Below are 144179 nucleotides of genomic sequence, written 5' to 3' on the forward strand. Positions count from 1 at the left end.
TTCTATACAGGTCGTAAGCATAGGGGCACGCCTCAATAATTGGACCATCAGGACAACTAGAGCCCGACGAGCCTTGGGGTAGCAAGGCTAAAACAAGCATCATGCACTGTTTTTATTTACTAAATGATTTTCCTTCCGCATTTTAATTCCCGCAATAAGATCTCCAATGTTCAAAACGATTATGCAATTTATCAAAGCATTTTTTACTTTCATTATGAATCAACACTTATTACTATTGTTTTCTCATTACTTTACTTACACAACATTACTATCACTTATCTTGATGAGTCGATGACTGTGACATGCAACGAGACAACGCAACAAACGAACACAGATTCAGAGGAAGATGAAATACCAGAAGAGGTTGTTAAAGAAGTTAAGAATTTTGAGAACAGACCTAAGTCCAACCTGGACGAGACCGAGATTGTTAACCTTCGAGATGTAGAGAACGTCAAAGAAACAAGAATCAATGTCCATTTATCGCCATCAGAAAAGAAGGAATACACAAAATTTCTAAGGGAATACAAGAACATATTCTCCTGGTCATATGATGATATGACTGGTCTGAGTACATTTATTATGGCTCATAAACTGCCAACCGATCCAACATGCCCTCCCGTAAAGCAAAAGCTCAGAAAATTTAAGCTTGACATGAGTCTGAAAATCAAAGAAGAAGTCACTAAGCAGGTCAAAGCTAAAGTTCTCAGGGTAGCAGAATATCCAACATGGTTAGCCAACATCGTGCCAGTACCAAAGAAGAGCGGGAAGGCCAAAGTCTGTGTCGACTACCGGGATCTCAACCGGGCCAGTCCGAAAGACGACTTCCCTTTGCTGAACATACACATCCTGATCGACAATTGCGCCAAGCATGAATTACAGCCATTTGTGAATTGTTTCGCTGAGTATCATCAGATCTGGATGGATGAAGAAGATGCTGAGAAAATGGCTTTCATTACGCCGTGGGGAATGTACTGTTACAAGATGATGTCGTTCGGCCTGAAGAATGTAGGAGCCACCTACATTAGGGCCATGACTACCATCTTCCACGATATGATACACAAGGAGATAGAGGTGTACGTAGATGATGTTATTATCAAGTCCAAGAAAGTCACTGATCACATGGAAGATTTGATGAAATTCTTCAATAGATTACGGAGGTATAACCTGAAACCGAATCCTGCAAAGTGTGCATTTGGGGTTCCTGCCAGAAAACTACTTGGGTTTATTGTGAGTCGCGAGGAATAGAACTAGATCCATCAAAGGTCAAAGCTATTTAAGAATTGCCACCGCCAAAGAACAAGAAGGACGTGATGAGTTTCTTGGGGAGACTTAACTACATCAGTCGATTCATAGCACAATCTACAGTTATCTGTGAGCCAATCTTTAAGATGTTGAAGAAGGATGCTGCTACCAAATGGACCGATGACTGCCAAAAGCCCTTCGACCAAATCAAGGAATACCTATCAACACCACCAGTCTTAGTTCAGTCCGAGCCAGGTAAACCTCTATTACTCTACCTTGAAGTATTGGATGGAGCGTTCGGTTGTGTTCTGGGGTAGCATGATGAAATGGGGAGGAAGGAGCAGGCCATCTATTACCTCAATAAGAAGTTCACCCCGTACGAGGCTCGGTATTCTCTGTTAGAGCGCACCTGTTGTGCTTTGACTTGGGTAGATTAGAAGTTGGGGCACTACTTCTGTGCATATACTACATATCTCATATCAAGGATGGATCCCTTGAAGTACATCTTACAGAAGCTCATACCCACTGGCAAGCTGGCCAAATGGCAAATCCTGTTGAGTGAATTTGACATTGTCTACGTGACTCAGAAAGCAATCAAAGGACAGGCACTAGCAGATCACATTGCTGAAAATCCCGTGGACGAAAAATATGAACCACTGAAAACATATTTTCCTAATGAAGAGGTATCATTCATAGGAGAAGATATTGCAGAATCCTATGACGGTTGGACAATGTTTTTCGATGGAGCAGCAAATTTCAAAGGAGTTGGTATAGGAGCGGTCCTAGTATCAGAAACCGCATTATCCAGTGTCTGCCAAACTCAGGTTACCCTGCACCAACAATATGACCGAGTATGAAGCCTACATCTTAGGGCTCAAGATGGCCATTGACATGAACATTCAAGAGTTGCTAGTAATTGGGGATTCAGACTTACTTATACATTAGGTCCGAGAACAATGGGCGACTAAGAACGCCAAGATACTCCATTATCTACATCATGTATAGGAGTTGAGAAAAAGGTTCACAAAGACAGAATTCCAGCATGTTCCCAGGGTCCAGAATGAATTCGCCGATGCACTGGCTACTCTATCATCCATAATACAACATCCAGACAAGAATTTCACTGATCCCATTCCGGTAAAGATCCATGATCAACCTGCTTACTGTGCTCATATTGAAGAAGTAGACGGAAAGCCTTGGTTTCATGATATCAAGGAATACTTGGCAAATGGAGAATAACTAGAACTCGCAAACGCTACTCAGAAGCGCACGCTTCAGAGGTTATCCAACAATTTCTTTCACAGCGGAGGAATCCTATACAGGAGGACTCCTGATTTGGGATTATTAAGGTGTGTCGATGCAAAGAAAGCATCTAGGCTATTAGAGGAAATTCATGCAGGGACCTGCGGTCCACATATGAATGGCTTTGTTTAGCAAAGAAAATACTCCGAGATGGTTACTTTTGGATAACTATGGAAACAGACTACATCCAGTATGTCTGAAAGTGCCACTGCTGCTAGATACATGCAGACATGATAAAGGTGCCTCCAAATGAGCTTACTGCAACATGCTCAACATGGTCGTTAGACGCCTGGGGAATGGACGTTATTGGACCAATCGAACCTGCCACGTCCAACGGGCATAGATTCATCCTAGTAGAAATTGACTATTTCACCAAATGGGTCGAAGCATCGTCTTACAAAGCAGTAACTAAGAAAGTTGTGACAGACTTTGTCCGCGACCGCATTGTTTGCCGATTCGGGATTTCGGAGTCAATCATCACTGATAATGGCTCCAATCTCAATAGTGACTTGATGAAAGCTATATGTGAAACTTTCAAGATCAAACACAAGAATTCTACAACCTACAGGCCTCAAATGAATGGAGCCGTAGAAGCCGCCTCCTAATAAGAATATCAAGAAGATATTAAGGAAAATGATAGAGAAGCATAAGCAGTGGCACGAGAAGCTATCATTTGCTTTATTGGGATATCGCACCACAGTCTGCACATTAACCGGGGCAACCCCCTATATGGTAGTTTACGGTACAGAGGTCGTCATTCCTGCTGAGGTAGCAATTCCCTCCCTAAGGAACATACAGGAAGTAGAGCTCGACGATGCAGAGTGGGTAAAGAGTTGTTACGAGCAGTTGGCTCTTATCGATAGGAAAAGAATGAATGTAGTTTGCCACAGTCAGCTTTATCAGAACAGAATGTCCCAAGCCTTCAACAAAAGAGTCAAGCCAAGACAGTTCATATCGGGGAAATTGGTGTTAAAGAAAATCTGTCCACATCAAGATGAAGCCAAAGGTAAATTCTTTCCCAACTGGCAGGGTCCGTATGTGGTTCACCAGGTTCTGACATGAGCCCTCATACTTGCAAAAATGGATGGAGAAGTTTGGCCAAAGCCAATCAATTCAGCCTGACCTAATTCTCGTGTAAGAGGGGATACGTAGGCATCCCTATGGGTTCGGTCACAATTCAATAAAATTTCCATTTCCCCCGTTATTGGAAACTGGGGCAGAATTTTGAGGATGACCTCAAAATTCCGAAGTCGATTCCAGCCATTTATCATTAACAGCCGTCAGGAGTAGCATCCCAATAAACTGGGGCAGAATTTTAAGGAGGACCCTCAAAATTCCAGAGCAAGCGAAGTTGAAATGTCTTGAACCACGTCGCAGTCGTCGGTTCATCTAAAGAAAACTATTCTTAATTATGTACTTATGTTATGCTTTTACTAAATCATGCGTGTTTATTACTAAAAATGCCTTGTTTAGCAACGCTACCCCAGTAATATATACGGTATCACCTGATCAAAGCCGATTTGGTCAAGCAAAACCAGCGGGGATACAAACTAAACCTTTTCCCTTTTACAAACTCATGATTTTTCTTTGGATGTAGGCACTTGAGTTGCAAAATCATCAAATATACTATACACTCACTCACAAAGTTCAGAAATACAACCTCTGAACCGTTGCACTTGCTCGCAACTACTATCCGCACAATAGTGTCCCCAGCAGGCATAATATCTCAGGCAATCTCGATACTGCAATCCGCTATCAGCTAAGAAAACTATTGCCATTTGTCATTTTTACTTCCTGTATAAGGCTACCATTCTGCCTTCCGAGGTTAAGCTCTACCTCCATCTTCATTCTCTGCATTGCATAAGGCTACCATTCTACCTTCCGAGGTTAAGCTCTACCTCCATCCGCATTCTCTGCATTGCATAAGGCTACCATTCTGCCTTCCAAGGTTAAGCTCTACCTCCATCTGCATTCTCTGCATTGTATAAAGCTACCATTTTGCCTTCCGAGGTTAAGTTCTACCTCCATATGCATTCTCTACATTACATAAGGCTACCATTCTACCTTCCGAGGTTAAGCTCTACCTCCATCTTTCATGGCTGAAAGATCGCTACTTCATTTACATTGCATTGGCTGAAAGATCGCCACTTTATTTACATCTTGCATTGGCTGAAAGATTGCCACTTTATTTACATATTGCATCGGCTGAAAGATCTCCACTTTATTTACATCTTGCATGGCTGAAAGATCGCTACTTTATTTACATCTTGCATGGCTGAAAGATTGCCACTTCTTTTATATTTTGCATCGGCTGAAAGATCGCCACTTTATTTACATATTGCATCGGCTGAAAGATCGCCACTTTATTTACATCTTGCATCGGCTGAAAGATCGCCACTTTATTTACATATTGCATCGGTTGAAAGATCGCCACTTTATTTACATCTTGCATCGGCTGAAAGATCGCCACTGCATTTATAACTTGCATCGCCGAAAGATCACCACCTTATTTACATTTGCATTGGCTAAAATATAGCCACCTACTACATCTTATGGGCTGAAAAATTGCCACCTACTACATCTCATAGGCTGAAAGATCGCCACCTGTAGCATCTCATGGGCTGAAAGATTGCCAAATCATCAAAAGGTGTCATTGTTTGGAGTCACCATTTTCATAGTCCGAGAACGCCATGCCATGGCCTGAGGACCCTTTTTATCTTTTGAATATCATTATTCAAAGGCGTCATAGTTCGAAGGCATCATTCTCATAGCCTGAGAGCACCATTTCATGGCCTGCAAATCCTTATTATACGCTTCATGGCCCAGGACGTCATCCTAACCGTCCAAAGACAACATTTCATGGTCCGACGGGAACTTGCATCATGTTTGAATTTCTGCACAAAATATTGTTCATTTACAGGTAAATCGGTGAGCAATGGCCGTCTCAGCAGGAGCAATCCCACTCCAGTTCCCGCAGCCCTATTAGACTTTAGCCATCCATCCTAACCCAAATATTGCGTTCGTTCTTGGAAAACCTCCATCGGCATACTCCGTCGACGGATCCTGAACTACATATGGCTTGATTCCTATAAGACTAGGGATATGTAGGCAGCTCAGGAATCAGGGCATGGTCAACCTTTTCAAACCATTTCGTTCGGTCAAAATTGGCCATCATATCTTTACCTGACAACTCTTTCATCCTTCCTGGGTAAAGAGGGGCAGTTGTTAATACCCAATTTTCCTCTATATATTTTTCATATGCAAAATACTTTCAAAATAGGAGGTCTATGCATATATAAGTATGTCCCAAGGTTTTACTATTTTTCTCTTAATTTTTATAGATTTTTAAATCTATTTATTGCCCTATTTTATCAAGAAAACCCAATAATTATCCCCAAAATTATTATTTTGGGTGATTCACTTATTTTATTCTCATATTTATATTAAAATGTAGACGGCATAATATTTGCATATTTTTATAAATTTGTTTAGTATTTTTAAAGTTAAATTGCATATAATTGCAATTTTAGCCTATTTTAAGATTTAATTGTTTTCATAATTATAAAATTGACTCCAGTATTTTTAATTTGATAATTTGTATTATTAATCATTTTAGTCCCTTTAATTTATTTCCAGAAATTATTCTACTATTTTTATAAAATAAATAAGGGAAAAGTGGCTATTTAAATATTAGCCCTATTTCATTTCAATTGTAGCCCAAATCAACCCCCAATTGAACCCAATTTCAATTTCAAATTACCCGGTCCTATTTCTAAATTACCCGACCCCTGACATGTTTAATTCAACCCTCCTGGCTCCCTTTTTGATCTAGAACCCTTCTTTCCCTTTTTAATCCACCAACACCCCTTAACCCTAAAACATTTCACCTAACCAGCCGTCTCTGAACTCTCAAACTCTCTCAAACATTCCCAAACCCTAACCGCCTCTTACCACCACATCCATATTGAAACCCACCGAAATCCATGTCTTCTCAGGCTATGGGAGTCTTATACTCACCTTCTCTTGCTCCCACACGCCTGATACCTGAAGATTCGAGGCCTCACCTCAAAGGTTTGCACCCAGACCTCTGTCGATTCAAGGTTCCACGGCCATCTCCAGCGTACCATGGTCGTTTGAGCATGATTCCAACCTCTCTGACTCAGATCGGTGACCTTTCAAAGCCTATCTCACTTCTAGGGTTCTTTGAAACCCTAACCCTTCGAGGTTTTCTCCGATTTCCTTAGATCCGTTGTGTATCTGTGCTCTCCTTGAGTTTTCAAATGATTTCCCTAACTTTTCTTTCAAAAATTACTTTCAAAACCGCTTCATTTCCGATCTAGGATTTTCTAAAAATGCTTAAGTGTTTATCTGACTTTTTTTTCCTTTTCTTTTGTGTGTATTTGCCTCTACTTTGTTCTATGTTTTCCTTCTACCTTGTATGTTCTTCTACTGAGTTTTTACGCCTCATTCTTGTATGTTCTTCTACTGAGTCTTTACACTCCATTCTTGTATGTTCTTTTACTGAATTTTATATACTCCATGCTTGTATGTTTTTCTACCATATTTTTCATACTATGCTCTCATATGTTTTTCTACTGTGTTCTTATATTTTTTGTCTTCTACTATGTTCCAGCATGTTTCTCCTACTGTATTTTCCTGCTAAGTTCTTAAGTTTCCTTATTTTCCTTCTATTAAGCCATGTTTAAGTTTCTTCTGAAAATCTCTTAAGCATGTTTCTTTTACTATTCTTATCAGTGTTTTTCTTTTGAGTGCTTCTACTGTGTTCCGCATGTTACTTTGCTATCATGTTTTTCTCATGAGTTTCTGTTGATGAAATAAGCATGCAAGTGGTTTCAACTTTGAAACCTCTGAGCCTGTTTCAACTACTTACCTTCTCATCTCTGTACTTGATTCAATGTGGAAACCCTAGAATTTGAGGGTTCCTCCAAGCTTGATTATGTGATTTGATTGAACTTAGGGTTTATTTCAAAACCCCTAACTCTTTCAGACCCATTCTTTGCTTTTATATGACTCCGACCTTTTGCTAAACTTTTCTATACTAGATTTTCTACTGACTTTACAATGACACTACAGTCTTCCTTCATGCTTAACATGTTCGTATGCTCCTTATATATGATAGACTTCCCTTTAAAGTAGCTTTTGAATTTGTGATTAGTTCCTACTTCCCTCTGAATATGGGTCTAATTGATTTCCTTTCCATTGTTTGCTGATTTCCTCTATTACTCGACTTAAGTAAAACCCTTCTTCATCTTTTTTTGACTTGGTTCATTCATACCAAATCTCATACCTTGTGATTTACTGGCTGTTAATTGACTCCCTTACCTTATTTGCACAAACTGTGTACTATAAAACCTTGTCCTTAAATAACCTTTATGTATTTGCCCTCAATTGCATGCTTTACATAAAGTGTTTATTCAATTCCTTTCCTTAAATGGATTTACTCGTTTTGAATCTGAATCCATTAATTAAGGAAAGCCTTGTGTAATTGATTGACAATTAGTTTTCAAACTATTTTTTTACCTTATTTCTACCTGCTTTCTACACTATAAAAGGCACGACCCTTTTCACAAACACACACTACAGACTTCACAACATCAGAATCTCTTCTCAATTCTCACTCTCACATAATAGAACTCTCTCTTCTTGTCTGTACTGAGGTTTTTACCAGACTACTGCATTTTTCTCTACTTGTTTCTTTGAAACGGGTATGTCCTAATTTCAAATTTCAGCATCCCCACAATGTGCTTACTTACAACTTTCTGCATCTATGTCTACTTTACTGCTTCTGCAGAGTTAAATACTTAAACTAGCATGTTGATTCCCTTTTGCTTGTTTCTACTATGAATCCCCATTCCCTATTTCCCTTTATGTGCTTTGAGTTACAGTTTAAAATATGGCAATATACAAGTTATTGTATATGGATTGAACTTGATCTCTTAGGGGATCCTAACCTCTAAACAATGTGTTCCAGTAGGTTTATGGGTGTGCCAGCATCGCCCATTGTTGAGTTATGACCACTAGCCTGCTTTTACCTCTTGCAACTCCCCATTCCCTATATCCCTATGTGTGCTGTTTCATTTTCCCTTTTTTCCCCTTTCAGAATTTTGCACTTACACTCCCTCTTAGTTCCTAAGTTCTGCCCCCCTATTGTGAGCCTTGCCTTGGGACCTTGAGTTCCCTCTGAACTTGGACACCTGAGGGCTGGCCTTTCCACACTGCACTTTGGCTTAATATGGTGATACATTTAGGTGTAAGCACTACCCGGAGTTCTTATGAAACTCTTAGGGAATTCCGACACACCCAAGTGGGAGAAAGGCTTTGAAGCATGATCTTTGGAGTTGGTTTACTTCATACTTTAGACAGGGAGTCTGAATCAGGCTCTCCTTGGTTGTAATTTTCAATTTCTGATGTATTTTTTCTTTATTTTATTTGGACTATAATAACTTGTAATAACTTTTGAGGATGGTTAGTGAAAGGGAAGGGTAACCATACATGTAAAAAAAGGGTAGATAACTTGCCTATAAGATTCCTGCATCTTTCATATAGCTACCATGCCTATAAGATTTCTGCATCTTTTCATATAGCTACCATGCCTATAAGATTTCTGCATTTTTCATATAGCTACCATGCCTATAAGATTTCTGCATTTTTCATATAGCTATCATGCCTATAAGATTTATGCATTCTCATTTAGTCACCATGTCTATAAGATTTTCTGCATTCTCATTTAGGAACTTCAGCATTCTCATTTAGATACCATGACTATAGGGACCCTGCACTTTCATGTAGATATTATGACTTCTGCATATGCATGTAGAGAACATGTCTATAGGTTCTGAAAATCAACTACAATTAGATGTCATGCCTATAGGGCTTCTACATTCTTATTATTTCCAAAAAGGTTTTTTTTTAAAATCAGCAACGCATAGAAAACATGCCTATAGGAACTATCAACCAAGTTTGAAATGTTTTACTCGCTTACAAATCTAAAATCATTGTCTGACGTCTGCGGAATTTATGATCTTTTGTCAAAACTCGTCTTTCCTGAATAACTGACAACCTTTTTCTAAAATCAGTATACTTCATCTTTTTTTAAATCTGTAGATATCATGCCTATAAGTTTTCGTCTAACACTTAGGCAATCCATAGGACAGTTTATAAACAGAATCCAATTTTATTAACTACAACCAGCAGGCAGACCTGATTCGGGCTTCTTATTTAAACTATGTAATAAATTAATCTGCCTCCACCTTTTAAGTTTAATCAGGCCCTAATCAGTACGTGTAAGACATGCTAAACTATATGTTTTTCTTTGATTTAAGGAGGTCTGTTTGAGCCTTATTTGTATATGTGTTTCCTCATACTTGCTATATATATGTTTTTGCTTGTTGCCTTAGTAGTTTACCTTTTGAAACCACAAATAAGCCCAATACCTCCTCCCTCTAGGATTAGTAGTCCCAAGTACCTCCGGGGCTAATAGGATTGGGGCGGGTAATAGCATGCAATAAGTAAGCGATACCATTTCGTGCTTTAATACCTTAACAGGGTGGGAAAGGGTAGACATGGATATGATGACCACGCAATAACATCACGTGTAGCCCCTCACTGAGGAGTGATTACCGGATGTTGTGTGGGGTGATGCATATTATTAATAAACCTAGGACCCCCCTTCCCTTTGTTTTCTTTGTTTCTTTTAAATATTTTTTCAAAACCATTTTTTTAAGAAAATCAACTTTTTTTAGTTCCTTTTTTTCTTACTTTTGTTTATTTGTAACCATTACGTGAAAATCCCCTCTTATTTGAAGCCTTTATTTGCTTATGTGTTATTTACACTTAAGTCACAACAATAGCTTGGCTGAGAAACTAGTGGATTTTGAGGGGTGCCTAACACCTTCCCCTTGAGATAATTTCAAACTCTTAGCCAATCTCTGGTTGCTCAAAACAAACCCCTCCTAGTGTCATAATGCACTTAAATCATTAGGTGGCGATTCTTCAATTCAAACCCAATTCCCGAAAGGGAACGAGTTGTCTCCCAAATGTCACAAACCTTATTTTTGCGAGAAAAAAAGGGGTGTGACAGTAGGTGGTAGTAGAGTTTTCTTAGCTGATATCTGATTTCGATATTGTGGCTGCTGGGGATATTGTGTGCGTATAGCAACTGTGAATAGGTGACAGTTCTGAGAGTTGTATTCTTGATCACTATGAGTGTATAGTATATTCGATGATTTTCCAACTAAGGTGCCTGTATCCGAAGAAAAATCGTGAGTTTTGTAAAGGGGAAAGGTTAGTTCGTATCCTCGCTGACTTTGCTTGACTTGCTCAGCTCTGTTTCGGTGATACTGTGCGTATCATTGGGTTAGCGTTGCTAAACAAAGCAATTTTGGTGACAAACATGCATGATTTAGTAAAAATATAACATAAATACATAATCGAGAATAGTTTTCTTTAGATGAACTAACAACTGCGATGTGGTTCAAGACATTGCAACTTTTCTTGATCCGGAATTTTGAGGGTCCTCCTCAAAATTCTACCCCAGTTTACTGGGCTGCTGTTTCTGACGGCTGCTTGCGGTGACTGGTTGAAATTACTTCGAAATTTTTAGGGTCCTTCTCAAAATTCTGCCCGAGTTTCCCATTGCGGGGGGAATGAAAATTTTATTGAATTGTGACCGAACCTATAGGGCTGCCTATGTATCCCCTCTTAAATGGGAATTAGGTCAGGCGTAGTTCAAATTACATCATATAAGGAAAGCATAAAGGTTACACATAGTATCACTTGACTGCGTCTGAATTGATTGGCTTTGGCCAAACTTCCCCGTCCATTTCTGCAAGTATGAGGGCTCCTCCTGTTAAAACCCGGTGAACCATGTACGGTGCCAGTTGGGAGAGAATTTTCCTTTGGTTTCATCTTGATGTAGAAATTTTTTTTTAATACCAGCTGCCCCAGTGTGAATTGTCTTAGCTTGACTCTTTTGTTGAAGGCTTTGGATATTCTGTTCTGAGAGATGACCATGGCAAACTGCATTCATTCTCTTTCCGTCTATAAGATCTAGCTGCTTGTAACGACTTTTCACCCATTCTGTGTCGTCGAGATTTGCTTCCTGTATGATCCATAAACCAACATATATGGGGTTGCCCTAGTTGATGTGCGGACTGTGGTGCGGTACCCCAATAAAGCAAATGATAACTTCTCATGCCACTGTTTATGCTTCTCTATCATTTTCCTCAATATCTTCTTGATATTCTTATTGGCGGCTTCTACGGCTCCGTTCATCTGAGGTCTGTAGGCTGTAGAATTATTGTGTTTGATCTTGAAGGTTTTATACATGGCTTTCATCAGGTCATTGTTGAGGTTGGAACCATTATTAGTGACAATTAACTCTGGGATCCCGAACCAGCAAACGATACGGTCACGGACGAAATCTGCCACGACTTTCATAGTCAATTCTCTGTAAGATGCTGCTTCAACCCATTTAGTGAAATAATCAATTGCTACTAGGATAAACCTATGCCCGTTTGATGCGGTAGGTTCGATTGGTCTGATAACATCCAATCTCCAGGCGGCAAACGGCCATGGCGAGCTTGTTGCATTAAGCTCATTTGGAGACACCTTTATCATGTCTGCGTGTATCTGGCAGCGGTGGCACTGTCAGACATACTGGATGCAATCTGTTTCCATAGTCATCCAAAAGAAACCAGCTCGGAGTATTTTCTTTGCTAAGACAAAATCATTCATATGTGGACCGTAGGTCCCTGCATGAATTTCCTCTAATAGCCTGGATGCTTCCTTTGCGTGGACACACCTTAGTAATCCCAAATCAGGAGTCCTCCTGAATAGGATTCCTCCGCTATGAAAGAAATTGTTGGATAACCTCCGAAGCGTGCTCTTCTGAGTAGCATTTGCGAGTTCTGGGTATTCTTTTTTTGCTAAGTATTCCTTGATATCATGAAACCAAGGCTTTCCGTATGTTTCTTCTTCAACATGAGCATAGTAAGCTGGTTGATCATGGATCTTTACCGGAATGGGATCAATGAAATTCTTGTCTGGATGTTGTATCATGGATGATAGGGTAGCCAGTGCATCGGCGAATTGATTCTGGGCCCTGGGAACATGCTAGAATTCCGTCTTTGTGAACCTCTTTCTCAACTCCTATACATGATGCAGATAAGGGAGTATCTTGGAGTTCTTGGTCACCCATTCTTCTCGGACCTAATGTATAAGCAAGTCCGAATCTCCAATTACTAGCAATTTTTGAATGTTCAAGTCAATGGCCATCTTGAGCCCTAGGATGCAGGCTTCATACTCGGCCATATTGTTGGTGCAGGGGAACCTGAGTTTGGTAGACACTGGATAATGCTGACCGGTTTCTGATACTAGGATCGCTCATATGCCAAATCCTTTGAAATTTGTTGCTCCATCGAAAAACATTCTCCAACCGTCACAGGATTCTGCAATATATTCTCCTATGAACGATACCTCTTCATCAGAAAATATGTTTTCAGGGGTTTGTATTTTCCGTCCACGGGATTTTCAGTAAGGTGATCTGCTAGTGCCTGTCCTTTGTTTGCTTTCTGAATCACGTAGACAATGTCAAATTCTCTCAACAGGATTTGCCACTTGGCCAGCTTGCCAGTGGGCATGGGCTTTTGAAAGTTGTACTTCAAGGGATCCATCCTTGATATGAGATATGTAGTATAGGCACAGAAGTAGTGCCTCAACTTCTGAGCTACCCAAGTCAAAGCACAACATGTGTGCTCTAATAGAGAATACCGAGCCTCATACGGGGTGAACTTCTTACTGAGGTAATAGATGGCTTGCTCCTTCCTCCTCGTTTCATCATGTTGCCCCAGAACACAACCGAACGCTCCATCCAATACTGTAAGGTAGAGTAATAGAGGTCAACCTGGCTCGGGTGGGACCAAAAACCGGTCGTGTTGATAGGTACTCCTTGATTTTGTCGAAGGCCTTTTGGCAGTCATCAGTCTATTTGGTAGCGGCATCCTTCTTAAGCACCTTAAAGATTAGCTCATAGATAACTGTAGATTGTGCTATGAACTGGCTGATATAGTTAAGTCTTCCCAAGAAACTCATTACGTCCTTCTTGTTCTTTAACGGTGGTAGTTCTTGAATAGCTTTGACCTTTGATGGATCCAGTTCTATTCCTCGGCGACTTACAATGAACCCAAGTAGTTTTTCGGTAGGAACCCCAAATGCGCACTTCGCGGGATTCAGTTTTAGGTTGTACCTTATCAGTTTATTGAAGAACTTCCTCAAATCTTCCATGTGATCAGTGTCTTTCTTGGACTTGATGATAACATCGTCTACATATACTTTGATCTCTTTGTGTATCATATCGTGGAAAATGGTGGTCATGGCCCTCATGTAGGTGGCCCCTGCATTTTTTAACCCAAACGGCATCATTGTAGCAGCACATTCTCCATGACGTAATGAAAGCCGTTTTCTCAGCATCTTCTTCATCCATCCAGATCTGATGATAACCAGCGAAACAATCTACAAATGATTGCAACTCGTACTTGGCGCAATTGTCAATCAGGATGTGTATGTTCGGCAAGGGGAAGTCGTCCTTCGGACTGGCCCGATTGAGATCTCAGTAGTTGACATAGACTCTGACCTTCCCATCCTTATTCGGCACCGGCAAAATATTTGCTATCCATGTTAGATATTCTACTACCTTGAGAACCTTAGCTTTGACCTGCTTAGTAATTTCTTCTTTGATCTTCAGACTCATATCAGGCTTGAACTTTCTGAGCTTCTGCTTTATCGGTGGACATGTCAGATCAGTTGGCAGTTTGTGGGCCACAATAGATGTGCTTTGACCAGTCATGTCATCATATGACCAGGCGAATATGTCCTCATATTCCCTTAGAAATTTTGTGTACTCTTCCTTTTTTACCGGTGACAAATAAATGTTGATTCGTGTTTTTTTGATGTTCTCTGCATCTCCCAGGTTAACAATCTCAGTCTCATCCAGGTTGGACTTAGATCTGTTCTCAAAATTCTCGACTTCTTTAACAATCTCTTCCGGTATGTCATCTTCCTCTAAATCAACATCCGTTTGTTGCATTGTCTCATTGCATGTCACAACCATTGGTTCATCAAAATAGATAATAGTAATGTTGTATAAATAAAGTAATGAGAGAAAATAATTAGAGTAAGATTTGTAACTAAAATGCTTTGATAAATTTCATAACTGTTTTGAACATTGGAAAATCTTATTGCGAAAATTCAAAATGCGAAAGGAAAACCAACTAGTAAAAATAAAAGATAGTGCATGATGCTTTGTTCAGCCTTGCTACTCTGAGGCTTTCCGGGCTCTGGTGGTTTTGATGGTCCAATTGTTGAGGCATGCTCCTCGGCTTACAGCCTGTATGAAAGGGCCTTCCTCCTCCTTAAAGATGACACAACAATCCATGTCATCATCTTCTAGGAATAAATTCCTCACTGCTGCCAGTTCTTCCTATTCTTCCAACCCATAGATAACCTCGGCCAGCTAGAAAGTCTGCTCCAAATGTGGTATTGGCTGCTCCAGCGGGTAGTATGGCCCGCGCCATGGTGGCGACCAGTTGTTGAATTCTTCCCAAGTGTACTCATATCCCAGACCAAAGGTGGTGCCATGTTTTTTCAGTTTGATAGGCTTGGCGATTCCTTGGAGGTTCTTGCCAAGTCCCTTGCCAGGTTCATATCCACTCCAGTTCAATATGCTTTCAATTTTGTTGTCCCACCATTTGTCTTTGTCAATGGCGTTGACTCGGTCGATGTGGTGATAGGTTTCCCCGCCTATCTTCTTTCTTCCTCCGATCGCTGGGAAGGTTTGGAGACTGTATATGGGATTGCTACCATCGCCGTGAATGATCACCTCTTGGCGATTCCACTCAAACTTCACTGCTTGATATAGTGTTGATGCTACAACCCCAGCAACATGAATCCACAGCCATCCTAACAGCAAGTTGTAAGATGTCGGCATATCTATTACTTGGAAATTGACATCGAACCAAGTAGGCCCTATTTGCAAGCACAAACTAATTTACCCAATAGTGGACCTTTGGGAACCATCAAAATCTTTGACGTTGATGGCCCCGTCCTTGATCTCATACATCCCTTTCCCCAATATTCTGAGTGTTACCAATGGACAAATATTGAGGCTAGACCCTCCATCAATCAGGATCCTAGTGATAAAATAATCTTCGCATTGCACGGTGATGTGTAACGCTTTGTTGTGACTCAACCCTTCCGGTGGCAGCTCATCTTCATGAAAAGTGATGTTGTGACTTTCCAATACCTGCCCTACCATGTTTGCCATTTCTCCTCCGGTGATGTTTCTTGGTACATATGCCTCACTCAGCACCTTCAACAAGGCATTCTTATGTGCATCGGAACTTTGCAACAAAGCTAGGATAGAAATCTGTGTCGGTGTTTTGTTCAGCTGATCAATGACTGAGTATTCCTTGGCTTGTATCTTTCTCCAGAGATCATCGGGGCCGGTTTTAGTGATGGTCAGCCGACCAGAGGCCTGATTACTCGACTCAGCTAAATGCTCCGGAGTATAAACCCTGCTGGTTCTTGTCATACCCTGTGCCGCAACTATTTCCTCGAACTTGGCTTTCCCCTTCCTTCTCGCCTCGGCTGTGTAATCCCAAGGTATGGCATTTGTATGGAATGGTGTTACAGCCGTCATTGCTACCGGAATCGGCATGGGCACCTTTACTCCGAATAGAGCATGTACTTTGGAAGGTACCACAGCAACTTCAAATGGTACAGGTGCATTTGCTGAAGACCCAAACTCGACCTAAATCGGTGCTAGCATATTTGCCGAAAATGGTGAGTCAAACTCAAGTGGTATGGACATGTTTACCTCGGCATCCCCAGAAGGTTGAGTCTGGACTATAATCAGATTAAGGGTGACTATTGGCTTTTTTGGTTCGTCACCTTCTATGATTAAACCGATCGATCCTTTCGGATCCCAATCACCCTTTATTTCAATCATGTGAACACCTCCACCCTTATGGTCCGGCAGAGGGTTGTTGCGGACATTCGGAGTAGGCTCCTTTGCCACAATGATCGTGTTATCAATCAAAGTCTGGATCTTGTCTTTCAGAGAGTGGCATTCATCAATGGTATGCCCTTTCATGCAGGAATGGTATGCATAGGATTTATTTGGATTGACCCATTGAGAAGGGTTTTCAGGGGTTATAGCAGGTATAGGGGTGACATAACCAGCAACATTGAGCCTTTCGTACAGCTGGTCAATTGGCTCAGCAATGGCAGTATACTGTTTGGAGGGTCTGCGGTCAAAATTTGGTCGAGGTCTAGGAAAGTTTTGGCGTGCAGGAGGTGACTGATTGTGGGATGGTTGAGTATTGTAGGCTTGATAGACATGTGCAGGTTGAGAGTATCTTGGTGAGGTAGGTTGATATGTGGGAAGTGGAGATGATTGATAAGTGGGTGGTGGAGTTTGATGAGAGGGTGAGGGTGCTTGGTAATTCGAGGTAGGCTGATATGTGAGTGGAGGTATCGGATAGGCTTGGTATTTGATAGGGGATTTGGCTCTTTGTGCAACCTTTACGGTACCACCAGACAGTAAAGCCTTATTGGTGCTTGCAAAGCTTCAAAGTTTGTAACCATACCACTTTTGATGCCTTCTTCGATCCTTTCCCCTAGCTTGATGATGTTAGAAAATTTCTGGCTCTCAATCAACATCAGCCTTTCATAGTACTGCGGGTCTTGAGCCTGGACGAAAAACTTGTTCATTTGTTGTTCTTCTAAATCCGGTCTGACCTTAGCGGCTTCTGATCTCCAATGAGTAACGTACTCGCGGAATGTTTCCGTGGGCTTCTTCTTTAAATTCTGGATGTAGAACATATCTGGCGCATTTTCTATGTTGAACCTGAACCTATCCATAAATTCAGATGTCATACTCACCCAGTTCAACCATTTCTTCGGGTCTTGTCTAATGTACCAAGATAGAGCATCTCCTCTCAGGCTCCTCATGAAAAGCTTCATGCGAATCCTTTCGTCCTTTCCTACTCCAACTAGCTTGTTGCAGTATGTTCTCAAGTGGACTCTCGAATCTCCTGTACCATCAAACATCTCGAACTTAGGAAGTTTGTAACCCTTGGGCAGTTCGACATCTGGTTGTATGCAAAAATATTCGTAGTTCAAACCTTCAATCCCCTTACTTCCTTCGATGCCCTAAATTCGACAAGTCAATTTTTTGAGTTCCGCAGCCAGGTTCCTGATGAGTAAGTCTTTATCATTAGACTCGGGTGTGCTTGAGATGGGTTGGGTGGAGTGTGGCATGGTTTTCACATAGATGGGGGTGTTATGGTGGGCGTGGAAATGGTTATTTGTGGAGTTCAAAGGTTCAGGTATGAGCAGTGGAGTATTATTGGATGTGTGGAAAGTATTACAGTAGTGGTGAGGAGCGGGGTGGTTTTGTGATTTTGGGATGTTTTATGGAGGCATGGGGTTCTGATCATTTGGAAAATTGATATCTGGAGTGGTGAGGGAAAATGACAAGTTTGCCAGATTCCGAACCTGATTAAGTTCCTCTTGAAATTTCAACAGTTTCTACTCGAGTTGGGACGCACTTTCTTTGGAGACCTGGGCACCATGAGTGACCTCTACCCGTTCAGTTGAGTTTTCCTTTCTAGTGTTGTTCAAATCTTCCATATTTCCTTTGTTCCTGCTTCTGATAGGACTAGGAGGAGGAGTGGGTGGAGGGCCCTTTGATCTTGTGAAATATGATGACGATGCCAGAGTGCACGAACTAACCTTTGGGGAGGGGAATAAATAAAACAAAATAAAAACAAAGGGTAACAAGTCAGTGCGAATTTTATAAGGAAAAAATGTTGTGATATTTAAACACATAATGTAAGAATGTAAATCGTGTCCTAATTTGGGAGCCTCGTCGTGCCCGAGGTAGGCCTAACGACAAATTGATTTGATGAACTTAGAATGCTAAATGCCTCATTTTATTGATAAAAGTAGACGAATCACAAAATGACACTAAATAATATGGAATAAAATGTCACTAGTGACCATTAGCCTCATTACATTTTTTAAAGCAAAAAGAAAAGATTCCTATCTATTTGGTCCCAGAAGGACCTTCTCCAGACTCGGCATCTTTGGCTCCATCGAACGGCTTCACCAGCTCGCGGAGTCCCAGCAGCAGGTAGGCTCTGGCCAGGTGTCCCCCTCGTTTCCTTCAGAATTCTGGCAGTCCTCGATCCTCTTGAGAAACTTCCTTTCTAGCTCCATTAAACCTCATTCCAAGTATCCCAGTCGCTTGTTAGCACTGACAACCATGTCTTTCCACTCTTCAATCAGTTTTTGGTGGTCTTAATGAATCTCATGGTGCTCGCTTTCACATTCCCGAATCCTTTTACGTAGTTGGTTGTATTTGACATGTGCTTCAGCCCTTTCATCGATGATTATATGACCTCGAACAAACCCGGATTGACCCAGACCATTATGATTATCCTCCAGCCAGCATGAATAGTATGGAGTACAACCAGCATGGTATCTGTCTGGTTCAATAGTGTCTCTTCCCATGATGATCTTGCAATGCCACATATGCTGAGCTCAACACTTATAAGGACTATCATCAGCTTGGAAGTCAGCCCGGAAGTGACTCATCTTGTCTACCCTTGGTATGACCTGCTTCCTACCAACCTGTCTCATAACTCGGAGAGGGACATAAGGGTAGGTTCCTCTCAGACCGATTAGTATTAGAAACGGTGCATCCCTTGATTGGACGATGAACTCCTCAGTAGGGAACCACTCGAACATCCATTGCACTTGATCCTCAATTAGATTTTCAAACAGTTCTAACCACCCTTTGGCATCCTCTGGTTGAGTGAACATGTTGGGCATGTAGTTCATTTGTCTTGGATGATGGAAGGCTATGTGATCATCCCAATCCCTTCGTTGAATCTCTTGCGGTATTCACCTCTTTGGAGGTGCCCCATGAGCCAGAGCTGGAGTAGCATATTGCAACCCTCGAAATGTTGGGCTCCTTGTTGACACTTCTCCAAGGCTCGGTATATCTCTACGAGGATCATGGGCACTATGCTGAATGGTTGCCCACCAATTCCCTCCATTAGAGTTTTGGTTACCATAGCTAGCCTGGTGTGGATCCTTGCTTTCTTCATTGGAAACACTATCATCCCCAAGAAGCAGAACATGAAGACAAAGACCCTTCGGTGAATATGCCCCAACGATGTAAGGGCGAACTCATCCGGATAAGTACGGTAGGATTTGCTATGACCGTACCTCTCGTACAAATAATCAAAGGGAATATACGACTCTTTCAAGCATGTCAAGTCTGGATTCTTCTTTAGGCCCATTATTTTGATAAAACCTCTACCCTTGCAATTTTACGGCATTAACAAACCCGGAGTCTCCCATGGTATACCAGTCAATCCTCCTGTTTCCTCTAGCAAGGGTGTCATCTCAATCTCCCCAAAGCGAAACACAGACCTATTACAATCCCAGAATAGTGTAGCAGCTTCTATGATTTTGTTGTTGGGTTGGACCTCCAGGAGGGAAGGTAGATTTCCTAGGTATTTCCGGACAAGAGTCTGATCACTAGAATGAAGATTCTCCCACCAGCTTAGCAACCTTGGGTGGACGTTAGTGACCATGCCGAATCTGGGGACTTCGTGCCTCATGTTTCGGCAAGACAAAAGGGTTAGGCCCTTACCCCCACCAGACTCGACTATTAAATACCAATAATTGGCATAAGACATTTAGTTCTCCAAATAAATGCACAGAACGTGGTAATGTCTGTTTGGGTTTTGGGAAAACCCAATGGACTGTGGACAAGGCTATCTTAAAGAGTCATTATGCGGACAACATAACTGACTCGGCTAGGTTTGACCATGATGCATACATAATTAAACAGAGTAAGGTTTCTATGGGGTTTTAGACTGGTACCCTTGAGCAGACAACTCAAGAGGGAAAGGCACGGTACCATCGACTACACCGTTGATCGACTGGTTTTACCGCAAATACGCCTTTTCTGGATTTAGGGGTGATAATATCAGAAGAGCGCAACCACTCATTATAAGCATTACTATGGCATTTTATTTGGCACGAGTGGAATATGATGTTGAAAACATGCTTATGCAATAATTAAAATAAGTTGTCATGTATTTGCACGTTTATAAAGTAATAATTACAATAATTTAAAACAGTAATAAAGGAGTGCAGTAAAGGCAAGCAGTAAAGAAATAAGGGAAAGAAACAAGACAAGTCAGTTTTTGCAGTAGGAGAGGGAATTAAATGCTTAAAGGTATTAAACAAATAAAGGCACATAAGAAATGTAAAGTCACAGTAATAGCTTGAAATGGTAAAAGCCTAAAGAAAAATCCCTAGCATAGTCGTCAAGCTGTCGCGCCCCCTTTTTCTCACGAAATCGGGTTTATGACATTTGAGAGGACAACTCATTCCTTTTGGGAATTGGGTTTGATTTGAAGAGTCGCCACTTAATGATTAAAGTGCATTAGCACATTAGGAGGGGTTCGTTTTGAATAACTAGAGATTGGGTAAGGGCTTGAAATTATCCCAAGGGGAAGGTGTTAGGCGCCCCTCAGGATCCACTAGTGTGGTTCCCGGCCAAACTATTGTTGTGACTTAAGTGCAAATAATACATAGGCAAATAAAAGCTTCAAATAAGAGAGAATTTTCACGTAATGGTTACAAATAAACAAAAGTAATAAAAAGGAACTAAAAGATTTGATTTCCTTAAAAGAAATGGTTTAAAAAAATTTAAAGAAACAAAGAAAACAAAAGAAAGGGGGGTCCTAGGTTTATTGATAATATGGATCACCCCACACAACATCCGGTAATCACTCCTCAGTGAGGGGCTACACGCGATGTTATCGCGTGGTCATCATATCCATATCTACATTTCCCACCCCGTTAAGTTATTAAAGCGCGAAATGGTCTCGTTTACTTATTACATGCTATTACCTGCCCCAATCCCATCATCCCCGGAGATACTTGGGACTAATAATCCTAAAGGGAGGAGGTATTGGGCTTATTTGTGGATTCAAAAGGTAAAATACTAAGGCGACAAACAAAACACATATAGCAAGTTTGGGAAAGCATATAAAAAAATAAAAGGGCTCAAACATACCTAATTTAAACCAAAGAAAGCACATAATGTAGCATGACTTGCATGTACTGTTTAGGGTCTGATTAAAGCTTAAAAGGTTGAGGCAGACTGATTTATCACATAGTTCAGATAAGAAGCTCGAATCAGGCCTGCCTGCTGGTTGTAGCACATAAAATCTGATTCAGCTTATAAGCTTTCACCTTATGGCTTGCCTAAGTGTTAGACGAAGACCCTATAGGCATGATATCTACTGATTTCAGAAATAAGGATATGAGCTGATTACATACTGATTTAAGAAAAGTTGTCAATTATTAAAAGAGGGCGAGTTTTAGCAAAAGATCATAAGATCTGCAACTGGTAATGTATTATTATTGATGGTTTTAGACTCATAAGTGAGTGAGGCGATTCATATTTGATTAAAGCTCCTATAGGCATGCTTTCTATGCGTTTATCGACTTTAGAACACTTTTATAGACATAGAGAAATGCAGAAATCCTACAAATATGATATCTAGGTGTTGTATTTTTTTATGGACATGATATCTAATTGCAGTTGGTTATTTAAGACCTATAAACATGTTTGCCTAATGAAAAGTGGATATTCAAGATTCAGAAAGACCTATAGGCATATTTTTTATATATGCATATGCAGAATTCAGATTTCGAGTAATTATAGACATGATATCTATATGAGAGTGCAGAAATTCAGAAAATTCTATGTATGAGAATGCAGGATTCCTATAGACATGGTATCTATATGGAAGTGTAGAAATTCAGAGATTCCTATAGACATGGTTATCTACATGGAAATGCAGAAATTCGGAAACTCCTATAGGCAGGTTATCTACCTCTTTTTGCATACATGGTTACCCCTCCTTTTTTCACTAGCCATCCCCGTGAGTCTTCATTACAAAGTTATTACAACCCAGAAAAATAAAGTAAAGTAAAGAAAATACATCAGAAATTAAAAAGTACAACCAAGGAGAGCCTGATTCAGACTTCATATCTGAAATATGAAGTAAACCAACTCCAAGAGATCATGTTCCAAAGCCTTTCTCACATTTGGATATGTCAAAGTTCCCTAAGAGTCTCATATGAACTTCGGGTAGTGCTTGCACCCAAATGTATAACCGGATTAAGACATAGTGCAGTGTGGAAGGGCCAGCCCTCACGCGTCCAAGTTCAAAGGGAACTCAAGGTCCCAAGGCAAGGCTCACAAGAGGGGGCAGAACTTAGAGACTAAGAGAGAGTGCAAGTGCAGAAATAGAGTGCTGAAAGGGGAAAGGGAAAAAAGGAACAGCTTAAATCAGTACACATAGGGGTCTAGGGGAATGGGGGAATTTGCAAGAGCAAAAGAAAAGCAGGCTGATAGGCACACCCAGCAATGGGAGATACTGGCACACCCTCCAGCCTGTTTGCTTAGAGGTTAAGATCTCATTGGTTCAAACTTAATTTATGGGCAACAACTCACATTGTCATGCCTTAAGTCACAACTCTCAAACACATAGGGGTAATGAGGATAGGGAGCAAGGATACAGTAGAAACAGACAGAAAGATATGAGCGTACTAACTTAAATATTGAAATTTACAGAACCAGTAAAGTAGACATGGATATAAAAGTTATAAATGAACACATTGTGATGATGCTGAAGCTTAAATTAGGACATACCAGTTTCAAAGAAACAAATAGAGAAAATGCAGTAGTCTTGCAAAACAAGCCACAATGCAGACAAGAAGAGAATATTATTATGAGAGAGTATGCATTTAGAAGGATTCTCAGTTGATGATGAGTTTGTGAAAGAGTTGTGCGTTTATAGTGTGAAAATCGGGCAAAAATAAGGTAAGAAAATAGTTAAGGAACTGATTGTCAATTAGGGACAAATACATAAAAAGTTATTTTAAGGACAGAACTTGAAATACATAGTTGTACAAGTAAGGTAAGAAAATCAATTAGTAGCCAGTAAATCAAAGGGTCTGAGCTTTTTGAAATTATTGGTCCATGAATGAACCGAGTCAGAAAATATGAGAAAAGGTTTTTAACTTAAGTCGAATCACAGGGAAATCAACAAACAATAGAAAGAAATCAGTCAAACCTATTCAGAAGGAAGTTTGAACTAAATACAAATTTGAAAACCCCTTTAGAGGGAGGTTCATCACATATAAAGAGCATACAAACATGTTGAGTTGAAAGAAGATTTCGTGCCTTTGAAAAAATCAGTAGGTAATGGTTGTCACATAAGTCAGTAATGTAGAAGAGAGATAGCATCTAGTAGCATACAAAATATCCAATGCAAAAGATCTTAGAAGAGTTTAGCAAAAGGTCAGAATCATATGAAAACAAGGATGTCCAAACACAGTTCAGAGACTCGAAATTGGTCTGAAAGAGTTGAGCGTTTTTGAAATAAAACCCTAGTTCAAGCAAGTCACATAGCCAGACTTGGAGGAACCCCCAAATTCTAAGGTTTCCACCATTAATCGAGTGCAAAGATGAAAAGGCAAGTAGCTAAATCGAAACAGGTTCAGAGGTCTCAAAAAAAAAGAACTGAAACTTCTAACAGGTTTCTTTTCAGCAACAGAAACTCATGAGAAACATGATAGAAAAGTAACATGCAGAACATAGCAGAAGAGCTCAAAGAAAACATAGTAGAAGAAACTAATCCGAAACATAATGGGAAAATTAATACGAACAGTATGAGAAGCATATTAAGAAGTTTTTTTAGAAGAAGCTTAACCAGAACCCAGTAGGTGGAACTTAAAAAGAACACTTAAGGACATAATAATGGAAAAATATAGTAGGAGAAACACACAAGAACACAGTAGAGGAAAATACAGTAGAAAAAGCATACAAGAACACAATAGAAGAAAATACAAGGTCACAGTAGAGGCAAATACACACAAAAAGGAAAAGAAAGTCAAAAAAACATTTAAATACTTTCAGAAAACCCTAGATCGGAAAAGAAAGATTTTGAAAGTAGTTTTTGAAAGAAAAGTCAGGAAAATCATTTAAAATCTTAAGGAAAGCATGGATCTAGAACAGATCTAGAGAGATCAGAAAAACCTCACAACTAGGATTTTCAGAGGAACCCAAGCGATGAGAAAGGCTTGGATCTAAGCAAGAGGAGTCGAGACCAGGTTTCAAAATAGACATAGCTCACCGGAACGGGGTTGGAGATGGTCATGGAACTCGAATCGACAGAGGTCTAGACACAACCCTTCAGGGTCGAGTCATGGAGCTTTAATTAACCAGACGTAAGGAGCCATAGGTGGCCTGGTGGGTGGTGAAACCACCATGGATATAGGTTAGAGGGTGGTCGGATAAGGTGAAAAGGATTCATAGGAGAGGAGGGGATGGGGGAAGGTTCTAGAGAGAACCAGAGGTTAGAGAGAAAGAGACGAGTGAGGGGAAATGAGGGGTATTGGGGGGTCGTTAGGTTAAAAAGGTAAGGACGGATGAGGTTCGTTGATCTTTTTGATCAACAGCCAGGATTTAACAAGGTTCTGGGTCGGGTAGTCTGAAATTGGGCTGAAATTGGGGTCCAATTTGGGATTCAGATTTTAGGCTAAAATTGAAACAAATTGGGCTATTATTTGAATAGCCAATTTTCCCTTTTTAAAATTATGAAAAATAGTAAATTAATTTATGGAAATAAATTAAAAGAATAAAAATGATTTATAATACATAATTATCAATTAAAAAATAAAATCTCATTTTATGCATATGAAACAAATTTAAACCTTAAAAAGGCTAATATTGCAATTATGCAATTCTATCCTTAAAAATACCAAATAATTTTGTAAAAATATGTAAAAAAAATACCTTAGCTATATTTTAATATAAACATAAGATTCCAATAAATGAATCACCAAAAAATGATAATTTTGGGGATAATTATTGGGTTTTCTTGGTAAAATAGGGCAGTAAATTAATTTAAAATATTTTGAAAAAATAATTTAGCGTTGTAAAATACTCATATATGCTTATACATGCTATTTTGAAAGGTATTTTACATATGAAAATATACAGGAAAAAATTGGGTATCAACAGTCAACAAAAGAGCACACCTCGGTACTGTTAGGCTGCTTCATAGATTTGCACACATGAAAGACGACCTTTTCATCTCCCACTCAGAAAGTGAGCTCACCCGCTTCAACATCAACCAACGCCTTCCCCGTTGCAAGGAAAGGCCTTCCCAAGATAATAGGAACCTCATAGTCCACCTCACAATCCAAAATCACAAAGTCGGCCAGCAATATGAATTTGTCCACTCGAATAATCACGTCATCAATAATGCCCAAAGGTCGCTTCATTGATCGATCCGCCATTTGAAGTCTCATTGAGGTTGGACTAGGTTTCCCGATACCCAAAGTTTTGAAAACTGAGTAGGGCATCAAATTGATACTAGCTCCCAAGTCACATAGAGCCTTGGCAAAATTCGCACTCCCAATGGTGCAAGGAATGGTGAAAGCACCGGGATATTCAAGCTTTGGGGCCATTGAATGTACTATAGCACTAACTTGGTGAGTCATCTTTATAGTTTCACAATCCATAGAACGCTTCTTTGTAACCAAGTCTTTCATGAATTTTGCATAACCCGACATTTGTTCAAGTGCCTCCACCAAAGGCACATTAATAAATAAGTTCTTAATCATGTCAATGAACTTTTTAAACTGATTATCATTCTTCTGCTTCGCGAGCCTTTGAGGATAAGGTGGAGGTGGCCTTGGCAAAGGAGCCTTGGCTTTAGCACAACCGGCTCCGGCATATCAATTATGTGTTCCCTAGACGGGCTCACATCATTTTGAGTTTCCACCTCGACTTCTTGAATATCAATCCTCACTTCATTGTTCACATTTTCATCAACCACATCTTCAACTACCAAAGGGACTTCGTCATCTTGCAACTCAACATCATCATCCACGACTTGCTTTAGCTTAGAGGCATTCACATCATCGCCTCTCCCACTTCTTATTGTAACCCCCATAACATGATTGTTCCCACCCTTTGGGTTCACTACCGTATCACTTGGTAGAGCATCCTTCAGGCAAGTATTCAATGACTGAGATATTTGGCCTAATTGCACCTGCAAGTTTCGGATAGAGGTGTTGTGAGAAGCTAACTGTGCATCAGAATCCGTATTCCTCTTCATCATCTGCTCGAAAATCATTTCAATTCTACCCATATCATTACCCGAAGAACTAGGACCTTGAGATGGAAATGTTGATGGATTGTTCGGTTGTTGGTACATTGGGGGCCTTTGAAAGCCTTGCTCCCCGTTTCCTTGGTTTCCATTGTTCCATCCTCCTTGATTATTATTGCCACCCCAATTATTGTTATTACCATTCCAATTCCCTTGGTTGCCTTGATTGTTGCTCTGATTGCCCCAGTTGTTGTTTCCTCAATTGCCAATGTTTTGTTGTTGAATGCCCCAAAGTCTCCACTGTTGTTGGTTGGAAGAGTTGCCCCGTTGGCCTTGATAGTTGTTTACATATTGAACCTCTTCACTTTGGTCATCATAACCATCATTTTGAAAACCATCACATGCATCATCAAATTGCTCAGAATTCCCTTGGTTTTGTTGCCTTCTTTGCCTTCTCTTGTTGACAAGCATATTAACACCCTCCATGGCATTCACTTGGCGAGGATTTTGGACTTGTTGTAACTGTGCCTTAGCTAATTGATTCATAGTAGTTGTCAACTCCGCTATAGCTTGCTCATGGTCATGTAATTCCTTGTGCAAATGAATAACCGTAGGGTCGCCTTGAGGTACATTAGCTCTACTTTGCCATGCAGAAGAAGTGTCAGCCATCTCATCAAGTACATCATATGCCTCATCATATGACAGCTTCATAAAGTTGCCCCCGGCAAGTTGGTTCACTATGCATTGATTTGTTGTATTGATGCCCCGGTAGAAAGTTTGTTGGATCATAGCGTCGGCCATATCATTATTGGGAATTCTTTCACAATCGTTATATACCGCTCCCAAATCTCATGCAAAGGTTTTGTGGGCTCTTTTCTTGAAAGCTAATATCTCATCTCGAATTGCTGCCATATGCCCGGGTGAAAAGAATTTAGAAATGAATTTATACGCCAACTCATCCCAAGTTGTGATGGAATGGTTGGGGAGTCTCTCGAGCCAATCTAATGCCTTCCCCCGAAGTGAGAATGGGAAAAGTCTCAACTTAAGAGCATCCTCGGACACATTCATCTGTTTGCTCCCCTAGCATGTATCCGCGAACCCCTTGAGATGTTTGTAGGCATTTTGATCCCCAGCACCTGTGAAGTACCCACGCTACTCAAGTAAGGTCAACATCACATTAGTTATCTGAAAGTTGTCCGCCTGGATTCTGGGTGGGACAATAGCACTTGCATAACCCTGGTTTGGAAGTACTCTGGGAGCCACTCTTGGAGGTGGCGGAGGAGGGTCTGGAATATTGTCATTTGGATTAGCATTGACACTACGGCCGTTGTCCTTGAGGTACAAGAGGCACCTCATCTTGCTCAACATCATCTACCTCCTCCCCCGCAATCACATTTCCAAGAGGGTCATTAGCGTTGTTCAAAGCCATATTGGTACCTGAGTAGTGACACAAACAAGTAAGTAACAAAGAAGGAAAGAAGAACAATACACAAAACTAACTAAATAGATAGCCAAAACCGTTAGCTCCCTAACAACGACGCCAAAAAGTGATCGCAGCCTACTCTGCACCACTGAAAAGTAGAGATAGAGGCTCGCAATAGCTTTTACCCGATTTTGGGTCAGGATCGATTTCCACAGAGAGCTAGAAAGGGAGTTGAGTATCTATTTAAGTTGGGGTTGTGTATTGGTTCCAAATTGCAGTTCTATTCATTTTTGGGTTTTCTTTTTTAATTTTACTATTATCAAACTACAAATTATAATTGCAACTAGATTAAGCTAAGAGTAAAATGCTACAAGTTGTTCAAATATTCTAAAAGGCACTAGGGTAGTGACTTTTACCTAGATGGCCAATTGACGGGTAATTACGTCTAAGACACGATTGACATGATCAGGGAATATGTTATAACCGTTGCTCGATATTACCCATTCTCACACCTCTCAGTAGAAAGAATGATTTTGCCCAATTGACTTTCTCAAGACCAATTGGGTATGCATATTTGCTCAAGCAACTAAGGTTCAAGTCGGGTATTACTCTCTCGAGGTTTAACCCTTTAATTGAGATTATCAATTCTTTTGAGTCCATCCCGATTCCTTGTTGGATAAATTTCGGAGACTTAGACTCTCTTGCTCAAGAAGATCCCAAGTCAACTTAGCACAAACTAGTGTTTGCAACCACTAATTCAGTAATTAAACCACGAAATTGACCCAAATAGCAAACACCCATAGTCAATCTAGCCCTAAATTGCAATACCCATCAATTACCCACACTAGGATTGAGCCACAACCCTAGATAATGGGTCTAGCTACTCATACTTGAAGAGAAAAATAGAGAAATAGATGAAGATGAACACATATTAATTAATTGCTAAGCTAAATACAAAGATTCAATGATAAAAAGTAAGTAAAAATGCCCAAAATGGCTACAAGATATGTTCCCACGAGCGCAGTAGCTGTTCTAAATTGTCTGATACCCTAAAAATGGAAAAAGGATCTATTTATACTAAGCTGGAAAAACTAGACAAAAATGTCCCTTCGGGGTTAGTGCGGACCGCACAAAATGGTGTGTTGCCGCACTAGGCTCTTGAACTTGAAAATTTGGCTCTCTGAACTCAGGCTCCACGGACCGCACAAAATGGACCGCAGCCGCGGAGCCTTCTAGTGCGGTCCGCATAAACTAGACCGCGGACCGCACAGGCTTGAAAGCTCCAACTTCACCCTTTCTGAACATTAGCTCTGCTGACCGCACAGAATGGTAGTGCGGCCGCATTGCCTTCAGTGCGGACCGCACAAAACCTTCTGTGGCCGCACTGCCTTAATGCCTGAAGTACCATCTCTCTGAACCTCCCTAGTGCGGACCGCACAAAGAGTAGTGCGGCCGCACTAGGCCTGTTTTTCCTGAGTTTGTCTTGTCTTTGGTACTTGTGCAAGTTTCACTCCTTTTGAGCTGATCTTTGACATCTTGTCACTTTATTGATCAAACATGCAATGAAGCACAACTTATGAGCCTCTTAGGACTATTTTGTATGAATTTATAATCAAAGCGTAAGCAAGAAGGAGTATAAAATGCGTCAAAATTCCTAGTTATCAGTACTCCTCTCTCTAAGTGACGAGAAGGAACTTCTCAAGAAATAGCTGCGAGAACTAGTCCCAAGTGAGAGCTGGTGACCTAGCTGGTCTGGCCAAACAATAATGTCTCCACCATTTCTTGGTGAAACCTGACAAACAAAAAGCAGCAAAGCCGACCCCATTAGTCTCCACCATCCCCATGTTCTGAAGAACCTCGTGATAGTTGTCCAAATAATCCTGGGGATCCTTAAAGATGTACCACCATAGGTAGTAGTGAAGAGCTTGGTGAACCTGTCCAATCTCCACAAAGCATTTGAAGACATAGCTGATCCATCACTGGTGTGAGCTATAACACTCGGTGGAATTACCGCAACTGACTGAGCTGCTGGAGTCTAAAACTGGGGAGCCATATGCTCCGGAGTGCGAGTAGCGGGAGTCTGTGCTTCTCCCCCAGTCTGAGAGACGGCTGGTGCTACCAAAAGTATGCCAGCCTGAGTGACACTCTCCATAAGGCCCACTAGACGGACCAGAGTATCTTAGAGTACCTGGGTAGCGATGAACCCCTCTGGGACCTGAGCTAGGCCCACTGGAATTGTCTGGGCCGGAACCTCATCATCAAACTCTACCTGAGGCTCCGCCGCTGGTGCTGCTGCTTTGGGTTGAGCTATGCCCCTACCTCAGCCTCGCCCTCTACCCCTCGTAGAGTTGCCACTGGGGGCTCGGGCTGCTGATCAGCTAATGAAGCGGTACGAGTTCTCGTCATCTGCGTAAGAATATAGTAGAAGTTCAATTAGCATTGAGAAATCAAACCGCACGATAGAGATGAATAGAAGTGAAATTTTTCCTAACTCCGTAGCCTCTTAGGGATAAACACAAACGTCTCCGTACCGATCCTTCAGACTCTACTAAGCTTGTACGTGAATTGTGAGACCTAAGCAACCTAAAGCTCTGATACCAACTTGTCACTATCTGAATTCCCACTGTCAGGATCGTGATGGAGCCTAATATTGAACCCGCTAGGCAAGCCAACGTTACTAATTATTTTTCCTTTTTACCTTTATCTTTGACAATTTACCAAGTTAATGTAAGGAAACAGCAGAAATAGAAATACAGAAGAACAAAATTTAACAGTTTAACTTAATACCAATATGAAATCCATAATAATACTTCACCCAAAACTAGTGTCACAATCTCATGGACTATCTACGAATACTACAAATAGTGGTATAAACAAAGAAAATACATGTCTGTCTCTGAAATAGATAAGAACAGAAAGAAACAGGATAGAAGGGGATACCAAGGCCTGCGGATACCTACAGGACTACCTCGGGTTTCCGCTGGACTGAAGGCAGCAACCTTTAACTATGGTCCGTATGCTCCAGTACCGGGATCTGCACAAAAGTGTAGAGTGTAACATCAGTACAACTGACCCCATGTACTAGTAAGTATCGAGCCTAACCTCCGCGAAGTAGTGACGAGGCTAGGACACAACAAACATCATAACTTGTGCAGTTAAACAATATCTAAAAAAATAACAATAATAGAAACTAAACAGAGATTAACGAGAAGGGGCAACATGCTATGGGGGATACCAACATAAGGAAACACAGAAATAATGGAATGAAACAATTAAGGCACTTGAACCGATAACAACAAGTAATTACAACAAATAGATAATGAATGCACGACATCACCCTTCGCGCTGTTACTCTCAATCCTTACCATGCAATCAACAATGAAAATGTGCACAACATCACCCTTCATGTTTTATCAATCTTCCTCACCATATGAATATTAGAAATGTGCACGGCATCACCCTTCGTGCTTTATCTCTCTTCCTAACCATATGCATCAATATCAATGTAAATGTGCATGGCATCACTCTTCATGCTTTATCACTCTTTCCTCACCATATGCATAAGTATGAATGTGCATGGCATCACCCTTCGTGCTTTATCACTCTTTCCTCACCCAAATAGTGGAAAATAACAACATCCTGGCAAGGGAATCAACAATAGAAATAAATACATCTCGGCAAGGGAATCAACAATAGACATAAATACATCCCGACAAGGGAATCAGCTATAACCAATCTCGTTCTAATAATTAACTTCACAAAATAAACCTCAACTTGAGCCAATACTCAACAATAGGCAAATATCGAGAAAATGATCGTAAGTCTTACTCAACATGGATAATCATCAATCTAGGCATGGATAGTATTTAATAAGAATCACAACGATCACAATATAAGACTCGCGGGCATGCTCAACACCAACGTATAGATGCTTGTCACTACACCTATACGTCGTACATAATACTAACACATAGCAAATAACACAGAACACCTATTTCCTCAAGCTAAAGTTAGACCAAACACTTACCTCGATTTCACGACCACAAATCAAGCCTCAATTATCGCTTTCCCGTTAGATTTCACCTCTAATATACTTGTATCTAGTCATAATTAGCTTAATAACATCAATAAATGCTAAAGAACTCACATCAAATGCTTAATTATGGTTTTTCCAACATTTTCCCCAAAAAGTCAATAATCGACCTCGGGCCCGCTTGGTCAAAACCCAAAGTTCGGATCAAATCCCGATTACCCATTCACCCCCAAGCACGGATATGCAATTGATTTTGGAATCCGGCCTCAATTAAGGTCTAAATCCCCAAATTTCACCCCAAAACACCCAATTTCCCATGAAAATCCCTAAATTTTGTGATGAAATCTTGTAAAAAGATGAAATATATTGAAAGAAATGAGTTAAAAGTTGTTTACCTATGATTTGGGGAAGAACTTTTCTTTGAAAAATCGCCTATGGGAGCTTAGAGTTTGAAAATTTGAAAGAATGAGTTGAAATCCTGTCTAAGTTATAATTTACACAGTCGCAGTTATCACATTTGTGATGCCAAGTTCACAAATGCGAACTCGCAATTGTGGCCAAGGCTTCACAAAATGCGAAGGTTGGCCTGTCATGCTGCCTTCGCAAATGTGAACATTGTTCACAATTGCAGCTACTGTGCATGTCGCATTTGCGACGATGAACTTTGCATTTGCTAAGGTCCCCTCCCAGCCCAGTCTTTGCAATTGCGATGAACCTTCGCAATTGCGGTGCTCGCATTTGCGAGCCAGACTTCGTAAATGCGAAGTTTACAGACCTGCAATCACACCAGCAATTTCCTTAAGTCTCAAAACACTCTGCGGCCTATCTAAAATTCACCCAAGCCCTCGGGGCTCCAAATCAAACATGTAGACAAGTCCAAAAATATCATACAAACTTGTTCATGTAATCAAATCATCAAAATAACATTAACAACTACGAATTTAGCATCAAAATCAATGAAATTCTCAAGAACACCTAAAGTTACTATTTTTCACAACCGAGGGTCCTATTTATATCAAATCAAGTCCTATTCTTACCAAATTTTACAGATTCGACTTAAACATCATTTTAAACCTGTACCGAGCTCCGAAGCCAAAATACATGCTGGTACCATCATATTCCATCATTACTCAATTTCCAAACTCCTTATATTTTTCAGTTAAACAATTTTCTTCAAAAATTCATTTCTCGGGTTAGGGACCTCGGAATTCAATTCCGGGCATACGCCCAAGTCCCATATTTTTCTACGGACCCTTCGGGAGCATCAAATCATAGTTGTGGGTCCGTTTACCCAAAATATTGACCTAAGTCAATTTAAATTCAAATTTAAAGGCAAAATTGGTATTTTCTCAAATTTTCACATAAGGGCTTTCCAGAAGCGCGCCCGAACTACGCACGCAAATTGAGGAGAAAGAAAATGAGGTCTTGAAGGCCTCGGAATCTCGGATTGAGTTCTAAAATACGAGATGACCTTTTGGGGTCATCACAGTAATGCCATAAGTTCGACTTCAATAGCGGAAGAGGAAAGCAGAGGCAAAGTTTAACCACAAACCCAACAACTATCAGTACTATGAAAAATACCAGTTGCAGCTGCTTGATTGTTAAGACATGGAATGCTCCATCAGTATTAAGCTTAAAAGGAGGAATAGTGGGGGAAAGGGGTACCTTTTGATATATTGAGTGTGGGAAGGAGGGGAGGGGGGCACATGGGAGAGGTAGATGAATTCAATGAGATGAAAGCAGATATTGTGCACAGAAGGAAGTATATGGAGATGATTAAAAACATTATTATTGCAAGCTAACCAAATGTGCCAAAAGGTAAAAAGTATAAGGGATGAAGCAGGAACTACAATATCATGATAGATGAACGAGTTCTTAGAGTGTGTGCACAATAACTAGAGTCACTCTATGAGGGGGCTGATAGAAGGTTGTACGCTAAAAGTTGACCAAATATGAAAAATCATTCGACATTGGAAAAAGATATGAGGTATATTTTCAGGTGTGTTTGGACATTTGTGACAATTCAAGTTAGGGATTGTCAGACCTCCTTTTTTTCCTACACCCTCCGAAAGGGGTATGTATAAGGGAGTTTTTCCAATTAAAGGACAGTCGAAACGAGATTATTTATTAGAATTCAGAGTCGCCACTTGGGATAATTTATGGTATCCCAAGTCACCTGTTCAAATCCTGAATTGAAGAAAATATTGACTCTGTATTATAGTCCGCGAACCAGAAATCCGAGTAAGGAATTCTGTTAACCCGGGAGAAGGTGTTAGGCATTCCCGAGTTCCGTGGTTCTAGCACGGTCGCTCAACTGTTATATTCGGCTTAATTATCTGATTTTAGTACATTTTAAAACTATGCGCATTTTAAAACTTTAATCGCTTTTAGTCATTTTAGGAATATTGCAATGTTATTAAAACACGTCTTGAACCACGTCACATAAATGCACCCGCGGTCTTCGACATATTTTAACTAACATTGTGATTTTGAATTTGGGTCACATAAATGCACACCGGAGTTTAGGAAGGTAAATTATTAACATAACGCGCCTAAAGCAACTACGTGTTTGGACTGTTATGCTCGAACGAATTTAGGATGGGTCGGGAAGCTAGGATTCATGGAGAAGTGACTGTGAAGGAGATGTTATGAATTTCATTAATTTTTAACCCATGTAGTAATTGAAGAGAAATTTTTTATATATATAAGAATTGGGCTAGGCTCACTAAATCGAGCTCAACAGAAACGACTCGACTGGCCCATTTAATTCTAAAAATGCATCTTATCAAACCTACTCAATTTTCCCCAAGCCAATTTATTAAAACATCAAACAAAAATAGAATTATTCTCGAAACTTCCATAGTAATTAAACTAACATGAGTATTAACTCCAATTAAAGTAGGCACATAACGATATTGACCAATGAAAATGATTAAGCATTTTAAATCACAAGAAACAATAAACATGACGGAAGCCCGCAAATAAAGAATTAAACTGAACTTAATAACATGCTAAAAAAACTTTATTCGTGCTCAAATATACACAACTAACATATCCAAACAGTGCATTCGCGAAAGAGTAAAAGAGTGCAAAAGATGAACCTTCTATTGCTGGAGTTTCCCAATGTTTACAACAAAGAGGAGCTCCAAAATTGCAAATCCAAACGATCTACAGGCGACAACTTCGCCGAACCCAGCAACCGGAGTCCACCTCACCGGAAACTTTGACGACCTGCTACATCTTATAGTAAAAAAGAGCTGGCCGGAGATGGTGAAACTCCGGCGAAACGCCGGTAAAAAGCAGTGACCTAGCGGAGATGAAGTTGCGATCGTTTTTATGTGGTTTCAGAGGGCTTTTAATGGTGAGAAGACGCTGTGTTTTGTGAGTGAAAATGAACGAAAATAGGGATGGTTTGGAGTGGTGTGAAGAAGGAACGACGTGAGGGTCGGTGTCGTTATTGTGTTACGATGGAATTGGGTGGAGCTCGGCGACTGACTTCTAGGGTTGAGGTAAGTCACTGGGAGGTCGCAAGGAGGTTCAGCGACGATGGTGAGCTGAAGGGTGGTCATCGATAGAGCTGCTGGACGCTGGCTGTTACGGAAGAAGAAGAGAACGACAGTGGGGTGGGTCGGGGAAGACGATGATCAGGGGCGAGGTCATTTCTGTATGGTTGTTCCTCAGCGTTTTGTTTTTCGGCCTTCTGTGTTCTCTTGTTGCTGGTTCGACGAAGTACAGGAGGGGTCATTTTTAGAGGTAGGGTCGTTTGGAGAAGATGACGCGCATGGGGGGTCTGTTTTTGCGCAGCATTTGTGTGTATTTCAGCCCTCAACGTTTTTTTGTTCCTTCCACCTCTCTTCTTAATTCTTTAGTCTTAGGCATTCTTTTATAGTGTAGAGTCTAGGTTGTAGGATTTTAGGTTAAGGAGTATGGGCCTAGGAATTATGGGCTTGGCAATTGTGGGCTAGGTCCAAAATTAAGCCTAAAAATGGGTTGCTCGAGCCCAAGTTCTATTCTTTCGCTGCGAACGAGATTAAAAATACGGGCCCATTTGTTAATTATTCCTACTATTCAAATAATTATTAAAATAAAACTAACCATTAAAACAAATCTATTTTTGGTATTTTCAAATATCATATTAAAATAAAAATACGATACTATTGTTGTATATATTTTTTTTTAAGATTTTTTTTTCTCTAGATTAAAAATGACTACAAAACATTAATGAACCTATTTTTGTGATTTTTGTTTTCTTGTAATAAAATAAAGTAAAAGAGTCAAAATTGATTAAAATAGTTATAATAGGACTAAATTAAATATTTTGCGCTAAAATATGAAAAATTTTGGGGAGGGTCAAAAATCACATGTCTACAGGAATTATATTGAGAGAAGCAAGATAAGAAGCAGTAGGTAATTTATTAAGTAGAAGTAGCCAAAGAAAGGTTTTGATTTTATTGGGGATATGTAGGTGTCATATCCATTGGAGGCCAGGACATTCAGGAGCGAAGGTAAAGATGATGAGCAGATTTAGTGGAGAATAGGCCAGTAAAAATAAAGTTCCAGCAGAAAGTATCAGGATGTGAGAAAGAAAGATTAAAATAAGTATCATGAATGAGTCACGAAATGTGTAGGGGCAAATCAAAGGATAGCGAAGTAAGGTCCCACGCCACATGAGAAATAATATGATCCACCGTAAAAGTAGATTCAAGTTGAGTAAGAGGGTCCTGTATAAGGCTTCGGAGATTAGTCTTATTTACAAGCCAATTATCATGCCAAGATCTGTATTAGTGCCCTGACCAATATTACATTTATAGCAGGTTTTGAAAAATTATGGTCCTTAACAAGAATTTTTCAAATAAAGGAGGATCTCTGCTTAGGGAGTAGATCACGGCTGGGGAAGTGATACTTAGCTCGAAGAATTTTAGCCCAGAGATGATTGGATTGCATCGATATCGCCAAGCTAAGCTAGACATGTGAGCAATATCTTTTTCCTTTTCTTCCAATTATAGGAGTTCTCTTTTTATAGAGTTCTACGAGAAAAAAAAATTCTTTAATAATAAGATTAAGTCGACCTTCAAGTCATGAATAATAGAAAATTAAAAATGTACCGAGCTTTAAGCTCTCGCATGTGACTTTTTGTCTTATGACGTGGCATGGTAATTAATGGAGTGTTTTTTACATTCTCCTGCTTCCTCTACGTCCCTTGTATACTCCTATATTCATCTTACATAACATTATCGACCATCAAGGAAAGTGACTATCTATCATTTTATACACAATATCTTAAATGGCAAAAAAAAAACTTTCTCACTCAAAGCACTCATTGATTTTTTTTTGTTTAATTTAAGACTTACAATCTAAGGGAATTGATAATCTATCCTTTATACATAATATTTTTAAGATAAAAAATTATATTCAATCCTGAATACTTTAAATTCTTTTAACGCAACACTCTCAGCCGCTCAAAAGAATTGATTACCTATTTCTTATACGTGTATAATTTTAAAACGGTAAAGAAATCTTTCCCAAAATGATCCATGTCAAATGAGAAATTAAAAAAGATCCATCAAACATATTTTTTCTCAGCAATATACAAGGGGAACAAAGATCACCCTTGACAAAATTCATCATTTGAGACAGGAAAACCACGGATTGAAACAAGAAGATAAACAGTATGAAATTGAAGGAAACACAACACATATAAAAAGGGGCAAAGAGGCGCAAAACCTTGGAAACAATTCAAAACTCACGAACTCACAAACAACAAAGGTAGTTGCATGTTTGACATGAGTCAAACACTTGAAGTTCCACATAAGTCAGTCACTTTCCTCTCTCTATGTTCGTTTTGTCTTTCCCCGCAACCACCACTGATCGTATTCTGAACAGAAGCAAACAGTGATGGAGAAATCAAGAATGTGAGGAAAGTTTGTGTCAGAAACCCAACTGACCCACTTAGAGAGAACCTTCGATTTCTCCGAGAGAGAGAGAGAGAGAGACCAAACACTTTTACCACTGTTTCTTCTTCCGACAACCATGAATCCTAGCAAAGTTGAAGCAGAAGATCTATTCCACCATCACTTGGACCCGCAACATCACCAAATCTTGGATCAATCTCAGCCGTCAATTCTTCACCAGGACGATGAAGAACCGTTCTTTTCTGATATCGGTTTTTTCCGCGACGAAGATGACGACGCTGCCAGCCATAGTTCCTCAGACCCCGATCAACATCAGCTAATTCAGTCGTCGCTACCTCAATTGGAGCATCAAAACGGGATCGTTTCTGAAAACCCTAACCCTAACCCTAATTTGGGTTTGGGGAAGTCCGGCGATAAAAATAAGGCGGAGAAACGCCACCGGCATACGGCGGGTGCATCGGCGGCGGCGTATATAAGTCCGGAACCCCACATTTCATCTCAATTCTACACATTTAACAAGGAATCCCATGCCCTGATGATACGCTGCCTCCTTGAGGGTCGGGTCGCCACGCCGGAGGAAATCCGATCTGTCACGCCCGCGTCGGTGCTCCAGAGCTGGCGCCTGGTGTGGAAGGACCGGAATGAGGACACGGCGTACCTTACGGCCTGGAAGCGGATACAGGACAAGCTCGTCGTGAGTATCGACCCCGTGAATGGTAATGAATTACTGTGTTTCAAGAATAATTCGAGTCAATTCGTTTCCCATGTTGACCAATGGCATGATATAGTCACAAACTTTCACCGTGACGCTGATTTAAAACACTTAGGTCTCAAAGACACTATAGAAAAAATCAAGCAGGTTTGGACTGTAGGTGCTAAATTTTATGGCATACCTGAGAGTTATATTAGGGTCTGTGTGGAGGTGTGCCCCGTGTGCTCTGAGTCTGCGCCACGTACTAAGAGGCGTAGGTTTGAGTATACTGAATCATTCGATGTACCAGCAAAGGAAGTGCCAGTTAGATTACAGCAATTAGCTGCCAAGTATAAAGTGGTGTTGTGTATTAGACAGAAATATATAAGGTATAAGCCATTTATGGCTGAGGTTAAAGATTACGCGTGTCATCGAGCAGGAGAGCCTGCATCCTCGAAGAAATCGAGGATTTTAAAGAGGGAGCCTTACGCGTCAAAAAGGTGTGGGTGTGGGTTTCGTATCAGGGCGATAGTTCCAATATCGAATTATAATGAGAAGGATAAGACATTTGTCTATCAGGAGGAAGGGACAGCAGTCTTTAAGTTGTACGCGGTGCACTCGGGGCATGAACCTGGCCCTTTGGATGGGAATGCGAGGATAATACATCGAGTTGTTGGGCATAAAGGAGGGTTCTTGATGGATCAGGAAACAGTGTATGGGATGGGTGATGAAGCAGAAAATGAAGACTTTGGGTTCCTTGTGAAGGATGGTGGAGATCTGCAACATTCGATTTTGCAGCAAATGCAGGAAGCAAGGAATGAGATTGGGCTACTTGAGGGCCAGATCGGGAAAGTTCCTCATGAGTTATTGTGCTCGGTATCTCGTGAATTGTTTGATTTTGTGAATAAGCTTAGGCATGTGAGAGAATATGGATCAAAGTCAGTTGGATTGCTCTCAGATAAGCCGATCTCGGATGATCTCTTGGTTGGGGAAAATGATTTGGCAGATTGGGGCGCTCATCATCATCATCATCGCATTTATGAGGATGGTAAGGATGCAGAGCTCATCGAGGAAGATGAAGACAGCTTCGGGAGGACACTTGGGGAGGTTGCATCTTGGGATCAGATAAGGCCAGGTTGTAGGAACGAGAAGGATCTACTGGGTGAGTCTTGTAAATCAGAGAAACCATTGGAATGCAATGAGTTTGATCAGAAGCGCATTCTTGAATGTGGGAATTCTAAACTGACCAAGCCCTTAAGGCATGATGAGAGTATAGATACAGATGTAGGTTTCGTTGTAGAGAACTTCTACCCAGAGAACCCTAAATGGTTTGATTCGCCCTGTGAACTGGACTCCGGCACAGATTGTGGTGACAGCGGATTCAAGCCTGGGGAGATTGTTTAGAGATCTTACAGCTGGTGACCCACTCTAACTTAATTCTGAGTCTTCTGTTCCATTTTTCATACTCTAATGTTAGAAGTGGGTTGTATATTTGTGTAAACAAAAGGTTGAAACTTCTGGCAACCTCTTTGTTGTCTTTGCTGTTGTAATTCTGTAAAGTACAGCCTATGGGCTTCTTTGCACATACATTAGATAGTGATTTGACTTGTCATAAATTTTCAAAACTTCAACTTCGTTTTTCATATCTGAGTTAGTGGTCACCTTTATTATCTTGCATTTATAGTATATACTGCTGCTCTATTGATTTTATTGCTGAGATGATATAGCAGAAATTTTATTGCTGAGATGCATATAGCAGATAATTACTGAATTGTGCTGCTTTTTTGTCATTGTAATTATTGTAAAACTATTTCTATATGCAGTCTATTATAGAAAAACTGGGGTTCTATAAAAAAATACTACTAAACCATTGTGCATATATCTGTAGAATGGTGTTAAACAAATTTTGGGAAGTTCCGAAAAGGAAAGAGTGTCACTTAAATCTGAAAAGAGTAATATCTAACTAATACGGTAGATCACAGGAGACTTGTTCCACAATAACTTTTGGCTTCAAGAAGCATTACCTTCTTTGTTCATTCTTCGTATAACTCATTGAATCGAAAGTCACATTTGGCCTTCAATTGTGCTAAAACCGAAAGTAGACCTACTTATTTCCTAACTGACATACTTATCTTTAAAAAACGGTATACAACTTTTGATTTCTTTGCAAACTATTGATGGTTAAGTAAAGAATAAGGACGGTTATAATTTGAATTTCCAAATAACAAGCAAGATTGGCTAAATCTGTTTCTGTTAGCTGTATTAATTTGGGATTGAAATGGTCTCCTTGGAAAAATCTTCTCGTGTGTATTAAAGAATGCACTCACAAGCGTTATAAATATTTATGTGTTTCCATAAGCAATTGGTAGGTAGCATTTGAAGAAAAAGCTCAGAAGACATAAGTTGGAGTTGCCTCAAAGATCTGTGCTTCAAACCTAGAGAATCATAATGGAACATCCCGTGCCGTTCCACAGTAAAATCAGTTGTTGCTGATACCTTCTTATCTTTTCCTCCTTCCACAACTAGAGCTCGGACATTGACAAAATTGTTTTGAGAATGTGGCAAAAAGTTCTAGTTTTTATTTACTTGTTTTTTTTCCTTTTTGATGAAGGTGGCAAAAGCTTCTAGTTGGAGGTGGCAATTTGGAACTCTTAACTATTGTCGATGTGGTGATTACCTTAGTGTTGATGTACAAATATTGGCTTATTTCTATGGCTTCTGAGTGAGATTGAACGGAGATACATGAAATGATTCTATTCAATGGTTTGAAAATTATCATGTAGATGGATATCCTTAGTACTCAACAAGCTAATCAACTTATCTTAATGTAGGAAAAGAATAAAGAAGACAAGGAAATCAATCTAGCTTATTCAGGTTTGTTTTGGTCAATGTCTAGTTTGACCTGTTGGCTCTAAAATCTAAGTCCTATTTCAGAAACAAGGAAAATTTGGAGAAGATGAGACTGTTTAATATTCATTTGGTTCATATGGTTGCATATCCTGATCCCATATATCTTACTTATGTGTTATGACACAATAATGACAGGTATATGCAACCTCGTAGATATGTTGAGAATCAATAAATTAATCCACTTTAAGTAAGAACTCTTTTTTGAAAGATAAGTCTCAATCTAAGTGCAGAGTATTTAGAATTCTGTCTGCTAATTTGAATTCAATTGTTATTAATGAAGAGACCTGTTTTGACAGTGCACTAAAATCACCAGGATTTTTCTCGGGAAGTTTTGGCAAAATTAAATGTTGGTAATATTTAAATTTTACGCACATTTTTGGAATTTCTGTTAAGTCATTAATAATACTAATGACCAAATCTATGAATTGTATCAATATGTGAATATATGATTTGTCAAACAATTATAATGAGTTGTGATGGTGTCATTGAGATTCTTGTTCCATTGGTGCTAGAGAGAATTTTGTTGGTTGCTTGTAATAAAAATCCTTTCCAGTCATCTCTTCAGTTAGTTCAGATTTGCTGTTGTTGAAAATGGAAACAACAGATCTACCTATTAAAATTGTATTTGCTTAAGAAAAACACAATTCAATGTGTTCATACTATTGAGCATAAGTTGCTACGTTTAGCTTTGGGTTCTGAAAGCAGTCATGAGGAGAGAACCTCTTAAGCTAGCAGCAAACATTGGAAAAAGTGTGAAGGTTTATTATTGAAGAACTAGTTCATGGCGATTATCTTGATATGGACATGTAATTGAGGAATAGAAATCTCACGGGAACTTGTCATTGTCCATTATTTTCAGTTCAACTATAAATGTTGTCCTCACATATATCTGTACCGGTTTCTTATTTCCTTTTACTTGTCTGTAGTATCTGAGTATGAAAATAATGGGTAAAAGACAATTGAAGTTCATTTAAGATTCCTTTGGATGTGTTTTGACAGCTCCCTTGCGTACAAACAGCTTATGGAAGTTTATCTCTCATTACATTGCTGTCCTTTTTCTTTTCTATTTGAATTGTCAGAATAACTACTGTTTGGTCGTAGAAGAATGCATTTGTATGTCTAAAGAAAGCTGATGTCTGCTCCTGCTGCTTTAGGGATAAAATTCACTTCTTGATTGTTATTTTCCCTTTAGCAGACCTTGTTACCTGTGAGGTGTTTTCCCACTTATCAGTAATTTTATTAATCCTGCTCCACTTATCGACATATGACACACCTAATGAAGGCTAAAGTTAAGATGCATATACATATGTCCTCTTGGCATAAACATAAGGAAAGGCTTATTAACCATTAACCTATTGGAGCTTCTTTGGATCACAATGCCCTTCATCAACAAGTATTTGTATCCTGTAACTCTTAAAAGTACTTGTGATGTGGTTGACAAGTTTAACTGTTAACTCATGAAACTAGAACCAAAATAAATCTTTCTCCCTGCTTTCTCAAAAAAAAAATGTTTCTCTTTTTTTTTTTTCAAGTAATGGCTCGTCCTGTTAATTAGGTTTTCCATGTGTCTAAAAATCTACTTTACCTTATAAAAAGAATTTATGTGTCTAGTTTGGTAGGTTTTGTTAACCTAAGCCTAGCATAAATAGCCCATTATGGATCTTGGAAATTGCACAAACTAGTTTCTCTGGTTCTGGGTTATTTTGAGGAAAGTATAAGATGTTCAATGAGTTATATGGCTACCTCGCCATATGGAAGCTGGCACAAACGGACTGCAGGAACATCGATTGCACAATGTTGGCAGGCTGCTATTTTGATGAATACAAGCTTTTGACATGTTGCTTGGGTGGCGTGAAGCTTTAGGTGAGTAAATTTTAAGTTTCATTTTGTTAATTATATGCAGATAATGCTCGTTATGTTATCATTTAACATACTGCTGCTTGTTCCTCTTTTACGTTTGCTTTTATTTGCTTCCTTTGTTATTTTGGGGGTGAGAATTTACACAATGGAGAATGATCTTTGTAACTCGACCGATGTTTCTTATGCTGTTGTTTGCAGATGTTCATTAGTGAAGTGCAGAGGACAGTTTTCTTTTCTCAAAGAACAAAAACAATGCTTTCATTGTCTTCTGGATTTTGGGTGCATGGTACCTTATCCTTTTTTGTCTTCTTCTGCATTAGAAAGAAGGCAGATTCTGCAGAAAATAATTCCAGTTTATTTTTTGAGTGAACTGCTTGGCTTTCCTTTGTGCATTTTGATCAAGTGTTCTGCTGTGATGCTTCAAATCCATGTGTTAAGTTTCTGCATTTTACTTTCTCGTTTCGTTTTGAAAGAAAGTTTGCAGGTCAAGTGGAGAAGATTTTATAGCCCCATGCTTTCTCTTTTATTTTCATTTCACATAGTAAAATGGAAGGATAAAATTTTACTCTTGGGACTGGCCAAATCAGAAGCATGGGATTGATTCATTAAATGTCTTTGGGATAGAAAAATTCCCCTTTGACCAATTCCTTCTGATTATGTGACTTGGTCCAGTTCTCCCCTCGAAAGCCAGAAAGGTGCCATTCTTATTGAATCTTTAAACCCCCAAAGTACCTCAACTATTTTGTGAGATTTCAGCTATGTCAGCACATGTGCATGAAAAATTTAACAACTGTAATTACAGTTGGATGGCTTTTTTTCCCTCTTTTATGTGTTAATATGGGATGTGAATTTTAAAATCCAAGCTTTACGAGGAATTGGTTATGTTGTGTCAAAAACAAGTAAGCTATAGGAACTTATCAACACGCTAATCTCTGTTTTTTATGTGATGTTTTTAAATTCACTATTCTCATGTTTGGTCTGGCTAACTCAAAACTCAGTTTGATGTGGCATTTGGACTGCCATCTTTCTAACCCCAAAAGTTTTATATGCCTCTCATGGAAATAAAATTTCATTGGTAGACTACCCCTAGTTATTACAACTTGTGTATCTGAGCTTGCATTTTTTGAACCTGTGAAATGTTTTTGCCTGCAATCTGGGCCCCGGCCCTGAAAGTCATGTGTTCCCCTTCCCCCGCTGTCCCCCCTCCTTTTTTCTTTTGCCCCTCTGGTTCCTCAGATTGGTGGCACCTTAGGTTATATTGAGGTACTAACAACCCAGTCAATTGATCCATGTGAAGAAGTGTAGTGGAATTCCAACTAATTGTCGAAGCCATCTCAACTTTATTCCACTTCAGCTCAGTCAAAGGTCACATGGTCTTCAATGTTCGTGACGAGAGCAGCAACATTGAGTGCCTCCTTACTCAACTTGGGACCTTGAGGAGATGGGAATGTGCAAGTTCTCTTCCTATGCATAATTGCTGTTACAGTTTACCGAAGTTCCACTATTCTGTGGTTCTCCGGTTTACATGTGTACAGGTGCCTAGTATGGCAGTTTTAGAAAACTGTCTTTGTTTGGAGAAAAAGCAGAAGCAGTCGACATTGGTGAACCATATTGAGAGGTCTGTCTCACAGGAATTGCCGGATTGAAGTGTCAAACATGATCATTTCATGGACATTCTGTTACAAATGCTATCGGTCCTGGATAGCGTAGAGTTGGTAGTTCAATTAATATATAAACACGTGTGCTCAAGGGGTGAGTAAAATTTGGGTTTGCAACCTATATTGTTGCTTGAGTTTCTGACTTTGTAATTGCTGTCATATTTCTTTTGGACTGATGTCACAAAGTTTCCTCAAGTACGGCGCGAGTCATGATTGGTTATAGTTATTTTGCTGTGGTACAAAGCACAAACGTTTACTTCTGCTGCGCTAACTGGAACGTTTTTGGTATCTGATGTAGTTGCAATTTTTCCCTTGATTATTTTTGTGCAGCAAAATAGAACTGAGAGCTCCAGGATCTGTCTTTTGCTGCCCACTTTCAATTTACGTTGTTTCTTATGCTTATTGTTGTAGCATCTATCATATGGCTGGAATAGCTCTTTTGGTTTGTGTAGGATTCACAATCTTAATCGTTATGTATATTGCTTAGTGCCAGTTCACATCATGTTGAGAAGGAAAATTACATGAGAAATTGTTTTTCTGGTAATATGTGTAGTAACAAATTAATTAAAATATATTTGGATCGGTTTTAAACTACCAAATATTCAATCATTGTTTTAGGCATGAGCGATGTTTTGCCCAAAAAGGAACTTATATTCTCCATAATACGCCCAGTCCTATTCCAAACAAAAACAGAATTCAATCATTCTTACTTGTTTTCTGTAAAACAAAATTTGCTCTCCCAATACTTAAAACACCACGTTAGATTTCAGGAGGTGGAAAAAAAATTTGAACGAAGAATGAGAACTAAAGTATTAAAAGGAAAGAAAAAAAAGAACTTATATTGATGCCAGTGGGAAGGAGAAATACGAATGAAATTTAAAAGCTGTTTTTCAGTATGGTGTTGTAAAAGGGCGAAATTTTCCTTCTTCCTAAATAGTAAAATCTCCTTCCCCTCCCCCAGTAATGTGGCATTTTGGTGTGCGAGGTCAATGCATTTAATATTTCTTCTTTTATAAAAAAGATTTACATATTTAGAAATTATTATTCAGTGAATAAAGGTAGTCAAAATCAAAGTAACTTTGCGGTTTAAAATATTCAGGAGTTTGAATAAATCTAATAACAGAAAATCATTTCGACCTTCAAATAGCTATAGTGCACTGCGACTTGAGAAATATACATGAATTGAGGTATGTAACTTAATATTTTAAGAAAGAAACGATGTTGTAAACTTGTAAGTAATATATTGTGTGCGTGTATACTCGATTGCTTTGAATGTCAAAAAGACAAATCGCACCATATTTAAGAACCCTGCGTATCTTCAAAACTAAATATGTGAGAAGATATCTTCAGTAATTAAAATTAAATTTTGTTCTTTCCCTTTCTCCTTATAGTCGGTAGTCACGGTTAAAGGATTTTGAAGTATCAAAACTAATTTATAGTGGCTATATATTGCAATCAAATCGTGCCAACCGGTTTGTGTAATTAGTATGATACACTTTAATGAGTAAAACATCATACGAAATCGATTCAAAAATGAAAAATATAATTGCGAAAATTATGGAGGAGTCTATGCTATTCGATAATTGTATCTCTTGGCTAAAATTAATATTGGCAATCTTTATTATCCAATGGATAGACTATTTTCAAATTGTTTGCAAATACGTGATTGTAGTTTTATACTCCTTTACCACTTCACCAAGTCTTGGTATTCAATTTTAGGTATGGGATGGTAACTTTTTTCACTATAACTTGATTTAAATAAAAAACCTAAAAATTGAATCAAACCATACCAAGGTGAAAAAAGAAAAAAAGAAAAAACAGACGTACTCCTCACCTATGAATTGACCAACTTATTCAGTGACATTAGCATTTGATTGTACCAAAATGGGACAAGTGAGAAATACCCCGTTCACTTTTACTTGTCCATTATACCAAAAATATATTTTTACTTTTACTTGTTCCCTATACTAAATCAAAAGAAATACAATCTTTTTTTTTCTGTTTTATTCTTATCATTAACTATTTATTTTCCAAACTATTTTTCAATACTTTTGAAAATACTATTATTATTATGGATATATATTTTATTTATTTATTCTTAATAGGAATGGAAAAATAAAAGTGGAGAACTAACAATTTACGGCCGAGAAATAAAAGAAAGGATTAAAGAAAGAAGAAATAGAATAAAGGATTAAATGGGAATCAACTTTGAAATTCAAAAAAACAAAGTCGGCATTTAATGAATAAAGATCACAACGCCAAAAAAGGCGCTCTCTCAGCACATACGTTTTGCTTTACAAAAGCTAACGTCTCCTCCTTTCCCTCCTTCTCCCACTCAAAAATCAAAATTCAAGAATTCAATTCTACTCCCCCCTTTTCCCAAATTATCATATCATCACTTGGTTTCTCTTCCATTTTCACCAAACTGAGGAAAGCAGAGAATTGGCCGGAAAAATAAAGAACCCTCCGTCGGATTCTTACGTCATTGTACGGTGGAGTTTTCTGTTCATTACGGGTGATAAAGACTTTAGCAAGGTTTCTTTCGTTGTGGTTCTTTGTAGTGAAATTGGTACTCTGTTTTTGATGCCTTTCTTGCCGAGAAAACTGAATGTTTTGATTTCTTGTATTTCTTTATATCTATAATTCAGTATCTCTAGAACAACCTAATGGGAACCTCAACAAATGATCGCAATATTACATTAATAGAGACTTCCGCTCTATTAGCTGATTATTACTTTGTTATTTTTGTACATTTAACTAGAATTCTTGGGACATTTAACTGGAAACTTGAGACACACCAGAAAAGTTTTTGTTCCCAATTTCGCAAACAAACACAATATGCAAGTTGAAAACCTTTATTTAGAAACGAAATTCACAAAATTGCACGAACAAATGCACCCACTAATTCTTCTTACTTTAGGGCTTGGTGTTTCGTGAACGGTTAATAAGTAATATATTAGTTGGTTTACTTATCAAAAATTATGATTGTAATAATAATAGATGGTCTTAAAATCCCGTAGAGATAACAATTTATAAAATTTAAGATTGAGGTATAGTTGATTGATTGTATAGATAAAATTTAGATTTAATATATGCTTCTATTCCCTAACAAAGTAAATATCAAATAATTGTTTGAGAAGATTCTGTTCAAGAGATGCTCCAAGATCATCTCTACTTTAGTTGTTAGGAGTAGTGATACTTGTTTTCATTTTAAGGTTGGAGGGTGCTAAATCAGAAAATACTTCAGCATTTTGTTCCCAATTTTGCTGGGATTTTACTATGTAGCTCATCTAAATTCAGCGTTTGGATTGCCTCTAACTGGTCTTATAACTATTCCTTTTTACCATCTGATTCTCTTTCTCTGTCTTAACCTTTTAAAATTCTTTGTCAAGGTGTAAATGCTTCAACATGCATAACCGCCAAAGTGACAAGCCTTTGCATATGGAAACAACTTGTGGTTCTCTTCTGTCTGAGATGCAGGTTTGCTCCAAATATGCTCTTCAATTGTTATATTACAAAACACAAGACTTATATCGTATTGTGAAAGTGTTCTCTTTTTTGTGTGTTACCTTGTTTTTCTTGGATCAGAGAATATGGGATGAGATGGGAGAGCCAGAAATTGAAAGAGATAAGATGCTTTTTGAACTCCAACAAGAGTGTTTAGAGATATATAAAAGAAAAGTGAATCAGGCAAGTCGTTCTCGGGCTCAACTGCAGCAAACTGTTGCTAACTCTGAAGCAGAATTAGCAAAGATTTGTGCAGCGCTAGGAGAACAATCATCATATGCTAGGCAGGTTAGAGACTCTCTTTTGAAGCATTCAGTAAAACTTTAGATCTTTTGCTTGGTATATAGAACCTTTTTAACATTTAGCCTCCTATATAGCAGAGTTCCAAAAGTTTGAATGAAGAGCTTAAGGCCATTAAGCCTAAGTTAGAAGAGATGAAGAAGAGAAAAAGAGAGAGGATGGACCAATTTGCAGCTGTTGTCGATCAGATACAGTGTATATCGAAAGAGCTCTGTGTACACTTCCAAGGGAATAAACAAATGAGCGTCATTGATGAGAATGATTTGTCTGTCAGAAGACTAGAAGAAATGAAGAACTATTTGATTGCTTTGCAAAAAGAGAAGGTCTTTTCTGTTTCATCTTTTTCCTTGTGTTATTATATTATTTATTTAAATATCACACTGATATGAATTGAGCTTAAAGAAAGAGGTGGGGATTCATATAGCCGACCCCAACTTGTTTGGGGCGGAGGCACGGCAGCAGCAGCAGTAGTAGTAATATTAGTTGTTGTTGTTGTTGTTGTATCTCTTCCCTTGTCTTCAAACTCTGCTAGTTTTAGCACTGAGATTGCTGCTTTGAATAGAAAAGTTGCAGTAAGTTTCAAGTTCTGCAAAAAGAGTATGGTAAAACTTTCACTTCGGAACTGCTTAGTATAGAGAAAAAACAAATGGCAAGTATCATTCCACGTTCATGTTGTAGAGTTTCATACTGTTGGAAATATTTCCTCTGCTATAAAGAATTTCAAGAGTTACCATTTGTCTAACAGAATCTCCTAAACATTTTCAGAGTGACCGCCTGAAGCTGGTGCTTGACCACTTGACATCCATCAATTCATTATGTGTGGTGCTTGGGATTGACTACAAACAAACTATTGTTGATATTGATCCAACCATGGACGACTTCAGTGTCTCGAAAAACATTAGCAAAGATATGATCATTAAGTTGTCCGCGACAATCAACAGATTGAAAGATCTCAAAAAACAGAGATTGCTTAGGGTTAGTATAAATGTCAATTTAATTGTTCCAAACCAAGTTGTATATTGATCTCTGCTACTAATGCTGATCTTCTTGTTGCTTAGCTTCAAGATATTGCAACTACCCTCGTAGAGCTGTGGAACTTGATGGATACACCGTTAGTGGAGCAACAACAATTTCATGATTTTACAAGGCACATAGCAGCTTCAGAAAATGAAATAAATGAGCCTAACATTCTGTCTTTGGACAGTCTTCAACATGTATGAAATAAATAAACCAAATGATCTCCATTTAATTTATTTTATGTTGTTAATTTCTAGCAGAACTAGAATGCTCCTTTTGCTGGTGCTGATGCTTTCATAGAAGTAGATCTATTGCAGTAATGAAATTATTGCAATTCTATACTACTTATGCAGGCGGAGGCCGAAGTGTCGACGTTGCAGGAAATGAAATCAACAAAAATGAAAGAGGTTCTTCTGAGAAAGAGGCTGGATTTGGAGGAAATCTGTAGGAAGGCACATATGATTATTGAGACTCAACATTCAGTTGACTTTTCTGTTGAAGCTATAGAATCTGGTAACTGTTTTCTGCCATGAATCAGACATCAAGGTTACACATAGCTAGTTCTAACCAAATAATTTCTAACTGAATCATTTCTGCAGTTATATCTGGATTATTTGTAAGCCTAAAAAAATTGATTTCTTAGGAGAAATCAGTTTAAGGTTTAATATGATTGGAGGATGGTGCGAAGGACGGTGTCTATTTCAGACAACCAGTTCGGGTTCATGCCGGGGCGATCTACCACAGAAGCTATCCACCTTATTAGGAGGATGGTGGAACAGTACAGGGATAGGAAGAAGGATCTCCACATGGTGTTTATTGATCTGGAGAAAGCGTACGATAGGGTTCCTAGGGAGGTCTTATGGAGCTGCTTAGAGGATAAAGGGGTCCCGGTTGACTATATTAGGGTGATTAAAGACATGTATGTTGGAGCTAAGACTCGGGTTAGGACAGTAGGAGGCGACTCTGAACACTTTCCAGTTATTACGGGGTTGCACCAAGGGTCTGCGCTCAGCCCATTCCTATTTGCCCTGGTGATGGATGCACTGACTCATCATATTCAAGGGGAGGTGCCATGGTGCATGCTATTTGCTGATGACATTATTCTAATTGACGAGACACGAGGCGGCGTCAACGAGAGGCTAGAGATTTGGAGACATGCTCTTGAGTCTAAAGGTTTCAAGTTGAGCAGGACGAAGACGGAATACCTCGAGTGCAAATTTGGAGTTGAGCCGACGGAAGCGGGAGTTGAAGTGAGGCTTGACTCTCAAGTCATTCCCAAGAGAGGTAGTTTCAAGTACCTTGGATCGGTTATTCAGGGGATCGGGGAGATTGACGAGGATGTCACACACCGTATAGGGGTGGGGTGGATGAAGTGGAGGTTAGCGTCGGGAGTCTTGTGTGACAAGAAAGTGTCACCGTTACTAAAAGGTAAGTTTTATAGAGCAGTGGTTAGGCCTGCCATGTTATATGGAACTGAATGTTGGTCGGTAAAGAACTCACACATCCAGAAGATGAAAGTAGCAGAGATGAGGATGTTGAGGTGGATGTGCGGGCATACAAGGATGGATAAGATTAGGAATGAAGATATTCGAGAGAAGGTGGGCGTGGCCCCCATGGAGGACAAGATGCGGGAAGTAAGACTCAGATGGTTCGGGCACATTCAGAGGAGGAGCACTGATGCACCGGTGAGGAGGTGTGAGCGACTGGCTGTAGTGGGCACGCGGAGAGGTAGAGGGCGACCTAAGAAGTATTGGGGAGAGGTGATCAGACAGGACATGGCGCGACTTAGGATTACTGAGGACATGGCCCTTGACAGGGAATTATGGAGGTCGAGCATTAAGGTTGTAGGTTAGGGGAAAGTTGTGAATATTTCTACAGCACAATAGAGTGAGACTAGCCAGTTACGAGTTAGACTAAGAATGTCATTGGTCGTCTATTGATGCAGGGCTTTACCTGCTAGGTTTACCTGACCATCTATTTCGTATTTCCTATTCTGTATTTCATATCTCTTATATTGCAGTTATTTTATGTTATGTTATTTTATTATGCATTTCTTATGGTACTAATATATCGGCTCCTGTTGCTTTTTTGAGTCGAGGGTCTCCTGGAAACAGCCTCTCTACCCTTCGGGGTAGGGGTAAGGTCTGCGTACATATTACCCTCCCCAGACCCCACTTGTGGAAGTATACTGGGTCGTTGTTGTTGTTGTTGTTGTTGTTGTTTAATATGATTGGATGTTTGTTGAATCACTCAAGTTGTAATGCTATCATTTATAGGGGCAAATGATCCTTCATATCTGCTTGAGAAACTCGAGGTCCTGATTTCCAAGGTTAAAGAGGAAGCTTTTAGTAGGAGAGATATTCTTGAAAAGGTTGAGAAGTGGTTGGCTGCATGCGACGAGGAGTGCTGGCTGGAGGAATATAACAGGGTTGGATGTTATGCTGTGTTTTTTTTTACCTCTTTCGTGTATATTCTGCACCATACTTCTTTTTCTAATAAGTTTTATTTTAGGATGAAAATCGTTACCATGGCGGAAGAGGCACACATCGTAATCTGAAGCGAGCTGAGAAAGCTCGAGTTCTTGTCAACAAAATCCCTGGTATGGAACCTATTTTCTCTTCCCATATCTCCCATCATTAAAAAATGATTTTATTCTAATAGAATAATCTTTCTTGCTTTTGATACTCTTCTTTGAGTTAGCGTACTGCATTACATGTGTGCTCTGCTGAGAATACAGATACCAGAAAATAAGAGTTTACTCATCTGTGTGGTGTCTGAAAATTTGTTATGCAAATCAATAATTGGTTATCATAAACAAATCACCGACATTGTTAAATGTCTTCTTAGTGTTCCAATAAAACTTGATCTGTTTGATAAGAAATCTTAACATTGACTTTGTGGCAGCTATGGTAGAGACATTGAGATCGAGAGCTAGTGCTTGGCAGAAAGAAAGGGGACATGAGTTCTTGTATGATGGTGTAAGCACCTAACTGGAATTTGTTAAAGCTTTATTAAGCATGACTCCCTGCATCCACATTCTGTAGCTGCCTTAACTCTTGGAAGAAGGTGATTGCACTCTTTTTTTGTTACTTAATCCTTCACTTTCTCTTTCCAGGTAGCGCTTCTTTCTATGGTTGAGCAGTATTGTGCTCTACAGCGGGAGAAGGAGCTTGAGCGTCAGAGGCAGAGGGTATGAATTTTCCATTTGATTACACATGAAACAACTGCTCTAAGTATTGGTTGTTTATAAGGTTCTTTTTCTTATTCAAGGACCAGAAGAAGCTTCAGGGACAGTTGATGGTGGAGCAAGAAGCACTTTTTGGATCAATACCTAGTCCTTTAAAGAGTGCAAAGAAGAATTTTAGACCATCAATGGGAGGTTTGACCAATAAAAGGCTTTCGCTCGGAGGAGCAATGCTTCAAACCCCATATGCTGGTAAAGCTGCACCATCCTCTTATTCCGGAAGACTGTGTAGCTCGTTGAAACAGCAAACTCCCCAAAATTCTCACCAAACTGGTAGGCTTGTGATCTTATTCTCTAGTATATCTAAATTTACTTTTCCACCAATAATTGTAGTATACTAGTAGTAGTTTCTATAATTACATGTTTATTGACCTTTTGCGGCTTCTAGGTTAGGCTGCATTATTGATATCTAAACTGTCTAGTTTTAATTTTGTTGTTGCAGGAAGGAGAGATAGTTTCATGGCACCAAAAAAGCAGCAATCATGCAAGGTATCAAATTCACTTGGAACTGAATCAAAACAGACGATGAAGCCCCTACCGGATCCACGTAGAACTGAATCAACACAGACAAGGAAGCCTCTATCTCCCTTATCGTCTATGTTATCGTCAAATGCAAGCACCATTAATATTCAGAATCAGACCCTAAAGAGTGGGGGAGATAAGGAAACACCGTCTTTGAACAAAACTCCGCTTATGACTCCAACCAAGATTGCCTCTGCTGTTGAAGATAGACTCAACGAAACAATGTCATTGAACAGAACTCCAGTTATGGCTCCAACCAAGATTACCTCAGCTGTTGAAGGATGTATTACCCCAAAAACAATGACTATTCCAATGCCAGCAACTCCTTCCACAGTTTCCATTGCAATGCAGACTGCGATGACACCTGCTGCCCTCCATGTTTCTGGTTGTACTGATGATATTGAGTACTCATTCGAGGAGAGAAGAGCCGGTTACAATCCATTATCACATACCAAGGTCATTAACAAATGCTTGATTTAGCAGTACTAGTAACAGTATATTTTCTTGGGATGAATTCTTTTCTTTGCATTGTTGCCCGCCATAAATGCATTCTACTCATCTGGTTTCAGGCAATGATTTTTCCACTTTTTTTTTTTTTTTTTTTGGTTGGTTTCTCTTTAGTCATTTGTATAGTGGTGCAAGATGAGAAATAGTGTTTACTTTGTTTTGATGATTGTGGACTTGTGCTCTTGAATGGACTAAAGTTCTCAGTAAGTCCTCTAATACCAAAGAATATGAGACGTTGCTTTTGGAAGGGTTAAACTTACTTTTGGGAGAATCCTTCTGCTGGTAAATCAATGTTAATATTTTTTTTAAATTTTACACATGGTGTCTGCATTGGAGCCCGACTGTATCTGGATTCGCGCCGAGTAGGTTTCCATTCAGGGGAAGCGCTTCCTCCCAAAGATTTTTTCAACCCTAACCTGAGGGGGAGCATCCCACTAGAGACCGCAATGTTAATATTAAATTGCTTCAGTTGGTAGCTAAAATATTAAATTTTGGAACACATCCTAAGTCAAAGTCAAGCATCTTTTGTTTCATGCTTGTTCGGTCGTCCAATTACAAACTATTTTACTTCAATTCTATTCCTCAGGATTTCAAGTAGTCAAATGATACTTTATAGTGCTATTTTCATTGTCAAAAAAAAGCCAAATGAAACATAATGAAAAAAAGAGAATCTTTTTCCTTCGATGAGTTTTTTTTTGGGTTAGGAGTAAGTCTAGTAAATAGAGGGGAAGGAAGAAAAAGAGGATTTTTGTTGAATTTAGATGTTAAACTTAAGTGGTATATGATAAAATTGCAGCCCCATTACACTCCTTTACAAATTTACAAAACTTTTTATCATAGATAAATAATATTATGTATTTTCACTTTTAATTGTGACTTCTAATGTTAAATTATTTAATTCCTCTGCCATAGAAAACTACTCTACCACTGAGCGGCGCTAAAAAAAGACAGAGGTAAAAATCCTCCGTCTCAAATTATCTATCGTGGGTCCAAAAATAGTTGTTACAAATTACTTCCTCCGTTCACTTTTACTTGGCATGTATACTAAAAATATATTTTCATTTTTACTAGTCACTTTACTCATATCAGGAGAAGATGATTTTTTTTTCTGTTATACCCACAATATTTATTACTCATTTCAAATTATTTTTCTCAAATCCAATAAAATATGCATCAATTAATATGTGTATCATGGTAAATTATGCACTTCATTTATTATTTCTTAAGGAACGTGAAAAGTCAAAACATGCCAAGTAAAAGTGAACGGATAGAGTATTTGTCATTTTAGAAGTTCAAGACTAATTAATTATTTTTTTCTTATTTTACCCGTAATATTAAATTGCTTGAAGGCAAGAAATACCTCATATGAGTAAATATTAAATGAAGAGAGATTATATTTTAAGAGATAAATAGGGGTAAAACAGTCAAAAATTATGTAATATTCTTTTAGGGGCGTACAAAAGAGAAACACGATAAATAATTTGAGACAGATGGAGTAAAAAGTTATACTAGTAGTAAATATTAGAGTGACTCATGCCCAAACCATGAATTTCTTTCGCCAACCAATTTAATTTTGCAAAGAAAACATGTCAAAAAACAAAATTAATTCTTTTGACTAATGAAGCTAGGGGACTCATATTTCAGCAACTTATCCAAGCTGGGCCATGACTGCCTCCAGAAGCCACAAAGGTCCCCACCGATGACTTTTTCCTTTTCAATTTCGTATGTTTTTTTGGAATTTGTTTGTCTTGTCCCTGGAAAACCAAGTTTTGAAAAAAATAAATTCAAAATTATTTTAGAAAAACAGTTGTCTATTTGAATTACTTTTGAGGAAATATATTTTATGCTAGTGTTTGGATCCGGCTCCCCTCCTGTATAGGTTCTCTCCAATTTCAGCAGTGGAGGTCTAATTTTTAAACTATGGTTAAAACAAAATATTCCTATAATTTAGCCTTTCTTTAAATGTAGAATCCTTTACTTACAGGGATAGTGGGATACGGTACCAGCAAATCAAATCCTTTCATGGATTTTTTTATCTTTTTTCCCCCAAATTCTAAATTCTTTCAAACCAGATTTTATTTTCATAGGCATCATATTTTTTTCTATTTTCGCAGGGACAATTTCATTTGTGTTCTTCCACCTTTTTTGTTTCTTGAAACCAAATAAATATAATTTTTTGTTTGTAGTAGGAAATTGGTTGCATTAATAAAAAAAATTGATTGAACTTAATGTGAAGAAGAAATAAAAAAAACTAACGAAAAGGCAAATTGTTGTTTGAGAAAAGGAAACTTGAATACAAAAATGCTTCGATGAGGTTAAACATTGAATCATATTACATATCTAGATGAAAAAGATAGTTTCTCTATGATTACTTAAAGGAACTAACAACATCATATCAATTAAAAATGGTCAACATAATAACTTATAATAATCGTTGATTTTTTTAGTGAAAATATTTTCATTAAAGAATCGCTTCCATTGATAAGAAAATATTTTCCCAATTAAAATGAAATTCCCAGCAAGATTTTCGTATAGTTGATTTCTCTTTCCAATTTTGATACTAACCTAATAAGAGAATGTAGTTTAATCATGGGTTAGTCTAAATAAATTTTGGCCCTTAGATATGAAAGATGACAGATGTCATTAAATTAGACATGCACTTATGAAAACGGAGAGATAATGTACACGAGTTGAGCCAAATCCCTAGTGTTTGGACATAAATTTGATTGAAATTTTAAAAAAGTAACGGTCCTCGTGGTCCAAGATAATCGAACCATCAATAACAGTAACGTAAGCATGAGACTTTTTGGTAGTACTGGTGAACCAGATGACCGCGATGTTTCAACTCATTTTTTTTTTTCCAAAACGGGAGCTGAGAACATTCATCTCGGAAAAATCTAATTTGAATTTTTAATTCCCCTAAAATATTTTGGTTTATATTTCGGAAAAAATATGATTATCTTTACAATACAACGATTCTTTTAAACAATTAGAAATTTGTCAAAATCTTTTACCGTCTAAAGTTGGCCTATTTTTTTCATGCAACGGAGGGAGTTGGTTAAGGCCGATTTAATAGAAGCAGTCTCATGATAGATTACAATTATATGAACTATGCCTTCAAAAATTAATTTAATTTTCTCGCTATCTTTTAAAGTCAACTACCTCAACCAGGGGTGCCAAATGGGCAGGTTGCGCTTAATTTGGGCGAGTCAAGATGGATTAGGTCAATAAATGAGTCAAAATAGGTTAGGTCAATAAATGAGTCAAAATGAGTTAGGTCAATAAATGAGTCTTCACCATTTACAGCCTGGAGATATACGGTGGTGAGAGTGAGATATTGAAGGGCGGCAACAATGCAACGATATTCCGTTGCATCAGAGAGAGAGGAGCACCCTCGTATGCAGAGAGCTTTAAGCCAGACGCAAGGGGTGTGGGACATGGCTTGGAGTCTTGCAAATTAGTTCGAGTAATTTCAAGGTGTACCTGAGTGTTGTTAGCCTGTTATCATTGAATTCACATATTTGCTCCCGCAAGTTATATTTACAGAAAATTACTATTAAGCCAATCCCCATCTCAGTATATTTTTTGGGGGGCAAAATTACTTTATTCTTATTATGAAAACTAACACGACTACAAAATTCGGGGAATTTTTTCCTTCTAATTTTGCACGAACATTGTCTAAGAGTAGCTTATATATGAATAAATACTGTTTAATTCTAAGATACAGTAAAATTTATATTTGTGTGGGCGAGAATTGATTATGTAGTTCTTTAGAAATTTATTTTTAGTTTTACGTTTGTTTACAAAAGATCTTTATTTTTACACATAAGATATCATAAAATAAAGCAAAAGATCTAAAAAGGTCATTTTCTCCTATTCAAACGGTAAGTAATTTATAATCTGCAAAGTATAGTAAAAGATATTTACAGTCAAAAGCCCATTTAAAGTTTAATTGTCAAGAGAATATAATTTAAAATCAAGAACTCAATTAGGCAGGGGCACATTTTACTTATCATGGGGCTTTCATCCCGCACAAAAAATAATTACATGTAATTTATATAAGTATAATATATTATAACAGATGAAATTATACTGATAATATCAAAATCATTTACCTCTTAGGTCGTTAGTTGAAGTCCAACATAATATATTCATAAAATCCTTCTTGATATAGCCTCTTTCTACACATTGACTCCTTTAGACAGAAAAAGGTAAGCTGTAAGAAAAGAATGAAAGCTTGATTGACTATTGGGTTTATATTTTTTTGTGGAAATTCGATCCAAATGTTAAAGAATTGTCATGTAGTGCGTAACTTATGCATTAAGCCACGATGAACTGGATTCACAAAATCTAAGCAATTGATTACTACCACGATTTTTAAAAGAATTGTTTTTCCGACATTAATCTATTTCTAAACACAATCAAATAGTCTCTTTGGCCAAGCTTTTCCAATTTTAGAAGTACTTTTTTCTCAAAACGGTGCTTTTTTCTTTAAAAAAAATATTTTTTTTAAAGTAAAAGTGTTTGGCCAAACTTTTGAAAGAAAAAAGTACTTTTGAGGAGAAACAGAAGCAGTTTTGGAGAACCAGAAAAAATAGCTTCTCTTCAAAAGCATTTTTGAGAAAATTATACTTAGAAACAGTTTCTAAAAGCTTGATCAAACACTAATTGTTATTCAAATATATTTTTCAAATTAATTAACCAAACATTAACTGCTTCTCACCAAAAGTACTTTTGAAAAAAATACTTCACAAAATAAACTGACTTTTTGCATGTCGGCCAAACATAACTATAAAGCTACAACTGCCCCGCCTTCGTCATATGAAGTCCGCAATTGAAAGTTTTCTAATTTTACACTTTATCAAAAAATACAGTGCGGATTTTATAGAATTTCTTGTACTGAACTTTACTTTCTCGAAGTATAATTCATAAACGTAAGTAGCTATATGGTCCAATTTCATTTGTTTCATAAATGTAAATAGCTATATGGTCCAATTTCATTTGTTTCATAAATATAAATAGCTTTTTGATATGTGATATCGCGTTGTTGTTTATTATTACTATTACTATTTAGTGGCAGACCTATAATTTTCACTAAAGAATATTGAGATATAAAAATTAAATATTTGTAAAGTCAAAGGAATTTAACGTATAATAAATATGAATTAAAAAAATAACATAGTAATACCGTGCAATTTTTCGATGTAGGGGTATCAATCGAATAAATGTCGATTGTTAATATTCTTTAGTTAATTTTCACTATCTAATATTTAGGGCCCGTTTGGACATAAAAAATCCCTTTTTCCCAAATTTTTTTACTTTTTTTCAAAATCAGCGTTTGTTCGTAACATTTCCAATTTTTACTTGAAGATGCATTTTGAAAATTTTCGAAAATCTGAAAAACTCCAAAAAGCTGTTTTTCAAAATTTTCACTCAAATCACTCACAAAACTTCAAAAACAACCTAAAATTATATTCATGTCCAAACACAACTCTAAATTTCAAATACCATTTTCACGTGAAATTTTTTTTCACCTTTTTTTGAATTTTTACAATTTATGTCCAAACGCCCACTTAATACAACGGAAATAACTTTGTCATTTTATTTGCATGTTTTACAAGTTTATCCTAGACATAAGACACCACTAGTAGCTTTATATAACTCGAATTGTATTGAATTATTAACAACAACAACAACATTGACGGCAACAAAATAGCAACAATGTCATTTTTTTCATTCAATTTAGTTGTTTTTCACTTTGCTATATCTATATATTCAGTAAATATTTGGTTAGAGATGTAGGAAAGCTAAGGAAATAATATTATTTGCAGAAAAGATTTTGAAGATCTTTCTGAAGTCCAAGAAAAAATCCTTGCAATCCAAACAGTAGATTGTTTGAATTACCATATTTAAGAGGATTATTTGATAGATTCGGTTGCATGTCTCCCACGTGTGAGAAATTCACTTCCTCAAGATTAATGAAAAGAACAAAAATGTGAAATTAATTATTATTATTATTATTCGAACCAAGTTGCAAAGTATTTCAAAATTAGTTTTCAAAAAAATATTTTCATAAAAAGTTATCTTTTGATGTTTGACTATTAATTTTTCTCATATATTAGAATTTTAAAGCAAAAAAGAAGAAGATGAAAGTCATTTTTTTGTGTGTGGAAAATTGCCAGGGAAATTCGCTCATCGGATGCGCACTAAGTAACCTGTTCACTATGCAATAGTTTATAAATCATACATGAAATATAAACTCGCACTGGTAAGTCGGTGCGACGAGCTCTCACTGAGAAGCTGCTGATAAGGATGATCTATCTTAGATCTACTATATGGGAAACCACTCACCCAATCAAATCAACCGACACTGAACTCAACCAACCCTTGAGGGCGAAAAGTTCTTTTTTTTTGTACAAAAATCATAATAATAAATTTCATATTACTTGTTCGGACTAATTATCATACTTTACAATCAATTTTGTTTCTTAGGTCAAAATGACCTTATAATCTATCGTAATCACTCAAAAATATTATCAAAACAATCTTCATTTTGTTTTATTATTTATAAAATATATCTTTCAAAGAGTATTCTCCACCCAACAAACGAAAAATGGGAAAATATTTTCTAGACGATTACCCAATTGGAGAACCAGATAGCAATATCAGTGGCATGGATTAGTAATTAAACGAAGACTTCAGGGGCATAAGTTTTAACTTGTCACATATACCCTTCGTTTGGAAAAAAGGACAAAAAGTAGGTCAGCGGCAAGAAAAAGGTTGACCGCTCTGACAACCTTTTGGTCCCCAACTTCACTTTTTCAGCTTTAATTTGTACAAAATTTAATCCAATTTTAAAAAAAGAAACTTTATCTTTTTCCCTATATAACCTATATATATCACTTATTTTACCATCATACCCTTTCCCAATAATTATATGAGGAAGTTTTTAATTTCCTTACTCGGACTTGAAATTCATCTTAATCATATTTCATTTTTTGGTTTTAGTGCAATTAATATTTTTATCACTAAAAAGGAAAAAAGAACTTGTCTTGGTTTTTTCTTGTTAACTTGCATTGCATTCAGAAATTTGCTTTCCGCTTTATTTTGTTTTGGTCTAAAGAAACTGATTTTACCCCACCTGAAAACTGGTTCTCTTGCCGGGAAACAGCCCATTGTTAATTATTTTCCTCCTTAAAACCACTAAAAGAAAAAAAATAGTTTTATTTCTTTTGGTTTTAACCATTTCTTCCTTTTTTCTCTTTTACATCTTCATAAAATTTTGATCTGTGAAGTTAGTTTTAAGGAGCTTTAGATATATTACATCAGTGTAAGTCAAAACTTCACTCTCACTCCTATTTTTGTTTTCTCTTAAGTCTGTTTTTCTGTGACCAGTTGCTTTAAAATTTTCTTGTTAGTTTTTTGCAAGTTTCACGCTTTGATTTGAAAAATCTTTTGGATTTTTGTTTAAACATTTTACTTTTTCTGATCTTTAAAACAGCAAGAACATTCTTTCTGGTCTGTACTTTGGTTGTTTTCTGGTTCAAGTCTTAATTTTTTGTCAATAGAAAATTAAAGGGTCAGAAAATGTTGGTTTTCTTTTCTCACTGTACTTTCCCTTTTTTTCTGTTTTTTCAACATAGTGAAGTAAAAATGTTGAATTGCCATCTTGTGTTTTTCTGCGAGGAATTTTAAAGAAACAGAAAGTGTTTTTTTTTTTTCTGTTTATTAAAATGTGCAATAATGTTGGTTGAGTAGTACAAAAAAAATGTAATTTTGTGCTGATTCTTAAATGTACTTGTTCTGATTCGACCGAAGCAAATATAAGAAAGATCACTTCTTTTACTGTGCTTTTTTACAGTTGCAAAAGCATTTAATAATATCTGCTGAAGAAAATGGAGTCAAGAGAAGCCATGAATTCAGGAGTTACAGTGATAGCTCCAGAAGCTCCATCAAACTATCAAATGGCACCAAGAACGGAAAATGCTCTGGTGCCGGCGGGAACATCACCGGCGGCGACAGCTCCGGTAGCTACTGGCATTCCACTTAGCTCAGAGAAGAAGAAGAGAGGCCGTCCTAGGAAGTATGGGCCAGATGGGGCAGTCACACGTACACTTTCACCTATGCCCATTTCGGCGTCGGCCCCACCAACCTCCGGCAGCTTCTTGCCGGAGAAAGTCAGTGTTGCTCGGCCTGCATCGGAGAAAAAGCCTCGCAATAAAGTGGGAGCAGAAAATTTAGGTAATGGAGGTGTTTGTTGAACTCGATTTTGTGTGTGTGTGTGTTTTTTGTAGGACCTGGAATCTTGGAATCTTCAGTAGATATGAACATGTTGAAATAATTAGGATATGGGTACTACTGGGTTTTTTATTTTTATTTTTCACATTAATGAAGTTAATACATTGACACTGGAAACTTGTGGAAACCTGGGACTTGAATTTGTCCATTTGGTAATTTAGTACTAATTATTGTAGTTCTGAGGGGACCATGTATGCTTGATTTTATGATGCATAGCTGATATCATTGTAGTTTCTATCTTCTTTTCTATTTTTCTTCATTTTTGCCAAATGAAGATTTGAAATTTGTTTTTACAAATTAATAGAGATTGATTTGTAGGGCCTGTTGGGACAAACTGATCTGTGGTAGATATGTGAATGGATTCCTTCTGAATTAGGAAAGTGATTCTCTAGATGCTTAGTTTTGTGCAAAGAAAAATTAGATACTAATCCCAGTTTCTCAATTTACTTGACCAGCTTTACCAAAATGGTGATTTTCCTGTATTTTTACTTTGATTGCATGTAGAGTGTGAATATTGGGAGGAGAACTTATGTAGCGTTGTTGAATTAAAAAAAAAAAAATCGGACGCTAATTATTTTCTTTTCATAATTTTGATTAATTTCCCCTTAGTGGTGCTAAAATTAGCTATGCAAGTCTTGTAACTGATTAAGTTGATCTCGTCTTGCAGGTGAATGGATTTCATGTTCCACAGGTGGCAACTTTTTGCCACACATGATCACAGTTGAAGCTGGTGAGGTATGCTTTGGCATACAAGGAATTGCATTAACAGATAGAAAAGCTTTGTTTGTCTTTCCTTTGTGATTATTGCTGCCTTTCCTACTCTTTCATGTATATGTAACTGGTGATTTATATTTAATTTTTCTTGGGTGGGTTACTGGTTGAGTGAGGTCTCAATTCTCTTGTTAGTCATAACTTGCAAAGGTAACCTCAACTCTTTTTGTTGAAAAATAAAGAGTGGGTGATACTATTTCTAAAAGTGAAGAAGCACGGCTTCTGGACGGGGATGGGTGATTTAAGGGAATGCTTTTTCATTTCTCTGTAAGTGATTCCTTACACGGTTATAGTCGGTCAGATGTTCTTCAAGAACTTCTACAGTTGGAGCAACCATCTTTTCAGATTTTAAAGGGCCAGTTTCTGCACTTCTATGGGAGTATAGATTATGCTTTATGCATTAACCTTTTCCATGCAACTAGAGTTGTCTTTTGTAATTATAATATCTATCCAGGACTTGTCAATACCACCCCTCTTCTTCTTTATGGTCTATTTTCTCTGCTACTTCTCCAAATGAGAAAAATATTTACTCTTTTGTTGGCTGTTTAGGATGTTACAATGAAGATAATCTCATTTTCTCAGCAAGGACCTCGAGCTATTTGCATTATTTCTGCTGTTGGTTTGATATCAAATGTTACTCTACGGCAGCCAAATACTTCGGGGGGAACTTTGACTTATGAGGTTGGTCATTTGAGTGCTCAACATTCAATAGCTCTTTGTTTTGCATCACATCATGGTGGTTATTATTTTTCTTTATCAATGGCTCACCCTTTCTTTGAACCTTGTCAATAATTGAACTTAAAGATATGAACTGAGGGTCACTCATTACATAGTTTACTCACAAGCATGGTAGTGCTGAAGTTGCCTCACAGTTTGATCGTAGATGTATAGCAATTTCAGTAGAACTTATCGGACTAGAGATGGATGCATGTTTGACAAGGCAGGGTTCAAAATTTTCTTTTCTTTTCCTACAAATGTCCTTTGTGTCTCATTAGGTATGATGGCAAAATTTCAGTAGATATGGAATTGAGGCATATTTATTGCATTAAGAAAGCTTCATTCCTGCTTGGTGCCCGTTAATGAGTATAATCAATCCCTTTTGTAATATTGTTGTGTAGGGTCGATTTGAAATCCTTTCTCTGTCTGGATCCTTTACTCCAACAGAGTTTGGGGGTTCTCGTACTAGCAGAACCGGAGGGATGAGCATTTCTTTGGCAAGTCCTGATGGTCGTGTTGTCGGAGGTACACTTGCAGGACTGTTAATAGCTGCTAGTCCTGTCCAGGTAACCTATTTATGTACTATTGCAAGAATCCTAATAACTGAGGGTGGTCAATCTTATGCTCAAATTTTGCTCTTTCAATATATCAGGTTGTAGTGGGCAGTTTTCTACCAAGCAACTACCAAGAGGCCAAGCCAAAGAAACAGAAAGCAGAACCCAAAGCAATACCTTATGCAACGGTCTCTCCTGCTGCGCCCCATAGTTCTAATATGGAGCCCAGAAGTTCCAATGCACTCACTGTAAACATTCCCGGAGCTGGAAATCAAAATATTATTTCTTCCTCCACCATTCAAACAAATCACTGGACCACTATGCCAACTGTTCAAGACTCAAGAAAGTCTGCAACAGATATTAACATATCATTGCAGGGAGAGTAGTCTAAGTCGACATGAATTCATTCCCAGATTCTGAAGCTCTTCACACGCAGTACCATAATAGTATAACTTGTCTGATCGGCTATAACTCGTGTTAGGATAGAATCTAGAATCTTGTCTTTCAGCTCAAGAGCATGTATTATTGTTGTGTAGTTGCAGATTATTAGTTCTAGGGAACTTTGAATGCTTTAATATAACACGTTTTGATTAAAAGTTGAAGAGTCGTAGTTTCACCCACATTGGGACTCTTTTTGGGTAGTTTCAGTGAAATCTTGCATCTCAAATTCTGTTATAATGGCTCTATGCCTATAATATTACTGCTATAATGGATACTTGTATAAACAATTAAAATGTTTTACAAGAATATATCATAAGCTCAAGTTGAAACTTGAGTTCACAGTGGAGTTCATTTAAAGTACCAAGCCAAAATGATATGAAGTCCAAGTTCTATCAAAGCTTATATCACTTGAGCTTGTTTAACATTTGCGGACAGTATCAGCAGAGGCACGACAAAAATTAGGTAATCTTTTTCTATTTGTAAGTCTTGGCGAGAGAAGAGAAGAATAAAAAGGAAGAAGGGAGAAAGGATGGACAGAAAGGGATCCGAAGATATCAATTTATCAAATATTATTCATGTCCATGATAGAACTTACTTACAAGTGACAACCTGAACTCTATTTCTAATTAACTGAAAAGACTATTCTTTTCTACGAGGAAGTAATTGAAATGACTAATTTGATCTATGCTTATATCTCAAGTAATTAGATAAGCACTTCATTATTAAAAAAATTTAAAAAATAAAGATAAATAGCATCAATGGTAGTGATAATAATATCTTAATAATCAACGTCAATATGTTTTCCCAAGTTGAGGACAACCAAAATCCTTTCCTTAAATTGGAATAATTCTCCAGCCCATCAATCAGCATCATTCTCAGCACAATTGGCATCATTACTGAGAAAACCAACAAAAGCCAGCTCCAACATACAAGTGCCCAAAGTATCTCATTTTCATAAATTCATCAAATTGTAGGCCTGAGAGAAAGGAGAAGAAAATATTTAGAAAATAATTCCACAAGTTAATGCCACAGATGTTTAGGTCCTTTACAATTGTAATTCCCAGAAATCAGAATTGGCAAAAGGTCCTTTAAAGCTGTAGCTCCCAGAAATTGAAAAATGTAATACATCTTCACCTCGTTAACAGTTCAAGGCTTAAATAAACAGATCTGTTTTTCTCCCATATTTCTTCTGGTGGGTTCTAAGTGATCCACCAATAAGTCATTGAATGTTATGATTGGAGTGTTGAGACATCTGAGATAGATAAAATAACAAAATTTCTTTTGCCTATAAAAGAAGTTTGGTTGGGTATATTTTTTCCCGGATAAAGTGTAATTTGTGGGGGTAAACATAGAGAAAATGAGCATGCATAGCAAAGCCTTTTATGTTCTTGCTTTGCACAAAATGCAAATTCATCCCTTATCTGCAACTCATCTTTCCAACTTGTATTTTTCTAGTTTGTGTTCTTTCCTCTTTTCTCTTTCTTTATTCCCATTAGAGAATTAGCATCAGATGTTTCACATTAGAATTTTACAGTCACTAGATCTTTGTTGCACCTGGTAGAATATATGCGGACGAAGGATAACCTTTTTTTTTTTTTGATAACGAAGGATAACCCTTTTTTCTTTTTGGAGTATTAGGAGCCAGTAGTTTATAACAGAACCGTAAACCAGGTCATGCTTACAGCAAATGCCAGATTTACCACAAATCAAAGGCCTAATGGCATAGGCTAACTAGCTTTCCTGAGAATCGATTATTTAAACCAATAAGGAAACCTTTTTTGGTCCTACACTATTCATAGTATGTGATCAAACATGACCAAATAAAAACCAAACTGTCCAAGGAACTTTATCTCCGAAGATATCCTCACAGAAACTGGGCACAATTTGAACAGGCAGTTCAAGGATCAAGTAAAAGTTAGTTACTAGAATCAGTCATTTGAAACAGACAGATTTAGGTATACTTGCTTTCGCATGTAAATAAGTAATTTATTGGGAGAAGTGTTCAGCAAGTGAGTAATTTATTTGGAAAAGTGCTCCACCGCTTGCTGCATAATAATATACATGAAAGTTTGATACAGAAAACAAATACAATAATCTAGACCATAACTTAAAGCTCACCCATCATGAGTTCAAGAAAATAGGCATCTGCAAATAGCATCTAGATTTTCACATATGATAGCATCTGCAAACGTCATTATATGATTTAATAACATCTATAGCATGGTTAGTAATAGCTGGAAACTTTACCCCAAGCAAAACAAAAAAAGAAGGTAGTTGAAGGGACAGGCGGAGCTAACATTGTTTTTGATATTCGCAAGAGTAAATGAGAGTTTGAAAAAGTGAAAGTGCATCTGCTTTGAAGAGATAACTATACTCCATCTTTACACAGTAAAAGGTTAAATTTAGAATGACCTCATGTAGAAACTGCTTGTTGAAGATATAGGGAAATATTTACATCTACAAAGAATTAAAAAGAAATTAAGAGAACTTGAAGAGCAATAGCTCTTGTGAGAGCCAATACTGGTTATATGAAGAGTAAAATAGAATGTTGGACAAGTTGAAGGAAACACACCAAGTTAATGTCCTCCATCTTTTTTCTTGTGCAAATTTACAGAGCCATATCACAGATAGAGGAACTAGAGAACCTTGGTGAGAGCAGCAATTCTTCATTCTTCATTCAGCCACGATGCTCCAGACCATACTAAAATCACATACAGCATTAGACAACCAGATAAACTAATTAGGTTACAAGTTCCTAAAAAGGTGGAACAGCTTGTACTAAAACCAATAATAAGAAACAGGAATAGCTCGTCACTGACACACACCTGATTATAGAAAAGACAAGGAGTATCCCAAGGTATCCAAGCTTATACAATCGAATCTTCTTCTCCCATGGTAGCTGATTGAAAATCTCAGTTACATCTAGCAAGTGGCGCCGATCAGTATATCTAATCAAAAAGTTAACATCAGTTGTCGGAGCATTTTGTGATGCCAATGCCAAGAAACAGCAGGAAGCGGTTAGCAGTGCTACATACTTCATTTAAAAGACTTACACTTTGACATCATAATATAAGTATGGGAGACAGATCAGACACATAAACCAATGCCCCATCACAAGATGTACGAAGCATAGTGCTCCTTGTAGAACAAACTCCGGAACCACAAGTCTGTTAATCTCGGATGCTGAATCATAAGGGTTGATATAATCATTTTCAAGGTCCGCCAAGCACATGACCTGCAGTAAAAAGTTCCAAATGTAATATTAACTGACCCCCAGAAACATAAACAGAAAAGAGCAATAGAAAGGAGAGCATTGAGTAGAAAATGGTAAGCAGCTTATATTCAAGGTAAACAACATTGTGCCCCCGAATTTTGACCAGTAGATACAACAACAGACGTATTTGTCACTTGTGAATTTCCAGGTCAATCTAATTAGCCCAGAAGAGCTAACAAATCTAAACTAACAACGTCATCATCGTCCATGAAAAGAGAAAACATCAGAATGCCAAACAAGCAAATCAAAGTGATTTCTTAAATGACATGCTTCGTTAAGCTTGGGTTGACCTCTTAAAAAAATTACATTGTCCGTTTATTTATTTGATAAAGCCCGTAATGTAAATTACAGTAAGGAGATCTTCAAACTGCATTGGAATTGGGCAAACTTAGGGGTCGTTTGGTAGGAGGTATTAGAAAAAATAATGCAAGCATTAGTTCTATGTGTTACTAATACCTTGTTTGGTACATTTTTTCAACTTGTATATAACTAATACTTATATTAGTTATACATCATACTTGGCATTATCCTATGCATAAGTAATGCATAGAAAACCATGACATTAGTAATACCAAGGCTTTAATGCATGCATTAACATGGTTAAAGACAAAATTATCCTTAAAGTCCCTTAAAGCTAGAGAATATGGAGGGCATTTTTGTAAGCAACTATTTTTCTTAAAAATTATGCAACGCATTATAATTTTAATACACCACATCAAACAATAGATAAGAAATAATATTTGCATAACTAATGCTTGCTAACCCATGCATTACTAATACACCTTATTCCGCACTATTCTAATACACCCTACCAAACGACCCCTTAGTATGATACTTATGTTTCCGGTCCAAGTACTAATGACTTTAACGTTTTAGGGTACAGATAATTGCAACCCCATTGAGAGTTAAAAGTTTGAAATTACACGTTTTCATATGCTTTCATCATCTGAAGCTGTACCCATAACTCAGTGAAAATATTTTCATTCAAATATTCCCAATTTCAATTTCAAAAATTTATTCCCAATTGGAAAAAGATGGAAAAGTTATCATCTTTATCCAATTTCAAAACTTTAACATCCAAAAGATTTACAAAGGCGTAAAAAATAGGAGATACACTGTTAAGTAGTAGTAATATTTAAAAATAAAGGGTAAATGCGAAGAGATAGTTGAATAAACCTGGTAGAGAACTGCGGCGAGAACGGCAACGAGAAGGAAAAAGGCAAGAAGCCATGAGAGTAGATCGCCCATCATGGCCTTTCTCCCCTTCTCCTTCTCTGCTTTCTTCGCCTTTCCCACCTCTTGCTCTGTTTCTCAGGTTATATAACTCGAATCTAATTGTTTGATTATTAAAAAAAATAAAATTTGGTGCTAAAATTTTACATGCTCGATAGTATTGTTTACAACAACAACAACAACGACCCAATATAATTCCACAGGTGGGGTCTGGGGAGTGTAATATGTACGCATACCTTACCCCTACCCCGATGGGTAGAGAAACTGTTTCCAGGAGACTCTCAGCTCAAAAGAGCAACAAGAGCCGATATATTAGTACCATAAAAATACATAATAAAATAACAACAATATAAGAGATATGAAATACAGAATACGAAATACGAAATAGATGGCTGGTATAGTAAAACTAGCAGGTAAAGCCGTGCATCAATAGACGACCAATGACATTCTTAGTCTAACTCCTAACTGGCTAGTCTCACTCTATTGTGCTGTAGAAATATTCACAATTTTCCCTAACCTACAACCTTAATGCTCGACCTCCATAATTCCCTGTCAAGGGCCATGTCCTCAGTAATCCTAAGTTGCGCCATGTCCTGTCTGTCAAGGGCCATCTCGATAGTATTGTTTGTTTGGAGTAATTTTCATTGGTTATTTAATTTTGTGTTCATTACACAAAAATCATTTTTCTTTCTATTGTTATACAAATATTATTTTACTTTGTTCTATTTATCACAAAAGTCACATTGGCCAAATTTTATAATACTTTTACTTGAAAAGTCTATTATGCCCTTGACATTATAAATCCTCTCATTTACGTAACACATTCTATATTATATACTATTTAATATATTTTCACTTAAGTATCTTACTTATAATTAAAATAACTTTATATTATTTTATTTATTATTTTTATAATACATCCATACATTTAATTTTTCCATGGCACTTAATTTGTTTAATCATATTCAAACATGAACATATTTTAAATATAAAAACAACAAAAATATTTATCTTTTAATATTTACTTGAAATAATAAAAATAGATTTTTTTAACAAATGATAGGTTTTTTTATAGTTAATAAGAATTTTAGAAAAAGTTTCAAAGATGCTTGTGTTTAATATTAAGTTTTTAAAGCTTTGACTGTTAATATTATTTATTTGAAAGTATTAATCCGATATGTCATTGTCGTAAATGTAAGTATTTTATTTATTGGATTAATGGGTATGGTTTGGCTGATACATCAATGAGCTTTGATTTTATAATTCCATTAAAAAATAAATTGAGCATGGTTAAGAACGTGGGCCTGAGATTTGTTCACGGCAATATTACCTACAAATTTAACAATGTTACCTATATTTTAAAATTTAATCTTAAAAAAATAAATTAAATGTACGAATATATTATAAAAATAATAAATAAAATAATATGAAGTTATTTTAATTATAAGTAAAATATTTGGGTAAAAGTATATTACATAGAAGGTATTGCATAAATGGAAGAATTTATAATGTCAAGGGCATAATAGATTTTCAGGTGAAAGATTTGTAAAATCTTGTTAAAGTGACTATTGTGATAATTAGAGCATTGTAAAATGATTATTGTGTAATAAAAGAAAGAAAAGTAATTTTTGGGTAACGAACACAAAATTGAATGGTTTTTACGTAACAAAATAAAAAAAAAGTGACTTTTGGGTAATAAATACAAAGTTGAATAACCACCCATAAAATTTACTCGTTTGTTTGCTCTCTTTTTTTCTTTTTTCTTTTTTACTTGTGTCAAAATAGTAATAATTCTGATCAGTTATAGTGCAATTGGAAGATGTAGAATAACAATATATGTAGGTGACAAGAAAAAAAAGATTAACAATAGTACGTATTAGCATTATATGTACCCTTTAAACTGTTACTGCATGTGAGTTAACTATCTCTACTATTTATCATTTGTTTTTAATTTTTTTTAAAAAATTATAGAAATGATTGTATTAACTTTGTAACCTGTAACTAAGTGTTAAAACTAAAAGATTTATGTTTAAAACAAAATGCAAAATTATTTATTTATTTATTTATTTAATAAGTAATGGAATAAAGGGAGTAGAATAGATAGCGAAGATTAACTATTGTTTTTAATTTGTCATTGTCATTCTTGTTGGTGAGAAATATGAATGAGGAAAATAGGTCATGTGATTGCATAAGATAGGAAGGAGGATATGTCTATTATTCTAAATTGGAGGAGGAATTTAATTTTGTAAGCTAAATTTGGACGGAATAAATGATATTCACCAATAGGTTTACGAGCTCAACAAACACGTAACATGTTAGACTTAGAATTGTGTTCAAGTAACGGTAGATTGAAGTTGTAGCCTCTGGTTGAACTCGCTTGGTCAGTGAAAAGTAATATCAACTGTGTTCTGTATGATATTTTCTGTTCTTTAAATGGTGGATCAATCAGCATCAACACAATAAGGGGTCGTTTGGTTGGAATACGGATTATGTCGGTATAAGTTATGCTTGGATTGTTGTTTATTCATTATTTGATATGTTGTATCAGGAATGAAAATTGCATAATTTCTAAGAAGAAGGTATAAGCTATACCAGTGCTAATTACCCCACCTTCTATAAGGTATAATTTATTCCGGTGTTAAAATTAACACCGGGATAACTTATACCTGATTTTCTAACCAAACATAATATTAAGGTGGTATTAAATTTCTATACCACCCCTGTACCTTTCTTATACTTCATATCAAATGACCCCTAAAGAGATCAGCTGCCCCACCAAATTTCACACAAGTGCATATTAGCCCCATCCTGCTATCAGTGGCGGAGCCACCTCTATTCAAGGGGTGTCACAACCAAATTTTGCTTCTTTATTTTTTACGCAAAAATAACGTTGAAATTTGTGTTGCATAACTTTAAAAAAATAATTCTTTTTTTGGTTGAAAAAGAAAGTACTCTTTCTACGATATGAAATAAGTACTCATTTTATTGAAATAAAAGAAAATACTTTTTCTACATCATGAAAAGAAAATACTCATTTTGTTGAAATGAAGAAAAAAAATTTACATCGTGAAAAGAAAATACTTCTTTTGTTGAAATGAAAAAAAATACTTTTCTACATGAAAAGAAAGTATGTTTTTTTTGTTAAAATGAAAAAAGAAAACTCATTTGTTGAAATGAAAAAAAAAAATCTATCTATAACATGAAAAGAAAGTACTATTAATAATATTTTTATTTAGAGTGGGGTTGGGGAATGTTTTCCCTTCTCTTAATAGGGAGTGGGGGTGGGTTGGTGGGGATGGAGAATAGGGTGGGGAAGGTTGAGAATGAATTTTGAAAATGTTTTCCCTTCTCTTGATAGGGAAAACATTTTCCTCCAATTGAAAGAAAGTAAGTTAATGAGAAAAATATTAAGGCCAACCAAACATGGGAAAATTGAAAAATGTTTTCCTTCTTAGCAAACACACCCATAGTCCTCTGAAACTCGATGGGTCTTCGTTCATGAATACACGGAACTCAGGAAAGATTGCTGTAGGCCAGAATGTCTGGAAATGGAATTAGTGAAAAATTCTGAGTCTTCTCATGGTTGAGTGTCGCGCACTTTATTGTAGCTAGTTTGTCCAATGTATTTGCTTTTTGGGTCTTAAATTCACGTTTGAATGATGCCTCAGTTTTGCACCTCAAGGCCAGTAAACCTTAATCACGAAATGGTTGCTGAAATTAACCTTGTGATTGTCATCTGATGGTTGTTATGTACTATCAAAATAATGACCCAGTAATAATCTGTTGTTTGCATGTTAGTTCCACATGCTGGGAAATTAGGTAATGGAGATGATGCGTGCTATTTTTATGAAGGAAAAATAGTAGTACATGCAACAGAGATAATCATACCAGTTCCCTACCATTTGATACAGAGTATATGCGTCTATAAAGAGTTGGAGCTGCTTGTTCTTTTGGTAAAATGCAGACCCAACAACCGAAGGCCTATACATTCCACGCTCTGTTGAGGCTGTGGACATTTTTCATCAGAATTTCAAAAGCTAACATGGTGAGCAGAATATGATGTTATTTCACTGCTCTATTAAGCTTTCCAAATTTAAAAAGTCCAATATATGAGTCAATCTGAATTAAGTGGATGATCTTATTCATCATGCTAACAAGTAATGAACAAGTGCTCCTTTATGAATATCAGGCCTTTCAGACAGTGTCTTCGGATGCCCATCCCTTCTTCTCTAATTGCAATCTCAAGGCCTGTTTCATATGACCAGATTAGCCATTTACTTAAATGGGGATGCCATTGTTGGAAAGAACAAGAACAGCAAAAAGGTGTTTAGTACTATGTATATTCATACCTTGATTCTCTTTCTATTAGCATCAAAGTCATAATTCCCCAAGCGAGATGCTGACCGATACTGTACAATTGGTTTCTTGCCTGGTGGGAACCAGAACTCCATATCATCTACAAACTGTAATAACATGTACTTGTTCATTAGTGCCTGCAGAGAATGATGTGTTTAACTGAACAATTCAAACTTTTGAAAGACTCTGAAAACTTACCCCCAAAATAGGGCTTTCATATTCCACGCGCACATAATCATCTTTCTTCTCCGCTATTTTTGGACAGAACTTGTCTGGTTTTGTTGATTTTAGCTGCGGAATGATGCAGATTAGTAATATGGTATTTGACATATATTGTTCAACTATTTGTTATGATGAGAAACAGGTTTTGAGACACTTACCACTTGAAGTAGCTCCTCCATTGCCTTTTCTCTGCTGACATTACCGCGTTTCCCTTCAGGATTATAGTTCCTGAGAATCAAAGCACCATAAGTTTAACATCTCTGTTCAGTATCTATTGATAATGGCTTATCTTGTAACCTTCAATTTGTTCATTTCTTTTCATATTGGTGAATTATTCCAAAATGACCTGTCCACCAAGCTTATATGAAAGAACAAACTGATTCTTGGATAGAATGGATATAAAACATCCATTTCATCTTGAACGATATCTGTTACATCTTGTAAGTTTTGATGATCCAGATGGACTGTAAAGTTCTCTTGTCCATGACCGGGGACGGGCGGGCCCACAAATGAATCTACACCCAAGATCAGCAGTTGTGATTCTAGTTAAAGAAAAAGTCAAAAAAGGGTGGCCATTGTGATTCATATGTCAGCTAGTACCTACCATATAAATGTGCACAATTAACATGTGCACATTGATACTGCTGCTAAGACTAAACGTGAAGCATCATCACCACATAGAAAGTTGACCACTTTTCGTTATATGTGCACTTTTTATGATGATAGAGATAGATATACAGAGCAAAAGTTAAGCATACAGAGGGAAGAAAAGGAAAATTACCAAGGAGGTGCATAGTGAGTAGAATCACTGATGTTCTCAGAAGAAGAAACACAATTGTTGGTGGCTGGACAAAGTGCTAGACCAAGTGGATTCTTCTGAACACCCAAGTAATTTGGCTTTTTACCACTGCATCACCAAAAACCAAGATTCAATCTTTTCTACTCAATTCACTTTGGTCCAAGTTAAATTAGTGCCAAACAGATCAGAATTCCTTCGACTATTGGTTGCAGATCTAAAAATATCTAAACAAATTACTCAAGAGGCAAAAGAAATTCCAAAATATTACCAGCAGTGTGTGGACTATTAATTAAATCTTGAAAACAGATTAGTTAATTGGTTGCTAAGAGATATCAAGAAGGCCTCAGCACCAAACAGATAAGAAATTTGAAGGTGAGAAATGCAGCTAGGAGAATACATGAGGGGACAAAAAACACATGCCTGAAGTTGAAGAGAGCTCCAAGAACTGCAATTTCACTGCTCCTTAGTATTATTTCCCTACATATACCAATGAGCTAGATTGAGTACTATGCCCATCAAAAGGAAAGATTCTAATGTTGCAGATTCATAATTTCACATTCAGCACGAAAGGGTACATGGGTTGTCTTTCCCAGGGAGAGGGTGGGGGGGGGGGAAGAGTACCTGCGACCCATTTGTTTGGCGTTTTCATCCTGCTGTGGCTGTTGCTGCTCCTGCTCCTTACATGAAACAATACAAGGGAAGAAAGAAGATTTACTAGTAGTATATACTTTACTTTTGAATTTGTTTGGATAAAAATGGTGGGTATTTGATGATGCCATTGAAGCCATTACTGAGAAGTGAGAACTAGTGCCTGATTTCTTTCTTCTTTCCTCTTGCTTTTTGAATCCTGCGATAAAATAGAAAATGGTCCTGTTGCGCTAGAAAAAGACCCATTTAGAACATTTGCCAAGTTTTATAGAGCATTTTGGAAGAAGAAAAATATAAGGATATTCCCTTTTTTATAGTCATAAGGATAATGCTATAGTTTCCCCTAATGACAAGAAAGCATCCTATTGTTTTATTTAGGGATGTTCATAACAAATCGAAAAAATTCAAACCAAATCGACAAAAAAATCAAATATTATTTTGGTTTGATTTGGTTTTGGTTTTAAATTTTAAAAATCAATCAAATTCAATTTGATTTTGGTTTGAATTAAAAAAAATGAACCCAACTCACTATAGAAATACCTATTTAAAACTTATTATTATACATATAGAAGTATATTTTTAAAATTTTATGGTACATATTAATCGTTTAAGCTTTTAATCTAGTTCGTTGCTATTATAATAATTTAGTTCTTTTTTACATTCTAGTTTGATTAGTAGTTTTTATTTGCTAAGTACAAGAATCTATTTTATATTAAACATAATTTATTTTTAATTGAGTTCTTAAATTACTCATCACTATTTAGTTCGATTATCATCAATATATCTTGGTAAATGATAGGTTTCTCCAAGAATAATTGGTTTGATAGTGTTATGCTGAAATATCATCGCTGGAATATGTGTTTGGTAGTGTATGTGTCATATTTAAGAAAAACTAATAAATATCTAAAAAACCAAAAAATCGATATAACTGGTTTGGTTTGATTCCAATATTTTAAAAATTCATTTACTAGGTTTGATTTCTTTTTAGGAAAAAATCGATCTAAATCGAACCATAAACACCTCTAATTTTTATTACGACGCAATGAATAAAAGTATCAGAATAAGTCGTGTAACTTTAATATTGTACTTTTCTCAATATTTAATTTTGTTTGCAAAGATAGACCCAAATGACTGAAACTACTAGTTAAAAGTATCAAATTTTAGAGCAAAAAGAACATATAGCATTTTTTTTGTCTACAGTTTAAAGGATTTATATTGCAGTTCCTGTTACCTCCTAACCACAAGAAAAATTATAACTACAACGAAAATAAGATGTTATAAACTAATCAAAAAGGTAATAGAGTAGGATATGTTAGGTGGGTTATTAAAAATGATAGTAAATTTTCTTCCTAGTAGTTTTAAATTGAAAGTAAAACATAATATTCTTACTTACTCTACAATGTTACTGATCATTGTTGCTGAAAAAAGAAGAAGAAAAAACTTTTGATTAGCATTCTACGTTATATATAGGATTTCGAAAAAAAAAAAGGAATCATAAAAGCAATAGGATTTGGACATTTTACAACTTATGGGGGGAAATAGAGATGAAACAAGAAAAAGAGGGGGCCATGTATGAAATCTCCCTATCTTCATTTTTCAAATACTACTAGAACTTGGTGAAAATTCCGCTACAAGTTTTGAGAAACTGTCAAGTATTCAACCAGGGCGCGGGAATAAGAACCAAACAGCCCTATGAGCACTTTCTCTACTTTCCAAAATTACTCATAAACAATACTGAAACGCTATTTTCCCTTGTGCTCCTCTTCAAGATGGCCCGTAATAAGGTCGTTATTTTTTCATACCCTCTATTTATTTCATCAATTTCTGCTTTACTTCCTTTTTATTCTTGAAAAATATATTTTAGGTATTACATACTAAAATTATTTCTGGGGTTTGGCACTGGTTATTTTTTTTTGGCTAACAGGAAGCGGTAGTATTGGTGATAGATGTGGGTCCTTCTATGCACTCAGTTTTACCTGAGATTGAAAAAGTTTGCTCCTTGTTGATACAGAAGAAGGTAGTGTGTTTTCACCTTTGACTTTCTTCTTGTTTCAATTTTTGTTGAATTGTTAATTTTCTACATATCCGGTAAAAAAGTCACATTTTGTGTTTTTTTGTGTATGTAGCTGATTTTCAGTAGATATGATGAAGTGGGGTTTGTCTTATTTGGAACTGCAGGTAAGTCGTTTGCATAGTGGCTGCTGGTGCATTTGACATGAATTAATATTTCATTGTGGAAAATGTTATTTTATCAGGAAATCATTATTTCTCGAGTATTTTCTAGTGTTTGTTTGAATATAAGGGTCAGTAAGAATTAAAATCCTACATGGTGAAGAATAGTTATAAGGATAATGTTTTGGTATATTTTTGTGAAGTTTGATAGCAATGTCTAAGTCGTAGTTGAAACAAGTGATATAATCTAAGAGTTGGATATTTGTAAAGAAAACATGACTTCTGCCCATAAGTGACGGAAGTCATTTTTGGCCTTTTGGTGGAAAATACTTTTCACAGTTCAAGATAATGAACATATTTTATCAAGGAAACCATTTTCAATTATGACGAACACGCTTTGTGTAGTTTTTTTTTCCTGTTGTTCTTGATTTCTTATTAGAGGAGCATGGGTTGTTGGACTGACTTGTCTACATCATGTTTGTATCATTAACCGTTTCTTTCTAGAATTTGTTGTGGTAAAACTTCTGTTTCTTATCAATGCTGTTGGAAGTGTCATCAGATGACCTATATATGTATTTTTTTCCTAGATACCAAGAACGAATTGACAGAGGAAGTAGGTGGGTACGAACACGTGACAGTTTTGCGGAATATCAAAGTTGTAGATGAAGATCTTGTTGATGCTCTACAAAACCTTCCACGAGGAAATATTCCCGGAGATTGTATCCTCTATAATTATTGAATTATGATATAGCTTGGACTAGTAAAGTTGTTAAGCATGCAATCTGTTTCGAGTCATTGTCTCTCTTTTCTCAACATACTGTTTCCTCTATGTTGATTCATCTACTTCACACTATTATGATTGAAATAAAATGCATGCTCATACACACAGCTATGTTAGTGTCGGTGGTAACTGAAATCAGGTTTCAAAAGAAAACATTATTAGTTAATATCTATTAGATAATAATTGAGTCCCCCACAAATAGAGTAGGCAATATAAGGTATAATAACTATTCATTCCATAGAGTGCCTATTCAGCTGTGGAACTTAATGTTTCTGCGCTGGTTAGTTCTGTTGTCGCCTATTCACTGGCATTTTCGAACTATGGGCTTGTGGCATGTGATTTTATACTGGTAATCTAACTGTTATTTTTATGCGCTCATGATGATCTTGAGTTCTTGATTCCTTAACTATCTTTAATAGTTCTTGATGCGATTGTTGTCGGAATGGACATGTTGATTAAAAAGTTTGGACAAACCAACAAGGGGAAGAAACGTCTTTGCCTTATTACAAATGCTATTTCTCCCATTAAAGATCCATTTGAAGGAACAAAAGGAGATCAAGTAAACACCATTGCTACACAGATGGCTGCACAAGGCATGAAGATGGACTGCGTAATTGTTAGAATGAAACAAGATTTGGAAACGAATATGAGAGTTATGAAAGAAAATGATGTTCTATTATCAGTGTTCTCGAATAAATCTTCCTCAAAAGTAGTATATGTGGAAAATCCAACTTCTTTGTTAGGTGCACTTAGAACTCGTAATATATCGCCAGTCACGATATACAGAGGTGATTTTGAAATAAGCTCACAATTGAAGATCAAGGTGAGAATTAAGAAACTTATACTGGTTTACTCTCTTTTTTTTCCAATGTAGTTTCTTTACCTTTTTCTACTGACAAAAAAAAAAAAAGCTTTTTTCTTTGAATTTCCCCTATTTACTGAATTTTTTCCAAGTGAGACAGACCAAACTGTCTGTGTCTCTGCAACGTGACTCAGAATTGTGTCTTTTACCTTTTTGTTTTTTTCATTATAGGCTATAAAGTAATTTTCTCTGTTTCAAACCTTCCAGCTATTACTTCGAGAAGGAAAAGAAATCCTAGTCAAATGTCTGAAATGTCCATTGAACTGAGGTTGTGATTTTCCTTGATTTGTTTGAAGAAAAGGAGGAATTTCTCTACATCTGGTGTGAATGTAACAAATGCCTTTATTCCTAATAAATCTTGACTGATTGTCTTTGCATTACCTCTTTATGATTATTCTCAGGAGTCTGTCATATATAGTGTCAATAAAACTATCCTCCCAGAATGTCAATTTTTAAAGAATCAGCACATTTGGTGATAATCAGATTGGGTAATTTACTCTCATCTGGAAGCTGTTTTATCTGATGACCATCTATGGAGGTTGTAAGGATTTTATACGAGTCTAGCAAAAGAGTAGGATATTAACTTTAGAAGTGTACACCTAATATATATCCCCTTTGGTCCCTAATCTGCTAATTTTATGCGTACATCTATTTTTCCTTTTCTTTCCCTTCCTATTCCATTTTGGAAATAGTTTGGTGCGGATGTTTAGTCTCTAATAAATGTTTTTCTTACTAGGTATGGGTTTACAAGAAAACATCTGAAGAGAAGTTTCCCACTCTAAAAAAGTACTCTGAGAAGGCTCCTCCTACAGACAAGTTTGCCACTCATGAAATCAAGGTTGATTATGAATATAAAAGCATAGAAGACCCTAACAAAGTTGTGCCACCAGAACAAAGGATTAAAGGGTTTCGGTATGGACCTCAAGTAGTTCCTATATCCTCTGCTGAGTGGGAGGCTGTAAAGTTCAATCCTGAGAAAAGTGTGAAGCTTCTAGGATTCACGGATGCTTCAAATATAATGCGGTATATTTTAGCTTCTTGAGTACTATATACACAGTTTGTTCTGGTTAACATTTGATTTGTAGGGAATTTCTTGTGTCGTTTATCTCTCCAATCTTCTCACAGTGATAATCCATGTACTCAGGCATTACTACCTGAAAGATGTAAATATCTTCATAGCCGAACCTGGCAACAAAATGGCCATCCTTGCACTTTCTGCTTTGGCAAGGGCAATGAAGGAAATGAACAAAGTAGCAATTGTCCGATGTGTATGGAGGCAAGGACAGGGTAATGTTGTTGTTGGGGTCCTAACACCAAGTGTCTCTGACGAGGATAATACTGTATGGTTTAAATTTTCAACTTTTGATTGTTCTGTTCACTAGTTTTTGTGGATATTCCATTCTTAGATTGTTGACATTCTCATGATCATTGCTTTGGCAGCCTGATTCATTTTACTTCAATATTCTTCCCTTTGCTGAGGATGTTCGGGAGTTCCAGTTTCCTTCTTTCAGCAATCTGCCTTCATCAATGCAGCCAAATGAAAAGCAACAAGAGGCAGCAGATAAATTGGTTCAGATGTTGGATCTTGCACCAACCGGAAAACAGGAAATTTTGCCACCTGACTTTACAACTAATCCTGTTCTGGAGGTATATTGTCACGCTGGTTGCAGGATATCATTGTACTATTTAAGTTTGAAACTACCTTTCACTTAGGTCACTGATTGAGACCATCATCTGCATTTTTTTTGTGAAGAGTTGCCTGAATATAGAAATATTATTGTTAAAATATGTTCTTGCCAGTTGGTCACAGTCATTGTAGCAATTAGCAAACTGATGCATTAACATTTCATACTTTCTTTTCTCGCTGAATTTGATTAAAAGTAAATAGGTGGAATGCTCGTTCATGTTGTTAGTGAGTTATAATTGTCTTTTAGTTGGTATTGACAACCTTTTCACTGCTTAGGTGGATAACTTGATTTGATTAATCACTTCCATAATTCATTCCCAAAAAAATTAATCACTTCCATAACTCCATTTCATAAGGTTCTAGGTGGTACTTCATATAAAATATATGTGCATAACAGGACGCTGGTGATTTAAATCCCTGGAGAATCGGGTCTTAAGAATATAAATGGTGCTGCTTGTCTGTGAACTCTTGCTTTCCTAATGTGAAATAAGAAAAGTAATAACTTAAGGATTCTGATTGTGCGCTATAACCGCTTTTTGCTCTGAGTTTCTAAACAACTACGATTCTGCAAATATCCAGCGTTACTACCGCTATCTTGACTTGAAGTCAAAGCACCCAGATGCAGCTGTTCCTCCACTTGATGAAACCCTCAGAAAAATAACAGAACCTGATGTTGAACTTCTTTCTCGAAACAAGTCCATCATAGAGGAATTCCGTAGGTCTTTTGAACTAAAAGAGAATCCAAAGGTAACTTTCAATATTCATCCTTTATTCAAATTAGACATTCTAGAACAGTCCAGTGATGGAGGTTTGTAAGTCTTATTAACTTTTATATATCATTAACGTGCAGCTGAAAAAATCAACTAGAAGAATTATGAAAGAGAGACCTTCAGGATCAGATGGGGAAGGAGAAGAGTTCGACAAAGATGCTGATGCCAAGGCTATTGACTCCATAGGATACTCATCCAAAGACAAAGTTGAGAAAATTGGAGACATAAATCCTGTTAAAGACTTTGAGGAGATGATGTCTCGAAGAGATAATCCACGATGGATTAGTAAGGCCATTCAGGATATGAAAAATAAGACCTTTGATCTAGTAGAGAATTCTTGTGAAGGCGATACATATGATAAAGCATTGGAATGTTTAGTGGCTCTACGCAGAGGTTGCATCCTTGAGCAAGTATGTTTCTGTCTTCTCTTTTTGTAGCTAGTTAAATATTGATTATCTGTGCTAAGAGCCCATTTTAACTAACGAAGCAACACCAATTTGACCTGTTTAGGAACCAAAGCAGTTCAATGATTTCTTGTGCCACCTGTATAAATTCTGCCAAGAAAAAGACCTGAGAAGTTTTTGTCAATATCTTGCATCTCATGGAATGAACTTGATAACCAAGACGGAAGCTCCAGACAGGTCTGGTCATACTTCTAATTTCTTTAATATATTGAACTACTGACATTGCTCTGGCTCCATGTTTACTTCTTTCTTGTTGTGCTGGATTTATCAGTGAAATTCCAGAACACGAGGCCAGAAGCTTTATGGTCAAGCCTGAACCTGACTCGCAAAATGTGGAATCAGAGGCTAAAGCAGAGGATGATATTATGAGTATATTCCTGGGAGGAAAATAGAAAAGGAAACCTAGAGATGCATATTGTGTGATGTACAGGCAATTAGCATTTTCAGCTAGAAATGACACTTCGTAAAAAAGATTCTCAACTTATTTTGTGCAACGACGGAGAAGGGAGGTTTAGGATAAGGGAAAGAAAAGAGAAGATTAATCTTAGACCTTGATGAGCTTTATTTTATTATTCCATGCTCAAGTTTGTTCTTTTGGTTGTTCAATGTCCAATTTTTATTTGCCTATTTTGTCACCTCTAAATGATTGGTGCTCTTTCAAGATGGAAGTTATCCTGTAGATGCAATGTTCGTGCTTGTTTTTAGCAAGGTATAACAATTGCCCAGTGTTTTTGTTTGCTACAATAGCCACAGAAGCATCAATGGGAGTTGGGAACCTAAACAACTGGCAATGGCAGATGGCTTCCTGGCTTGAAATTTTATTGTCTCTCTCCATTGGCTGAGGCTTTTCTAACAAGGAGCCATGTAGCGCCTGAAGCATATTTGCAGAATTTCAACGAGAATTTTCTCCAACTGGCATAAAGTGAACAGAGAATCGTTTAAGGCATATATTTTCTTACTAGTGCTCATTTGAGTGACTGCATGGAGGCCGTTTGATGAAATTTTACAAAGTTAACCCAAACTCATTTGACCTGCCTAACCCGCCCAAGTTTTAATGGGTTTGGGCTAGAACGATTTTGAAAATGGACTGTTTTGGGCCAGCCCAAGTTAACACATCAAAAATCATCAGCCCAAATGGACCCATGATGATACCCAACCTTGACCCATGAAAATGCTCAATCTTAAAGTTCTACCTTGGCCCATGATCTGGAAAATATTTTCTATTTTTCTCATATTTGGTTGGTTTAAATGTTTGAAAAATATTTTCTTTATCAATTCGTTTTTCTCCAATTGAAGGAAAATATTTGCCGTATCAAGAGAAGGAAAAATATTTTTTAAAACTCTTTTTCAACCTTCCCCATCTCCAAATTGAGGAAAGAAATCATTTGGTATGAATTGGTATTTATTCAAAAAACATAAGATAATATTTATATATGCTTGTTTAAAAGTTGAGAATATTGCAAAGATTTAGATCAATTGGGCAGGTTAGTTACAACCTATTGTTTAGCCCATAGTGAACTTTGGGCAAAGTTGGGCAATGACCTATTTAATGAGTCAGTCCATTTTGACCCGCCCAAACACAACCCAAAGAGCTTATTTGCTACCCCTAACTGTAATCATGTGGGATTATTTTGTATAGTCCAAGAGAAAATTTGACCATTTTCTCTTTGTTTAAGAGTTTCGTATTCTATATTTCATATCTCTTATATTGCTGTTATTTTATTATGCATTTTTATGGTACTAATATATCGGCTCCTGTTGCTTTTTCTGAGCCGAGGGTCTCCTGGAAACAGCCTCTCTACCCTTCGGGGTAGGGGTAAGGTCTGCGTACATATTACCCTTCCCAGACCCCACTTGTGGAATTATACTGGGTCGTTGTTGTTGTTGTTCTCTTTGTTTGAGAGATCCATGTATTAAAAAGCTTGTGCCCTTGATCAATCAGGGCAAATCTAGTTCATTATTGTAACAAGAAGGGCAACTCTAACCTCCAGTATTAATAGATGGCGAATGTCGACCAAAAAGTTCAAGGGGCCAACTTGGACCTTTTTCCATAATCCTAATGCGTAGATTATTATGCAGGAATTGTCTATTCAATCTTAATGCTTAAATTATTATCTAGGTTTTGTCTGATTCAAGACAATTTTTCTTTTAAATACTCTTAAAACTATACATTGCTAAAGCATATATTCTTATCTCACATTCTAACCTTTATAAAAGTCGTACAGAATTAGGGATACGTCTAGTTTCTATTACTTAATTCCACAAATGGAAATAAAACATTCAAGTAGTTATACATAAATTATACTGTATTAGTTGTCCAAGATCTTAGACCGGAATCAAAACTTCATGTAAATCACACGAATATTATACGGAGATCAAATTTCGTATACTTCTAACGACACTATCTCTAAAATTGAAATGATTCTTTCAGCTAAGAAAGCTCACTAAAAACAACCCAAATTACATATCATCAGATAATTTCCATTAGAGAATCAAGAACACAACCAGGTATGCAAAAATCCCCACCTGCAAAGAAGGTGGAGAGGGTGGCTTGTCCCATTTTTCTTGTCGCTCACACGCTCAAAAATATTACCACCCAAATGCATGGAAAGTTTTGCCTTTGAGTAGTAGCTTTTCCTCAACAAGTCGGTCCTGGTAATGAAGAAAGTGGTTGTAATTTCTGTCGCTAATTCTTTGTCTAGAACCTGCCTCAGCACCAACTTCCACAGAGAGTTCACGTGACAAAATTTCAAGAAACGATAAGTTCCCTATAGGTGATCTTTCATCCACGAATGAATAATACTAAGCTGGAGTTATCGACGGACTGCAATCAATTCAATATCATACACCAACCACGAGTTTGGTGGGATATTCTCCTCAGCTCCCTGATTACCGTAGCTGCAAGAACAAAAATAGCAAGAATTATTCAAAACCAGAAAAGGAAATTACATGTATGAGTGTGTGCACTCAGTAGCCGAACCAAGATTTTGGAAGGAGGAACAGAACTTCCAAAAAAAAATGAGGGGGAAGCAGGGAGAGGGATTTGTTTTCAAAAAGATATCTTCAGAAGCTGAATGTGCACCATACCCCATTGATGGCGGGACTGTGAGCCTTCTTTTATCACCCACACGCATGCCTGTTATGGAAACATAATATAAGGATTAGTAGCTGCAGATGCGAAAGAAAAGAATTAAATAAGAAATGAGATATCAGATCTACTCATCACTGTCTTTACCGTCAAGACCAAGGTTCCATCCCTCTATGATGTCTTTGTCGCCTTCAAACAATAAAAAGGAAAAGCAGAGTTTAATAAAGGTTCACGAAAACAAAGTAGATTCTTCTATGGGTCCTGTGAGTACCTAGCCGAAACTTATATGGAGATTTTCCAATATTTGAGTAAAAAATCTGTCCATTCTCCTTTAGCTTGCCAGTGTAATAAACTTTGATCTGCGCAACAGTTCATGCAACAGGCAATGTTGAGATTGTAGTTTTTCTGAGGCAAAGCTGCCTAATGTAACATTAATAGTTTGAAATAACTATAAATTCTCAAGTAATTTACCTTCTTTCCTGGAGCAGCCAATTTTCCATCGGGTTCACCTGTTGCAAGCTCTTCAATGGTCAACCCGTTAGATAAAGTCCTTATTACAGTAGACTTGACCTTCAGACTCTTGTCCTCAACATCCACGGATTGTCTATTCATTTCATTCTCTTGCAGAACCGGAAGATCAATGTTAACCATACAGTCCTCCTGAGCCTTCGTCTTCTTTTTCTTCTTCTTTTTAATTTTCTTATCCAATTGGTGCCCATCAGCTACGGAGTCAGATTTTCCATCAATGCTTCTGCGTGCATGAAATGGTCAAATATTATAACCAAAAATAGACCCTAAAAACAAATTCTAGGAGGCTTTAGCATTCAACATTGAATAGGGAATCATGGAGAAAGGAAACTGCATGATGTCAGAGTATGTTTTTTCTTAAACTTTGTGTCAAGTCAAACTACATCATCAAAATTGAAACGGAGGGAGTAACATACTAATATTTACTAGCTCAAAGAAGATTCAGGTCTTTCCAACCTATTTCCTCTCAACAAAAAATAGGGTGCCTTATTCAGGGCTCAGACAGTAGGCAGGATCAGGATTCAGCGGAGTTTTGGAGAAAACAACACTGCTAATTAACTATTAAAAAACTCACTTATTGATTGTCAGTTTTTGATCTTCTTCATCTAATGCAATTGCAATTGGATCCTCATCCTGCTGACCAGCTTTTAGAGGATCTTGTTTCAGTTTACCCTCTTTAAGAGTGATATCAGCTTTTGCATCATGGCTTTCAACAGATTTGGCTTCCACAGAATGTTTTCTTTTCTTTGACTTTGGACCATGTTTAGAATCCTCCTCTGCTGGAGGCTCCAGAGTATCAAATTTGCCATCTTTCCTGCCAGAGTACGTAGCTTGAAAAAAATTAGAAGGGTAATGAGGTGTATAAATAACCTACTGAAAAAATAACTTGATCAGTGCATAGGTGGTGGATAAATCAGTGATGTGCAGCACGAAACAAACATTTACATTATTAAATAAATCAACATCTTACGTATTAATCACTGCCGTCCCAGCATCCACCAGCTTTGTGTTATCCTCTTTGTTGTCCTTCCCATTACTGCTAGTATCTGCTTCAAGAAGTTTACGACCATTGCGCTCAGGCTGTTTCCTCTTCTTGCTCGATTTAATGCTATTTTCATGTATGTGCTCACTAAGAGGAGCAAAATAAGCAGGGAGAAAGTTAGAACCTTTGCTAGAGGCGAGCAATGAAACAGCGTTCCCTGGAATGCACAGAATAAAGGAAAGAACATTCCACATGTAGGCATGCCCATAAAGCAGAGAGGATAACATGCACTGATTAAGGAATAGCTTCTATTCATTTTTCCTTTTCCAGATTACTCGAGAACGAACCTGCCAGATGCTAGTCATCTTAATACTTAGCATACTCTGGCAAACAATCATGAACTGGCAACAAGTCCACATGCCACAATGGTTATAAGAAAAGAACAATTAAACAAAATTCTTCAAGCTAACTCCCAACTCCTAAGGTATGTGGCTCAAAGCTAGAGATAATATGAAAAATTCGATGTAGAATTTCCTTTGGTAGATATTGAGTACCTTGTATGGATCAAGGAACAACTATACATTGAAAACTTTCAGCAGGTATTGTGGAGTTCATGGGAAAATGTAGATTAGACAAAAAAGTGATTTTTGAGGAGAAGCTCCTATCATACTCGATCCCTTTATTTTCTTATAAATCTTATAATGTACCACGTCAAGCTGAAAAAGGTTACTGCAGTGGGAGAAATCAGTAGTTGCTTAAGTGTGACTTACTTTGCCTTTTCATGTTCCACTGTGCCACCATTTTCTGTCCTATGAGGAGCCTCAGCACTTAGTATGTCATTCTTTTGATTATCTTCTGATGTTTTAGCCTTCACATCAGCTTTCTTCTTAAGTGCAGATAAGAGACAATTGTCTTCATCTGCGTCCTGCAAGATATCCTCATCTTCGGACTCACTTACTTGGTACTTCTTCCTAAGCCTTTTATGGTTGCTATTGTGTTTGTGAAGCTTATTGTCTGACAAGTTCTCATCGTCTACTTGAACTGGAAACACCAAAAAAATTATTAGAAAAATAGAAATTCGGAATGAATAATGATAAGAGACTAGCCCCAAGGGTGTGGTTCAGCAGCCGATGAAGGAGGCCAGGGTCCGAATCCTAGCAGACAGAAAAAAAGCTAGGTGTTTTTTTCCTATCTATCTAACCCTTTGTGGACATATTACCTGATACCTGTACTAGTGGGAAGATGCGGGTATCTAGTGTACATTATCAGGGAAAAAATACTGAAAAGAGAAACTCAACACCAGCAGGATCATTTGTATCAAAATATTACACTTGGGGGAAGAGAGTGGATTAGCAATCTTCCCTACAATCCCTCTTTTGTTTGTTTAAGGAGATATCCCACTGGACTATCATATCCCACACCCAAGGAGATAAGCAGTTCCAAAGGGTAGGGGCAGAACTCATTCAAATTTAAGGAACAATTGATAGCTTCAATCTTGCATGTTCACATGTGAGTTAAAAGATACCTCCGCTGCTTGAAGCAGGTGAAGGTGGGGATATTTCTGGTTCACCATCATTGATAAAGCTATCATCATACTCGTCCTCATCAGTCCCGTGGCAGGATTCCCCTGTTTCTGTATCTACAATATCCTCCCCAAACGACTCTGTATCACTGTTTACATTTGCTCGTCCACTGTTACCCACATAGTAACCAGTCAGATAAACAGTTCTTGGACCAAGAACAGAAAAAACCACATCATCTGCCTCCTCGAACTCTAAATCCAAATGGCACGACTCTGTCTTGTTAGGTAACAAAGCACAGAGGAAAACAGGACTCTTGTTCCCCACATTACACTGTACCAAACTTTTAGTTTCAACATTGCCAATTCCCAATGTTGCCTGAAATGCCACAACACACAGAACAAGGAGCTAAAAGTGGTCAATCTCCTGGTTGTCCTCAACAAAAAATGAATATGCATCATAAATGGAATCCTAGTTTGACCGAAAAGAAAACTTAATCTTTGCTTTTGAGCTTCTTGCAAACTTTTTCCCTTCGTCTAATCTTTTTGCTTAGTTATGTGAAGTCCAAACAACTCACTCCATTTCATTTTATATAACAGTACACGACTCGACATAAAGCACAACTAGTAATCAATTTGACCAATATATTATATTCGTGATACTTGAAGAAAGTATTAAAGTAGTGTTTGAAAAATTAGTTTGATATGGAAAATATAACATCAAAGTTCAAGCTGTATAAAAATTAAAACAATTTGGGACATCCCAAAATGGAGAGACTAACATATAAATCGGGACAAGGAGTACATAAAATTAAGATTATAGTAGTTTAAATTACAAAGCCCGTATTGATGTTCAACTCACTTTACTTAAAATTCAGAAATTTATAGCCCGACTTCAAATTTAGCTATAAGTCTATAACATTGAGAATCTGAGATTTAATTAATTTATATATAAATCACCTGAGAAATTCGGAGCCTTCCTCTCGCATTGTCAAAAGAATGAGTAACTGGCTTTCCAGGTTTCACTTCAATTCCTATTAAAAAAACAAAAACCAAAAAAATTGCCGTACATACTATTTATGGATTCAAAAGGGGTAGCAAGCGTGTAAATACAATTACATGTTAAGGCTCTAATGTTAAACGCAGTAATGGATGATAAAAATAGCAGTAGAAAACAGTTGAGAAAATTTTACCCCAAAATGCCATTGTTTCAGCTTCGCGGTGGTGGAACCCTAGGCGGAGAGGAGTGAAGGGCGATCCTTGTTTCTTCTCAAACCCTAAGCTATTTATACGTCGAGTCGGCGGGAGCTGTTTCTTCGCTTTCCTTACCGCGCTCACCCTTTTAATATTCTGCTCGTATTTATTTCTGAGTTTAAATTCTACCTGTAAAAAATATTTGTTGAAACTCGTATATCACAAATATTATAATTAAAAAAATATAGATAGCTTACATGTTTTAAGGTGATAGATAGCTATTGCTCACTCCGTTCCATTTTTAATAGACACATGAAGTACTATGGTCAAACTATTTAATTTTAGTGTGAATTTAGACATAATTTTTTAAAATAAATTTTATGTAATTAAAAAATATATAATAATTAGCAATTCAATACATTTAACAAAGACACGTAATCACGATTAAAGGAAAAAAAATTAATGATAGAAGTAGTAACTATAAATTGGAACAAATGGAGAAATAATTATTGGTATAGCCTAAATAAGTATTTTGTGTTCATTTCCTATTTAAGAGTTTTAAAGATATATGTTCCAAGAAGATGTTAATTGTCTATTTTATCAAATACGTGAATAAAAGTTCTCAACCAAAATATTTATCTTCTTTCTTAAATTTCATTAAAACAAATGCATAAGAACTTCTTATTTGTAATTGTAATTTTGTTTTTGTAATTAAATTTAAATATTTTTGGTAACAGATATACCTCTTGTTATTTTAAACTAAACTCTTAAGAATCTAGCAAAATGAAATTTTTTATTCTTACTTAAGAGGATGTAACTGTTTGATTTTGAAATTAAAAAGATGTATTTGCAAGTAGTCAAATTATAAGGGTATTTAGCGCAATTTATACTAAATAAAAACATCCTCGTCCTTTGTAAATTTAGATCTATAGCAGAGGCTAGAGAGGAGGTGAAACAGTAAAAATTGCCTAAAGTGAGTGAGTTGAGCAATGAAGATTAATCCACCATTGTTATTGCAAATTAACAGATCTTATCTTAAATTAGTCAAAGGTGACAATTTTCCGAGGTGCTATTTTCAAAGGTGGTTCGGTGCAGATTTTTCTCACACTGAAACTCCAACAACCAAATCCAATATTGATGCTTCATCAGCTGTTCCCATTTCATCTTCATCCATGGAATCCAATTACTCCCAGGTACAATTTTCTCTCTCTCTTTTTTCACACCCACCCACCAAAAAAACACAGTTGGAAGGAGCAAATTTTTTTATATAATAAATTCGAATTTCAATGAATTTTGGCAGAAGATGGCTGCTGATTCAACATGGGTTTCAAAGATTATACTGTATTCTTTCTGTCAAAGTTCATGTTCTTGGAGAATTCGCTTTGCCTTAAACCTCAAAGGTCTATTCTTGGCTATTTCCCTCCTACTAAAAGATACAATTTTTATGTAGCATCTTTTCTTGGTTTGTCAACTGAGGAACTGTTTGACTGCTAACTTTGTGTTTTAGTTTCTGGGGTGCACAGGACTTTCTTATGAATATAGAGCAGTCAACATTGACAAAGGAGAACAGTTCACTTCAGGTATTATGTTTGACTTTTTGCTAGTCATTTTATTGAATTGCTTGTTCAGAAGTACCAAAGGCTTATCTTGAAATGCAATATTATGTTGATAAAAGAAAATGTAGTTAATGAATTCCAAGAAAGCTCATTCCTTGTGGTGCGCCCGCAATGTCTCAGCAGATGCTTGCATCGCGCCTGAATATTGGCTTTTCTTTCTCCTGTGATAATTAGTTATTATGTGCTTAACTAGATATAAAGATAGTAGCAGCTGCCACATTTTGTTACAATAAGCACATCAGATGTGATTGATGGTTCAATGTCATGGTTCTTCCTAGTCCCCTTTAAATGGAGCTTTTGATTACTTATAAACAAAAAGCTTATAGCTCTTGATTTTAATAGCGATGAACATAAGTTGCAACCATTTCAATAAAGAATATGAATAAGCTGTTTGACTTAATTTTTTAAAGATTACAAAAAAGCGGTTTGACTGTTTTGGCAAAACTTATAACACTAGCTTGTGTGGATTATACCTCATGATTGTTATAGTGATGGGCAGAACTAGCAGCTATTTCCCTGAAGGGTAAGAATAAGTTGTTTGGCTGTTTCTGATCAGTCACACTGATCAGTCACACTGATCAGAAGAACAAAAAAAATCTCATTGTCTGTGGGTTCTACAAAAAAAATCTCATTGTATGTGGGTTCTACAACCCCAGGAACCTTCATGAGGCTACCATATCTGTCTGAAGTTCTTTATTTTGCCGGTACCAATAAGATCTCATCTTCCCCATTTTTATCCACAGGGTATCCTTTTCTCAGCATATCTTCCAAATTTATCTTAAAATAGCAGCTGCTTTTTAGGTACTGATATCTAGTTTTTGTAGCTCAACCCTACCCTCCTCTCCAAGACAGCAAAGACATGTCCAATTGACCTTTCTGTGATACGACTAATATTATCCCTGTCTAGGGCGATATATGCCCATCTAACCACACACTTTCTTTGGTAAGGATGCTGGGCCAGTATCCTAGATTCCTTATATGTAACAAAATATCCTTTCAATAATTAATAACTTCCAGTACGATTTAGCTCTCTGTTTTCCGGTGCCTGATTCTTCGTGTAATATAAGATTTTTTTTAAGTCAAAGGATCAAGGCATCCAATAAGTAACAGGAAGTCTTACAATGTGAAATCCGTAAATATTATGTAATTAGGTAGCCTCAGTTTGATTAAGCATAGGTATACATGCGCAAGCTCTTGCCGTGTTTGGATAGTAGAAAGAGTCAAAGTAGACAAACTTAATCCAGAAAAAGTAAAGGAGACGAAGCATAGAATCATCTACTTAATTACATTAGAGGACATTCTCTCTTGATTGAGCTATGGAAGTTAGTTTCTACTTCAGATTTCTACTGCTTAAGATTGTGATACCAGCTTCTGCTATCCAGTTATGAGTAATGTGATAAAGTTCTGCTCCATTTATTTTTGCCCTAACGTGACCATAAACACAATCTTCTGTAGCAATCAGTGGTTCACTAGCATAGTTTCTGAACTTGTGCAACGCTTCCAGAATAGAATATTGGTGGTATCTGCATTATTTTTTTGTTGCACCATCATATATGACTAATATCATAAGCATAATTTGCAGAGTTTGAGAAATTAAATCCTCTTCATTATGTTCCTGTATTGGTTGATGGCGATGTGGTCATTTCGGACTCCTATGCAATTTTACTAGTAGGTTCTTTTATGTGTGAATAAGATCTTTTAAGCTCATGCATTCTTCTTTGATTCCTAACCCTGGCACCATCATAAATGTGCTAATCTCTTTTCTGTTTGGCTAGTATTTAGAAGAGAACTATTGTCAGAGACCCCTGTTGCCAGTTGAACCTCAATTAAGAGCTCTCAATCTTCAGGTTAGATCCAAGTGTTTGTGGATCCTTCAGTCAGAAGTCCTCAAAGTGCATTATGAACTAATCGGGAAAAAACGTTCTTAAAGGGCATCTTGAAGAAAACATTTTAGAAATAAAAATGAGCTTATCGTGTTGCATGTGTCTGCTCATTATCTTGAATCCATAAGGGCAAGATATCTTGAAGGAGGGAGATATATATTTTCTCCAGCTTTAAGGTTGATGAACATTGACTTGTTGGAAATTTGTTCTTATGAAATATGTACTATGCAGCAAGGTTGGTTAAGACTAGGATAAAAACTGTGCATGCCTTTTTTTTCTCTGCAGGCAGCAAGTATTGTCAGCTCTAGTATGCAGCCACTTCATATGTTGTCAGTGCTGGTATTCTCTGGCTCCAGCAGTTCCTTTCTATGCTATGAGTTGCCGAGGAAGTTGTTTTGTCTGGGCAAATAATAGTTATCATTCATTTTTCAGAGATACATGGAGGAAAGGGTTGGTCCCGAAGAGAAACAATCATGGGCAAAATTTCACATACAAAAAGGTTTTAGTGGTAAGTTTCTTTGGAACTTCCCCTTGATTCTTTTGATATAAGTATGTTATTTGCTTTTTTCCTAACCGTCTCCTAACATTTATCCACTATATCGCTATAGCTTCAGGGAACTGTATCATTCCTTCTTCCATTCTCAAAGGGCCCAGGCCCGACCTGTGGGATTACACTGGGTTTGTTGTTGTTGCTTCTCCATTCTCAAAGGAATTGTTGTATTGTGAGGCTTTATCAAGGATTTCATTGAATTATCACGTCCTTGCTGAAGTTTAAAATTTTGAAACTAACGTCATTTTTTTAAAAAGGAAGGTAAAAATGGGAAATTAAGTAAAGCCGAGCAGGCTATCCTTGCTTGTGTATCCATTGCAGGAAAGGCACTCCTGTGGATTAAGTTTTAAGCATGGTCTATTTCCCATACCCATTTAGCCCACATGAAGAAAACAGAAGTCACCAATAAAGCCTTCAAGTTAATTTTGATGCTTGAGCTTTGAGTTATTCTGGTACATAAGAATATTCATCGTTGTAATATTTCAAAAAAAGAATGTTCATCGTACTGATTGAAAAAAGAATGTTCATCATTGTTCTTTTTTTTTTTTGAAAAGAATGTTTATCATCTGGAGTCTCTTGTTCCAATTTGTTTCACATAGTTTCACTGGATTGGTTATAAGGAGTTAGTTTGATTTGCATATTTTATATGTAGCAGGGTAGTTTTGGGCTTGTAAATAGAGCTTGTATAATAGGGAAAGCATCAAATGCGTTGGATTTCAACTTTCTATATTACTCATTGAGTTATTAAAACTTGATTCCCTGTATCTTTTTGAATATGGTTAGTTGTACATATGCTTCAAAAAAATTGGATATCCAATTGAACATTTATTGGGTTAATTTTCATAAAAAGCATCACAGGGATGGGGATAGAGGCAATATTCGTCTTAATTGGTGACGAATTTGATTTTTCATGAGTCAGAGGAGAAAGTTAGTTCTGAATTGGATAACAGAAGGATCTCTTTCAGCCTAACAGTGTTCAATATGCCCATTTGCTTAAGCTTCTGGTGTTTAGACAAGATGATACTCTTTTGCTATAGATCATGATCCTTTTTCCTGTAGATTCTAGGATAAGAATGTGGCAACTAGGCCTCCTTGTGTTGTCTGATATAGGGGATTTTGTTTCTTCTGTAGTCTTCTTCATCCTCGTGTTTAATTGGTTCTGAAGAAATTACTTCTTTTTCGGAGCAGCTCTTGAAAAATTGCTCACTGGATCTGCTGGAAAGTATGCTACAGGAAAAGAAGTATATATGGTATGTTCTCAACATTTCTATGCTTGCATGCTAACATTGTTTTATTGTGCACCTGAATTTATTGAGCTTCTATAAATTAATTGGAAAGTAGTAGAGGTAATATTTCCAGTTGTGAAGTGATGTTTTTGTTTTTTATGACGATGATATAGTTTTATGTGCATGCAAAGAAACTGGAAATCCTCGTCTGGTGCATCATTTAGATGAACTTTGTAGTTTGGATCTAGAATTTTTTTTTTTGTGGGTTGAATATTTTCCTGAGTATGGTTGTTGCTTCTCTCAAATAAATGAGATCAGGGTATTATTTTGTTTCGATGAAAACAGCAATCACAACAACAGTTAAAACGATAACCTTGATTATATTATTCCTAAATGATCTTGGAGCTGATATTACACGGTGGAAAATTGCAGGCTGATGTGTTTTTGGCGCCTCAAATTGCAGTGGCTACTAAAAGATTTAACATTGACATGGTAAGTTTTGGTGGGTGTTTTGTGAATACGGTGACAACTAAAATTGCTATTAAATGGATTTGGGTCATTTTTTTGGCTGCAAAATGACTACCCATTACTTGTTTAAACTCTATTAGTTCTTTTCCATCACGGGTTCAAGCCGTGGAAACAGCCGCTTGCAGAAATGCAAGGTAAGACTGCATAGACCCTTGTGGTCCGGCCCTTCCCCGGACCCTGCGCATAGCGGAAGCTTAGTACACCGGGCTGCCCCTATGCATTGGATTTCAGTGCAAACAAACTTCATTGTCCTTAGCTGCAAGAGAGCCAAGTTAATCAAACTCTAAAGCTCCAACTTGCTTAGCCCTATTATACTGGCCATACCGGGCTGGACTAGTTTGATACATATGCTCGAGTTTGAGATTGAACTCTGGTCGATTAATTTCCATGGTCGAGCTTGACACAGCTTATTTGGCTAAACAACCAAGCTTGAGCTCGTTCGTGAACTTAGTTGACATGAAGCTTGGCTCCGAATCATTGTTTGTCTACGTGAGCCACCCTTATCCCATTCGTTTGAGTACAGCTAACAGTCATCTGACTTTCTAGATGCCATAGCAAAACCTACCAAGCAAAAACGATAAATAAAAAAACCCTCTAAGTTACCTGAGTTTTCGTGAAGCATCAAGCTGAGCGAGACAAATTGAGCTTTCATGAGCTTTGTTTATCTAATAATTGAGCATCCTTGACACAGGGCTCAAGTTCTGTTTGTTTGTAAAGTAAATGAGCTGAGTTTGAGTTTTATACGAGTGGATATCGAGCTTATGAGATGGGTTGAGTTGAGTTCTATTATCTTGAAAAACTACTATTTTCATGTAAATAAGATTCTTGGCAATGGTGTCTTTGGTATGACGTAAATCGTTTTCATGAAATATTCTCCTTTATATCCAATGAATTACCAAAAAATAAGTAACTTCTGTTTTTTGTGGAGAACATTTCACATCACACTTAACGTGGATCATGCTTTTTTTCCTGAGGATATATACTGTCCAGTCATTGAATCTAACAGTTTATCGGAAACAACCTCTCTGTCCTTCTAAGGCATGGGTAAGGCTGCGTACATCTTACCCTCCCCAAATCCCACTTGTGGTAAAATACTAGGCTTGTTGTTGTTGTCGTCGTCATCATTGAATCTAACAATGTCTGTCTTCAACTTTTTTGTCCACTCACTCCCCACTCCTCAACCTTCCAAGAAAACAAACAAAACAAAACTTAAAATACTCAATCAGCAGGTGGTTTAATGAACATATCTACCAAAACTTACTTGCATTTTCTATCATTTAATGAGCATATCTACCAACACATAATTGTATTTTTTATTTGCAGTCTTTCTTTTTGGAATAGAACTTCTAGTATTCTGTGATTTGATTTGAAATGCACCTTACGTCGTCTATGTGCAGTCCCAGTTTCCCACTTTATCAAGGATATATGATTCCTGTAAGGCTTTGCCAGAATTCCAAGCTTCTTCGCCAGAGCGACAGCCCGATGCCGCCCTGTAAGCTATGCTTAGTGCTGAGTTTCAAGAATATTGAAGTCTGCTAAATGTTGTTTAGATGTGATGAAGTTATAAGTAAAATGTAAAACCTTACGTTGTGTTTGATACGATGTAAAAATATTTTCATACTATGTTTTTGTTGAAAAATTTTTGAAAGATTTTTTTTTTTTTTGACGAATCTTGAAACATGAGTCACTAATCACATTGTTTTGTGATGTATAAGAAAAGATTTGGTGTTCAGGTTGATTTTTGAATCAAAGTGGGTTTCTTTTGATAAACGAACACCATTAATGTGTAATTGCTAGATTTGATTGTCACCTTCTATTTGAGCAAGGAATGAATATCGGACCCTATTAATTCACGTGTTCCTACTTGTTCTACTTAAGCAACATAAGTGCTATTAATCCTTACTAGTATACGTACCCGCACGATGCGCGGATTATTTTAAAGGGAAAAAAAGAAAAGCAGAGGGAGATATTGGAAACAGATGTATATTGCTACAAAAGTACTTGGCTTTAAACGGATTAGTCCACCACAAAATGCAGATATTTTTGTCTCAAATTATGATCAGAAAAAATAAAGGGCAGTTAAACATATGTGTAATTCACAGATTAAGATATCACCTTCTGTCATGATGTACTTTGGATCAGAAGTGTATGAGAATATGAGCAAGTCAGTCATGTTGGTTGATGATATAAACGACGACTCACATGGATAACCAAGATCTCGAAAATATCCAATCCTTGTAAGTAGAATCTATAGAATAATTTTAAGTCTCAGATGAAATGCATACAATAAAAATATTAATTCTCATCAAGATTTTATGTCATTTACCGACATAGCAGCAATGTTGTTGTTCCAATCAAAAACACATTCATCATAAGCTACATGTTCCTTTACAATTGAGGCAAAGTTCTCTATTGCATGCTTAAGGTAAGTTTTCTTACCTGCAGAAATAAATCTATATTGCAGACTATTAGATAAAATAATAGGCAGAATATTTTGTACTCTTAGTGAAACAAAACAATGTGAAACGTAGTAGATTTTGCTTACAATTTATTGCCTTTATTGCTCCAGGTGAACCTACTCCAACCACAAATACAAAGTTGCATGAAAGATAGAAATCGTGGTCAACATATTTCCGGTGCTTCAGCGGGCTTTGGCCTTTTTTTGTTATAGGTATTTAACCGGTTCGTAAGAAAAACTATGAGTCAATGACGTTGCCAAGGTAGATATTTTTCTTTGCCTTTCAAGAACTATGAGTCAATGACGTTGCCAAGGTAGATATTTTTCTTTGCCTTTCAAGATATTACATAAAAAGAGAAAGATAGCTGGTCCTCTTGGGCGGCCGAGAGTATTAGGTAAAACGGACCAAGGAGGATCCTATCCTAAAGGAGGAGGAGGAGGAGCTACATTCACCCATTACAACCATTCCAACATCTACCAATGCTAAAAATCTACACGCACGAACAACTATCTACATCAGAAAGATCTCAAGTCAATTTATACAACAAAGGACCTTAGCGTCGTTCCTGTTGAAATTATTTTGAGAAGTGGAAAAAAAGAACTTGCAAAGCCTTTCTCGAGCATATCGCCTTGCTACACCTGATATTCGAACATTAGCACGTATTGACACCCATATGGCAACGTACCCAGCAACACCAAAGCATTGAGCCCCAAAAAGAAAAGTATAGCCAATGATGTAAGGTCTACTGTCTATATTTCTATTTGTTGTAGGAAAATCAAGAAGAAGAAAAAATTCTAAGTTTTGTTCATACAACATCTAATACATGAGAATTATCGTATTCTTAAGAAATCAAGCAATCAACAAAGATATACTCAAGGTTTCACCTCTAATCAATAGTTTAATACAAAAATAAATTGCATAAATTTTCAGACTTTCTTGTGGATAAAATCATCAATCAACTCTTGAGAGAATTAGTAAAACAGTAACTCAACTCTATCATCCTCTTCTTGCGGCTAGATTCGCTATGGTAGTTCCATCCAGTGACAATCTCTCAACAGAATGAGCATCAAGTGCTAATACCACACATTTAAAAGTAGTCAATAGATAGAACATGTATAAAATAATATAATCTGCAAAAAAGAATACAGTGAAATAACTAAAAACTCACCCAAGTACTTTTTTATTAAAAAATAAGCTTTACCCACGCCGATTCTTTTCCGTCATCCTCGATAAATGCACTTTCTTAAAGAATAAAATTTTTTAATCCACCAAAACTAATTAAAGTATAAACAAAAAGTAAATAAATAAAAAGCTTATTGCATCATTCGTCATATTTTTCAAAATTGTTCAAAGCTTCAAAGTACTGCTGTGGCTTTTGGCTTAGCGACATAATACTATTGTACTTAGCTTAAGCTTTTGGCTTAACAAAATCAATGCGATTCATCTGTGATATACCACATGTAGCTATGCTTTCTTGTGGAATTTTAAAGATACAGAGACAAATTTGGCAAGCAAAAAAAAACTTACACTGTTTTCTCTGATCTTTATCCTCTTTTAGAGTTTTTGTAGCCAAGAGAAATTCACTTTTCTTTTTCACTTTGATAGCTCATTTTATTGCTTATTTTCAATTTTAGGTTCATGTTGGTGCTCTTGTTGGTAAGACTCAATATTCTCATTAACTTTTGCATCAAATGTTGCGTTTTGCTTAAGGTGTCGCACTCAATGACACATAAAGTGCTGATCTTCATACTCCATCTCGGACGAAAGTAGCCAAAGACGCAACTCAATATCGCACACAAATTTCGCACGACTTGGTTCCCTTTGCAGCACAATGAAAAAAATTTGAGCTTCACATTGGAGTTTATGATCTTTTGTGAGCTTTATCCACGTACAAATTATTGGCTCAATTTATCGGCCATAAAAGAAAATGCATAAAACCCCAAAATTTCTACTGACAATTGATTTCACATACTTGATAGCCACGAAAAACTCAACTTCATGTCAGTATGTTCAGACATCACACTTGGTTCGAATCTTACTTCCTGCGAATAACAAAACATGAATAATCACACATCATTTGTTTTTAGTTAAAAACCTGACAGCAAGAAAAGAAGAAAAATTCACCTCAAAAAGTTCAATTTCTTTGTCAGGTGAAAGGTCAGCCAACCCATTTAGCTTTGCGAATATCTCTAGTGGTTTGTCGCTTCCTTTTAGAAAAAGTCGTCCAGTACCTGACAACAAAAAGGAAATTGAAGAGAGATGCTAATGATGATGTCCATCTCATTGAAGAAGTATTAGGTATGTGCCTGATAAAAGTTTCTTTGGTTTGGTAGCCAACCTTGTTGACTTGGTTTGGTTAGGTGGCTAACCTTGTTGAATTAGTTTGGTTTGGTAGCCAACCTTGTTGAATTTCTTTGGTTTGGTAGCCAACTTTGTTGAATTGTGAAAAGTGTGTGTAAATTGTCAAAAATTGTAGGCTTTAGAGAGTGAAGCTTTGGCTATAAAAGGAGAGCTTCAACTCTCATTTCTTCACACCAACAAAGAGAGAAAAAAAGAGTGAGGTTTCACAGACAGGGTATAAGAAAATAGTATGTGAGGAAAATAGAGAGTGAGCGATATTGTAGTGAGGTGGGAATATCAAAAGAGGGTTATTTCTTTTGAGTGTTGTAGTGGTCTTCGGAGTATTTTACACCGACCTACAAAGTGTAAAAATCCTTACTATAGTGATATCAGTTGCTCCTCTCGGGGCCGTGGTTTTTTCACTTATTAAAAGGGTTTTCCACGTAAAAATCTTGGTGTCGTTGTTACTCTTTTATTCTTGTTAATTACCGTATCTCAGTGCTACATTATTATTCCGCTTTTATTATCGTGAATATTAATTATGTGGGGGTTTATTCCCAACAACTGGTATCAGAGCACAGGTTCTGCTCGTTCACTGAAATACTATTCACTATCAGTAGTACTATACTCGGTGAAAAATAAAAATGTCCTGAGTAAAGTACGAGGTAGCAAAATTCAACGGAGATAACAGTTTCTCAACATGTCAAAGAAGGATGAGGGATCTGCTCATCCAACAAGGATTACACAAGGTACTAGATGTTGATGCCAAAAAGCCTGATACCATGAAAGCTGAGAATTGAGCTGACTTGGATGAAAGAGCTGCTAGTGCAATCAGGTTGCACTTATCAGATGTTGTGGTAAATAACATCATTGATGAAGACACTGCACGTGAAATTTGGACAAGGTTGGAAAGCCTATACATGTCCAAAACGTTGACAAATAAATTGTACCTTAAGAAACAGTTATACTCCCTACACATGGGTGAAGGTATGAATTTTTTGTCACATCTAAATGTGTTTAACGGACTAATCACACAGCTTGCCAACCTCTGAGTGAAAATCGAGGAAGAAGATAAAGCCATCTTGCTATTGAACTTGTTTCCATCTGTCCACGTCCCCTTTTTCTAACGCGTGGAGTCGAAATCGGGTATACGACATTGGCAGGACAATTCTATTCCCTTTCGAGAATTGGGTTTAGAAGTTGAAGAGTCGCCACCTAATGATTATAGTGCATTAGGACACTTTAAGAAAGAATTTGAGATGAAGAGACCAGAGATTAGGGTAAGGGCTAGAAATTATCCCGAGGGGAAGGTGTTAGGCACCCCTCAGGATCCATAAGTGTGGTTCCCAGCCATGCTACAATTGTGACGTTACAAGTAAACAATCAAGGCTCAAATAAGGACTCACATATAACATTGCAATTAGGTTGAAAACTTTTGAAGGCAAGTAGAGAGGGCAGAAATTTATGAAAAAGAATTTGAAGAGTTTTACAAGAAGAGATGAAAGCAAATAAAGGGAAGGGGGTCATAAGTTTATGATTAATATGGATCACTTCAATACAATATCCAGCAATCACTCCTCAAAAGAGGGGTCACACGTGATATTAGCGCACCGGTCATCATATCCATATTCTACCCTTCCCACCCCGTTAAGGTATTAAAGCGCAGAATGGTATCGTTACTTATTGCATGCTATTACCCGCCCCAATCCTATCAGTCTCGGAGGCATTGAGACTACTAATCCTATAGGGTAAGGAGTAGGCTGAACCCTCAGGTTTAAAGGATAAAATGCTAAGCGACATACATAACAAATAGGACCGCACATAAGGGAGCATACAAAGACAAATAAAGGCTCACAGATCCCTGCACAAGTAAACATGTATTAGCACGTCTCTAACACATTTAAGGTCTCAAGGATAAAAGTTTTAGAAAAAAGGAATAAGTGACAGTAGTTGAGTAAGTAAAAGCTAAGGGAACTGTTAAAACCTGGTTTGAAAAGGTAAAGACTTGAAAATATAGTAGTTTAAATCAAAGAAACACGATTTTGGGCAGAAAAGGTAGCCCAGCAGTTTGAAAACTTAATAGAGTAAGAATCAGAAAAATCAGTGAGAGTAGATATGTGATTTCAAAAAAAAATTATTTCCAGATAGAGGTGGATTTTAAGTAAAAGAGTGAATTTCATAGAGTCACAACAGGAATGAAAGCGGCAGAATTCAAATTAAACAAAAGTTTGTTAATCTTAAACTGATAGGAACATGATTACTCAATTCTTATTAAGCCTAAAGTTTGTCTAGGCGTCGTATGCGTTGCCTAATTATCTTAAAGGGTGAACATGCATATTTAATCCCAGTTTTAAAAGGATGCAGTTAACTAAGCTTGTATTAACGGTTTAAACCATATTGGTGAGGCGTTCAACTAATTGCAACTCGGACAGAATAAAACCCTAAGTAACATGGTGTCTAATGCACACAAAAGTCCTAGAACATGGTCTCAAAATGCCAGTGGGAATGCAGCAGTAGTTTTATGACAATTACTTGTTGGTTATTAACGGATCATGTTTACGAAATGAGTATGATAACTGGCTGAAAGTAAAGGGCCTAAAAACATGATTTCTAATTGTATGAGATGCATGTCCTATACAAGATATTTATTGCACAAATAAGTAAGTAAAGTCCTATAATCATGTTTTCTACTCATTATTTAAACTAAGCAAGCATAACTCCTCCCAATTTCACTATAACCCCAATCAGTTGTTTACAAGTTATTACAAACCATGATAGCTGAATTACAATAATAAAGAAAAATAAGAAGTTATTCTATAGGGAGCCTTCAACCAGGCCCAATCTTCCAATCTCACATCTTTCGAGTTTCACAGCCATGGTCTGGGTGCGGCAAAGCTCCCTAGGGCCCTATTGGGTCCCTAGCCAATACCAGCACCCAAACATTTACCAAAAAAATGTTGGACAAGTGCAGTGTGGAATTACCAGCCTTGTGCATCAAAGTTCAGTGGGTATTTAGAGATACCCAAAGCAATGCTTACACGAAAGGGGGGCAGAACCTATTTTCTAAGAGTAGTGAGAGTGTGTGATAGAGTTTTTTTAAGAAATTTAGTTGGGAGGAGTAAACAGTTTAAAAATGATCCATATAGAATCAGTTCTTGAAAGAAAAACAATAGAAGAGTGTGATAGTTTTTTGTAAGAAGATGAGTAAGACAATCTCAAAACAAAAATATCACACATAGTTTAGGGAACAAACACAAACAGGGGATAGGGGACATGAGTACAAGTAGTTCACATGTAAGAGCCCAATTGCACATACATAGACATCAGAGAAAAGCATTTCAGAACTTAAACAGTCACAACATATTTCATCCCAAAAAGGTTCAGGGTTACATGCTGATAATGTACTGGGGTTAGGGGTAAGGAAAAACATGCATTAAACAAATAAGGGAAGCAGTAGGCATGCTGAATTAAAGGAAAGATAGTCACATCAATGAACTTACACAGAGGCATGCTAGTTGCAATAAGAACAACAGAACCATAAGTAGAAACATAAAAGAAACAAGAGGAAGTGTAATACACGTAAAAATATGTTGTTTTGGAAACTGTAAATCAAATAGAAGACATACCAGTAAAAGAGCAAAAGCAGGATGCAAAGACAAAGTAGTAACACTATATTGGCCTTGGCTTTCAGCCGGCTGATAATAAGCAGGAGTAGAGAACAACAATAGAGCAAAAGAGCAAGAGAGCAAGAGAGAATGCAGATTTTGAAAGTATTCAGTGGTGTGTGAATGTCAGAAGATTGTTGTGTGTTTGCAAAAGAGAATGGGGAGTATTTATAGTACTGAATACGAGTAATCAATAAGGCAGCAGTCCCTTAACTAAGGAACTGGCATCAATCACAATCAAATTAGTATATGGACTTCCCTTTAATTAAGGAATCCAAATCAAACGGTAAAAATTAATCATTTAAAAGGAAAGGAATCACAAAGTAGGGTATAATCACATAAGGAAACAAAGTAACATATAGTATTCAATAAAGACTAGGTACATGACACTCTAGTTAGGGAAATAGGTCAGGCAAATCAATCAACAAATTTGTGCACATATATAGGGCAAAATACCACTATAATTCAGGAAAATAATTTTCAAAATAATGAACGATATTGAAGACCTAGGAAATCGATATTAATCGAGGCGAGTATCCCGCAATTTAAGGAAGCAATTCAAACTATAGGGAAAATGCGCAGAATCACAGTTTCAAAGCAAGTATCACAGTCTCAAAGAGGCCTCGGATAATCAGTATTAAATCCTCGTGTAAGCAATCAGAGAAACTTTAAGCGAAGAACACAAAATGGTAGGGGAATGAAACACTAACAACGAGATTAAAGCAAAGAGCATGGAACTCAGAGAAGAACCTAGAAGAACACACAAACATGCAAATAATGCAAACACAATCATACAAAGTTAGGGTTTCATCAAACTTAAGCCAAACGTTTGAAAATATAGTACTGAGAATCACGAGTCAGTACTCAAAATTAGAAAATAAAGTGATTTTGAAAAGGGGTTCAGAAACCCTAGTTTCGAAAAGGGAACAAAACGATTTAAAATTTGAACAATCGTGAAGATCGAGTAGAGAATAGTGTAAAATACCAAGGTGTGAGTTAAAAAATCGTAAAAACTATAGAGATTTAAAAGGTTGGGTACAGATTAGGGTTTCATAAGAAACCAGTGAGAAGTGAGAGAAACCTGGCTATGAAACTCAGCAATAATGGTGTTCATAGCACCATCGGACAAAACCCATCGGAGGACGGCCGGAGACGAACCAGGCAAAGATTTCAGTGACCATCTCGCATGGTGGAGGATCTTGGGGTCTCAAAGATAGAGGGAATCAACAAGGTAAGGCTTCACGGTGACTGATGATCGAAAGAGGTGAGACTGGAGGTAGCCGGAGAGGCAGTGGGTTCATCGGAGAAGAAGAGAACCAGAAGGTTATAGCGAGAAGGGAGAGGGAGAGTCAATATAGAGAGAGAGAGACCGTCTCGGAAATGAGGGGCTTGGGGGGGGGGTAATTGGATTTTAATTAAGGAAATCAAATCTGGGCCGTTGATCTCATTTGATCAACGACTCATATTAAATCGGAGTTGGGCCGTTGATTAATTGAAAATATGGGTCGGTCCAATTGGGGTTAGGACTGGGTAAATTGAGGGCTAAAATTGAAATCCGAATGGGCTATAATTGCAATGAAATGAGGCTAAATATTAAATAGCCAGTTTTTTTTATTTTAAATAAAATAGTTAAAATGATTTTTAAAACAAATTAAAAGCACTGAACTAATTAATAAGGTATAAGTATTAATTTAAAAATACTTGAAATAATTTAATAATTATGAAATGCTGTTAATTGTAAAATAGGCTATAATTGCAATTACATGCAATTTAGCTTTTAAATACCAAATAAATTTGTAAAAAATATGCAAAAAAATCACCTTAATTATATTTTGGTGTAAATATGAGAAATAAATAAATTATTCACCAAAATGATAATTTTGGGAATAATTATTGAATTTTGCACTGCTAAAATAGACAATAAATTGGTTTTGAAAGTCTTTAAAAAATTTGAAAAAAAATACAAAAACACTTGGGCATGCTTATCTATGCACATATATGTTATTTTGAAAGTATTTTGAGTGTAAAAACAATACTTAGGGAAAAATTGGGTATCAACACCATCTTCGTACGATAATTTGGCAACAACCATCCTACACGGTAAGACTACTATTGAGTTGAAAGATGTCACATCGGCTCTTTTACTCAATGAGAAGATGAGAAAGAAGCCTGAAAATCAAGGACATGCTCTCATCACAGAAGGTAGAGGCAGGAGTTATCAAAGGAGCTCGAACAACTATGGTAGATACGGAGCTCGTGGGAAGTCAAAGAACCGATCCAAATCAAGAGCCAGAAATTGCTATAACTGTGATCAACCAGGTCACTTCAAAAGAGATTGTCCAAATCATAGGAAGGGCAAAGGTGAAACCAGTGGCCAGAAGAATGACGACAACATAACCGCCATGGTGCAAAACAATGATAATGTTATCCTCTTTATAAATGAGGAATGCATGCATCTGTCAGGTCCAGAGTCGGAATGGGTGGTTAACACTGCGGCATCTTACCATGCCACACCGGTAAGAGATCTTTTTTGCAGATATGTAGCAGGTAATTTCGGCACAGTGAGAATGGGTAACACAAGTTACTCAAAGATTGCGGGGATTGGTGACATTTGTATCAAGACAAATGTCGGATGCACATTGGTTCTAAAGGATGTGTGGCATGTACCTGATTTGCATATGAACTTGATCTCGAGAATTGATTTAGACCGAGATGGATACGATAGCTATTTTGCAAATCAAAAGTGGAGAATCACTAAGGGATCATTGGTGATTGCAAAGGGAGTTGCTCGTAGCACGTTGTACAGGACAAATGATTTGAAAAGTTTTGACCGAGCTCTAGTTCCTGAGCTGCCTACATATTTCTGGTCTTACAGGAATCAGACCATGTGTAGTTCAAGATCCATTGACGGGATATGCCGATGGAGATTTTGAAAAGAACGGACACGATGTTTGGTTGAGAAAAGTGGTTGAAGTCTGATAGGCTACGGGAACTGGAGCGAGATCGCTCCTGTTGAGATGGTTGTTGGTAGCCGGTGTACCTGCAAATGAATAATACCAACATACATTGTGCATAAATTTAAATGTGATGCAAGTTCTCATCGGACCATGAATGTTGTCTTTGGACGGTTAGGATGACGTCCTAAGACCATGACGTCCTGGGCCATGAAGCGTATAATAAAGGATTCGCAGGCTATGAAATGATGTTCTCGGGCTATGAGAATGATGCCTCCGAACCATGATGCCTTTGAATAATGATATGCAAAAGGTAAAATGGGGTCCTCAGGCCATGGCATGGCGTTCTCGGGTTATGCAAATGGTGCCTCCGAACAATGACGCCTTTGGACAATTTGGCGATCTTTCAGCCCATGAAATGCAGAAGGTGGCAATCTTTCAGCCCATAAAATGTAGGATTTGGCGATATTTCAGCCGATGCAAGACGTAAATGAAAGGTGGCGATATTTCAGCTATGCGAGAGAGATAAGGTGGCGATCTTTCAGCCGATGTAAGAAAATAAAGTGGCGATATTTCAGCCATGCAGGATGGAGACAGAGCTTAGTCTCGGAAGGCAGAAAGGTAGCCTTATGCAATGCAGGAAATGCAGATGGAGGTAGAGCTTAACCTCGGAAGGCAGAAAAGTATCCTTGTGCAAAATGCAGATGGAGACAAAGCTTAGTCTCGAAAGGCAGAAAAGTAGCCTTATGCAGATGATGATGGAGGTAGAGCTTAACCTCGGAAGGCAGAAAAGTAGCCTTATGCAGAATGCAGATGGAGATAGGGCTTAGTCTCGAAAGGTAGATAAGGTAGCCTTATGCAATACAAGGAAATGCAAGATGGAGACAATGCTTAGTCTCGGAAGGCAGAAAGGTAGCCTTATGCAATGCAGAGAAATGCAGGATGGAGACAATGCCTAGTCTCGGAAGGCAGAAAGGTAGCCTTATGCAATGCAGAGAGATGCAGGATGGGGACAATGCTTAGTCTCGGAAGGCAGAAAGGTAGCCTTATGCAATGCAGAGAAATGCAGGATGGAGACAATGCTTAGTCTCGGAAGGCAGAAAGGTAGCCTTATGCAATGCAGAGAAATGCAGGATGGAGACAATGCTTAGTATCGGAAGGCAGAAAGGTAGCCTTATGCAATGCAGAGAAATGCAGATGGAAATAATGCTTAGTCTCGGAAGGCAGAAAGGTGGCCTTATGCAAAATGCAAATGGAGACAGGGCTTAGTCTCGGAAGGCAAAAAGTTAGTCTTATGCAAAATGCAGATGGAGATAGAGCTTAGTCTCGGAAGGCATAAAGGTAGCCTTATGCAGTGCAAGAATGTAAAAGGATGATTAGTAGTAAGATCTCTTAGCTGATAGCCGATTATGACAATATGACTGCTGGGTAGATTGTGTACGGATAGCAATTACGAGCACGTGATGGTTCTGAGAAGTTGCATTCTTGGGAAAGTGTGAGTGCATAAATATATCTAATGATATTGCGGATTGAGTTCCTGCATCCAAAGAAAAATCGTGAGTTCTGTAAGGGGAAAAGGTTAGTTCGTCTTCCCTGGGCTCTTGACGTTGTGTGTCATTGGGGTAGCGTCGCTAAACAACAGCAATCCGGATAATAGTTATGCATGGTTTAGTAAATATAACGTAAGTATATAGTCGAAAATAGTTTTCTTTAGATGAACCAACGACTGCGACGTGGTTCAAGACATTGCAACCTCTTTCGCTTCGAAATTTTGAGGGTCCTCCTCAAAATTCTGCCCCAGTTCCAATAGCGGGAAAAAATGGAATTTTTATTAAATTGTGACAGAACCCATAGGGCTGCCTATGTATACCCTCTTACACGGGAATCAGGTCAGGTGTAGTTCAAATTATATCTTAAAGGGAATCTAGATCTGGACCAATTGTCGGCCTCTAATGTCGTGACCTCCTCTCTCCTTTTCTTCCCTAGCGCACCTCCCGTGCCGCTCTGAATGGCCTGAGTTGTTGCCTTAATTGCCGAATAACTCAGGATCTTATTGGACTTAAGTCCCTCTTCTATCATACCTCCCATTTTCACAACTTCATTAAATGATTTGCCAACTGACGTCACCAAGTGACCAAAGTAAGTTGGCTCGAGAGTTTGTAAGAAGTAATCCACCATTTCTCCTTCTCTCATTGGGGGATCAACTCTGGCTGCCTGTTCTCTCCATCGGAACCCAAATTCCCGGAAGCTCTCTCCGGGTTTCTTCTCGAGCTTTAGCAATGTGAGACGGTCTGGGACTATCTCAAGGTTGTATTGGAAATGTCCTGCGAAAGCCTGTGCCAAGTCATCCCAGGTGTACCACCTGCTCGGATCTTGTCTTGTATACCACTCTAATGCCGACCCGCTCAAACTCTGGCCAAAGTAAGCTATCAATAGCTCATCTTTGCCCCCTGCTCCCCTCATTTTGCTACAAAAACCCCGTAGATGTGCCATAGGATCGCCATGCCCTTCGTATAAATCGAACTTGGGCATCTTGAACCCTGCTGGTAATTGAACGTCAGGGAAAGGGCATAGATCCTTGTAAGCCACGCTGACCTGGTTACCTAACCCGTGTATGTTCCTGAAGGATTGCTCCAGGCTTTTAAATTTCCGCATCACCTCGTCCTGCTCTGGGCTCTTAGCCGGCTTTTCAATCTCCGCCGGGACCTCAAAGTGGGGATTATAGGTATGTGGCTCGGGTGCTTTGAATGTGAGTTCAGGGGGGTAATATTGTGTATCGTGAGCCTGAAACAGTGGCTCACTAGATGATCTGTGCAATGGGGCTGGGGGAGGTGCCACAAAGACGGGAACATTTGGTGGAGGAGGGTTTTGAGTGGGTGGTGGAGCTTGGGAATCATAAGCCTCTCTTCCCTGATAATAGTGATGGCTTGGGAAACTTGTTGAAGGACCGGGAGAGGGGTATTCCGGCGTGTGTACTGGTTGGAGGGTAGGAGTAACGGGTAGTTCTTGCCCCTTCTGGGCTCTAGCTAAGGCTATCTGCATTTCATTCATTTCTAGCCTCATTTTTTCCATTTTCTCCAGGGCTTCCTTCAGCATCTGATTGGCCGTCTTTTCCGACTCAACGTTGTTGTCTGACCCAGTCATGCTTTCTGGTATAGGACCTTTCGATCTTGTTTTATAATAGTATGGTGCCAGTACGCTCTAACAAACTAACTGGTATTGATTGGAAAAATAACAAACTTGTCAGTGTTAGAGTCTTAACAGATATTGTAATTGCACGTTGGGGGATGCAATGTTCTTAGGCAGTTAACCATTTCTAACATGCTTTTGCTCTGATCGCATGCATCATTCCGGCTTATTTTATTTGTGCCTCTTTCGAGTGTTTCAGGGACCTCTCTTTTCTTCATCCCCTAGCCGGAATGATGCATGCGGTCAGAGCAAAAGCATGTTAGAAATGGTTAACTGCCTAAGAACATTGCATCCCCCAACGTGCAATTACAATATATGTTAAGACTCTAACACTGACAAGTTTGTTGTTTTTCCAATCAATACCAGTTAGTTTGTTAGAGCGTACTGACACCATACCATTATCAAACAAGATGGTTGTTTATGCAAAGTCAGCCTTTCGGTGTCCCTTTCGGGAACATTCGGCAATGTTTTGACAAAACAGCGTCACCCGACTTCTTTATGATGAAATTAAAATTTGACATATATTTTTTTTAGAGCTATTTTTGCAAAATGGGCGGTTGGACCCGACGAGGGTTGCCTACGTATCTCACGCCCTGTGAGAATCAAACCGGCGTAGTTCGCCAAATAAACTAACTGATTTTGAAAACAAACATATTTCCCCCCTTTTTTTAGCGAAAGAAACTATTTTTCCTTTTCGTTTTTTTTTTTCTGAAAACAAAAAAACTAAAATAAAAAAGCTCGATCTTTATCTGATTTTTACATGTTTGAGCCTAATGTGCTAAATTCTGCTTTTACCGCTTTGATATTATTTGTAACACGCCCTCGAATAGGACTGTAATATTAAACGCCTGAAGAGAGGAAAGGCGTTTTATTTTTTAAAGTTGTCGTTGAAATCAGGAGCCCGCCTGAAGAGAGGAAAAGCGTTTTATTTGTAAAAGTTGTTGAAATCTCGCCAACCTAAAGAAAGGAATGACATTTTATTTTCAAAGTTGTCGAAGTCAGGAGCCTGCCTGAAGAGAGGAAAGGCGTTTGATTTTTCAAAGTTGTCGTTGAAGTCAGGAGCCCGCCTGAAGAGAGGAAAGACGTTTTATTTTTCAAAGTTGTTGAAGTTAGGAGCCCGCCTGAAGAGAGGAAAGACGTTTTATTTTTATTTTATTTATTTTTTAAAAAAAAACTTGTTGAAATCTCGCCAACCTAAAGAAAGGAATGACATTTTATTTTCAAAGTTGTTGAAGTGAGGAGCCCGCCTGAAGAGAGGAAAGGCGTTTTATTTTTAAAAGTTGTTGTTGAAATCTCGCCAGCCTAAAGAAAGGAATGACATTTTATTTTCAAAAATGTTGTTGAAGTCAGGAGCCCGCCTGAAGAGAGGAAAGGCGTTTTATTTTTAAAAGTTGTTGAAATCTCGCCAGCCTAAAGAAAGGAATGACATTTTATTTTTCAAAGTTGTTGTTAAAATCAGGCGCCCACCTGTATAACAAGAGGAATACTTTTCAGTCTTTACATTTCATGTCTCAGGCGCTCACCTACATAACGAGAGGAATACTTTTCAGTCTTTACATTTTATGTATCAAGCGCCCACCTGTATAACGAGAGGAATACTTTTCAGTCTTATACTTCAGGTCTTGAAATCAGTAACCCCTCCGGAAGGCAGAAGGTTACAACAGGAATCCCCAGCAAAGTCGCCAGAGCTGTTACACCTCCTTTTTCCGCCCCCGCGAGGGGTGAAAGAGTTTTTCCAATTAAAGGACAATCGAAACGGGATTTGTTTGTTTATTTCAGAGTCGCCACTTGGGAGATTTAGGGTGTCCCAAGTCACCAATTTAATCCCGAATCGAGGAAAAGAATGACTCTGTATTACAGTCCGCGAACCAGAAATCCGGATAAGGAATTCTGTTAACCCGGGAGAAGGTGTTAGGCATTCCCGAGTTCCGTGGTTCTAGCACGGTCGCTCAACTGTCATATTCGGCTTGTTTATCTGATTTTATACAATTATGAGCTCATGTGCAAGTTTTAACTTTTAACCGCTTTCGTCATTATTATTATATATTTTTTCAAGAATTGCAACATCATGGAAATACATCTCCAACCACGTCACATCAATGCACCCGTGGTTGTTGGCACATTTCAACTCTGTTGAGATTTGGATTTGGGTCACATAAATGTGCACCCGAGTTTTAAGAAAATTAAATTATTAAAAGGCGTGCCTAAAGCGACTAGCGTATCATTTACTTTGGGTAGGGCCGTGAAATTTTGCTAAACGGTCCATCCCGAAGTCTAAGCAATTTTAAAGCAAATATTTACCGAGGGCCCCACAATTTTGTATTTTTATTCGGTGAGGCTCATCTCATTCTTATTTTTTAAAGGAATTTGCAACGTCATGGACATGCATCTCGGACCACGTCACAATCATTTCGACTCCGTTGAGATTTGAATTTGGGTCACATAAATGTGCACCCGAGTTTAAGAATGTAATTTAATTAAATCGCGTCTAAAGAGTCTAACGCGTTATTATCTTTGGGGAAGACAGTGAAATTCACTAAACAGTCCATCCCGAATTCTAAGTATTTATTATGACCAATTATTGAGGGCCCCGCAATTTGCATTTTTATTTGGCGAGGCTCGTCTCATTATTTTTTTTAAAAAAAGATAATCTTAGAATGGCTACATTTTTTTATTTTTCGTTTTTCTCTAAAATAAATGAAGAAAATATCCTACTTTATTTACATACTTTCGAGTTATTATAGTTAAGTTTCGAAAGTGAGTCGTTTAAAGAGTTTACATGGGCAGCGCATAGAATGTTCTACATACAGACAGTAAAAGAAAGAAAAGACTACATTAAACTACAACTTCAAATCTTTCTCATTTTTGCATTCATGTTTCGAGTAGCTTACAAGATGAACCAGTGTATCATTTGTGTACCTGGTATTGTCAATACAAGAAGAAGAAGGTCAACAAAGTAGTATGTAACACAACAACATACAGCAGCAGAAAGCCCAACACAGTAGCTTCAACACCTCAGTCCAGAAATCCCAGCAACACGGAGAAAACTAGTAAAAATGTAGAAGACAAATAGTGCGGAAATCTCTCTTTATTTTTTCTTTCTAGATTTGAACTCTCTATGGTGTTCTTCCGCTCTCAATATTTCAGAAAATTTGGTTCTATCTTTTTTACTCTCTCCAAAATGAATTCTGTCCCTGTATATTCAGTGTATCCAGAATGTATATCGGGTGTATACTTCTCACTCCGCCCCCTCTTTTTTTCTTCTCTCTATCTAGTTTTTCCTCTCTTTTTTTCCACCCTTCTTCCTAAATTTTCTCTTCTATTTATAGCAAAATTTTCGAAATTTTCAGATTTGTTTTTTATTATTTTATTATTTTTTTAATTAAAAGAAATCCCACTTACAAATTGCTTTTATTTTTTTAGAAAAAGAAATCCCACCTTTATTTACTTTTATTTTTAAAATTCCAACTTTAATTACTTTATCTTATTTAAAATCCCACTTTTTATTTTTTTAAAAGAGAATCTCACTTTATTTAACTTTTCTTTAAAAAAACAAACCACTATCTTTTTTTTTCTTTCAAAAATGCTACTTTCAATTACTTTAAAATTTTTTAAATTTTCAGATACCTTTATATTTATTTTTTAATTCCAACCTTCTTTTACTTTTTAATTTTTTAAAAATTTCCACAAAACTTTTTATTTTTTTAAATTTTCTACATTCTTTTACTTTTTTTTAAAAAAGATAATTCCACCTATTTTTACTTTTATATATATTTTTTTATTCAATACTTCCCTTTTTTTTAATCTTTTAAATCATTCCCGAAATTATTATTTTTGTTTAAAAAAAAATATTTTCGGATTTTTTTTATATAAAAAAATAAAAAATAATAACAAAAATATTAATAGTGATAATTCAGCTTTTAATTTTTTTGGTATTTTTATCCTATAATAAAAAGTGTAATAAAGCTAAAATAATAGTAGGTTAAAACCCCCTAAAATATTTACATAAAATAAGTGATAAAAAAAATTAATTTGTCAAAAATTAGGTGTTCACAGCTGCCCCTCTTTGCTCGAAAACACGAAGAGCTTTCGGACAAAGATAAAGTGAACAATGCGACTAATTTTTGATCATATCGTTATTCAAAATAGGAAGAAAATAAAAAAGGAAAGGCGCAACCGAGTCCTGGTTTTGGACAGCCTACATATCCCTAGTTATAAGGGAATCAGGTCGCGTGTAGTTCAGAAAGTTTTGGTAGCTGGGACTACCATGGGATTGCGATGTTACTGTTACTGCTGTTGCGTGCTGTTACCACTACTTTTCGATCTCCTTATTACACCATTGCTAAAAAGAAAACAAGAAGTTATACTAAGCTATGATCTATGAATTACAAAGATTTATTCTCGAGCTTGGTCATGTGATTGTTGCTACCTTGTTGCTTTGTGTTTCCTCTGGTATTTTTTTACTTCTAGCTCGACTTGTGGTCTTCCTTCTGATTTCTGCTGGAGATTTTTGTTGTAACCCTCTGCTTTACTGACTTCAAACTTCAATGTATTCTCCTGTTCTGCAAGTGGGCTCCTGACTCCACCTTGACTTTTGGAAGATGACACAACCTCCATTCTCCAAGCGGGCTCCTGACTTCTTCAACAATCTTGGAATTTAACGCCCTCCATTCTCCAGGCAGGCTCCTGACTTTCATCAGCAACTTTGAAAATAAAATGCATTTGGCAATGATTTATGAAAATATATATTTTGGCAATGTTTATACAAGTAGGACCACTCGGGTCGAAATAAATTAAATGTCCTTTTGAGGAAGGATTAAAAATATCCTATTCGAGGGCGGACAAATCCATCATATCCTATTCAAGGGCGGATAGACCCATCATATCCTTTTCGAGGGCGAATGAACCCAAAATATCCTATTCGAGGGCGGATGAACCCAAAATATCCTATTCGAGGGCAGATGAACCCAAAAATATTCTATTCGAGGGCGGATGAACCCAAAATATCCTATTCGAGGGCGGATGAACCGAAAAATATCCTATTCAAGGGCGGATGAACCTAAAATATCCTATTCGAGGGCGGATAGACCCATCGTATCCTATTCGAGGGCGGATGAACCCAAAATATCCTATTCGAGGGCGGATGAACCCAAAATATCCTATTCGAGGGCGGATGAACCCAAAATATCCTATTCGAGGGCGGATAGACCCATCATATCCTATTCGAGGGCGGATGAACCCAAAATATCCTATTCGAGGGCGGATGAACCCAAAATATCCTATTCGAGGGCGGATGAACCCAAAATATCCTATTCGAGGGCGGACGAACCCAAAATATCCTATTCGAGGGCGGACGAACCCAAAATATCCTATTCGAGGGCGGATGAACCCAAAATATCCTATTCGAGGGCGGATGAACCCAAAATATCCTATTCGAGGGCGGATGAACCCAAAATATCCTATTCGAGGGCGGATGAACCCAAAATATCCTATTCGAGGGCGGACGAACCCAAAATATCCTATTCGAGGGCGGACGAACCCAAAATATCCTATTCAAGGGCGGAGGAACCCAAAATATCCTATTCGAGGGCGGATGAACCCAAAATATCCTATTCGAGGGCGGATGAACCCAAAATATCCTATTCGAGGGCGGATGAACCCAAAATATCCTATTCGAGGGCGGATGAACCTAAAATATCCTATTCGAGGGCGGACGAACCCAAAATATCCTATTCGAGGGCGGACGAACCCAAAATATCCTATTCGAGGGCGGACGAACCCAAAATATCCTATTCGAGGGCGGACGAACCCAAAATATCCTATTCGAGGGCGGATAAAGAAAAAAAAACTTGAAAAAATGTCCCCAAAATATCCTATTCGAGGGCGGATGGACCCAAAATATCCTATTCGAGGGCGGATGAACCCAAAATATCCTATTCGAGGGCGGATGAACCCAAAATATCCTATTCGAGGGTGGATGAACCCAAAATATCCTATTCGAGGGCGGATGAACCCAAAATATCCTATTCGAGGGCGGATGAACCCAAAAATATCCTATTCGAGGGCGGATGGACCCAAAAATATCCTATTCGAGGGCGGATAGACCCAAAAATATCCTATTCGAGGGCGGATAGACCCATCTTCAAAACTTAAAATTTAAAGAGTGAACTGTATACCTCTATTATACGGGTGGGCTCCCGACTTCAAAACTTGAAATTGTCTTACCTCCGACTGTTTTTCTTAAAATCGTGCTGTCTTGCTATCTCTTAAAACTTGAATTGATTTCCTCTTTCCTCCGAGAAAATTTTCGACAATGGCAGAAAATTTTCTGCCCCAGTTTTGGTGCTTTTCCTTGTGGCATGTTTTTTCGCCATTAATAAGATTTCCTTTTCCTGCTTCAAATCAAAGAAAATTTGTTAGTTTTAAAACATGGTGAGTGGTTGTGCCACTCCTGATAGGGATGGTTTTTCCCTTTCTCCCTTGCCCGCTCTGTGTTTCATTACGCTATCAAAACTTGCTGGGGATTATTTTGTTGGGGATGAATTTTTCTTTTCTTCCTTTCCCACTCTGTGTTGTCCGACCCTCTTGGAACTTGGTCGAAAATCTATCGGGGATGCTCCTACATCTCGATGATCTGCTGGGGTCCCTCTTGGAATTAGGTCCACAATTTTCTCAACTGTTGTTTTCCTGTTTTTCTCCAACTTCCCTTGGAAATTTGGTCCTCTTGGGATCTAGACTCATTCATCATTTGGTCTTTGCGACCAACTTCTTTTCACTTTATCGCCTTATCTTTGGCCTATCCTATTCGCATTTTGCTTTGCATCATTTTGGCAACTGGTAGTAAGCTCTGAAAATCCTTTTCAAAAACAAACTGCTGGGGAGGTAAAATCTTTAAACCAAGAAATGAAAAAGTGATGATCTCAAAAATAGAAAAAGAAGAAGTCTTTCTAAACAAATGCTGGGGAAAAGGAAAGAAAAGAACTTATCTGAATGATATAACCGATCCCAACGATCATGTCGCGCATTCCGGATTAATCAACCCAGTCTATTTGTATCAATCAACCCTTCGGACGGCCTCATGTTGCTGGGGATAAACAGGCACTCAACTCTTTGCCAAATGCGGATCCTTCCCGCCAATCTTGTCTTGTCGCCTCATAGTGCCCTTCGAGGGGTTTTCACTAATAAGACTCTCTCATTTCTCTCAACTCCCGTCGCCTTATGGTGCCTGTGAAGGTTTTCACCGATAAGACTCTCTCATTTTATTTTATTTTTCAGCTGGGGATTGGAGTGCTGCCGATATGACTCTCTCTGTTGGGGATTCTTTCGGCTATCAATTCATTTCCAGCTTATGATCTTCTTCTTTGCTGGGGATCAGAGTGTTATTCCCGACTTCCATTTGCATTGACTTAGCACTTCTCAGATACTGATCGGGAGGTCTTTTTTGGACATCAATAGGGATTTTTGTGTATGGCTGAAAGGAGAAGGGGGTATCAAAAGTTCAAAAATAATTTTTAGGGGTAAAATAGTACAACTCTTGGAATCAAACTTTCTTGCCAAAATTACAAGCGCCAACTTCTGCCCCAGTTTTTCTTGCTTGGGGATTTTTATTTTGTCACACTATGTTACCTTATGCACACTATGTTACACTATGACTGAGCCGTGAGGCGCCTACGTATCCTTCTTTGAGGAATCAGGTCAAACGTAGTTCCCAATTCCTTTTTTTTTTACTTTTCTTTTGTCTTTATTATCATTATTTTTTTTCTTCTCTTTTTCATTCACTTTCATTACTGATTCCAAAAAGAGGGGTATGAAAGAATAAATAAGGCTCAAAAGGGGAAGCAACGGTTAAAGTGTTTGGATAGAAGAAAGAATTGCCTCCGTCATTTCATTCTCCAATAAATGCTAAGTACAAACAAATAACAATTACAATTACAAGAAATCATACATAATATCTCTTAACTGCGTCAGAATTGATAGTCATGTCGACGCATTTCCCTTTGATATCTGTTAAACATAAAGCGTCATTGGGATTGATTTGTTCAGATTGCGATAATCAACACACACCTAGATTTTTCCTCTTTTTTTTTTTTTGCACTAGCGCCACATTAGCCAACCAATCAGGATATCGAGCGACCCGAATAACCTTAGTATTCAGCTGTTTGGTTACTTCTTCCTTAATCTTCACACTCATGTCGGTTTTGAACTTCCTCAATTTTGCTTGATGGGAGGAAATGTCGGGTCAGTGGGCAATTTGTGAACCACTAGATTGGTGCTTAAATCCGGCATGTTGTCGTATGACCATGCAAAACGTTTTTGAATTCAATAAGTGCTTTGATTAGTTCTTCCCTGATGTTTGGTTCAATGTGGACGCTTATCTTAGCTTCCTAGATTGACGGCTTCCATGTCATTTGAGTTGGGCTTTTTTTTTCTTTTTTTTTTCAAATTGGCTCAACTCTCTGTTAATTTCTTCGAAGGCTTCATCCTCATCGTATTCCGACTTATCATCACAATCTTGTACTATAAGTTCGAAATCAGATTGATTTTTTTAGACTAGGTTGAAGATCCGTTGTACATGCCATGTCATTAGAACCAGTATAAAGAGAACTGTTCAGAAGAGAAAAAGAAGAAGAAAAATTAAAACAAAATAAGGAATGAAGAAAAAAAAATTCACTTTATTAAAATACTGGATAGCAAGGTTTCACACTTTGGCGAGCACAAAAAGAAATCTGGATTACAACCCTGAAATAATCCAAACAACAAGAAAGAAAATCAGAGCCCACTACCAAGACTCCCTTCGTATAGGAAGAGGAGTAGCCATTAAATTGTTGATTTTTGCTTTCAGCCCCACAAACTGTACATTTGCCCCACTGGACCCTTTTCCCAACACCATAACTGGCTTGTTATCTACCTTTTCCAACTATACCACCGCTTTTCCACTGGTTGACTTTTCTTTTAAACCAGCACGGATCATCATCACTGTTTGTGAGGGTTTCTTTAGCTCCCCTCCTTCGTGCACTAGCTCGATCATGTGGGTTTCATGGTGTGTCGGCAACAGGTTCTGATTGATGTTGGGTACCTCTGGTGTCTGAACCTCAATCTTGTTAGTGTCAATAAGATTTTGCACTGCATGTTTCAACTTCCAACACTTCTCAGTATCATGTCTGGGAGCCCCCGAACAATACTCACAGCTTACCGAGTGGTCCATATTTTTGGGAAGGGGATTTGACAATCTAGGCTCAACAGGACTCAACAAGCCTAACTGCCTTAATTTGTGGAACAAGGCAGTATAGGTTTCTCTCAACTCAGTGAATGTTCTCTGTATTCTTTCATTTCTGAAAGCCTGATTTCCCCGAAAACCTGCCCCTGAAGAGTTCCTATAGGCCCTTGGCGGCGGATAGGTGTTTTGTGTAGGTGGGTATGTGTTTTGGGGAGCCGGTGCGCGCCATTGTGGGCGAGCCGAAGGCTGGGTGTATGTCTGGGCTTGATGGACGGTGAAATGTTGTTCTTGTGGTGCGTAGTAGGGTTGTGGAGGGTAATTTAGAATGTGTGGGTAGTTTAGATGATGGGGTCTGGGTTGGTAATAAGGGGAAGGACCTCTAGATCTGGACCAATTGTTGGCCTCTATTGTCGTGACCTCCTCTCTCCTTTTCTTTTCGAGCGCACCTCCCGTGCCTCTCTGAATGGCCTCTGTTGTTGCCTTAATTGCCAAGTAACTCAGTATCTTATTGGACTTAAGTCCCTCTTCTATCATACTTCCCATTTTCACCACTTCATTGAATGATTTGCCAACTGACGTCACCAAGTGACCGAAGTAAGTTGGCTCGAGAGTTTGTAGAAAGTAATCTACCATTTCTCCCTCTCTCATTGGGGGATCAACTCTGGCTGCCTGTTCTCTCCATCGGAACCCAAATTCCCGAAAGCTCTCTTCGGGTTTCTTCTCAAGCTTTAGCAATGTGAGACGGTCTGGGACTATCTCAAGGTTGTATTGGAAGTGTCCTGCGAAAGCATGTGCCAAGTCATCCCAGGTGTACCATTTGCTTGGATCTTGTCTTGTATACCACTCCAGTGCCGACCCGCTCAAACTCTAGCCAAAGTAAGCTATCAGTAGCTCATCTTTTCCCCCTGCTCCCCTCATTTTGCTACAAAAGCCCCGTAGATGTGTCATAGGATCGCCATGCCCTTCGTATAAATCGAACTTGGGCATCTTGAACCCTGCTGGTAATTGAACGTCAGGGAAATGGCATAGATCCTTGTAGGCCACGCTGACCTGGTTGCCTAACCCGTGTATGTTCCTGAAGGACTGCTCCAGGCTTTTAAATTTCCGCATCACCTCGTCCTGCTCTGGGCTCTTAGCCGGCTTTTCAATCTCCGCCGGGACCTCAAAGTGGGGATTATAGGTATGTGGCTCGGGTGCTTTGAATGTGAGTTCAGGGGGGTAATATTGTGTATCGTGAGCCTGAAACAGTGGCTCACTAGATGATCTGTGCAATGGGGCTGGGGGAGGTGCCACAAAGACGGGAACATTTGGTGGAGGAGGGTTTTGAGTGGGTGGTGGAGCTTGGGAATCATAAGCCTCTCTTCCCTGATAATAGTGATGGCTTGGGAAACTTGTTGAAGGACCGGGAGAGGGGTATTCCGGCGTGTGTACTGGTTGGAGGGTAGGAGTAACGGGTAGTTCTTGCCCCTTCTGGGCTCTAGCTAAGGCTATCTGCATTTCATTCATTTCTAGCCTCATTTTTTCCATTTTCTCCAGGGCTTCCTTCAGCATCTGATTGGCCGTTTTTTCTGACTCAACGCTGTTGTCTGACCCAGTCATGCTTTCTGGTATAGGACCTTTTGATCTTGTTTGATAATGGTACGGTGCCAGTACGCTCTAAAAAACTAACTGGTATTGATTGGAAAAACAACAAACTTGTTAGTGTTAGAGTCTTAACAGATATTGTAATTGCACGTTGGGGGATGCAATGTTCTTAGGCAGTTAACCATTTGTAACATGTTTTTGCTCTGACCGCATGCATCATTCCGAATTATTTTATTTGTGCCTCTTTCGAGTGTTTCAGGGACCTCTCTTTTCTTCTTCTTTTTTTTTCTTTTCCTCTCTCTCTCTCTCTCTCTCTCTCTCTCTCTCTCTCTTTCTTTCTTTTCTTTTCTTTTATTCACTTTTTTTTTCTTTTTTAGCGGTGGTCGAACCTTATGTAGATTGCCTACGTATCATGTCCCCGCATGAATCAGACCTTGCGTAGTTCTGACCAATAAAAGATAAATAATAATAAAACATTTTATTTTTATTTTTATTTATTTTTTCAATTTTCATAATAAAACAAACTTGATTATAAAAGTTTAAAAACTGACCATACTAACAGACTTTGACAAAAGACAACAAACGGACTCGAAAATCAAATAACTCGCATACTCTAATCAAAGAATTACAAACACAAAAACAAACAGCCAGATTCCTTCCCTTATATGCCAATTTTAACCAAATGGTTGTTTTTCAGACGTGGCCCCTTCTCAATTTCACATGAATTTTAAGGTCGGGAAGGACTATTTTACGACTTTTCACAAAACTTGTTCGTTCTTTTACGAAAATAGCCCTTCGACAACTGAAAGATACTCTAAGGCTATCTCGGCAAGAACGATTTAAGACATCACCGAAGCCGGGCCGGCTTATTTTAACTAAAAACCAAACGGTATTCACTTGACCACTGACTATTTTCTTGGTTTTCAAATAATAAAAGACCTGGTTTTGCAAATATGACCTTTCAGCACTTTGGAGATGAAGATTTTAAGGTTGTGCGGGATAACTGGTCGCAACCCAAAAGAATGACCAAAGATGGTCGTTTACGCCAAATCAGCCTTCCGGCGTCCCTTTCGAGAACATTCGGCTATTTTTGACAAAACGACGTGACCCAACTTATTTATGACTCTTTTCTTGTTTTTTTTCAAATTAGAATAAAAGACCCGGTATTGCAAACATGGCCTTTCAGCGTCTCTGGGACGAAGATTTTAAGGTTGCGAGGGTCAAAAATTAAAACATAACCAAAGGTGGTTGTTTATCCAAAATCAGCCTTCCGGCGTCCCGTTTGGGAATATTTGGCTATATTTGACCTGAGAGGCATTACCCGACTTATTTATGACAAAGATTCGACATTTTTTGGCTATTTTTGCAAAGGAGATGTTGGACATTACCCGACTTATTTATGACAAAAGTTTTGACATGTTTTTCAAAATAGGAAACCCGATATAGCCCACACGGCCTTTCAACGCCTCGAGGACGTAAATTTTAAGGCTGTGTGGGTCAATCGGTCAAAATCTAAAAAAATGACCCCAAAGGTGGCTGTTTATGCAAAGTCAGCCTTCTGGCGTCCCTTTCGGGAACATTCGGCTACGTTTTGACAAAACAGCGTCACCCTACATATTTATGACCTTTTCTTGTTTTTCAAAATAGAAAACTCAATATTGCAAACACGGCCTTTCAGCGCCTTGGGACGAAGATTTTTAAGGTTGTGTGGGTCAACTGGACCAAATCTAAAAAATGACCCAAAGGTGACTGTTTATGCAAAGTCAGCCTTCCGGCGTCCCTTTCGGGAACATTCGGCTATGTTTTGACAAAATAGCGTCACCCGACTTCTTTATGATGAAATTATAATTTGACATATATTTTTTTTTAGAGCTATTTTTTCAAAATGGGCGGTTGAACCCGACGAGGGTTGCCTACGTATCTCACGCCCTGTGAGAATCAAACCGGCGTAGTTCGCCAAATAAACTAACTGATTTTGAAAACAAACATATTTTCCCCCTTTTTTTTAGCGAAAGAAACTATTTTTTCTTTTCGTTTTTTTTTTGAAAACAAAGCAAACTAAAACAAAGGACTTTTTCCTACACACTTTCTGCTTTTTTGGGTAAACAAACAATTTTAAAAGTATATATATATATATATATATATTTTTAAAAAAAAAAAATTCGGTAGAGTTCCAACAGTACTTGGACACTGGGTTTTTCTAAAATAATCAATTAACTCCCTAACTGTTATTTCTCTCTTTTTCTCTTTTTTTTCAATTTTCTAACGTTCCCGAGATTCAAAAATCGGTCAACATGCGGGTTCGGAATAAATGCACAGCACAAATAGGATGCAGCAGGATGGTCTTTTCATTTCAGGTTGCTAGTCCTAGACCTGTGTTGAGTCCCCTAAGTCAAATGCAACATGATGCAAATAATCGTTCCTACTAGGGATCCGGCATGAAGTCATGTTATTTTATGTTCAAAACCTGAGTCAGTGTTCTAGACTGTGTACCCGAGCGGACAACTCAAGTCGAGGAGGGGGCAACTTACCGGGAATTAAAAGGCCATCCGGCTTCGTAACTTGTCTGAGCCTCTTTTTTATTTCAGGGTATGACACTAACAGAAAAGGGAGTCTCAACCAGTAAGCACATTCCCGGAGGTGAAGAGAGAAGGGTTCAGCACAGTTTATATATAGTCAAATAATATCAAAGCGGTAAAAGCAGCATTTAGCACATTAGGCTCAAACATGTAAAAATCAGATAAAGCCAAATATAACAATTTATCTAAGCTCGGATTTCTAACCCTGAACTAGTGGTTCTGGATTACTAGTCCCCAGCAGAGTAGCCAGAGCTGTCACATCTCCTTTTTCCGCCCCCGCGAGGGGTGAAGGAGTTTTTCCAATTAAAGGATAATCGAAACGGGATTTGTTTGTTTATTTCTGAGTCGCCATTTGGGAGATTTAGGGTGTCCCAAGTCACCAATTTAATCCCGAATTGAGGAAAAGAATGACTCTGTATTACAGTCCGCGAACCAGAAATCCGGATAAGGAATTCTGTTAACCCGGGAGAAGGTGTTAGGCATTCCCGAGTTCCGTGGTTCTAGCACGGTCGCTCAACTGTCATATTCGGCTTGTTTATCTGATTTTATACAATTATGAGCTCATGTGCAAGTTTTAACTTTTAACCGCTTTCGTCATTATTATTATATATTTTTTCAAGAATTGCAACATCATGGAAATACATCTCCAACCACGTCACATCAATGCACCCGTGGTTGTTGGCACATTTCAACTCTGTTGAGATTTGGATTTGGGTCACATAAATGTGCACCCGAGTTTTAAGAAAATTAAATTATTAAAAGGCGTGCCTAAAGCGACTAGCGTATCATTTACTTTGGGTAGGGCCGTGAAATTTTGCTAAACGGTCCATCCCGAAGTCTAAGCAATTTTAAAGCAAATATTTACCGAGGGCCCCACAATTTTGTATTTTTATTCGGTGAGGCTCATCTCATTCTTATTTTTTAAAGGAATTTGCAACGTCATGGACATGCATCTCGGACCACGTCACAATCAATGTACCCGTGATTAGAGACACATTTCGACTCCGTTGAGATTTGGATTTGGGTCACATAAATGTGCACCCGAGTTTAAGAATGTAATTTAATTAAATCGCGTCTAAAGAGTCTAACGCGTTATTATCTTTGGGGAAGGCAGTGAAATTCACTAAACAGTCCATCCCGAATTCTAAGTATTTATTATGACCAATTATTGAGGGCCCCGCAATTTGCATTTTTATTTGGCGAGGCTCGTCTCATTATTTTTTTTAAAAAAAAGATAATCTTAGAATGACTACATTTTTTTATTTTTCGTTTTTCTATAAAATAAATGAAGAAAATATCCTACTTTATTTACATACTTTCGAGTTATTATAGTTAAGTTTCGAAAGTGAGTCGTTTAAAGAGTTTACATGGGCAGCGCATAGAATGTTCTACATACAGACAGTAAAAGAAAGAAAAGACTACATTAAACTACAACTTCAAATCTTTCTCATTTTTGCATTCATGTTTCGAGTAGCTTACAATATGAACCAGTGTACAAATGTGTACCTGGAAATGACAGTACAAGAAGAAGAAGATCAGCAAAGTAGTATGTAACACAGCAACATACAGCAGCAGAAAGCCCAACACAGTAGCTTCAACACCTCAGTCCAGAAATCCCAGCAACACGGAGAAAACTAGTAAAAATGGAGAAGACAAATAGTGCGGAAATCTCTCTTTGTTTTTTCTTTCTAGATTTGAACTCTCTATGGTGTTCTTCCGCTCTCAATATTTCAGAAAATTTGGTTCTATCTTTTTTACTCTCTCCAAAATGAATTCTGTCCCTGTATATTTTGTGTATCCAGAGTGTATATCGAGTGTATATTGCTCTCTCCGCCCCCTTTTTTTTCTTCTCTCTATCTAGTTTTTCCTCTTTTTTCAATCTCCTTCTTCCTAAATTTTCTCTTCTATTTATAGCAAAATTTTCGAAATTTTCAGATTTATTTTTTTATTTTTTTATTTTTTTTAATTAAAAGAAATCCCACTTACAAATTGCTTTTATTTTTTTAGAAAAAGAAATACCACCTTTATTTACTTTTATTTTTAAAATTCCAACTTTAATTACTTTATCTTATTTAAAATCCCACTTTTTATTTTTTAAAAAGAGAATCTCACTTTATTTAACTTTTCTTTTAAAAAAACAAACCACTATCTTTTCTTTTTCTTTCAAAAATGCTACTTTCAATTACTTTAAATTTTTTTACATTTTTAGATACCTTTATATTTATTTTTTAATTCCAACCTTCTTTTACTTTTTAATTTTTTAAAAATTTCCACAAAACTTTTTATTTTTTTAAATTTTCTACACTCTTTTACTTTTTTAAAAAAAGAAGAGAATTCCACCTATTTTTACTTTTATATATATAATTTTTATTCAATACTTCCCTTTTTCTTATTTTTTTAAATCATTCCCGAAATTATTATTTTTGTTTTAAAAAAATATTTTCGGATTTTTTTATATAAAAAAACAAAAAATAATAATAAAAATATTAATAGTGATAATTCAGCTTTTAATTTTTTTGGTATTTTTATCCTATAATAAAAAGTGTAATAAAGCTAAAATAATAGTAGGTTAAAACCCCCTAAAATATTTACATAAAAGAAGTGATAAAAAAAATTAAATGTTGTCAAAAATTAGGTGTTCATAGCTGGGACTACTAGGAGCTGTGATTTCACTGCGATTGCTGCTGCTGCTGCTTGCTGACTTCCTTTATTACACCACGTCAAAGATAAAAGAAGCTGAACTAACTATGCTCTAAAAAGTCCTATCTAGATTCTTCAAACTTTGCTCTTGTACTTCCTTATTGCCTTGTTGTCTTGTGTTTTCTTGTTGCCTCATTGTCTTGTGTTTTCTCGAATAAATTCCTTGTTGCTACTTCAACTGGTCAACTGAGATGTTGTTACCTCTCTCCAAACTGCTGAACTTGAGTAAACTTGAACTCGAATGTATACCTCTGTTATCCAGGCGGGCTCCTGACTGCTGAACTTGAAATTAAAAATACTCCTCTATTATCCAGGCGGGCTCCTGACTTCACAGAAATAGACAAAACGAAGAAAACTTTCCGCCTCAGTTTTGAAACTAGGCACATGTTACCGGATATTTATAGGAATTTGACTAAAGTTAGACTTGAAATACCTCTGCTGTACAGGCGGGCTCCTGCTTTCCGAAACTTGAATTGTATACCTCTGTTCTCTAGGCGGGCTTCTGACTGCGACTACCTAAAAATTTAGCACTTCCATTCTCCCGGCGGGCTCCTGACTTCGACTACTTAAAATATTTAACACCTCCATTCTCCAGGCGGGCTCCAGACTTCGACTACTTAAAATATTTAACACCTCCATTCTCCAGGCGGGCTCCTAACTTCGACTACTTAAAAAGTTAACACCTTCATTCTTCAGGCGGGCTCCTGACTTCGACTACTTAAAATATTTAACACCTCCATTCTCCATGCGGGCTCCTGACTTCGACTACTTAAAAATTTAACACCTCCATTCTCCAGGCGGGCTCCTGACTTTGACTACTTAAAAATTTAATACCTCCATTCTCCAGGCGGGCTCCTGATTTCGACTACTTTTAATACCTCCATTCTCCAGGCGGGTTCCTGACTCCAAAATAAACAAAGAAGTTGATTGAAAACTAAAATTAGAATTGTGTCACCTCTGTTCTTCAGGCAGGCTCCTGATTGCTAAAAATTTGAATTGTATGTCTCTATTCTCCAGGCGGGCTCCTGACTTTTCAAAATTTAAACTGTATGTCTCCGTTCTTCAGGTGGACTCCTGACATCAAACTTGAAAAGTATGTCTCTGTTCTCCAGGCGAACTCCTGACTTCAACAGAATAATCAACCAACGACAATTTTTCTGCCCCAGTTTGGAATCTGGGTGTAAGGGTGAGTGTTAAACTGAATCACATATTACTAAGAATTGAAAGCTAAATCCTATTATCTAGGGAGGCTCTGACAACTCCTCATAATTATAAACCTAAGGTATTATTCTCACTACATCATGTTATCTTATCCAGGCATTTGAATTATGTCCTATTATCCAGAAAGGTCCTGACAACTTGCATTTTATCCTAAACATGCAAACTCTGCAACCAAATTATATTCCCTTAGGCTATTCATGATTATCTTGTATTTAATCAAACCGCACTTTGCGGTCAAACCTGATTACTGCTTGCTTTCCCTTTATGGAGAATTCCTCCTGAACAACTAACTTTCTGCCCCTGTTCCAATCAAAGAAAATTCCGTTAGTTTAAAATGGTGGTTAGTTGATGGCATTCTTGCTGAAAAATCCTTCCCCTGTATTGCTTTGTGTTGACTGACTTCCACGCACTGACCCTGAACCGTTTGATTTTCTGACCAACTTTTAAATTCCCCAACCTGTGGCGACCTAAATGTTTTACACCCATGCTGTTATTTCACTTTTCTACCCCTTTTGTTTGAACCTTTGCATTTCCCACGACATTTCCCAATCATTCCACCGATGAAATTTCCGTTAATTCCATGTATTCCACTTGACATCAGGTTGTTTTTGACAAGCTCTGACCACGTTGTGCTTTACAATTTTGGAAACTGGTAGCGAGCCTTGAAATCATTTCCCACTTGCTTTTGAACATCACTGACATTAGAACATTTAGACAAACAACCCCCCCCCCCAAAAAAAAAAAAGAGAATGAAATGCAATGGTTTTACGGGTTAGGGATAAGAAGAATCCAAAATCGGATGACTACTAAAAATGAAGTGAAGAAAAGAAACTTATCTGACCGGAACAGCTGGCACCAATGGTCATGACATGTATTTCGGATTAATCGGCCCAACCGATCCAACTAAACAACTCCCAATTGCCATACCTCATTGCCCAGGACTTCCATCAATTGTTTGAATTACCCAGACCCTAACCTTGTTCATCCTGCAGTGCCTCGAAACAGTTTTCCACCCGCAACCCTTTTGCCAAATAACCATTTTCAACTCACTTTCGCCTCACGGTGCCCGCGAGGGTTTTCACCAATAAGACTCTCTCATTTATTTTTCTCTCAACTCTCGTCGCCTTAGGGTGCCTGTGAAGTTTTTCACCGATAAGACTCTCTCATTATTACTTTGATTTTCTTGCTTGAACCAGAGTGTTGCCCCTATCGTAAGTTATTCCTACCTGCTCAACTTGGCATTTCTCAAAACTGATCAAAAGGTCTTTCTTTGGACCGTAATGTAGGCTTTTGGATTGGGTTAGAAAGAAAGGTATAAAAAGGCTCAAAACAATTCAAATGGGTTCAAATTACAACTTTCGGAATCCAACTGTTCACAACAATCACAACTTCTGCCCCAGTTTCTTGCTTGGGGATTTTTTGGATTTTATTTTGGTATGACTGAACCTCGGAGTAAGGCTGCCTACGTACCCTTTCGGGATCAAGTCAAACGTAGTTCACTGTATCAGAGTTACCTTTGTTGTTGTGTTTTTTTTTCTTTTCTTCTTCTTTTCCTTCTCTTTCTCTTTTCCTTCACTTTCATTTTTCTTCTATTTTTCTTCTTTTCCCTTCTTCTTTCTTTTTCTTTTCTTTTCTTTTTCCTTTGCTTTTTTTTTCCTTTATGTTCGGCACCTGTGTTCCTTGATAGTGTCATTGATTCCAAAAAGGGGTATGAAAAATAAGTAAGGCTCAAAGGGGATGACAAGGGATAAAAGTGTTTGGATAGCAGGACAAAACGCCTTCGTCATTTCAATCTTTAAGATATGCCAAATACAAACAGATACATTCAGAAATAAATAAATATCTCTTGACTGCATCGGAATTTATGGTCATTTCTATACATTTTCCTTCTACATCTGTCAAATACAATGCCCCGTTAGACAATACTCTGGTTACTACAAATGGTCCCTGCCAGTTTAGGGCAAATTTTCCTTTTGCTTCAGTCCAATGAGGCAAAATCCGCCTCAGTACTAATTGTCCGACTTCGAATTTCCTTGGACACACTTTCTTGTTGTATGCTCTTGCCATTCTTCGTTGGTACAGTTGACCATGACACACTGATGCCAATCTCTTCTCGTCAATCAAACTCAACTGCTCAAGGCAACTTTTCACCCTTCATCATTATCGATCTCAGCCTCCGCCACGATTCGCAGAGATGGGATTTCCACCTCTGCAGGTATTACTGCCTCGGTGCCATACACCAATGAATAAGGAGTCGCCCCCACCGAGGTACGAACGGTGGTGCGGTATCCTAACAATGCAAAAGGTAACTTCTCCTGCCACTGTCTAGACCCTTCAACCATCTTTCGGAGTATTTTCTTTATATTCTTATTGGCTGCTTCAACCGCACCATTTGCCTTGGGACGGTATGGAGTAGAATGCCTATAGGTAATCTTAAACTGCTCACATGTCTCCTTCATTAAATGACTATTAAGATTAGCCCCATTATCCGTGATGATTAACTTCGGAATCCCAAACCGACAGATGATATTTGAGTGCACGAAGTCGACCACAGCTTTCTTAGTCACAGACTTGAACGTCTTAGCTTCCACCCATTTGGTAAAATAGTCTATAGCTACCAGAATAAACCTGTGCCCATTTGACGTTGCTGGATCAATTGGCCCAATAACATCCATGCCCCATGCGACAAAAGGCCATGGTGCGGACATCGTATGTAGTTCTGATGGTGGAGAGTGAATCAAATCTCCATGCACTTGGCACTGATGACATTTACGCACAAAACTGATACAATCCCGCTCCATAGTGAGCCAATAATAACCTACTTGGAGAATCGTTTTTGCTAGAACGTACCCACTCATATGCGGTCCACAAACTCCGGAATGTACCTCAGTCATGATAGATGTATCCTGTCTCGCGTCCATGCATCTCAACAACCCGAGGTCTGGAGTTCTTTTGTACAACACTCCTCCACTAAAGAAAAACCCGCTTGTCAATCGCCGAATCATTCTTTTCTGATCACCGGTGGCCTGTAAATATACTCTCGTCCTGATGTACTCTTTGATATCATGGAACTACGGCTCTCCGTCGATTTCCTCTTCTATCATATTACAATAAGAATGTTGATCACGGACCTAAATCTGCAACGGATCAACATAAGCCTTGTCTGGATGATGCAACATCGACGCCAAAGTAGCCAAAGCGTCGGCAACCTCATTATGAACCCTTGGAATGTGCCTGAATTCTATAGCCTAAAACCGCTGACAAACCTCATGCAGACATTGCCGGTACGGTATAAGCTTTAAATCTCGTGTTTCCCATTCTCCTTGAATTTGGTGTACCAGTAGGTCCGAGTCACCCATGACCAAGACTTCCCGTACACCCATATCTACAGCTAATCTCAATCCCAATATACACGTCTCATATTCTGCCATGTTGTTCGTACAGTAGAAATGAAGTCGAGCTGTAACAGGGTAATGCTAACCTGTTTTAGAACCGCTCCTATTCCCACGCCTTTCATATTTGCAGCCCCCTCAAAGAAAAGTTTCCATACCGGCTTCTCAGCTTGTTCCAATTCATCAATATGCATCACCTCTTCATCAGGGAAATAAGTTTTCAAAGGTTCGTAATCTTCATCGACGGGGTTCTCATCCAAATGGTCAGCTAGTGCTTGTGCTTTCATCGCATTCCGTGTCACATAGATAATGTCGAACTCTGTAAGAAGGATCTGCCACTTTGCAAGCCTTCCTGTAGGCATAGGCTTCTGAAAAATATACTCCAACGGGTCCAAACGAGATATGAGATAAGTAGTGTAGGACGACAAATAATGTTTCAACTTCTATGCCACCCAAGTTAGGGCGCAACATGTCCTCTCCAGATGAGTATACTTAACCTCGTAAGATGTGAACTTCTTGCAGAGATAGTAGATAGCCTGCTCCTTTCTACCCATAACATCGTGTTGCCCCAGTACACAGACAAATGAATTATCCAAAATCGTCAGATATAGAATCAAAGGCCTCCATGGTTCTGGCGGGACCAACACGGGTGGGTTCGACAAATACCCCTTTATCTTATCAAAAGCCTCCTGACATTCATCAGTCCATTTGACCGCAGCGTCTTTTTTCAACAATTTGAAAATCGGCTCACAAGTTGTCGTGAGCTGAGCAATGAACCTAATGATATAGTTCAATCTTCCTAACAAACTCATCACCTCAGTTTTGTTTCTTGGAGGTGGCAATTCTTGAATAGCTTTGATCTTTGACGGTTCTAATTCAATACCCCGCCGACTTACTATAAATCCCAACAACTTCACAGATGGCACCCCGAAAGCACCCTTTGCAGGATTGAGCTTAAGATTGTACCTGCGAAGCCTTTGAAAGAAATTTCTCAAATCTCTGACATGGGCTGACTGCTGTCTAGACTTCACGATCACATCATCCACGTACACCTCGATTTCCTTGTGTATCATATCATGGAATATCGTTGTCATGGCCCTCATATAAGTTGCCCCAACATTTTTCAAACCGAACGGCATGACCCGAAAATAATACGTTCCCCACGGTGTGATGAATGCCGTCTTTTCTGCATCTTCCTCGTCCATTAGAATCTGATGATAACCCGCGTAACAATCACAAAAGAACCAATATCATTTGGCACAATTGTCAATCAGTATATGGATGTTGGACAGTGGGAAATTGTCTTTTGGACTCGCCTTGTTAAGATCTCGATAATCGACACACACCCTGGTCTTGCCATCTTTCTTTGGCACAGGCACAACATTAGCTAACCAAGTGGGATACCGTGTAACCCGAATGACCTTTGTATCAAATTGCTCGGTAATTTCTTCTTTGATCTTCACACTTATGTCCGTTTTGAACTTTCTCAATTTCTGCTTGACAAGAGGGAGTGCCGGATCAGTGGGCAATCTATGAACCACTAAATCGGTGCTTAGTCCTGGCATATCATCATACGATCATGCAAAAACATCTTTGTACTCATGCAATACTTTAATTATCTCCTCCTTGAGTTGTGGCTCTAGATGAATACTTACTTTAGTTCCCGCACATTGTCTTGGTCCCCTAGATTAACTGCTTTTGTGTCATTTAGGTTAGGTTTGGGTTTTTCTTCGAAGTGACTTAATTCTTTACTAATTTCCTCATAAGCCTCATCGTCGTTACAATCCACTCCATCATCACACTCGATTTCTTGTATTATTATTTCTGAGCTAGATTGGCTTCTAAAACTGGGCCGAAGATTCCTCATGCATGTCATATCATTGATATCAGCATAAAAAGAACTGTACAAAAGAAAAGAAAAAATGGAAACAAAATTAGGAATGAAGAAAATTGCATTTCATTGAATGTAAAGATAACAGGGTTTTAACTCATCCAAACGGACGGAACATAGCAACTGAATTACAAACCCTGGAATAATCCAGGTGACAAAAGGAAAACAAAACCTACTACCACGACTCCTCCGAATTGGAAGAGGAGTAGCTTCCCAATTGTTGATGTTAGCATGCGGTCCGATGTACTGTATATCTGCTCCGCTTGACCCTTCCCCGGCCTCAACCATGTTCACCTCAGCAAATACCCTCTCGAACACCTTATCCAAGTTCCCCTCTACACCAATCAGTGGACCCGACACCTTTGCCAATGACTGCTTCTTGACACCCGGCCTGACGAAAGACCTAGACAAGCGTGGAATCGGTTTGGGAAGAACCCAAGCTTTCTTTTTCAATTTACAAGCCCTTCTAACATCTGCCGCTGTTGGTTTGAACCCCAGTCCGAAGGTGTCCAAATTTTTGGGCAGAGAAACAGGTTGCACAATGCCCTGAAGCTCAGCCCCAGACCTTTTCCTGGCACGAACCCATTACTCAGCATTTCTGATACTACCATGACGGTCGCAGCTGCCACCCTGGGACATGGAATGCTTTTACCCTCGGGCACTCTGTTCACCGGGACCGTGTCGAAGACCTGATAAACCCATGGTCCTTTATCATCTTCAGTTTCTATAAAGGGCACAATGGCATCATTCATGGCGCATGTGGGATCTTCCCCGTATAATATGATTTCTTGTCTATCCCACTCGAACTTGACCATTTGGTGCAGTGTGGAAGGCACTGCTTTGGCCGCGTGGATCCATGGTCGACCCAACAAAAGATTGTAGGACATTGCAGCATCCAACACCTAAAATTCCATAGTGAACTCGACTGGGCCAATAGTCAATTCGAGTATAATATCCCCCACTGTGTTTGTTCCCCCTCCGTCGAACCCTCGAACACAAATACTATTTTTGTGGATTCTATCATCATCAATCTTCAACTTGTTCAATGTGGACAACGTACAAATATTAGTACTTGACCCGTTATCGATCAACGCCCGAGTAACCATTGAATCTTCACACTTGACCGTCAAGTAGAGAGCTTTATTGTGTTTTGTGCCTTCCGCAGGCAATTCATCATCAGAAAATGCTACCCTGTTTACCTCAAAGATCTTGTTGGCAATGTCTCCAGATGGTTCACTGAAATTTTGTCGGGCACATGAGCTTCATTCAGTAGCTTCATCAAAGCTTGGCAATGCTCGTCAGAATGGATCAATAATGACAACAACGAGATCTGGGCCGGTGTTTTTCTCAATTGTTCAACAATGGAATAATCTTGCACTTTCATCTTTTTCAGAAATTCTTCTGCCTCTTCTTCTGTCACAGCCTTTTTGACTAGCACTGGATTATCCTTAGCATCCCTAGCCTTTCTCAACTCCTCGGGAGCAAAACAATGTCCCGACTGAGTTAGTCCTTGTTCTTCACAACTCTCTTCCTCAATTTCCTTTCCTTTGTATGTCACCACTACCCTGTCATATTTCCATGGTACGGCTTTGCTATCAACCACGGGTAATTGAACTACCAGCTTTATGACAACTGGTTCTATGTAGGCCCCTTTCACAACAACCACGAGTGCAGATGATGACCCCGGTACCACTAACTTGACTGGCTCTGGCTTTTTTGTAGCAGCAAATGGTCCTTTTCCCATTACCAACACTGGCTTATCTTTTATCGCTTTTAGATGAACCACCGGCCTTGCGCTAACTGTCTTTTCTTTGAACTTGGCTTCCGTAGAACGGATCACCATGACCGTCTGCGAGGGTTTTTAGGCTCTGTCCCCTTATGTATCAGTTCGATCATATTGGCTTCATAATGCGCTGGTAACGGGTTTTGATTGATGTTTGGGGCCTCTGGGGCCTGTACTTCAATACGGCGATTATCAATGAGTTCTTGTACTGCATTTTTCAACTTCCAACATTTTTCAGTATCGTGCCCCAGCATTCCTGAGCAATACTCACAGCTAACAGAATGGTCCAGGTTTCTGAGAAGGGGGTTTGGTGCTTTGGACTCAATTGGGGTCAACATTCCCAACTGTTTCAATCTATGGAAGAGAGTGGTGTAAGATTATCCCAGCAGAGTAAATGTTTTTCTGTTTGGGGCCTTCTCACTTCTAAAAGCTTGGTTTGGGCGGAAGCCGGTTCCTGGTCTGTTTGCCCTGGGAGGTGGATAGGTGTTTTGTGAGGGTGGATGTGTGTTTTGGGGAATCGGTGCACGCCATTGCGAGTGTACCGGAGGCTGAGTGTATGTCTGGGCGTGGTGGATAGAAAAGTGTGGTTTTGGTGATGGATAGTAGTGTTGTGGTGGGCCATATAGGGTATATTGGTAGTTTGGGTGGTGGGGTTTGGGTTGGTTGTAGTAGGGTGGAGGGTTATTGGTCCTGGACCAAGTACTAGTTTCAACCGCAGCAACTTCTTCCTTCTTCTTCTTTCCAAGCACACCACCAGTACCGCTTTGGATGGCCTGGGTGGTTGCTTTCAATGCCGAGTAGCTCAAGATCTTGTTAGACTTCAATCCCTCTTCAATCATGGCTCCCATCTTTACCACTTTATTAAACGATTTTCCGACAGATGTCACTAGATGACCAAAATAGGTAGGCTCTAGTCTTTGCAAGAAGTAATCTACCATCTCACTCTCCCTCATCGGAGGATCAACCCTTGCTGCTTGTTCCCTCCAGCGGAAACCAAACTCTCTAAAACTTTCCCCGGGCTTCTTTTCCAGTTTCAAAAATTATAGACGATCGGGGACTATCTCAAGGTTATACTGAAAATGGCCAATGAATGCTTGTGCCAAATCATCCCATGTATACCATCGGCCGGGGTCCTGTCTCGTGTACCATTCCAGCGCGGACTCGCTCAAGCTTTGACCGAAATAGGCTATCAACAATTCATCCTTCCCCCCAGCACCTCTCATTTTGCTACAGAAGCCACGCAGATGGGCTACTGGGTCACCGTGCCCCTCATACATGTCAAACTTCGGCATTTTGAACCCCGCAAGCAACTGAACATCGGGGAAAGGGCACAAATCTTTGTACGCAACGCTGACTTGGTTGCCTAAACCATGCATGTTCCTGAAGGATTGCTCCAGGCTTTTGACTTTACGAATCACTTCCTCCTGTTCTGCATTCTTAACCGGTTTCTCAACTTCTCCCGAGATTTCAAAATTGGGAGAATAGGTATATGGCTCAGGCACTTTGAAAGTGGGTTCGGGAGGGTAATATTGAGTGCCGTGAGCTTGGAATAGCGGCTCACTGGACGATCTATGTAATGGGGCTGGGGGAGGTGCCACAAAGACTGGAACCATGGGTGGGGAGGGTTCTGTTTGGGGGTGGAGCTGGGGGAGCATATGAAATGGTACCATAGCCCTGGGCGTGATAGGGGAAGGCTGAAGATGTGTGGGGGTGGTGGGCTCCTGAGCCTGAGCCAGGGGTGGGATGTAAGATGGATTAGCGGGGTATAGTGGTGTCGGATGTCCTTGAGACCATGCCCGATGCATTTCGGCCATTTGTGCTTTTAGTTTCCTCATCTCTTCTTTCATAGCACCCACATCTATTACCTCAACTTCACTTGAAGGGTCTACGATGCTAATTTCCGAGTCCTGCCCTGTCATGTTTACTTTATCTTTCGACCGGGTATTGTACAGGTGAGTTGCCAGAATTGCCAATCAACTAACCACCTGTCTGAACTCACACATTTAGACAACCCCTTTGTTAGCAATTAAGTCTTAACAAATTTGACAACCTCACATTGGTATGAATGCACCTATACAGTTAATCATTTCTATTATGCGTTTGCTCGATTGCATGCGTCATCCCGGTACTTCATTCCTTGTTTCTTTCTACCTTTCACCTTATCCCTCTCTGGTGCTCTTTTCTTTCTTCTATTTCTTTCTCTTTTGTGTTTCCGCTCATTTCTTATTTTCTCTTTCTCTTTTTGTTTTTCCTCTCTCTTCTTTCATTCTCTTTTTTTTTCGCTCCCTTCTTTTTATCTCTCTCTCTTTCTTACATTTTGTTGTTACGATTACGGTCAAATCCTATGGAGATTGCCTACGTATCGTGACCCCGCACGAATCAGACCAAGCGTAGTTCGTGAAAAATAAATGCAAAAATAAAGGGTGGAAATAAGAATTATTTTTTTGAAATTTTCAATTTTCATTACTAAAACAAACTATTACAAACTAAACATTTTTCGGAAGGAAACTAACAGACGCAAATTAAAAGCAAACACAGACTCTAAGACTGCAAACATACTTGACCTGAAAAGATAATGGACAGACGAAAGACAGACTCAAAAGGTAGAAAACTACAGACATAGCCTATGCATACTCTAGTGCTTTAAACTTAGGTGTCCGTGGGGCGTCGTTCGGCCTCGCCGCGGGCCTAGGATCCAAATCTCTTTCAAGATGCTCTAATTCATTCATGGTTCGTTTCACATAGATCATCACTGCGGAGACAAAAGTAGTAGGGGTCTTCACAAACTAGGCATCTCCTGAAAATGGCATGAGCAATGGCTCTAATCCTGTCTTTTGTTTGCTTCTTTTCTATAAGCAAGCGTCTTATCTGATCGCTGCACGTCTTTAAAGCTCGAGAATCCTGCAGGTGTTGATCTTGCAACTACTACACTTCTACCTCCATTTGGGCCAACAAGTCGTAACAATGTCCACTTTCAATTCCAAAATCTCTAGCCTGACTAATTGTTTTACCCTCAAGGGCAACCACTTTTCTTTTTAAATCGGCAACAATTTTCTCATGGTCCCTTTTCAACTGATTTAAGTACTGGCGACGCTCATCTGTTCTTGTAGCCCACTACGCTTTAAGCTCTGCCATGATATTCTCAGATTTTTCTAATTCATCCCGCCATTCCCTGACTTCATTTTCCAGCCTTTTTATCAATTGCTCATCTGATCGGCTCCTTGGTTGCTTATCGACGGTTATCCACAATTGCCGGATTTGGGCCCTAAGCGCTTCGTTTTCTCGAGCCAGTCTGTTCTTCTCACCTTGATCCACAACAACCTGTACACTGTTCTCGAATTTTAGACTCTCAACTTGCTGCTTCAGTTTACCAATCTCAACTCGATAACCTTCTTCCTTTGCTAACCAGTCCCACTGCTCTTGGGATGACTCTGTGAAATCCTCGAGATGAGGTCTTTTAGCCGGTCTCTTGCACTCCACGTCACCTTTGAACCAATCATGATACCCCGGGGCAACTTCCCCTTTAGCCCTATCTGACACACAAGTGTTCGCCATCAAATGTTGACACTCACTCCAGATTTGGCGAACTTCTTCTTTGGGAAACCGACCTTCAGGACTAATTTCAACCACTTGGGTACTCAGATCTTCATCTCTCAGTACTACTTGATACCTCCTGAGCTACCTCAGAACCCGATATGGCGCATAGGGCTAGATGCTTCTGAGTCCCATCAATAGAAAATGCGGCCTGGTTGCTGGCATGTATATGACTTCTTCGACTGGCAACCATCCGAGCACCCACTGTATCTGGCTGGCAGTGAGGGTTCGAAATAATGATGTCCAAGCCGTGACTCCTTCAGGTAGACTAGCCCCTTTGATTCTTGTGTAAAATTCTCCTATACAAGTTTTCTCAAATGAACCATAACTCAAGAGCTGAGAGCGGGGGCACAAATGCTCAGTCATCCACATTTGTAACAACAAGTTACATCCCTCAAAAAATTTGCCCCCAGCTTTGCAAGCAGTGAGAACCCGGAAGATGTTAGCCACGATCATAGGTGCTAAAGTGCTTTTCCCCATGGTTTGCAAGGTACTGACGACCCCCGCTACTTTCAAATCAATATTTTCATCTTTCCTTGGGAATACTATGAGGCCCAAAAAGGCTATCATAAAAGCCACCCGTCTGTGTTCCTCCCATTTTTGTCGGTTACTTCTACTGCATAGCTTAAAGTCTGGATTATTGAACCCGCCCACGTGGCCATATCTATCATATATGAAGCGGAAACTGCAGAAACCCTTTGCAAAATCTGGATGATGAACTGTTTGGGGTATTTTCAAGGAATCCAAAAACCGGTGTATGGTAATGGCCCTGGGAGCAATTAAGTATTTGAACCTCAATGGAGCTTGATCACTTCCGATATACCCTGCTATTTCTTCCAATGTCGGGGTGAGCTCAAAGTCCGAGAAATGAATTACATTATGTGCCACATCCCAATAAGCGACCAATGCCCTGATAATATCCCCCCGAGGCTGAATGTCTAATAAATCCGAGAGATCTTTCAAATATTTTTTCACTTCGTCTTGCCCTTCTTTGCCTAAATCATTCCACCATAATCGCAACTCAAAAGGGATTTTGGTCATTATTGAAAAAGGCTCATTTATCATCGTGCTCATCCTGCACATTTATTAAGGCGATTAAGCAAAAAGAAAAACTTTTATTCGACTAAAAAAAAACTAGCCATATTTTCGACTCAAAAAAAAACTCTACTTGACTTATTTACAATTTCTTTTAAGATAAAAGACCCGATATTGCAACACGGCCTTTCAATGCCTCGAGGAGGAAAACTTAAGGCTGTGAGGGTCAAAAATGAAAACATGACCAAAGGTGTCTATTTATGCAAGGTCAGCCTTCCGACGTTCCGTTTGGGAACATTTGGCTATTTTTGACAAAACAGCATCACCCAACTTTTTACGACGAAAATAAAAACTTGACATTTTTTGGCTATTTTTGCAAAGGAAAGGTTGGATCCGATGAGGGTTGCCTACGTATCTCACACCCTGTGAGAATCAAACCGGCGTAGTTCGGGCTAATTAACCGAACTATTTTAAAACAATACTCTTTTCCATTTTCAATTTTTCTTCTTCAACAAACAATAAACAACCTACTTTCCAAACTAAGAATAAAAGACCTTTTTTTTTTCAATAAACACTTTCCAAAATAAAGACTCTCTTTTTTCTATTTTTCTTTTGCTTTTAGTAAAACAGACTCTTAGAAATAAAGCATTTTCTTTTTTTCATTTTCTCAAAATTTCGGCTGAGTTTCGACAGTATTTGGGCATTGGGTTTTTAACTCCCTAACTGTTATTTCTCTCTCTCTCTTTTTTCTTTTTTCTTTCTTTTCTCAATTTTTCAACATTTTCGAGATTCAGAAACCGGTCAACATGCATGTTCGGAACAAATAAATGCACAGCACAAGAGAATGCATTAGGATGGTCTTTTCATTTCAGGTTGCTAGTCCTGGACGGACCCAACCCCTGTGTTGGGTCCCCTAAGTCAAATGCAACGTGATGCAAATAAGCGTTCCTACTAGGGATCCGGTATGAAGTCACGTTATTCTATGTTCAAAACCTGGGTCAGTGTTCTAGACTGTGTCGAGTCGAGGATGGGGCAACTTACCGGGAACCAAAAGGCCATCCGGCTTCGTAACTTGTCCGGCCTCTTTCTTACTTCAAGGTATGACACTAATAGAATAGGGAGTCTCAACCAGTAAGCACATCCCCGGAGGTGAAGAGAGGAGGGTGTCGGCATAGTTTATATACAGTTCAGATAATATCAAAGCGGTAACATTTAGCACATTCAGCACAAGACATGTAGGAAAATCAGATACAATTAAATACAACAATATATCTAAGCTCGAATTCTGAACCCTAGTCTGCGAAACCAGAGATTTTGGGTTCATTCCCCAGCAGAGTCGCCAGAGCTGTCACACCTCCTTTTTCACTATACCCCGCAAAGGGCATGAAGGAGTTTTTCCATTTAAAGGACAATCGGAAACGGGATTTAATTATTAATTATTCAGAGTCGCCACTTCAAAGATTAATGGTGTCCCAAGTCACCGGTTGAATCCCGAACCGAGGAAAAATATGACTCTGTTACAGTCTGCGAACCAGAAATCCGAGTAAGGAATTCTGTTAACCCGGGAGAAGGTGTTAGGCATTCCTGAGTTCCGTGGTTTTAGCACGGTCGCTCAACTGTTGCATTTGATTTTATCTGATTTTAATACCTGCTAGCTTATGTGCCTTTTATTTGTAAACCACTTTTTATCATTATTTATTTTAAGAGATTTGCGACATCGTGAAAACGCGTTTCGAACCACATCGCAATCAATGCACCCGCGGTTGTCAACACATTTCAACTTCGTCGAGATTGGGATTTGGGCCGCATCAAAGCGCACCCGAATTTAAGAAAGTGATTTAATTAAATCGTGCCTAAAGATTCTAACGTATTATTATTTTGGGGAAGGCTGTGGAATTTACTAAACAACCTTTCCAAATTTAATTATTTTAATAACCATTCGTTGAAGGCCCGCATACATGATTTTGTTTGGCGAGATTCGTCTCAAATTTTTTTTAAAAAGGCCCGTTTGAAAGTGCGAGATTATGCACTAAAATTCAGTAGTCCAACCTCAACAATGAGCTGGACCACTGATGGGCTTCAGAAATGGCCCAAAAATTCAGTCAGGCAGGAGAAAGGGAAGCCCAGGTGACAGATAACAGCACCTGGGATCGAATCCCCCAAGAAGCCCAAACTCATGAAGGCAGTCCGTGTGACAGCCTGAGATGGCTTATCGCTGAGCCCAGCTAGGCCTCGATTTAGTTCAGCCAAATGCCTACTGAAATTACACCTACATGATTTTAAGTGTTCGATAATTATAGCAAAGGGAAACAATACGCATCTACTCGAATTAAATGGATATTAGTCAATTGAATTCCATTTTTACGCACAGACTAATTTATCTATTGGTATTCTAGTGAATCCTCAGATATTATTTAGGTGAGAACCAAGCTGTAGACATGATTTCAACAACACAAAGCAGACTAATTACTTCTGAATTAATTCACGCCAACATTACTATCAACCTATCATGTAATCAACTAACACTAGTGCTCACTTTATAGTAATCACAGGAATCCGAAACATAACAGTTTATATAGTCTATGTAGCACAAAAGCAAGCAAAACTTAAACAATATCCATGAATTAAACACTGAATACGTAGATCTGGAAATTAGCTAAATCAGAACTCAATTCTGCAAGTAAATTCATTCTTCACATAATTCATTTCTGCACACTTTAGCTCTCAGTCATCAGGGGTACAATTATGTACTTGGATAAGGGAAAATATGAGAAGGAAAGAAGTCAACTACTTTGAACAGCAACAGCAACAAAACTCAGCAGTATATCATCACAGAACAGGCCAGGAAATGCTTTTGAAAAATCAGAAATATAAGCAAACTCAATAGATCAGTCCAACACACACTTGAAATGCACTCCAAGCCCTTACAGCTGAGCCTAGATGTCTCTCAAATCCTACTGGACCTAAATCTCAACTGAAGTCCAAACTAATAGGCCCCAAACTCACTTGAATCAGTCGTTAGTCACTCCCAAACACTTTTTAGGAATAGAACCTCGAGCTGGAATGAAGAATGCCCAAGGAAGGACTGAGAATCACTAACACTAGTGATGAAATAGTAAAATTGTTTTTGATTTTTCCATCTTTTTGATGTTTTTTCTTAAGTATTGGAATTGAAATGCTAGCTGAAATTAAAAACAAGGAGGAAAGCTTTTGGTGGGGATTTTTTTGGGCTGAAAATTCAATCCCCTTCCTCAAGGCACTTGATGCCCTTTTATAGGTGATACAAGAGGGTCAATCAGATTTTGGGTTTTCTTTTTAGTCCCTCCCTTATTTTCAGTTTAGTCCCTCATTTCTTGACTTGTTTCCCAAGCTAGTATCTTAAGTTGGCTTAAATCTACACTAAAGTCCTATTCTAGAAGGCCCTAGGGTGTTCTTTTGCCTATACAGTACCTATACTACCCTTGTTATATTCTGAAATTACTGTTCCTAAAGAAACTACCCTTTTCTATGCCTAAAATGCCCTTGAAAACTTCTCAAAGTTACTGGTTCTACCTATATTCTCAACAGCTATAACCAATCCCCTAAATTAATTCAAAACTAACTAGGACTGATTAATTAGAATTCAGAAATTACCCAATTGAACTAACCAATCCCAATTATTCAATCACCCAAACCCAAACAACTTAGAAAACCCAAGAGAACAGGATCAGTCAATATTTATGGACAAAATGGTACTGAATCCAAACTAATTAATTATGCCAATTCTGCAATTAAAATTATGATTAACTAATAAATGACACATGCATCAAACTAAACTAAAAATGTGAAGATGCTTTACTGATCAAGGAGCAAGGAACAAAGAAGATTTAAACTATACTAATACACAAAATAAATCGTAAAATTAACAGAACACTTTAATGAAATCAAAACTATAACTAACACTTCAACTATGCAAGTAAAAACAAACAAGAAAGCTCACTGAAGCACGAGAAACTTCGGCCAGCTGCTATCGTCCAAATCTTTCCAGATTTTTGACACATAACATCCCTAACCATGTGTTTTTACAAGAGAACACATGGTTAAGGATATTACGGTCTAAAATCACAAAGATTTTGGGTTAGGGTTTTGGCCAGAAATTCTTAGATCTGAAATTCGAGCCGCTCCATCGGGATTCGAAGGAAGATGGTCATGGATTTGGGTTGAGGGAAGTCTGGGGATGGTGTGGTATGATTTTGGGCCGGTTTGGATGAACTTGCGACTTGGCCGGAAAGCTTCAATCGGAGATTCGACGAGCTCCGGCAATATTCGAGGGAAACCAATGGTAGGAATGGAAAGAGGAGAGTGAGGAGGACGAGGGGTGTAAATTTGGGGGTGATTAGCATCGGCGCCGCCACCAGCGATCTAGGGGTTTCAGGGCGGCGCGGCTAGGGTTTGTGGGGGGTGAGGAAGACAATGGGGAATGGGGTGGGGGGGACCTTCGGACACTTTTATAGTACGCCTACCCCGCCTCTAAGTCGTTGATCTTGTTAACCTCGACGGTCTGGATTGATCGACGCCAAACGGCGTCGTTTTGATTTTGGCGTATTGGATCGGATGGGGAGAGGGTTCTGGGCTTGGGTCGGAACACTGATTTGGGCTGAGGTTTGGGTTAAATTGAGATGAACCCAATTTTGTTCTTCTTTGTTGTTTTTTTTTCTCTTTTATTTCTTTTATCTATATTTGTATTTTGTTTTCCACTTTGTAATTTTGTATTTATTTTTTCTAATTTTATAAAATTGCAACAATTAAAATAAAATCCTAATATATTTCAAAACTAAACTAATTAAATTCTAAAATTATTTAAACCCTATTTTACGCCAAATATACGATTAAAACAACTAAAATGCGAAAGTGAACTATTTTGTAATTTTTCATGTTTGGTTCTAAAACAAACTAACCCCTAATTGATCCTAAACATATAAAATTATATCCGAAATGCAAATGCATATT

At 38.0% G+C, this 144179-nt stretch overlaps 8 protein-coding genes across 14 annotated transcripts; 5 read left to right on the forward strand and 3 right to left on the reverse strand.

The window, feature by feature from the left end:
* Window positions 1-37892: 37892 nt before the first annotated feature.
* LOC104237495 (uncharacterized) lies at window positions 37893-40542 on the forward strand. Its single transcript, XM_009791648.2, has one exon. It carries the CDS (start codon window positions 38327-38329, stop codon window positions 40301-40303), a length of 1977 nt encoding a protein of 658 aa, XP_009789950.1. The 5' UTR covers window positions 37893-38326; the 3' UTR covers window positions 40304-40542.
* Window positions 40543-47597: 7055 nt separating this feature from the next.
* On the forward strand, window positions 47598-54739 carry LOC104237496 (65-kDa microtubule-associated protein 3). Of its 2 annotated transcripts, none has more exons than XM_009791650.2 (13): window positions 47598-47862; window positions 48720-48807; window positions 48916-49122; window positions 49215-49457; window positions 49900-50109; window positions 50193-50348; window positions 50505-50664; window positions 52428-52579; window positions 52663-52750; window positions 53056-53129; window positions 53267-53341; window positions 53422-53668; window positions 53838-54739. In XM_009791650.2, exons 2-13 carry the CDS (start codon window positions 48736-48738, stop codon window positions 54395-54397), a joined length of 2244 nt encoding a protein of 747 aa, XP_009789952.1. In that variant the 5' UTR covers window positions 47598-47862; window positions 48720-48735; the 3' UTR covers window positions 54398-54739. The 2 variants fall into 2 exon arrangements, with proteins under 2 accessions (XP_009789952.1, XP_009789953.1); XM_009791651.2 differs by having other exon boundaries at window positions 47598-47814.
* A 6649-nt stretch (window positions 54740-61388) lies between these two features.
* LOC104237497 (AT-hook motif nuclear-localized protein 1-like) lies at window positions 61389-65384 on the forward strand. Its single transcript, XM_009791653.2, has 6 exons — window positions 61389-61754; window positions 62286-62665; window positions 63390-63457; window positions 64043-64174; window positions 64612-64776; window positions 64863-65384. Exons 2-6 carry the CDS (start codon window positions 62320-62322, stop codon window positions 65148-65150), a joined length of 999 nt encoding a protein of 332 aa, XP_009789955.1. The 5' UTR covers window positions 61389-61754; window positions 62286-62319; the 3' UTR covers window positions 65151-65384.
* A 353-nt stretch (window positions 65385-65737) lies between these two features.
* Window positions 65738-69806, reverse strand: LOC104237498 (protein cornichon homolog 4-like). Of its 5 annotated transcripts, XR_713642.2 has the most exons (7): window positions 69656-69805; window positions 68259-68440; window positions 68031-68153; window positions 67778-67906; window positions 67618-67662; window positions 67324-67387; window positions 65738-66181 (listed from the first exon to the last, which is right to left on the reverse strand). XR_713642.2 is itself a non-coding variant. In XM_009791655.2 (5 exons), exons 1-4 carry the CDS (start codon window positions 69728-69730, stop codon window positions 67879-67881), a joined length of 408 nt encoding a protein of 135 aa, XP_009789957.1. In that variant the 5' UTR covers window positions 69731-69805; the 3' UTR covers window positions 65738-66181; window positions 67851-67878. The 5 variants fall into 5 exon arrangements, 1 of the variants encoding a protein (XP_009789957.1); XR_713643.2 differs by lacking the exon at window positions 67618-67662 and having other exon boundaries at window positions 67851-67906; window positions 69656-69806; XR_713641.2 differs by lacking the exon at window positions 67618-67662.
* Window positions 69807-73532: 3726 nt separating this feature from the next.
* On the reverse strand, window positions 73533-76021 carry LOC104237499 (uncharacterized). Its single transcript, XM_009791656.2, has 7 exons — window positions 75711-76021; window positions 75510-75566; window positions 75072-75197; window positions 74449-74518; window positions 74267-74359; window positions 74062-74175; window positions 73533-73960 (listed from the first exon to the last, which is right to left on the reverse strand). Exons 1-7 carry the CDS (start codon window positions 75875-75877, stop codon window positions 73907-73909), a joined length of 681 nt encoding a protein of 226 aa, XP_009789958.1. The 5' UTR covers window positions 75878-76021; the 3' UTR covers window positions 73533-73906.
* A 1293-nt stretch (window positions 76022-77314) lies between these two features.
* On the forward strand, window positions 77315-83103 carry LOC104237500 (ATP-dependent DNA helicase 2 subunit KU80). The gene is made up of 12 exons (XM_009791657.2): window positions 77315-77521; window positions 77662-77754; window positions 77864-77915; window positions 78497-78628; window positions 79110-79513; window positions 80289-80575; window positions 80697-80892; window positions 80993-81199; window positions 81819-81986; window positions 82090-82419; window positions 82520-82650; window positions 82745-83103. Exons 1-12 carry the CDS (start codon window positions 77507-77509, stop codon window positions 82863-82865), a joined length of 2136 nt encoding a protein of 711 aa, XP_009789959.1. The 5' UTR covers window positions 77315-77506; the 3' UTR covers window positions 82866-83103.
* Window positions 83104-84693: 1590 nt separating this feature from the next.
* Window positions 84694-89956, reverse strand: LOC104237501 (peptidyl-prolyl cis-trans isomerase FKBP43). The gene is made up of 11 exons (XM_009791658.2): window positions 89784-89956; window positions 89551-89624; window positions 88597-88969; window positions 87842-88112; window positions 87060-87218; window positions 86664-86903; window positions 86033-86312; window positions 85833-85920; window positions 85709-85750; window positions 85561-85609; window positions 84694-85371 (listed from the first exon to the last, which is right to left on the reverse strand). Exons 1-11 carry the CDS (start codon window positions 89794-89796, stop codon window positions 85287-85289), a joined length of 1674 nt encoding a protein of 557 aa, XP_009789960.1. The 5' UTR covers window positions 89797-89956; the 3' UTR covers window positions 84694-85286.
* A 738-nt stretch (window positions 89957-90694) lies between these two features.
* On the forward strand, window positions 90695-97361 carry LOC104237502 (glutathione S-transferase zeta class-like). 2 transcript variants are annotated; one of them, XM_009791659.2, is made up of 10 exons: window positions 90695-90977; window positions 91085-91184; window positions 91308-91364; window positions 92983-93068; window positions 93176-93247; window positions 93569-93622; window positions 93716-93791; window positions 95022-95083; window positions 95492-95551; window positions 96985-97361. In XM_009791659.2, the coding sequence occupies exons 1-10, from the start codon at window positions 90774-90776 to the stop codon at window positions 97081-97083; spliced, it is 870 nt and encodes a 289-aa protein (XP_009789961.1). In that variant the 5' UTR covers window positions 90695-90773; the 3' UTR covers window positions 97084-97361. The 2 variants fall into 2 exon arrangements, with proteins under 2 accessions (XP_009789961.1, XP_009789963.1); XM_009791661.2 differs by lacking the exon at window positions 92983-93068 and having other exon boundaries at window positions 93183-93247.
* The last annotated feature ends 46818 nt before the right edge of the window (window positions 97362-144179 follow it).

Source organism: Nicotiana sylvestris, chromosome 1 (assembly GCF_000393655.2).
Source record: "Nicotiana sylvestris chromosome 1, ASM39365v2, whole genome shotgun sequence".
Taxonomy (NCBI): Eukaryota; Viridiplantae; Streptophyta; class Magnoliopsida; order Solanales; family Solanaceae; genus Nicotiana; species Nicotiana sylvestris.

What these genes read in the sequence shown, in the direction of transcription:
- LOC104237495 (XM_009791648.2), top strand. Translation starts at nt 38,327, where the DNA reads ATGAATCCTAGCAAAGTTGAAGCAGAAGATCTATTCCACCATCACTTG.
- LOC104237496 (XM_009791650.2), top strand. Translation starts at nt 48,736, where the DNA reads ATGCATAACCGCCAAAGTGACAAGCCTTTGCATATGGAAACAACTTGT. An exon ending in CTCTTCTGTCTGAGATGCAG is followed by an intron (nt 48,808 to 48,915) that starts GTTTGCTCCAAA and finishes TTCTTGGATCAG; the next exon opens with AGAATATGGGATGAGATGGG. An exon ending in TTGCTTTGCAAAAAGAGAAG is followed by an intron (nt 49,458 to 49,899) that starts GTCTTTTCTGTT and finishes AAACATTTTCAG; the next exon opens with AGTGACCGCCTGAAGCTGGT.
- LOC104237497 (XM_009791653.2), top strand. Translation starts at nt 62,320, where the DNA reads ATGGAGTCAAGAGAAGCCATGAATTCAGGAGTTACAGTGATAGCTCCA. An exon ending in AGTGGGAGCAGAAAATTTAG is followed by an intron (nt 62,666 to 63,389) that starts GTAATGGAGGTG and finishes CTCGTCTTGCAG; the next exon opens with GTGAATGGATTTCATGTTCC. An exon ending in TCACAGTTGAAGCTGGTGAG is followed by an intron (nt 63,458 to 64,042) that starts GTATGCTTTGGC and finishes TTGGCTGTTTAG; the next exon opens with GATGTTACAATGAAGATAAT.
- LOC104237498 (XM_009791655.2), bottom strand. Translation starts at nt 69,730, where the DNA reads ATGATGGGCGATCTACTCTCATGGCTTCTTGCCTTTTTCCTTCTCGTT. An exon ending in TTATATTATGATGTCAAAGT is followed by an intron (nt 68,154 to 68,258) that starts GTAAGTCTTTTA and finishes CTTTTTGATTAG; the next exon opens with ATATACTGATCGGCGCCACT. An exon ending in CTTGTCTTTTCTATAATCAG is followed by an intron (nt 67,907 to 68,030) that starts GTGTGTGTCAGT and finishes ATGTGATTTTAG; the next exon opens with TATGGTCTGGAGCATCGTGG.
- LOC104237499 (XM_009791656.2), bottom strand. Translation starts at nt 75,877, where the DNA reads ATGGCTTCAATGGCATCATCAAATACCCACCATTTTTATCCAAACAAA. An exon ending in ACTCACTATGCACCTCCTTG is followed by an intron (nt 74,519 to 75,071) that starts GTAATTTTCCTT and finishes TTTGATTCTCAG; the next exon opens with GAACTATAATCCTGAAGGGA. An exon ending in CTAATAGAAAGAGAATCAAG is followed by an intron (nt 73,961 to 74,061) that starts GTATGAATATAC and finishes CATATGAAACAG; the next exon opens with GCCTTGAGATTGCAATTAGA.
- LOC104237500 (XM_009791657.2), top strand. An exon ending in GATGCTTCAAATATAATGCG is followed by an intron (nt 80,576 to 80,696) that starts GTATATTTTAGC and finishes CCATGTACTCAG; the next exon opens with GCATTACTACCTGAAAGATG. An exon ending in CAACTAATCCTGTTCTGGAG is followed by an intron (nt 81,200 to 81,818) that starts GTATATTGTCAC and finishes GCAAATATCCAG; the next exon opens with CGTTACTACCGCTATCTTGA.
- LOC104237501 (XM_009791658.2), bottom strand. An exon ending in TCCATATAAGTTTCGGCTAG is followed by an intron (nt 85,751 to 85,832) that starts GTACTCACAGGA and finishes TATTGTTTGAAG; the next exon opens with GCGACAAAGACATCATAGAG. An exon ending in ACAGTCCCGCCATCAATGGG is followed by an intron (nt 85,372 to 85,560) that starts GTATGGTGCACA and finishes TTGTTCTTGCAG; the next exon opens with CTACGGTAATCAGGGAGCTG.
- LOC104237502 (XM_009791659.2), top strand. Translation starts at nt 90,774, where the DNA reads ATGAAGATTAATCCACCATTGTTATTGCAAATTAACAGATCTTATCTT. An exon ending in AGGAGAACAGTTCACTTCAG is followed by an intron (nt 91,365 to 92,982) that starts GTATTATGTTTG and finishes CATAATTTGCAG; the next exon opens with AGTTTGAGAAATTAAATCCT. An exon ending in CAGGAAAAGAAGTATATATG is followed by an intron (nt 95,084 to 95,491) that starts GTATGTTCTCAA and finishes GGAAAATTGCAG; the next exon opens with GCTGATGTGTTTTTGGCGCC.